We start from the raw sequence: 126,902 nt of genomic DNA on the forward strand, positions 1-126,902 counted from the left end.
TTTAACTCCTTCCTCTGTTCCTTTCCTTGTCTCTTAACTGTATTTAATTTTGCAGTGCACTAATGTTTACATACTTAATGAACTGATTTACCTGCACTGTTTTTTGCGTGCCGTTCTTTACATGGGAATGGCTGTTTAAAAATGAGTACATTTGTGTAAAGTTTGCATAATAGTACACGTTTAAATCAGATTATTGAACATGGGTGTACCGAATTTCAATCCTCAACTCGTCTTTTCTAACCATATTTAATTCTGGAGCTCATTTTGCTTTGTTTAGACAAAAAGTGGAATCTTACCCAAAGCAAATTTTCAGGGTTAACAAAACAGGACTGAAACTTTGGTCAGTTCCACTTGTATGTACATCACTGGATTAACTCTCTCTTCTGTTTTAATACCTGATGCTCATTTGCTTTGGAAAAGATATGTGGTCTTGTCCAAAGCAAATGCGTCCCAGATAGAATTAACCTCGCGTTGGCTGTGGCCATCTCGTGTAGTCCTACGATTTTGGTCACGTCCACTCACTAGTGTGTGCGAGCGCGTGTGCGTAAGTGAAACTTGTAACCGAGTTGCCTTCTGTTGAACTAATCAATAAATTATTAGAAAGCTCATACCTCTTTTCCGATCCTCTTACCATTGACTACACATCCTTTGTGTGCCTCCACGTTCCTGTCTTTCCGGTTGTAAATGCGTCTTTCCTGCACTAACGCCTGTATTGCAGAGTTCTTGCCGAGGTTTCACTTTTCCCAAACGCGGCTGGAAGTTGGGGCAGGATTTCCAATTGTTGGTTTGCTTCCAATGCACGTGCAATTTTTAACTTTGAAATGCCTACTCCTGTAGCCATTAATGTTGGTCATCTGGTCAATTCTGAATGAAACACATTGTTGATGTGTGTTTAATTGGGGTTTAATTGCAGTTTGACAGGCAGGTAGTGTTAAGATTTTTTTTTTTAGCTTGGTTTTTCACTTGGTAATGACCAGAAAGCATTTATATGTACAATCGTGTATGATTCACACAAGAAATAGGAGCAGGAATAGACCATATGGCCCATTGAGCCTGCTCTGCCATTTAAAACTATCATATCAACTTAGTAACCCAGACGTCATGCGGTCAAATCCGCCATGGCGTGTTATGACATTGAATTCAACAAGTCTGGTCATTCTGTGGGTTAGGATCTGGAAAAGGTGACCATGAAAGCATCTTATAAAACCCAGTGGGCTCATATGCTCCCATGTCGGACCTCGACCGGCTGATATTTGGCAAACCACTTGGCTGTAAAGAATGCCCGTTACCATCTTGTAGTCCCCAGGGACAGACTCTAATTGAGCCTCATACCAGCCACACCCTGAACAATAATAAATCATGGATAGCTTAAAATGTTCAGTGATCAGTGCTAGTGATGCAGCTTATAAAATGACAAGCATGAATGGTCAACCTTAGCCTTTCCAGAGATCATAAGGGGAATGAGAATAGAATGCACCACAGGGCAGGCCAGTCACACAATCGTGCAGCTCTGAGGGAGGCCATTCAGCCCAACAAGCTTGTACTAGCTCTATGAAAGAGAGCTATCCATTTCGTCCCAATCCTCTACTCTGAGTTGCAGTGAAACGACGGGGAGAAAGAAGAGTGATCTTCTCAAAGAACAATCCAAACATTTGGCCCATCGTGCCTGTGCTAACTCTTCAACTGGAGCTACTGCTCTAGTCACCTTTTCCTGCCATTACTATCAATTCTACTTTGATGAGGTTGTAGTGTTTATTGATGGTACATTATTGAGATATTTTGGTCAGCATCCATGTTGAGATTGCCAGAATTCGTTCTTTGATTTTTCAACCTGCCTGTTTAGTCATGCCTGTTGTGTAAAGTTCCATGGTGGATTACTGCTGCTCGCCACTTCTGAATTAGCGCTGATGAGCGTCTCTTTGCACTATTTGAAAGCCTGTACTTCATGTTGGAGAGAACAGATTGATCTGTGGATGAGGCACAGAACTCTTTCCCGCCCCACTTCTCCTACATGGCAGAATATTGTGGAATTCTGTGCCTGTAAAGGAGGAAGATTAGTGGGAAACATAGGGAGGGTGAAGTGGGGGGGGGGGTGGCGGGAAAGAGTGATGGAAAGAAGTCTTGATTTATTCCAATCTGTTTCATTATGGAATGGTCCACTTTTTAATGATGAAGGAGTTTTGGCATCATTGTCCTCACAGTTCGGCCATATCAAGCTGAGAACTGGGTTTGTGGAAATGTTTGGTTACATGTTCCAAATATCTGCAGTACAAATTGGTTAAATGCAGCAAGTGGATACCAGAACACACAGTAGCTCCAAACCCCTGCAAAATGAGATCCTGCTAATTTACACTCTCCTGGTAAACTCTCTCTGGTTCTTCCAAAAACCTGCAAGATTTCAGGTTGGTGTGACCTTGCAGTGGACATCAAATTGGAAACTCGCCAAAGCTGTTCAAATTCCTTGCTTTTTTAATTTGCCTTCTGCTTTCATCTGTTTCTGCATTCTATCATTTTTGTTCTGTACCTTTTCTTGCGCAGATAAACTGCTTCACTGCAATGCCAAAGACTTCTTCAATCCGCAGGCTTTTGTTGCTTCTGAATTCTTCTTCACTCAAGTGTTTAAATGGTCCGAATCTTTTGCTCTACCTGTCGTAGCAGCTAAATCAGGCTTTCAGTAACAGTCACTCTCCTAATTGTACAGTGTCTCTTCATAGCCTAAGTGTAAAATAAATACCTTTCTAGATGAACTGTATCCTTTTGCAATTTCTTTAATTTATTACCAAACGGCAACTCTGGAAAAATAAAGCCGAGGTTATGCTTTATACCGCAAAGAAATGCTTTTGTGCCTGTTGCTTCATCTCTTTCTCTACGTGCATGCATGCCTGCGGATATTGACTATTGAGACTTGAGCAGACCACGTGAATTGGTGTCCTGTTGGATTCAGTGGTGACCTTCATGTCTCTGATGTTCACGAGCGTTCCAGGCGATTACTCAAGTTGCCTACAATTAGACATTTAGCCCCAACATTAAGCCAATGATAGAGAAGCAGAGTGGCGACTGAACGTAGAGAAATTGCTGCATTTGAGAGTCTGTGAATAATGGGCTGAAGAAATGGATATCACAACTGCAAACAATTACAGTTATAACTAAGACTAAACTATTTTAAAGAAACTGAGTTTAATGAGTATGTATCTGTGGAAAGATCCAAGCTAGACGAGTTTCCGCTGAAAGTGCTGAATGGGGTTAAATAGTCCTTTTTCAATGTATTTTTTTCCCAGAATATAAAGAGGCTTCCTTCTTTAACATAGTTACTTGTGTTATTATCCTTTTGAGGCAAAATGCTTGGCCCATAGAATTTATATGCTGTTGATGTACAGAATAGAATTAGTTTTAATATCAGATTCCTGTGTATTTGTTAGGTTCTATTCCTATATAGTGTTGGATGTAAGCGTACCAATTTAACTGTCCAATCAGGATGACATTACATTTTTTTCAAATCGCACTATTGGTGTTTTTAACTTTGAGATGTTCAGGAACTGACGGGACAAATCAACTGGATCTTCCCTCTTGGTTCCTCTTGTGTTCACTAACTGTGTAAGGCATGTGGGTGAGGAGTGAGGTTTAACCATTGGGGTTCCTCACCTGAGCACTGGCATAAAAACTTCATCACAGTTCACGGGAACTAATCGCAATAGTCCGTTCTGTAAACGTAAGTTTTCAGAGGCCAAAACTGTAGGTCATGGATGTGATAAGTCACCCAATAAGGAATTGGAGAAACTTTACCTAGAGAGTGCTGAGGATATAGAACTCGCTACATTGTGGAGTAGTCGAGGTGGATAGCAGAGGTGCATCGAAGGGGACGCTGCATGAGGGAGAAAGGAAGAAAGGTTATATCGATAGATGAAGTAGGGTGGGAGAAGGGTGGAGCATAAACACCGACATGGATCAGTTGGGCCGAATGGCCTGTTTCTGTGCGTAAACTATATAAATCGATGTTGGAGCTGTTTGTGAAGTAAAGCCTTCTCTTCCATTGCATCTGCCCATTTTCATTGTATCTGCTGAGCTAGTGAGTATCAAATGGCTAATCATAGTTGCTTAGATGAAATTGGACCAGGTTAAGATTATTGCATCAGTAGAAAAATAATTTTTAAAGTGTCATCGAGTTATTTCTGACAATTGACCCCCTGCAGAGCCTGCTAAATTGGGGAGTCTTGGCCACTGTAGTTGGGAGACTTATTCCTACTTGCAGGCTCAAGTGCAGTTCTGCACCTTTTTGCTGATGATTACCTTTTGCCATAACACACAGCACCACTGCTTGTGTACCTATTCCTGACCCTCGCTGTGCATTGCTTATGTCCCAGTGAGGTACTCAGACTTTGAGTAAGTTACTAGCAAGCCTAGCTTGCATGGTCGTGCAACACATTTGGGTACGTGTTGCACTGACTGTTATTTCTGGCTAATGGTTATAAGCAGTGATTCCACTAAGCATGTTAGCCCACATACAGGATGTTTCTTGGGGGCCACCAGGAATTAAAGATTCATCTGTGAGCTACAGACAGTCGGAAAGTCACGGACATTAAAAATAAATTTTTCATCTTTCTTGAGCACTTGTTAGAAAAATGTTTGTCTGTATAGGGTAGTTGCCATTCACCTTCCATCTGAATGGGTCTTATTCCTGCCAGATGTATTAAGTCTGATGTGTGACACATCCAGGGAAAGAACTAAAATAACAGGAGCAAATGACACTAGAGGTTCCTTTGCATCTCTTACTGGTGTGCTCTCCTCCCTCCCACCCCCTTTCTGTACTTGAGTGATTACACTTCTGTTTTAGGTAAAGATTAATTAGCGACTGGCAGAGGGGGGTTACTGTTTTCAGATACTAAGGACCATTCGGGTCGGAATGAAATACAAACAGTCTAAGTTTGAAACTTTCAGAAACACAACTAGTCAAAGCTGGAGAGGACATCGACTTACTGGTAAATAAAGGTCCTCTAACTCTGGCAGACTCTTTGGATCCTGATGAGTGTTACTTATGGTTTCTTCGAATATGTTATTCTGTCCCCTCCTGTGTCCCAGCTGGTCTCCCCAGTCTTGGTTTATGGTATCGTATCATTCTACACAACTTCCCACAGAACTCCTTGCACCATCCAGAAGCCGTAATTCCTGCCCACTGCCTTAAATGTTGTGAAAGGTGTTTTGTGAAGTTGAGAGAAATGAACGTTTCGTAAATTCAGGGTTTGGGGGAAAAAAAATATTTTGAAGGGCAAAGGCCACAAATGAAAGGTGCACTGGATTCCAAGTTGCAGAGACTTGCACTTTTGGTTAAAACCTTCATCCAACCTTTTTTAATAAAAAAAAAAAATCTGCAGATGTTGGAAATTTGAAATGAAACAAAAAATGTCAAACGCATAGTGGGCGAGTTGGTATCTGTGAGGGAGTAAAGACAATAATATTTCAGGTCTGCATCATGCATCCCAGTCTTTATTTTCAGTTCTGCTGAAGGGCGCACATGAAGATTGCTCTGTTTCCTTATTGATGTTGACTTGCCTTGTACTTTTATAGTTTCTGTATTTTTTTTGAAGATTTGTTGGACCTAATTTGTCCCCTCCCCCCACCCGCCCCCCCACCTCCCCAAAATTGTGCGGCTTCATTTGGCTTTTTCAGTTGACACAGTCCAGGGTCCAGGTTTGCTGATGCTTCCTAGAGTCAGCACTCTTTCAGTGTCGTTTTTTATGGTGTCAGGTGACCACTTGCTGTTTGTCTGGTCTGTGCTCTACAGACCTGGCTGGTCAAATAGAGCTGTGCTGTCAATCATTTACTGTTGCCTTCTATGTACTTGAACCTTTTTCAAATTTCATCCAATTGAAGTTTGAGGGGAATGGGATTGAAGATCACTAGTGATTCTATGATAATTCTTGTGGTTCCCTGATCCCAGGGAAGAAACCAGCTCAGGGTGGAGATAGGGAGGTGACATTGCAGCTGCTATCCTCCCAAACCCACTTCTGGGGACTGGGGCACGATCTCAATTCAGGATAGTGGAATTAACACCTTGAGTTACATATTGCACACAATTCACTTCAAACCTTCCATTGTGTTTTGAATCATTGTTTTGCCTAACACATGGCCAATCTACTTCACACGGTCAGAACTAGCAAAAGGCCATTCAGCCCATCTGTCCTACTGCAAAAGATGCTGCATATCTTGATATATAACTGTATATTGCCCCAGTATTTCTGCCTCTTTGGATTTTTCTAAGCATGATTACTTTCAGCATGAAATCTATTTTACTATCTCAGCTTATTTTTCTTTTCTGTACCTGGTCATCTTACTGTATCGCTGCTGTCTGAGTCAGTGAACTAGTAATCAAGAGGCCCAAACTAATGGCCCGGGGATATGGGTTCAAATCCCACCGCGGCAGCTGGTGAAATTTAAATTCAAATTTTTTTTTTAAATTCTGGAATTGAACACCAGTCTCAGTTTCACGGCACCATTACTATCATCATTTTGTCGGTAAAAACCCATCTGGTTCACTGATTTCCTTTTAGGGAAGGAAACCTGCTGTCCTTACCTGGTCTGGCCTACATGTGATTGCAGACCCACAGCAATGTGGGTTGACTCTTAACTGCCCTCTAAAAATGGTCTAGCAAGTTGCTCAGTTGTAAGGGCAATTAGGGATGGGCACCAAGTGCTGACCTTGCCAGCGATGCCCACCTCCCATGGAAGAATAATTTCAAAAAAAAAGGTAGTTGAGAAACTTGGGCTAAAAATTGATAGAGGAGGTATTTGGCTGGCTGTACTTAAATTTTATCAGTTACCAGGACTGGATGAGGAGGATCCTGAAGGAAATAAGGATGGAAATTGTGGAGGCCCTGGCCATAATCTTTCAATCCTCCTTGGATACAAGTGTGGTGCCAGAAGACTGGAGAATTGCCAATGTTATACCCTTGTTCAAAAAAGGGTGGAAGGATAAACCCAGTAACTACAGGCAATTTAACCTCGTTGAGAGATTTTGGCGATGATGATTTCATCCCAGTCACTTGGACAAACGTGGTTTAATTATGGAAAGCAGTGTGGATTTGTTGAAGGCAAATAGTGTTTAACTTGATCCTTCATCAAAAAAGTGATTGTTGATGACAGGCAATTGATGTGGTGTACATGGACTTCCAAAAGGCATTTGATATCGTGCCACATAATAGGCTTGCCAGCAATGTTGAAGCCCGTGGAATAAATGGGGCAATGGCAGCATAGATACAAAGTTGGCCAAGTGATAGGAAACAGAGTGGTAAATGATTTTTTTTTTAGATTGGAGGAAAGTGCATAGTGGGATTCTCCAGGGACTGTTAGACCCACTGCTCTTCTCAGAGTCGTACAGCATAGAAACAGGCCCTTCGGTCCACCGCGTCCATGCCGACCATAATGCCTATCTATACTAATCCCACCTGCCTGCATTAATTCCATATCCCTCTATGCCTTGCTCATTCAAGTACCTGTCCAGATGCCTCTTAAATGTCGCTACTGTTCCTGCCTCCACCACCTCCTCAGGCAGCTCATTTCAGATACCCACTATTCTTTGTGTGAAAAATTTACCCCTTTGATCCCCTTTAAACCTCCTCCCTCTCACCTTAAATCTATGCCCTCCAGTTTTAGTCGCCCCTACCATGGGAAACAGACTCTGGCTATCTACCCTATCTATGCCTCTCATAATTTTATATGCTTCTATCATGTCCCCTCTCAGCCTCCTTCGCTCCAGGGAAAACAGACCCAGCCTATCCAATCTCTCTTTATAACTCAAGCCCTCCAAACTAGGCAACATCCTTCTGAATCTTTTCTGCACCCTCTCTAGCTTAATCACATCTTTCCTGTAGTGCGGCGACCAGAACTGCGCACAGTACTCCAAATGCGGCCAAACCAACGTTATGTACAACTGTAACATGACGTCCCAACTCTTGTACTCAGTGCCTCAGCCGATGAAGGCAAGCATGCCATACGCCTTCTAGATCTATATTAATGAGTTTGGAAGTATTGTGAACTGTGAAGATAATAGTGATGGACTTCAGGAGCGCATTGGCACGTGGCTGAAATTTAAGGCAAAAAAGTATGAAGTGATCTATTTTGGTAGGAAGAATGAGGTGAGGCAATATAAAATAGTGTACAATTCTAAAAGGGGTGCAGGAGCAGAGGGACTGGGGGGGTATATGTGCACTAATCACTGAAGGTGGCAGGGCAGGTTGAGAAAGCAGTTTTTAAGGCATACTGGATCCTGGGATTTATAAATAAGAGGCATAGAATATAAAAGCAAAGAAGTTATGATGAACCTTTATAAAATGCTGATTTGGCTTCAACTGGAGTATCGTGCCTAGTTCTGGGCACCACATTTTAGGAAAGATGTGAAGGCATTAGAGAGGGCGCAGAAAAGATTCACGAGAATGGTTCCAGGGATGAGAAACTTCAGTCACATCAATAGGTTGGAGAAGGTTGAGAGGAGAGTTGTTAGAGGTGTTGGAAATCAGGAGTGGTTTGGACAGAGTAGATAGAGAAACTGTTCCAATTGGTGGAAGGGTCAAGAAGTAGAGGGTGCAGATTTAAGGTGATTGGCAAAAGAGCCAGAGTCTACATAAGGAAAAACTTGTTTACGCAGCGAGTGGTTCGGATCTGGAATGCACTGCCTGAGAGTGTGGTGGAGGCAGGTTCAGTGAGTGGTTAGGATCTGGAATGCACTGCTTGAGAGTGTGGTGGAGGCAGGTTCAGTGAATGGTTAGGATCTGGAATGCACTTCCTGAGAGTGTGGTGGAGGCAGGTTCAGTGAATGTTTAGGATCTGGAATGCACTGCCTGAGAGTGTGGTGGAGGCAGGTTCAGTGAGTGGTTAGGATCTGGAATGCACTGCCTGAGAGTGTGGTGGAGGCAGGTTCAGTGAATGTTTAGGATCTGGAATGCACTGCCTGAGAGTGTGGTGGAGGCAGGTTCAGTGAGTGGTTAGGATCTGGAATGCACTGCCTGAGAGTGTGGTGGAGGCAGGTTCAGTGAATGTTTAGGATCTGGAATGCACTGCTTGAGAGTGTGGTGGAGGCAGGTTCAGTGAGTGGTTAGGATCTGGAATGCACTGCCTGAGAGTGTGGTGGAGGCAGGTTCAGTGAATGTTTAGGATCTGGAATGCACTTCCTGAGAGTGTGGTGGAGGCAGGTTCAGTGAGTGGTTAGGATCTGGAATGCACTGCTTGAGAGTGTGGTGGAGGCAGGTTCAGTGAATGTTTAGGATCTGGAATGCACTTCCTGAGAGTGTGGTGGAGGCAGGTTCAGTGAGTGGTTAGGATCTGGAATGCACTGCTTGAGAGTGTGGTGGAGGCAGGTTCAGTGAGTGGTTAGGATCTGGAATGCACTGCCTGAGAGTGTGGTGGAGGCAGGTTCAGTGAATGTTTAGGATCTGGAATGCACTTCCTGAGAGTGTGGTGGAGGCAGGTTCAGTGAGTGGTTAGGATCTGGAATGCACTGCTTGAGAGTGTGGTGGAGGCAGGTTCAGTGAATGTTTAGGATCTGGAATGCACTTCCTGAGAGTGTGGTGGAGGCAGGTTCAGTGAGTGGTTAGGATCTGGAATGCACTGCTTGAGAGTGTGGTGGAGGCAGGTTCAGTGAATGTTTAGGATCTGGAATGCACTGCTTGAGAGTGTGGTGGAGGCAGGTTCAGTGAGTGGTTAGGATCTGGAATGCACTGCTTGAGAGTGTGGTGGAGGCAGATTCAGTTGTGGATTCCAAAAGAGAATTGGGTAATTATCTGAACTGATTTAGTGCAAACCTGTTCTCCCTTTTTCCCCTTATCTCCAAAGATCTGTCTGTGTTTCATATCATCTTTAATTCAAGTCTTTGGTTGACTCCTGGAGTGGTCGTATCCTTGACATTAACATTTAATGAACCAAATTGGTGTGTGTGTTTGAGTCTGTACAGACCTCAATGCCTGTTTTTGGCTTCCTTTTCACAACTTGTTTACTAGTGACCGGCTTGGCCACTTTTTTAATCCTTTTTTTTTTACGAATCCGGTACCGGTCTGTCACTACAAAGGGTGTGATGTAGCCTAGTGGATAGTAGTGGACTAGCAACCCAAGCAGTTGAGTTTAGATCCCACTGGGACACGTAAAGCTGTGGAGTGGCGCAGTGGTTAGCACCGCAGCCTCACAGCTCCAGCGACCCGGGTTCAATTCTGGGTACTGCCTGTGTGGAGTTTTCAAGTTCTCCCTGTGTCTGCGTGGGTTTCCTCCGGGTGCCAAAGACTTGCAGGTTGATGGGTAAATTGGCCATTATAAATTGCCCGTAGTATAGGTAGGTGGTAGGGAAATATAGGGACAGGTGGGGATGTGGTAGGAATATGGAATTAGTGTAGGATTAGTATAAATGGGTGGTTGATGGTCGGCACAGACTCAGTGGGCCAAAGGGCCTGTTTCAGTGCTGTATCTCTAAAACTAAAATAAATGACTCATGAAAACTGCTGATTCACTGATTCCCTTCATAGAGGGGAATCTGCCACCCATAACCTACCTGGCCTAGCAACGTTTGAACAGGGGGAGGCCATTTGGCCCCTCGAGTCTGTTCTGCCATTCAATGAGATCACAGCTAATCTGCGATCTAACTTCATATAGATACCTTTGCTGCATATAACTTTAATACCATTAGGGAGCAAAAATCTCTCAATCTCGGGTTTAAAATTAACAATTGATCTAGCATCAGTTGCCATTTGCAGAAGAGAGTTCCAAACTTCTACCACCCTTTGTGTGAAGAAGTACTTCCTAATTTCACTCCTGAAAGGTCTGGCTCTAATTTTTGGACTCTGACTTTCTAGTCCTAGACACCCAAACTAGTGGAAATAGAGTAGAGAGAGAGAAACTATCTGTTCCCCTTCAATATCTTGAAAATTTTGAAATCACCCCTTTCTCCTCCTAAATTCAAGGGAATACAACCCTAGTTTGTGTAATAAAAACAAAGTGCTGGAAATCCTCAGCAGGAGAGGCAGCATCTGTGAAGAGAGAAACAGAGTTTATGTTTAGAGTCAGATTTGACTCTTGTTACGACTAGGTGAGGAAGGGGCCTCAAGCTCCCATTTCACCCCTTCTCTGGTTTCCCTGCAGCAAGGTTTATCCTTTTAACAGTGATTTAACTTACCAGCTCAGTGAGCACTTGCTCCTGTTACTCTAATATATAATGACAAATGAACCAATCAGACAGGCTTTCTTGAGTTTAAACAAGATGTAAGTTTATTAACCTTATCACGCTAAACCAGTTTAAAAATTACTAAAGTATGCGATACATCCATGCTCACATTCTCACGGAGCAGGCCCGAATCAGGAGTTGAAGCCTGGGACAGATCGGCCATGATCTTATTGAATGGCAGGGCAGGCTTGAGGGGCTGAATGGCCTGCTCCTATTTCTTATGTTCTTAGGTACAGAAAAAGGCAAATGGAATACATATGTGTGACTTGGGTCCCAACTTATATAGTTGACTTTTAATGCCCTCTGGGTAAGTAAGGATGGGCACTCAATATCCAGTTTGAAAATGAGTGGGATGATGAATGTGAGTATGTAAAGCGCTAGTATATAGAATCTAACCCTACACCCTCTCAATTGTGATGCACAGAGCAAATGATAGAAAAAAAATTAATATAACACACGGTAGAATTGTAAGTTCATGAATCTTGCATCTGTTATAGTTCCACCATAGAGGTCTGGGGAGGTTTTTTCTTTGCAGGGTTGGTGGCACCGTGATCTTCAACTCTTGGAGCCGTTGTCCGACAGAAAAGGTTTGACTGTGTGTTGAACTTGCAACAAAGCCCAGAATGGGCTTGGGTCTCTGGAATTTTGTCGATCTTTAATGCATTGTGGCTTGTGTAGTGATGAACTATAAGTCAGCAAAAAGTATCGTATTTCAGCAATGCACAGTTTGGAGTTGTGTATTCACGAGAGTTGCTTGGGATTTAGTTTTGACGTTGAGCTTTGCCGGTTTTCCTTCTCGTGCTCTCTCGCCTAACCTCAACTCTTCTGCTTTTGTTTCCTTCTAACCTGACTCTGGATCCTGAAGACCGCCTGTATCACCAACTTGAGCAAAACCGTCTTCTTGCTAATGAGCTTAAGCTGGCCTTGAATGACCTGAGTGACTGATTTTGAGGGGTGGTATCTAGCCTGGTTTCTAACAATTAATCTACTGATTGTTGCATTTTCTCCTCTGACTAGTTTTGGATTGTCTGTCAAATAAGATTAATTTCCTAATCAATTGGCGTAATGTAACTTTGCCCGCTTGCCAATTCATTCAAACTCTCAATTTGAGATTTCCCAGTAAGTAAACTAGTCTATAGGAGAACATCTGTTTCAGTGCAAATGCTATAAGCTATCGTTGTGATGTATACAAATTTTGACTAGTTATCAGATATGCTTGCAGTATGATTTTTAAGCTAGTATTTCAATGTGTAATGGTCTAACCAGCTGATCATGCATAGTGTGCATTTGTAAGTGCAGTTTCCTTGCATCTTTGCAACATATTCCCTGTTTGCCTTTTTAGATTACCATTAGCTGAACACAACCTGCAAGAAAGAACTTGCATTTATGTAGCGCCTTCCATGATCTCCGGATGTCCCAAAATGCTTTAGTATAGTCACTCGTAAAGTAGGAAAAGCAGATCCCACACAGTTTGTGGTTTAGGATTAGCTCTCTTATTTTCTGAAGAGAGCATTTCTGAATTGTATTGTGTTTACACAGTGCACACAAGCAGGTGGCTTGGCCTGGCTAGCTGGGTTCTATGTGCATGCCTTGAATGTGAAGCAAGCATCTTTTGATGGGAGTTAATGTGCGTTATATTTATTTATTTATCTCTTTAATCTTGCAACAGAGAAACTGGCACAAGCCAAAGAAGAAAACCTCAGCATGCACCAGATGCTCGATCAAACTCTACTGGAGCTTAATAATTTGTGAGCTGTATTGATTTTCTGCAAACTGGTTGCCCCCCTCAGTTATCAAGCTCCCTTCTTGAGAACAAGTGCCCCCTTACTTTTACGTGGATGTTTGGCAGAGGGGCAGGCAGCCAGGGGTTAGACCAACTTGATAAGTGATTTGATAACACTAGTAAGTGATTGAAAATCTGCGGTGACCCATAACTGCTTCACTTATTTTTTTAAAGAAATAAAATACTCCCCCAACCATTTTCAAAAGTCCTGGAAATTGCAGGCTGTCCATATTCCAAAAAAAACCTTCCTCTCTTTAAAAGGTTATCCCCACCCCCACCACCCAAGTTACTTTTTGATATTTGCTAGAAATTATTAAAACCTTGCCAAATATGTTCACCCTTGCATTTTTTGGATTTTTCTTTTGATGTTTGAGTTTTTTAATGGAAGGATGCACTGGCAACCAGATAAAAAGTTTGGGAGCAACACTTTAGACCCACTTTTTTTTTTTTGTAAAACACTGGGTTTTTCAACACTTGCAAATTATTTTTTGGAGGGATGGGTAAAATATAGGAATCTTTTATTAGTAGGTCTGGGTGCTGCAGCCTGTAATATTGCCTGTTTTTGTAACAAACGTGTCCCGTTTTCATGTCCCTTGACAGAGTTGATCAGTCTGAAGTCTGACTTGTCATTTTGCTTCCATCCTGGTTCAACATTTCCTGACGTCATTTGAAAAGTCAAGTGTTTTAAATGTAATAAAAGGCAGTAATAGTGAAATGTGAGCATCGTCCAGCTCTCGACAAAATAATCACCTGTTAAATGAAGGTTGTTAAAGCAGCAATTAATTTTGAGATGTAGATGGTAGTGTCGCAAGTTGCGTAGTGAGGAGATTCTAGAATGTACCTGTGAAATCCACCCTGTCCCGTTCTGCTTCCAAGTCGAGGAGTTGGGGGTGGGTTGATCCGGAATCTTGTATTAACATAGCAATTTATGAATGGAGTCTCCATGCCAACAGGGTTGATTTGCCTGACCAGTTGTTAAAACCATAAACGTGAGTATAACGGTGTTTCTGAAAAATGAATTGCCTTTTTTCTTTTGTGTACTGCTGAATATTGTACAATATGTATGAATGACTTAAAATCTGAAGACTATTTTATTTGTTGCAAAAGGCAATAATGAAAAGACCATTCTGGTAATGCTTTCCTGTGCACGCTTAATCGTGAATTGTTTTAACGATATGCCTGTCTGTAAACTTTATTATGGTAATAAACACACACTTATGAGATTTTGTAAACCAGTCCTTCGAATTCCTTAGAACTTCATAATTCTCTCTCCTTTTTGCTGGGCAAAGGACAGACTTGCATTTATATAGCATCTTCCACGGCCTCGATGTTCCAAAGCACTTTACAGCCAATGACATACAGCCAAGCTCCCACAATCACCATTGAAATAAATGAACAGAAAATCTGTTGGTGATTTTAGTTGAGGGATACATTTGGCCAGGTTTGGACATCAGGAGAACGTCCCCGCTCCTCTTCGAAGTAATGTTTTAACACTCAACCCCCCTTGAGAGAGCAGGAGGGGCCTCAGTTTAACATGTCATCGGAACGATGGCATCTCTGAGTGCAGAACTCTCTCAGTATCGCACTGGAGTGTCACAGAATTTTGTGCTCCAGTCCCTGGACTTGGGACACTCGACCTTCTGACTCTGAGGTGAGAGAGTCTGCCACTGAGCCATGGCTGACACCTCTCAGAAAGCCTCACCTTTTAGAATGAGGCACAGTACTGCACTTCATCTCTTTTTTTTACCCGGGAGGGCGAGCACTCATTAGCACCACCCACATTTGAGCTGGTGTGAACTGTACTGCTGGTGTCTTACCTGAGTGAACTTACTTGGGCGCAGTGCTGATGAGCTCCAGTACATTGAATGATGGAAGGATTCTTTGTGACACATCAGAGATCAGTATTTTATTTGATCAATAACTCTCTCCTCCCTCGGTATTTTGTTTTGTGAGAATTGCTTGTGATTGGTTTAACCTGGTGATTGCTTGGAGTGTGGCTCACCGGTAGCTTTAAGCTCCTTACTTCTGTCCTTGGTTTAGTTTGAGGACATTAAATACAGTCACAGATTGGTACTGGAGAGAAGTTACACTTGCCAAACAAATTCAGCCATTCCCATCGTAAATCGTGATCAAGTGGAACCCATGTTTGGGGAGCTCAAAAGAAATTGTGATGCTTATTAATCTTTCTGGATGTGTCGCACTTGGGTGGAATTGGATTTATTCTATGCTTGATATCTGTTCAATAAACAGATCAGTCATTCAAATTGTGGTGCCTCATTATCTACCTGTAGTGCCTTTTAAAAGCATCCCAAAGGCACTTCACGGGCAAAATCAGACACCAATGGAGAGCAAGCCGCAGTAGGAGATATGGGGAGGGGGGAACCTAAAGCTTGGCCGTGGGGGTTCAAGGATGGGGGAATTGGAGAGATTTCCATATTGTGGTGTAGGTGGCTGCATAGGCTTCAATGGAGGGTTGGAGAGGAGGGAATGCTCAAGAAGCCACAGTCCGAGGAGTGGAGAGTTTAGCAATTGTAGGGTGACAGAGGGCTGAATAAATTTAAACACAAGGATGAGAATTTGTAATTTGGGGACTAGGAACGATTGCAGGCTAACCAAGGATGGGGGTGATGGGTGAGTGGGGAGTTCAAGGATAGGACATGTGCAGCAGAGTTTTGGATGAGCTGCAGTTTAGCAAGTAAAGGATGGGAGGTCAGTAAGGACAGCATTGGAAGAGTCTATTCTAAAGGTAATCGCGTGAACAAAGAACAGTACAGCGCAGGAACAGGCCATTCGGCCCTCCAAGCCTGCGCCGATCTTGATGCCTGCCTAAAACTAAAACCTTCTGCACTTCCGGAGCCCATATCCGTGGATGAAGGTTTCAGCAGCAGGTGGACTGAGGTGGGGTGGAGAGGGGCATTATTATGGAGTTCCAAGGAGGTGGTCTTTGCGATGGATTCAACCTGATATAGAATGCAACAACACTGGAATAAAAGCAAATAATGCAGATGCTGGAAATCTGAACTAAAAACAGAAAATACTTTGGAGAGGAATGGGAAGTTGGAGATGGGGCAGTTGCTAGTAAGGTCAGAGGGGTTAAGGATGAGTTTTTGAGGAGGGGATGGTTGATACATATCAAAAGGGATTGGAGAGTACCCAAGGATAGGGAACCTATTGCAATGTTGCATGTCATGTCTTTCCCTCGCCCACCACTCACATCCGCACCCCCTTTTCCACCCCCTCCTCACCCGATGCAGCATGAGCAAACTACTGAAGATAGATAAGTGTGTGCACATTTCTCGCGATGCATTTCCTGGGTCACACCCTGGTATCGCACTTTATAAGCAAACTGCAATCAATTCTATTTGCAGCTGATCAACTCAAATTACATATTCCTAATATCGAAATTAAAACTGCAAATCAAAAATGGTAACTTCATAACACTCAAAATGAGGCCATTCTGCCCATTGTACCTGTGCTGGCATTTGAAAGAGCCATCCAATTTGTCATATTTATCCAGTTCCCCTTAAAGTTACTATTGATTCTGCATCCACCACCCTTTCAGACAGTGCATTCCAGTTCACAACTTTTCTATTGGCAATTATCGTAAATCCCTGTCCTCAAACCCCTGTATAATTTTGATCACCTCTACTAAATCTCCCCTTCATTTCTGCTCTAAGGGAACAATCCCAGCTTTTCCATCTCTCCACATAATTGAAGTCCCTCATTTCCTGTAGAGTAAAAGTGAGGCACAGGAGAAAGCAAACAAAGAGAGGCTTAAGGGAGCAATATAGGATTTTTGGATTTAGTAGTCTTTAAACTCTCTCTACACAACGGATTTTTAAAGTGATAGCTACTAAAATAACATTAGATTAAATAGACTTGCTGTTTCAGCCTGTTCCTGCCCCACTGAACTTGTTTCTTCCTATCTCAAATCCAATTTTTCTCCTTGCCCAGTCTCTTCCCACCTCACAGCAGTGACTCTTATGCCCTGAAATGTTAACTGTTTTTCTCTCCACAGATGATGCCTGTCCTGCTGAGTATTTCCAGCATTTTCTGTTTGCTAGATTAAATGCTATTTTCCAGTTTCTTTGTATGAAATAATGTTTCTCAGTGCAAACTCAATAAACAATTTTGCTTTCAACAATTTGCACTTATACAGCATTTTATGCAAACGAATGTCCCAAAGTGCTTCGCTGGATTGTAATCTGACAAAAATGAACACTAAGCCAAAGAAAGGGATATTTGGAGGGGTAACTAAAAACTTAGTCAAGGAGGGGTTTAAAGGAGAGGGATGTGGAGAGGTGTACTGAGTTTTCAAACTGATATCCCCGACATTACAAAAAGTGCTTCTATAGCACTCCCCAACTCTGCAATTGCCTTAGCAATCTGCTGACAAAATCCTCATCTGTGCCTTTTATCAGCTTCCGACTCAAGCCATTCAAATGCTCTCCTCACCTTCCATTCCCCACCCTCCGTAAACTCTGGCTCGTCCAAATCTCTGCTGTCTGCATCCTGACCATACCACGTTGTGCTCTATGTTTGCTGGCCTAGGTCAGCTCCTAGTCCAGCCTCAAACTTAAAATTTCCATCCTTGGGTTGAAATGGCTCCATGGCCTTCCCCACCCTACCTCTGTAGCCTCCTACAAACCTCCATTCTTTCCTCTAACTCTGGCTTCTTGTGCTTCCCCTACAATTCTTCTGTGTCTCTTTCCTGGCTCCCTGTTACTGTCCCTGATGTCACTGTTCTTAGCACTGAGCCAAGAATGCTGATTTGTACCTGGGGTTCGTGGCCTGGCATCAGTCTTGGGGATTGACTCCGACCCTACTCCTGGCAGGAATGACATGATGGTTGGTAGACAGGAATGCAAAGTTGCACGTCAGCCGCCAGCCTAAGGAAATGCTCCCCTGTAAGTTTGTGATGGAAGATAGGTGTAATAGGCTTGATTAGGTAGCATTTGGAAATAGTTAGTGTATTATGGCTTTTAGAGTTAGGGATTGAATAATGGTCATTTTCAGAACTCACACATTCCCCTTTAAGAAGTTTAGAGTTAAATATTTCAACGTCCCTGTTAGAATAGAACTTCTGTTGCCAGGGAATTGGAAGATAAACACACACATTGAAATATCATGTGTGACATCAGTAAGAGGTAGCAATAAACTTAATTAGTTGATGGGGTTGTTGCAGACAAATCTGCTCCAGAGGTTGCTTTAAGGTACCATAAAAAAGGCAATTATAGAAAATGAGATTACAGGAACAAGAGGTTACGTAACCAATTATAAACATTTTGACCAGATAAAGGCTTACAATTTCAGAAAACGGGATTTCCAGTAAAACATTAAGTGGAGAGTTAGTTCATGATGCTATCAAATATGGATTTTAAAAGGAACACGGGAAGGTCACATAAATGCTGGATGTCAGATGACACCTTAGAAATAGTATAAAATGAGAGGTTTTGAAAGCAATGTTTAGGGGTGTTGTATCCTCAAACAACACATCATCCCATGCCTAATTCGAGGGATTTAAGGTAAAAAGTTTACTTTAAATTTTGATGGCTATTCTAATAACTTTGCTGTAACATTAGCAAGGTTAAACTTTTGGATTCTATGTTTGAAATCAGAATATGTTGCATCTCAGTAATATTTGATAGTGATATACTTATCCACTTAAGTTTATTGCATGTTAAATTCTTCAATAAATGTATATACAAGTTAATAAATCGTCTCGTGTAGTATTCTGTGTACAACTACCAGAACCCTCTCTGCATCTTTAAGTGGAAGAGATAGGTATTGAAGAGAGTTTCTTAGACCTTTAATATCTGGGATATTTATGACAGCCATAAATATTAAAAATAGGCTATCCGAAAGATGGTTAAAAAAACAAACCTAGAACAGTACAGGTCCTTCGGCCCACGATGTTGTGCCGAACCTTTAACCTACTCTAAGATCTAAGTAACTACCTACCCTTCATTTTACTATCATCCATGTACCTATCCAAGAGTCGCTTAAATGCCCCTAATGTATCTGCTTCTACTACCACCACTGGCAGCGCATTCCACGCACCCACCACTCTCTGTGTAAAGAACCTACCTCTGACATCTCCCTGAAAACTTCCACCAATCACCCTAAATTATGCCCCCTGGTGATAGCCCTTTCCACCCTGGGGAAAAAGTCTCTGACTATCCACTCTATCTATGCCTCTCATCATCTTGTACCCCTCTATCAAGTCACCTCTCATCCTTCTTCATTCCAATGAGAAAAGCCCTAGCTTCCTCAATCTTTCTTCGTAGGACATGCCCTCCAGTCCAGGCAGCATCCTGGTAAATCTCCTCTGCACCCTCTCCAAAGCTTCCACATCCTTCCTATAATGAGGTGACCAGAACTGAACACAATATTCCAAGTGTGGTCGAACCAGGGCCTTATAGAGCTGCAGCATAACCTCGCGGCTCTTAAACTCAATCCCCCTGTTAATGAAAGCCAACACACCATACGCCTTCTTAACAACCCTATCAACTTGGGTGGCAACTTTGAGTGATCTATGGACATGGACCCCAAGATCCCTCTGTTCCTCCACACTACCAAGAATCCTGTCTTTAAGCCTGTATTCTGCATTCAAATTCGACCTTCCAAAATGAATCACTTCACACTTTTCCAGGTTGAACTCCATCTGCCACTTCCCAGCCCAGCTCTGCATCCTGTCAATGTCCCGTTGCAACCTACAACAGCCTTCCACGCTATCCACAACTCCAGCAACCTTCGTGTCATCGGCAAACTTGCTAACCCAGCCTTCCACTTCCTCATCCAAGTCATTTATAAAAATCACAAAGAGCAGAGGTCCCAGAACAGATCCCTGCGGAACACCACTGGTCACCGAGCTCCATGCTGAATACTTTCCATCTACTACCACCCTCTGTCTTCTATGGGCCAGCCAATTTTGTATCCAGACAGCCAACTTTCCCTGTATCCCATGCCTCCTTACTTTCTGAATGAGCCTACCATGGGGAACCTTATCAAAACGCCTTGCTAAAATCCATATACACCACATCCACTGCTCTTCCTTCATCAATGTGTTTTGTCACATCTTCAAAGAATTCAATAAGGCTTGTGAGGCATGACCTGCCCCCCTCAAAGCCATGCTGACTATCTCTAATCAAACTATGCTTTTCCAAATAATCATAAATCCTGTCTCTCAGAATCCTCTCCAATAATTTGCCCACTACTGACGTAAGACTGACTGGTCTATAATTCCCAGGGTTATCCCTATTCCCTTTCTTGAACAAGGGAACAACATTTGCCACCCTCCAATCATCTGGTACTACTCCAGTGGACAGTGAAGACGCAAAGATCATCGCCAAAGGCGCAGAAATCTCTTCCCTCGCTTCCCGTAATATCCTTGGGTATATTCCGTCTGGCCCCGGGGACTTATCTGTCCTCATATCATTCAAAATTTCCAGCACATCCTCCCTCTTAACCTCAACCTGTTCAAGCATATCAGCCTATTCCACGCTGTCCTCACAAACGACAAGGTTCCTCTCACTAGTGAATACTGAAGCAAAGTATTCATTTAGGAGCTCCCCTACCTCCTCCGACTCCAGGCACAAGTTCCCTCCACTATCCCTGATCGGCCCTACCCTCACTCTGGCCATCCTCTTGTTCCTCACATAAGTGTAGAACGCCTTGGGATTTTCCTTAATCCTACCCGCCAAGACTTTTTCATGTCCCCTTCTAGCTCTCCTAAGTCCATTCTTCAGTTCCTTTCTGGCTACCTTGTAACCCTCTAGAGCCCTGTCTGATCCTTGCTTCCTCAACCTTAAGTAAGCTTCCTTCTTCCTCTTGATTAGCTGTTCCACATCTCTTGTCATCCAAGGTTCCTTCACCCTACCATCCCTTCCTTGCCTCATCGGGACAAACCTATCCAGCAGTCGCAGCAAGTGCTCCCTAAACAACCTCCACATTTCTGTCGTGCATTTCCCTGAGAACATCTGTTCCCAATTTATGCTCCCCAGTTCCTGCCTAGTAGCATTGTAATTCCCCCTCCCCCAATTAAATATTTTCCCATCCCGTCTGCTCCTGTCCCTCTCCATGACTATAGTAAAGGTCAGATCAGTTGTGATCACTATCACCGAAATGCTCTCCCACCGAGAGATCTGCGACCTGGCCTGGTTCGTTGCCAAGCACCACGTCCAACATAGTCTCCCCTCTAGTCGGCCTATCTACATATTGAGTCAGGAAACCTTCCTGGACACACCTGACAAAAACTGCTCCATCCAAACTATTTGCACTAAGGAGGTTCCAATCAATAGTCGGGAAGTTGAAGTCACCCATGACAACAACCCTGTTACTTCTGCACCTTTCCAAAATCTGCCTCCCAATCTGTTCCTCTGTGTCTCTGCTGCTATTGGGGGGTCTATAGAATACTTCCAACAAAGTGACTGCTCCTTTCCTGTTTCTGACTTCCACCCATAATGACTCAGTAGACAAACCCTCCTCGACGACCTCCCTTTCTGCAGCTGTGATGCTATCCCTGATTAACAATGCCATTCCCCCACCTCTTTTACCTCCCTCCCTATTCCTTTTGAAACATCTAAACCCTGGAACATCCAACATCCATTCCTGCCCCTGTGATATCCACGTCTCCGTAATGGCCACAACATCGTAGCTCCAAGTACTGATCCATGCTCTAAGTTCATCACCCTTATTCCTGACACTTCTTGCGTTAAAATAGACACACTTCAACCCATCATACTGGCTGCAACTTTGCCCTGTCAACTGTCTAACCTTCCTCACAAACTCTCTGCACTCTGTATCTGCCTGTTCAACAGCTACCCCATCCACTGATCCGTGACTCCGGTTTCCATCCCCCTGCCAAACTAGTTTAAACCCTCCCGAAGAGCTCTAGCAAACCTCCCGCCCAGGATATTGGTGCCCCTCCAGTTCAGATGCAACCCGTCCTTCTTGTACAGGTCCCACCTTCCCCAGAAAGTATCCCAATGATCCACATATCTGAATCCCTCCCTCCTATACCAGTTCTGTAGCCACGTGTTCAGCTGCACTCGCTCCCTGTTTCTAGCCTCACTGTGTTGGTTTTCTTTCTTTGAGGGAAAGCTGGTATAATTCTGAGAATTTTTCTGGTTTGAACTTGATTAAAGGGGATTCATAGGGATGTACTCTGATTTGGTTTAGTCCCAATGAGGGGTTAAAGTCATAAATCACTTCAAGTTAAGTGATGAGTGGAATGGTAGGGGGATGCCAGACAATTCTGACCAACAAGGAAACCTTCAATAAACATAAAGAAGCACTGAGCTGGCATCTTCTGGTCCAGGGTATGATCTGCAGCAGCTTTCCCAGGCCTGGTGGACACTTAGCAACTCTCACAGCCCAGGATAAATTGGCACTGTGGTTTGAATGATGTCGTCAGACCCTAACATTTGAAACCCAGCAGAAAAGATGGTAGCAGGTAGCAGATTTGTGCAAGCCCAGATGTAAGGTGCTGCTACAATTTTAACCCCTTGTATGTACCATTCTCATAAGAAATAGGAGCAGGAGTAGGCCATTCAGCCCCTCAAGCCTGCCCCACCATTCAATAAGATCATGGCTGATCTGCCCAAGGCCTCAACTCTTTTTTTTGTGCCAGCTCCTCATAGCCCTCAAGTCCCTGATATTTCAAAAGTCTATCTACCTCCTCTTTAAATTCTTTCAGTGATCTAGCCTCCACAACTCTCTCTGGGGTAGAGAATTCCAGACATTCACTACCCTCTGAGAGAAGAAATTCCTTTGCATCTCAGTATTAAATGAGTGTCCCCTTATTCTGTAACTATGTTCCCTAGTTCGAGTTTCCTCCACTAATGGAAACATCTCAACATCTACCCTGTCAAGCCCCCTCAGAATCTTGTACGTTTCAATAAGATCAGCCCTCATTCTTCTAAACTCTAATGAATAAAGGCCGAACCTGTTTAGCCGTTCTTGATAAGTCAACCCCTTCATCCCAGGAATCAGCCTAGTGAATCTCTTTTGAACTGCCTCCAATGCCATTATATCCTTTCTTAAATACAGGGACCAAAACTGTACACAGTATTCCAGGTGTGGCCTCACCAACACCCTGTACAGTTGTAACAAGACTTCCCTATTTTTAAACTCCAACCTACTAGCAATAAAGTCCAAAATTCCACTTGCTGCCTTAATTACTTGCTGCACCTGCATGCTAACCTTTTGTGTTTCATGCACAAGAACAGCCAGATCCCTCTGTGCTGCACTTTTTTGAAGTCTCTCTCCATTTAAATAATAGACTGCCTTTTGATTCTTCCTACCAAAGTGCATGACCTCACACTTTCCTACATAAACTCCATCTGCCAAGTTTTTGCCCACTCACTCAACCTATCTATATCCCCTTACAGATTCCTTATGTCCTCATCATAGCATGCCCTCCCACCTATTTTTGTATCGTCAGCAAATTTGGATATATTACACTCTGCCCCCTCCTCCAAGTCATTAATATAGATAGTAAATAATTGAGGCCCTAGGACTGATCTTTGTGGCACTCCACTATTTACCTCCTTCCAACCTGAAAAAGACCCATTAATCCCGACTCTCTCTCTTCTGTGAGTTAACCAATCCTCAATCCATGCTAATACATTATCCCCAATACCGTGAGCTCCTATCTTGTGCAATAATCTTTTATGTGGCACCTTATCGAATGCCTTCTGGAAATCTAAATATATTACATCTATTGGTTCCCCTTTATCAACTCTGCTTGTTATATCCTCAAAGAACTCGAGCAAATTTGTCAAACATGATTTCCCTTTCACAACACCATGTTGACTCTGTTTGATTGCTTTTCTAAATGTCCTGCTATTTCTTCCTTAATAATGGACTCTAGCATTTTCCCAATGACTGATGTTAGGCTGACTGGCCTATAGTTTCCTGCTTTTTGTCTCCCTCTCTTCTTGAACTGGGGCGTCACGTTAGCGGTTTTCCAATCTGCTAGGACCCTCCCGGAATCCAGTGAGTTCTGGAATATTTCGACCAATGCCTCCACTATCTCTGCAGCCAATTCCTTTAAAACCCTTGGATGTAGGCCATCAGGTCCTGGCGACTTGTCTGCCTTTAGTCCCATTAGTTTGTCAAATACTTTGTCCCTCATGATAGAGACTGTTACAAGATCTGTCCTCCCATTAGCTCCTTGCTTATCTGATATCTGTGGGACGTTTATAATGTCCTCCACCGTGAAGACTGATGCAAAATATTGGTTTAAATTATCTGCCATTTCCCTGTTCCCTGTTATCAATTTTCCAGTCACGTCCTCCAAGGGTCCCATGCTCACTTTAGCTACTCTCTTTTTATATACCCGTAGAAGCTCTTGCTGTTTGTTTTTATATTTCTTGCCAATTTACTTTCATAATTAATTTTCTCCCTCTTTATTAGCTTTTTAGTCATGCACTGCTGGTTCCTAAAAAAAAATTCCCAATCCTCTGACCTACCACTAGTTTTCGCTGCTTTGTATGCCTTAGTTTTTGATTGGATACTCTCCTTAACCGCCTTTGTTAACAACGGGTGGTTCACCCTTCTCATCGAGTCCTTCTTTTTGACTGGGATAAATTTTTGCTGAGCGTTATGAAATATCTGCTTAAATGTCTGTCACTGCTCATCCACTGACCTTCCTCTTAGTATATTTTCCCAGCCTGCTTTAGACAACTCTTTCTTCCTACCTCTGTAATTGCCCTTGTTTAAGTTGAGGACACTGGTTTGAGACCTGAGTTGCTCGCCCTCAAGCTGAATTTGAAATTCTCAGCAGCGTGGAGGGCCGTTATGAGTTTATCTCTGTCTCTCTCACTCGCCTCTTAGTCAAAAGGTCGTAGCTTGAAGTCCCACTCCAGAAACCTAAACACATAATCCAGGCTGATGGTCCAGCCAATATTGAAGGAGTGCTGCACTGTCGGAGCTGCTGTCTTTCGGATGAGACGTTAAACCGAGGTTCCATCCGACCTCTCAGGAGGACATAAAAGATCCCGTGACACTGTTTTTCAGTTGTCCCTGGTGTCCTGGCTGGTATTTATCCCTCAATCAACATCGCTGGTCATTATCTCATTGCCATTTGTGGGATCTTACTGTGCACAAATTGGCTGCCGTGTTTCCTACACGATAACTGTGACTACATTTCAAGAGTATTTCATTGGCTGTGCATTTTGGGACGTCCTGAGGTTGTGAAAGGTGCTATGTAAATGCAAGTGTTTCTTCCTCTTTCCTAAGGTACAGTCACCACCTTTCTCCCATCACATGCTAGTGCACAGGACCCCCTCCCTGATATTTAAGCAAGGTGCCATCTGGCTGATTTAGAAGCACCAATGCAGAGAATGGCTCTGAACACTGGGTACAACTGAGGACTGCCAGTCCCTGTGCATTTGTACTTCAGTAGCAAGCAGTATGTCGAAAAGGGGAGGGAGCGGGGAAACCAAATCCTACTTTAATGTAAAAATATGTTAAAATCAGTTTCTTGTTGATCAGAGATCTCACTCCCAGTCAAGGTTACCTTAGTATATGATAAGTGGCCACTTGAAATAAACTTGTCGGGCGACGGGGATCGAAAGGGAGTGGGACTGACTGGATTGCTCGGTGGAGAGCCGGCATGGACTCAATGGGCCGAATGGTCTCCTTCTGTGCCGTAAATTACTCTATGACATACGAGATGATCATTTTGTAATACTGCCCTCTATTGAATAAAGGAATGAGACAACATGGCTGATTCAGTAGAGTCTCTATGTGAGTTATTTCCAGTCCAAACACAATAGAAAGATAGTGGCAAGGATGGGATGGATTTTTTTGTTACCTTTCATTGTAACATTCAAGGACCAGAGAACATTGTTGACACTTTTTGGAAACCCTGAAGTTAAGTTTGAGGATGTTTGGTTTAGAAAGGTTGCTCTGTGTGCACATGTTGTGCTCCTGCACAGCTCAGTGAGTTAGATGTAAACTGTAAGCAGTTTAGTGGTGTGTGTAGTTGCAAGAAAAAAAGGCACAAAAATGTATTCGATGGTCAATGGGGGAATTCAACCCTGACGAAGAGGACTGGAGTAATTGTGAACAAAGACTTAACATTTGGATAGAAGCAAACAAAATAGATGATGAGGATAAAGTTAATGTCTTCCTCATCATCATGGGGCCAGATGCCTTTGATGTAGTGTCTAACCAGTGTTGGCTGGCAGACCCCCAGTGCTATGAGATACTCAAAAATAAGTGCGATTCTGGACTCCTATTATGGCATAACTAAGACTGAAATCGCACTGAGAGTTGCATTCCATCCAAGCAAACAGTTGCCAATTGGGTCTATAGCAGATTACATTCTTGAGTTAACGAAACTCCCGCCATTGTGGGTACGTACAAACTTACAGATAAACCTTAGACAGAATTTCATAGGAGTTCTGAAGAACGCTAAAATCCAGGCCAAGCCGTTGAGTAAAGAAAACAAGCTGACGTGGAGGGAAGCCAAGGACGAGGCCACAGCCATTGAAATGGCAGAAAGAGATAGTTGCAAATTGCAAGGGAGTTCTTTTTCCAAAGCAGCAGGTGAGGTCCACCAGTTTTCAGCGGGATCCAGGCTACGTCAGCCAAGTCCACAGTCTCAGAGTCAGAAGTTCAGATGTTACCATTGCCACGGCAGCCACAAACCATCTCAAAGTATCCATTTCTAGTCAAAGTGCTCGGCTTGGAGGAAAGTCAGTCATTATCCAGATGGCGTGCAGGAGTGGAGGAAACAGTAATGCTCCAGATTGTGGCCAAGTTCCATGTCATGGTCAAGCACCAGGTTGGGGCCAAGCGTTAGTTTGCAGTCAAGCACCTGGTTGGGGTCGATCAAAAGCTAGTTCGGGAGCCTGGAAGTCCTCGAATGCATATATGATAGGAATGGAGACAGAAGTTGATGTTATTGAGCAGGGAATTCAAGAGTAGTACTCCGTCAGAGAGCAAAGATAAAGCACATGGAAGTTGAGAGAAAAAGGGCTGAAGATATAATTCCAGCACCCAAAGTAGAAATTAAAGTAGAAGATTCAAAACTTACTTTCATCATGGATAACAGCGGCAGCAGTGTCTGTTATCTCGGAAGGAGAGTACAAGAAATCCATAAGTCACTTTCCCTTGCATTAAACTGGTGTGAAGCTGACTTTTCCAATAACAGTATCCTAATGGTAGGTCAAGTTAGTATTAGGGTGGAATATGATGATGCATCCTATTACTTGCCATTGGTAGTAGTTGGAGGGAACAAAGGAATTGGCTGAAGAAGATACAGTTAAACTGGGCTGAGTTATTTACAGTAGGGTTCAGTAAAAGTACATCTGACATTGAGGATGTGTTAAGAGGGCACAAAGTGTTTTTTGAACCAGGAGGACAAAATGATAAAATCAGGCATCACAAGGCTGAAGTCAAGATAAAGGACAACGTACAGCCGATATTTTGCAAGGCTAGGCCAGTACCTTATGCTCAGTTAGAAGCAGTAAGTGAAGAGTTAGGTAGATTGGAAAGATCAAGGGCGATTAAGAAGAAGAGCAGTGAATGGGCTGCACTCATTGTGGTAGTTCAAAAAGTAGACGGGTCTGTTTTGATTTGTGGAGATTATAAGCAAATGGTAAATGAGGTGATTGAAAATGATACTTACCCACTGCCTACTAGTGAAGATTTGTTTCCTCATTTAGCCAATGGGAAGGCGTACCGGAAGATAAATCTATTAAATGCACACTTGCAATTAGAATTAACTGACAAGAGCAAGGAATTGCTTACCATTCATACACACAAAGGGCTGTACAGTATGAAAGATTACCATTTGGGGTGCCTACGGCTCCTGCAGTGTTCTAGAGCACCACGGAGCAGGTACTAAGTGGGATAAAAGGAGTGTGCATTCTAATTTGCAGTAAGGCACATTGTAAGGTTGAAACAAGTCCTACATCAACTTCAGGAGTATGGCATCAAAACAAAAAGCACAAGTGTTGCATCAAGTGTAACATACCTGGGTCACCAAATAGATGGTGAAGGTATCCACCCAAGGCAGGATAAGGTTGAAGGGATTATGAAACCAAAGAGACCAGAAAATAAGGAAGAACTTAGAACATTCATAGGAATTGTTGTGTATTATTGTAAGTTCACCCCGACTTAGCTAACACATGCACCCCAATGTATGAACTGCTTAAAAACGGAATTGCTCAGGAGTGGTCTGTTGAGTGCCAGAAAGCTTTTGAAGAAGTGAAGAAAGTACTGATTCATGATGCTGTTTTGGCCCACTATGATTCCAAGAATCAATTAGTTTTAGCGTGTGATGCTTCATCACAAGGGTTAGATGTGGTGTTATCTCACATAATGGAAGATGTTGTGGAGAGGCCTGTAGCATATGCTGCACATACAGTAACGAAGTCAGAGCAAAATTACTCACAAGTTGAGAAAGAGGGGTTAGCCATCATATATGGTGTTACAAAGTTCCACAAGTACTTGTATGGTAGGAAATTCACTTTGTTAACTGACCATCGAGCCCTTACGATCATAATTGGTTCAAAGAAGATTGATTCATTTTTAGCCACTGAGCTACTCGTGAATTACTTTACATACACAAATGACATGCCAGTGTCTGCCAGAGAAATTGGTGAAGAAACTCACAGGGACGTGGTGCTCAGTAAAGTGCTAAATTATGTCATGAATGGCTAGTCTAAACAGTGTAATAATGAGAAACCACAGGAGTATTGTACACGTAGAAATGAGCTGAGTGTGGATCAAGGCTGTCTCCTTTGGGGTTTAAGAATCATTATTCCACCAAGAGTTAGAGAGAGATTGTTAGAGGAACTGCATCAAGAGATAGTTCGTATGAAAGCAGTAGCCAGAACCTATTTTTGGTATCCCAAGCTAGACAGAGATATTGAGGAATTGATAAAATGTTGTGAAATGTGTTTCAGAATGAGAAATGATCCACCCAAGGTTTCTTTTATTCCATGGTCAAAAGCAAGGAAACCATGGGAATGAGTACATGTTGATTTTAAAGTGGAAGGGGAAGAGTACTTTGTTTTGGTAGATAACTATAGCAAGTGGATAAATGTTGAGCTTATGCCCAATATCACAAGTGCCAAAACTGTTGAGGTTTTGGGAGTTGATTTACACTTTATGGGTTGCCAGAGGTGTTGGTGTCAACGGCTCATAGTCTACGTCAGAAGAGTTTGGAATATTTCTGAGTAAGAATGGAGTCAAATCATAGTCTGGTACCACTATATCACCCAGCATTGAATAGTGCTGCAGAAAGGAATGTGAAGATTGTAAATAGGTCTTTGCAAAAGTTTTTGCTAAGTGACAAGCTAGGCGTTGATTCCCATTTTTCCCTTCAACACAAACTCGACAATTTTCTGTTTCCTTACAGAATAACCCCCCCCCCCACCCCCCAGTCTACAACAGGTTGCTTGCTTTATGAATTAATGTTTAAATACACTCCTAGGACAAGGTTAAGTTTGCTTAAGCCTGACCTCAATAGCAAAGTAAGAGAAAAGCAAGACAAAAGTGAAGATGACCCATGATATACCAGACATGAAATTTAGAGAGTTCAGTGCTGGTCAGAAAGTCATGGTGAAAAACCACTGAGGTGGTAAGGAGAATTATGTGCTTGGGGTTGTTGTAAAGAGACTAGGTGCATTCACATATCTGGTGAAGATTGAAGAGAGATCCGTCAGTGTCAGGTAGATCATTTTCTTGAACAAGGGAATCCAACAAAAGGAGAGCTTGATAAACCTCCTATTGTCCAAATTCCTCCTACAGTTACAAGTGGAAGTCAGGAAGAAAGGGAAAGTCACAAAGAAACTGAAAGTTTGCCAGTATCACAGAATCCACTTAGAGCAAAGTGAGCTAGCAGTTTTGATTAAGACTAATCAGTCAATGTCACATTCCCAACTGGAGCTGGTAGTCAAAGTCAAAGTTCAGGTTTGACACAGTCAGAGATGTTGAGAAAACAGAGTCAAACTCATGGAAATGGAGAAGATATCCAGACAGAGAGAGAAAGAAGCCAGATAGGTTAATTGAGAGGATGTAGGAACGAAGAAGCAAGAAGGTCAAGAGGAACTGGGAAATTGAAAGTGTAAGCCTAGTTCCCATTCAAAGAGAGGTTAAGTATTCTGCTTTTCTTATTTTGTTGTTGAATTAAAGGCCATTAAACTAACTGGTATGTTGAAATATTTGAAGTAGTGCAGTTAGATACTGTATGTATACAAATAGTACACAAAACACAAGATATATATACATATTTCATTATACACATACTGGAGTTGAGGCAAAAGAATTTTTTATCTGTAATTTACTCTGGTTGCAATGGTCATTAACGTATTGGTTGCGATTACAGGGAAAACAAAAATGCAACCCAACCTTTTAAACTATTGTTGAGGTTGGTTGAGTCATATTGTGTTGAGATAATCATTTATTTGGGTGGGGAAGGAGTGTAGTAAATGATTAAAGCTGATCATTTTATAAGACTGCCCTCTCTGTTGGGCAGTTAAATTGAATAAAGGAGTTGAAACAAGGGGTGGGGTGGGTGGTGAGCAGAAAATCGAGTGGGATGGTGGTAGTGGGAGGTTCCTGCCACCATCCCGCCTCTGCCAAAATTTAGTCTGGGTTGGGAAGGCCTGTGAATGGCCATCCCACCCCACTGCCAATTCAGGCCCTTAACAGGGCAATTAACCCCCCAATTAAGGGTCTAGTCTTACCACAGCTGCAGTTAGCCAGCAGGTGGCCCTATTGAGGCATGGGAAGCTGTGCGGGCTGCTTCCCGGCTCTTGGGTGGGGAATAGGTCCCTCAAAAAAAGTCACTTAGTGCCTGAACGAGGGACCTGGCAACAGGAAGAAGTGGGCCCGCTGAGAGCCACTCCCCGCCCCCCATCCTTGCTGCCCACCCCTCTCCATCGTGACCCCCAGCCTGCTAGACCCCGCCCAACATGACCCAGTTGTGGCCTGGGTCCAGCGAAACTCCTCAGCCTCCGGTAGTTGCTCCTCCAACATCTACCACTGGCCTCTGATTGGCCGGCAGCTCTCCAGGGGTGCGGCTTCCCGCAAAGGGGTCCTTGAACCTGTGGAAGGCCGCCGCTGCCCATCCTGATTGGTACTAGCTTCGGCCAGAGAAGAGGGGACACGGGGATCTCTGTGTCGCTTTTCCCAGATGGCGATACCCCCGCCCACCGGATAAAATACCCCCCAACACGTCCGATTAAGTAGAGTCTCTGCGTGAATTAGTTCCACTCCGAACACAACAGTTGGACAAATTCCTGGAGGTGTCATGACGTGATCTGCCATCTTCACACACCCATCTGTACTCACCCTCCCGCCGTGGGTTGCCCAACACGCCCATCCTGGTGGCTCCCAGCGTTCCCTTACCAATCGGAAAGTGTAGAAACGCTGCATTATGCAATTGGATGATTCTTTGCAATCAAAAAAAACCCCTTTTTCTCCACCAGATGATATTTTTATTGCAAATAAACAAGTGTTCAAAGAAAAGTGTTTCAAAGTACAATTTTATTGAAAGCCTCTCGAATTGTTCTCTTGGGGATATTTTCTTGCTGACAGCACTGGCCAGGAGATGAGTCTTCAATTCCTGGAGGGTTGGGAACCCCCTCCTGCCACAGCAATACTTGTTTCGGTTTGTTCTTGGGTCTGGAGCCAGGCACTCGCCTCCTGGAAGTTCCCCTGAGAGGGCAGCTTGACCCGGCTGCAGCCTCCCTCCCGCTTCAGGACCATGTCCCGCTGCCTGTGCATCTTCTGGAAGCCCCTGGCCGTCCGGGGAAGCGCCTGCACCGCTCGCTGTTTGCACCCAGCGCCGCTGCGGCTTGTCAGCAGGGCCGGCAGCGGCTGGGCATCGGGCTGGTTCCCAGCTGCGAGTCGCCGCCTCGGCCTGGGCTTGAGCTTAGGGCTCGGGCTCGGCCTGACGCTCACACTCGGCCTCGGGCATCGCGGCTGGATCTCACAGTCCGAATGCGAGTCGGAGAAGGAAGGGGAGCAGCAGCAGGAGGCGAGCGACACCTTGGCAGCGGCCAAAGCAAGAGGGCGCGACCTACTGCAGAGAATCAAGGTAAGCAGCAGCAGCCGGAGAGCCTGAGCATTGGGTTAGCGCAGCTCAACCTCCAACCCTCAACCCAGCATAACCCCCAGCTTCCAACTCTGCCCAGCATAACCCCCAGCTTCCAACTCTGCCCAGCATAACCCCCAGCTTCCAACTCTGCCCAGCATAACCCCCAGCATCCAACTCTGCCCAGCATAACCCCCAGCATCCAACTCAACACAACCCCAAGCTTCCAACTCAACACAACCCTCAGCCCGGCATAACCCCCAGCTTCCAACTCAACACAACCCTCAACCCAGCATAACCCCCAGCTTCCAACTCAACCCAGCATAACCCCCAACCCAGCATAACCCCCAACCCAGCATAACCCCCAGCTTCCAACTCTGCCCAGCATAACCCCCAGCATCCAACTCAACACAACCCCCAGCATCCAACTCAACACAACCCCCAGCATCCAACTCAACACAACCCCCAGCTTCCAACTCAACACAACCCTCAACCCAGCATAACCCCCAGCTTCCAACTCAACACAACCCTCAACCCAGCATAACCCCCAGCCTCCAACTCAACACAACCCTCAACCCAGCATAACCCCCAGCTTTCAACAACCCAACCCCCAACCCCCAACCCCCAACCCAGCATGACCCCCAGCTTCCAACTCAACCCAACCCCCAACCCCCAGCTTCCAACTCAACCCAACCCCCAACCCCCAGCTTCCAACTCAACCCCCAGCTTCCAACTCAACCCAGCATAACCCTCAGCTTCCAACTCAACCCAGTATAACCCTCAACCCAGCATAACCCCCAGCTTTCAACTCAACCCAACCCACAACCCAGCATAACCCCCAGCTTCCAACTCAACCCAACCCCCAAACCAGCATAACCCCCAGCTTCAAACTCCACCCAGCATAACCCCCAACTTCCAACTCAACCCCCAACCCAGCATAACCCCCAACCCAGCATAACCCCCAGCTTCCAACTCAACCCAACCCCCAAACCAGCATAACCCCCAGCTTCCAACTCAACCCAACCCCCAAACCAGCATAACCCCCAGACCCCCAGCTTCCAACTCAACACAACCCTCAACCCAGCATAATCCCCAGCTTCCAACTCAACACAACCCTCAACCCAGCATAACCCCCAGCTTCCAACTCCACCCAGCATAACCCACAGCTTCCAACTCAACACAACCCTCAACCCAGCATAACCCCCAGCTTCCAACTCCACCCAGCATAACCCCCAGCTTCCAACTCAACACAACCCTCAACCCAGCATAACCCCCCAGCTTCCAACTCCACCCAGCATAACCCACAGCTTCCAACTCAACACAACCCTCAACCCAGCATAACCCCCCAGCTTCCAACTCAACACAACCCTCAACCCAGTATAGCCCCCAGCTTCCAACTCAACCCAACCCAAACCCTCAGCTTCCAACTCAATACAACCCAGTCCAAACCAGCTTCCAACTCAGCTCAACCCAACCTCCAACCCAACCCGTCAACCCAGCCCAAACCCCCAGCTTCCAACACAACACAACCCAAACCAACCCCCAGCCCCACTTCCAACTCAGCTCAACTCTCAACCCAACCTCCAGTCCAACACTTCAACCCAGCCCAAACCCTCACCTTCCAACAACCCAAACCCCCAGCTTCCAACTCAACCCAACCTCCAACCCCCAGCCTCCAATCCAATCTAACACAACCCAGCCCAACCCAACCTCCAATCCAACCTGTCAACCCATACCCAACCCCTAGCCTCCAATCCAACCCAGCCCAACCTCCAACTCAACTCAACCCAGCTTCCAACTCAGCTCAACCTCCAACCCCTACAACTTAACCCCCAACTGAATCCTCAACCCAACCTCAACTCCCAATACAACATAACTGAATCCAAACAAACCCTCTACGCAATGCAACCCAACCTAACCCCCAATCCAACCCATCTCACCTCAACACAACATAACCCTTGGGGTCCAACACTTCAAACTGCAAATTTGACCAGTTTTAATTGTGCGATTCCATTGTAGAAATCTGCATTCCAGCAAAACTTTCCGAAACAAATAACTAGGAATATGAAAGATACAGTTTGCATATCGATAAATTGTCTATATACATCATCTATAAATTATTGAGACTTCCATTTGTCACATCTATTTCCTATTTTAATGATTTAGTAACGCGAAGTAAGACTTGGTCTTGCAGGCAGTGTACACTATTTGCAAGACATCTAAAATGTTATGGCAGTGTCACCTCTCGCCATTCACTATTGAATGGAAGGGATTGGGGGAGAGGGATGCACAGTTAATAGTGAGGTGAATGACAGTAAAGTGAGGGGTGGAGGATGTAATGGTTGAGCTGGTAGTTCAAAGGAGAAGCGAGTTGTCGTGATGGGAGTGGTAGGATGGGGGGTAGTGGGAGGATAAAAGGGTAGCTAGTAGCTACCATGATATGGAGGGAAGGAGCTGCTTTACATTATATTAGCACTGAGCCCCGTTTTCCCTCTCCCCACTGTGCAGCCTACTGTCATTTTCTGTTCCTTTCCCTGCTACAGCATGACATTATCACCCAGCACGTCTCAACTGAGGAGAAAGACAGAGGAAAGCAAAAAAGTTAGGGAAAGAGAAGCAGGTGAAAAGCAGTGGAAAGTATCTAAAAAGGTAATCAGTAGAGATCTATTTCACATCTTCTGTAACTGCCACAGTCACATACAGGACTAGCAGAATCTCTCAATCCTTTGACTACCTGTATCCTCCATCTCGTCCTGTCTGCTGCCCTAGGCCTTAATATTTGCCTGTGCTGTGATTCTGTTGTGTCCAGTCTCTGTAGTGTTTATGAAACCACTTGCTTTCAATTGAACGCAAGCACTGATAATAGCAACTGGGTGGGCTGAGGAATAAGAAGCGCAGAAATGCAGGTCTCCTTTGTATGGGGAAGGCTGTAATGTTCAGTCCAGACTCAAACTGTTTTTATGTGATGCTCACATTAAGTTGAATGATAGGAGTTTTATACCATGTAATAGAAATGTATTCTACTGCTAAGTGGAGCTGTGTCTCTTAACATCCACAAGGTCTAAGGTCATAGTGAAAGCTTGGGACAATTAGTTTAATTCGTTTATGAGTTGGAGGTGCGGTCCAGGTTAAAATCAGTCAGCTTAGTTTCTACTTTTCCAACAGTGACTACACTTCAAAAGTAATTGATTGACTGTGAAGCACTTTGGGATGTCCTGAGGTTGTGAAAGGTGCAGTCTTTAATTGCCCTTTGGGCATCAAATCAGAACCAAGGTTGAGATATCTGCCGTTTATTTTTTCTCTTCTGTGTGGTTGCGAAGATTTTTTTTTTTTGGAAGTCATGGTTATGAATATACTGACTCCTGTATGTCTGCTGTGAGGAGTGGAAGTTTTTTCTCCAAATTACTTATTTTTAGACAGATGGTTGGAAGAAATGCTCATATAAGCCAATCATCTACATGAATTTGCTTAGAACCAACTTGTCCAAGTGCGATGCTGTGAAAGGAAATGTATGCACAAGCACATTTTTATGATATTATTAGTGATATCCCATGGTATTGTTGACACTAAGCCAGAGGATAGTGAAGTGTGACAGGAAGTAAGATTTCCACTTGCAGGAAGTACATCCTATACATAATATAGGATTTTTTTTTTGGGCGGCACAGTGGCGCAGTGGTTAGCACCGCAGCCTCACAGCTCCAGGGACCCGGGTTCGATTCTGGGTACTGCCTGTGCGGAGTTTGCAAGTTCTCCCTGTGTCTGCGTGGGTTTCCTCCGGGTGCTCCGGTTTCCTCCCACATGCCAAAGACTTGCAGGTTGATAGGTTAATTGGCCATTATAAATTGCCCCTAGTATAGGTAGGTGGTAGGGAAATATATAGGGACAGGTGGGGATGTGATAGGAATATGGGATTAGTGTAGGATTAGTATAAATGGGTGGTTGATGGTCGGCACAGACTCGGTGGGCCGAAGGGCCTGTTTCAGTGCTGTATCTCTAAACTAAACTATAGTGGCCCTCTTGTGGCATTGCTAATGATGGATAATGACCCTTTGTTACTTTTATTTCTTGTCTTTGCGTTGCTGCTTTGTGTCTCTTTTTATCTTCATGTTGTGTTTGCCTCTGTTTACAAATATAATGCACTTGGAATTGGAAGCAACCTATTGACATCACAGAATCGTTACAGTGTCGAAGTAGGCCATTCGGCCCATCATGTCTGCACTGGCTCTCCGAAGGAGCAATTCATCTAATGCCGTTCCCTTACTTCTCTCCGTAACCTTGCAAATTCTTCCTTTTCAGATAACAGTCTAATTCCCTTTTGAATGCTTCGATTGAACCTGCCTGCACCACACTTTCAGGCAGTGCATTCCAGACCTTAACCACTTGCTGCATGAAGAAGTTTTTTCTCATGCCGCTATTGCTTCTTTTGCCAATCACTTTAAATCTGCCCTCTCGATCTCAATTGTTTCACGAGTGGGAACGGTTTTTTCCTATCTACTCTGTCCAGACCCCTCATGATTTTGAATACCTCTATCAAATCACCTCTCAGCCTTCTCTTTTCCAAGGAAAATAGTCCCAACCTCTCCAATCTGTCTTCATAACTGAAGTTCCTGATCCCTGGAACCATTCTCATGAATCTTTTCTGCACTCTCTCTAATGCCTTCACATCTTTCCTAAAGTGCGGTGGTCAGAACTGGACGCTCCAGCTGAGGCCGAACTGGTGTCTTATACAAGTTTAACATAGGATCCTTGCTCTTGTACTCTATGCCCCTATCTTCTTTGGCCTCCTTGTCTCGAGAGACAATGGGTAAGCGCCTAGAGGTGGTCAGCCCCTATACTGTATGCTTTATTAACCACTGTTTCAATCTGTTCTGCCTCCTTCAATGACTTATGCACATATAACCCCAGGTCCCTCTGCTCTTGAATCCCCTTTAGAATTGTACCCTTTATGTTATGTTGTCTCTCCGTGTTCCTCCTACCAACATAGAGTCATAGAGAAATACAACACTGAAACAGGCCCTTCGACCCACCAAGTCTGTGCCGACCATCAACCACCCATTTATACTAATCCTACATCTTTAAGGGCATTTAAGTGGTCATTGGATAGACATATGGATGTAAATGGAATAGTGTAGGTCAGATGATCGGCGCAACATCGAGGGCCGAAGGGCCTGTACTGCGCTGTAATATTCTAATTCTAATTCTAATTAATCCCATAATTCCTACCACATCCTCACCTTCCTTCAATTCTCCTACCACTTACCTACACTTGGGGCAATTTACAATGGCCAATTTACCTATCAACCTGCAAGTCTTTGGCTGTGGGAGGAAACCGGAGCATTTCTCTACTAATACTGATTTCCTTCAGTTCCTGTCTCTCACGAAGCCCTGTGTTCCCCAACATTTCTGGTATGATATTTGTGTCCTCCTTTGTGAAGGCAGAACCAAAGTATGCATTTAGTTGGTCAGCCATTTCTTTGTTCCCCATAATAAATTCCCCCGTTTCTGACTGTAAGAGACCTACATTTGTCTTCACCAATCTTTTATGCTCCCTGCAAGCTTACTCTATTTTCCCCTTCTTAATCAATCCTTTGGTCCTCCTTTGCTGAATTCTAAACTGCTCCCAATCCTCAGGTCTGTTGTTTTTTCTGTTAAATTTATATGCCTCTTCCTTGGATCTAATGCTATCTCCAATTTCCCTTGTAAGCAATGGTTTGGCTACCTTTCCCGTTTTACTTTTGCGCCAGGCAGGGATAAACAATTGTTGCAGTTCATCCATGCGCTCAAAAATGAATGACTTCACATTTCTCTGCGTGAACTTCATCTGCCGCTTGTCCGCCCATTCCACCAACTTGTCTATGTCCTTTTGAAGTTCTACACTATCCTCCTCACAGTTCACAATTGTTCCAAGTTTCATATCATCTGCAAATTTTGAAATTGTGCCCTGAACACCAAGGTCGAAAAACATCCATCAATCACTACTCTCTGTTGACATGGGTAGGAAATTGGTTAGGAGGTAGGAGACAGGGAGTCTGGATAATGGGTATGTACTCCAATTAGTAGGATATAACTAGTGGTAACCCCTAGAGATCTGTACTGGGGCCTCAGCTTCTCAGGGAAGTGTGAGGTCATCCGCTTTGGACCTAGGAAAGATGGGTTAGAATACTTTCTAAATAGTTAGAAACTAGTGTTATGGCATGACCACTTAAGACAAAGCCCCCAATCCAAATATAACATATATCTTTAAGCTTTCCCAAATCAAAGAAAGCCACAGCTGAATTGAACAATCTATTAACCCCCGAATGAAGTGAACCGAACCAGGTATCTTTAGATATCAACAAATTAACTGTTTATTAGAAAAACAAAATATCTTAAACACTGCTAAGATAAACCGATATCTAAAAATAGAAATAACAGTAATGCCCTAGCACATTTACGCTTCCTGATGAACAGTCCTCTGATTCAGAGTCCACTCGCAATCTTCCAGGGTCCAATGAATCCAATGACAGGAATTCGGTAATTCAGTTCAACATGTGAAGCATCAAACTCTTCTTCTTTCCAGTGATGACCACAGCAGATCAACAATTCGCAACCACTTTCAAAAGAATCAATCTCGCTTAACTTTTAGAATTTTGAGAGGTAAAAATAAACAGTCTAAATTCATTTCCTTCAGTTTAAATTGACTGAGAGATCTCTTTTAAGGTGCTAGTACGCAGCTGTCTGTCAGAACAGTCTGTGTCGCAATTGTCTTTGCAAAGCCAGTTTTTTTGCAGCTGGTTTCAAAGTTAAATGGCAACATTGTATGTCCCGTTCTCTGAATGGTTGTATCCAGGGCAACCAAGATGCACCTTCGGGTAACTTCTGAAGCTGGCTGCCTTAAAGAAGTACTGATCTCTTACAGCCTTAAAGGCACACCACATATTTCCTGGAAAAAAAACAACAGGATCATGACACTAGCAACTGTGGTGGAGCTGAGAGGCTTAGTGGTCCGAGTACAGATATCACTAAGAGCTAGTGGACTGACATAGAATGGAATGTTGGCCTTTATCTCAAGGGGGCTGGAATATAGGAGGTTGGAGTTATGATATAATTATATAAAGCTCTAATTAGATCCTATTTAGAGTGCTGTGTTCAGTTCTAGGCACTGCATCTCAGGAAGGATGCATTAGCTCTGGAAGGGGTGCAGCACAGATTCACCAGAATGTTACTGGGACTAAAAGGGTTAAACTACAAGGAGAGGCTGCATAGACTAGGCTTCTATCCTCTTGAGTATCGAAGATTAAGGGCTGATTTTAATAACATGGGATGTATTACTGCATTAAATGTGCTATATAAATGTAAGTAGTTGTTGATCTGATTGAAGTGTTTAAGATGATCAAAGGATTTGATCAGGTAGATAGAGAGAAACTATTTCCTCTGGTGGAGGGAGTCCCGAATAAGGGAGCATAACCTTAAATATAGAGCTAGGCCATCCAGGGGTGATGTGAGGAAACACTCCTGCACACAGGGTAGTGGAAATCTGGAACTATCTCCACAGAAAGCTGTTGAGCCTGAAAGGGGTCAATTGAAAATTTCAAAACTGAGATTTTTTTTTAGGCAAGGGTATTGAGGATATTACAGAACCAAGGCAGGTAGAGATTCAGATCATGTATAGGCAAATTGAATGGCAGAACAGGCTCGATGGGATGAATGGCCGAGCGACCTATCCTATTTTTGTTACTCCGGATATCCTGTTCTGTTTGTCGCTCGCCTTTGTCCTTCTCTCTGCTGCCTTTGGTTTCTGTCTCCTTTTGTTCTTTCATTTGGGATGGGATGTAATGGGTATTGTGGTAGTTCTTGCAAGGATCGTGTGGGAGGTCTGGGGTAGGGACAGGAACTGAACCGAAGCTGCAGTGAAGGGTTAGGTTACAGGTAGTGGAGAGAGTGACACTGGCATCGGAACTTTGATTCAACTACCCATTCACCCCTGTACTCTACTGTGTCTCTTACACTCCCTCACCTTCAGTCCTGTTTTTCACACCCTGCCTGCCATTCCCTTTGTCCTCTACACTTTGCCCCCAAACCCTTGCTTTCCACTCAGGCCGTCACTCACATTGCCTTCCCACAACCTTTTGTGTGAATCAAACCCTCGGATTTCGGTTCCTACATGGAACAAACAATCTCCCCAGGGTAGTCAAATTGGGAGAGCGATTTGGAGCGAAGTGCAGTGTCTGTATGACGTCATGTTCCACTTCACGCTGACAGCATCTGCTATACCTCACCAGCACCACTGTAGGCCCTTCAACTGCCTCTATGTTGTTCAACTGCTTGTCTGATACCCAGTCCTGTATGAGCCCCACTTTCCTCCAATTAAATACAGGGAAGACTGAAGCTATTGTCAAGATTTCCTATCACAAACTCCCTTTCTTTGCCTGATCACTGCCTCAGGCTGAATCACGCTGTTTGCAAACCCGACATCCTATTTGAGCCTGAGCTTCTGACCCCATATTCTCTCCATTACAAAGACTGCCTACTTCCATCTCCGTAGCATTGCCAGTCTTCACCCCCATTTTAGCTTATTTGCTGTTGAAACCCTCAGTCATACCTTTGTTACCACTAGACTCGACTATTCCAATGCACTCCTGGTCAGCCTCTCATCTTCTACCTTCCATAAACTTCAGCTCATCCAAAACTCTGGTGCCCATATCATAGACTGCATTAAGCCCCATTCACCCATCCACCAACACTTTGATTTAAAATTCTCATCCTTGTGTTCAAATCCTTTGTTCACCCCTCCCGATCTTTGTAACTCCCTCCAGCCCTCTTACTTTCCCAGATCTCTGCGTTACTCCCGGCGAAAACCCACGCGGTCACAGGGAGATCTTGCAAACTCCGCACAGGCAGTACCCAGAATCGAACCCGGGTCCCTGGAGCTGTGAGGCTGCAGTGCTAACCACTGCGCCACTGTGCCGCCCATGTTGGGTGGGCACTTTTCTCTTTAGAGGGTGGGCATGGTCTTGGATCTGCAGGGCTTGCGAATCCAGCCATACTTTGTGTGATCTTCCGGGTGGTTGCTCGAAAGGCTGAATGTGGGGTCGTACCAGAACATATGCAGCAGAGAGTACCCCTCTGGCCCGAACCCCTCCCAAATTTGTCCACCCCATGAGGGGTGGAATTTGTGGACCAAAGTGTGCGGACACAGCATCCTGAGTTTATTCTACTGCATTCTGCAGTAGGTGAGAGAGAGAAGAAGCTTGCATTTCTGTAGCACCTTACACACCCTCAGGATGTCCCAAAACACTTTACAGCCAATGAAGTACTATTTAAAGTGTAGTCATTGTTGGAATGTAAGAAACTTGGCAACCAATTTGCATACAGCAAACTCCTACAAATCGCAACAAGATAATGATCAGATAATCTGTTTTAGTGATGTTGATTGAGGCATAAATATTGGCCAGGACACCAGGTAGAATTTTCTTCGAATCGCATCATGGGATCTTTAACATCCAGCTGAGAGGGCAGATGGGACCTTTAGTTTAATGCTTCATTCGAAAGGTGGCACCTCTGACAGTGTAGCACTCCTCAAGTACTGCACTGGAGTGTCAGTTTACATTATGTGCTCAAATCTTTGGAGTGAGGCTTGAACCCAGAGCCTTCTGACTCAGAGGCAAGAGTGCTTGCTACCCATTGAGCCACTGAGGTGGTAATTGTGAGGGCTTGTGTCCAAATTTTTCACCATTCTTCCTCTGTTACCCGATGAGCTAAGTCTTGCTGCCATGTATTTGTCGCCTTTTGAATTGGAAGCAGTCACAGTATTGGCAGGATAATTCCTTTATCCTTTTTAATAACAGGTTCAAAAAGCTAGAGACAGTAATAAAATAATCTTAGACTACCACAGAGCTGCACACACTGTTACAACCTCAGTAGAGACTGTTAACTTTAAAACAAGACTCCCCAGACCGATTAAAGAATTACACAAGATTTCATTTTTTAAGACTTTTACTATAACTAAACTAAAAATCAACATTAACTAAACTGTACTTAGTAGGTAGCTAATACACTAAATTGCAGAGAGGAGTATTTCCCATTAACTCATTAACACACTCAAACCTCACACCACATTTATATGTTACCCAGTGTTCTCATCGAAAAAGTATCCTTGCCATTAAAAGTCCCAAACTCTTCCCAGCTGCAATGGGTTGGATCTCCCAGTGTCCTTCTCAAAGCCAATGTTCTCTTCGCTCACTTCTTCCGAGCACATTCGACTGGACTTCCGTTAATAAAGCAATCTCTGGTGACCTCGTTGGTCATTTCTCCTCCCAAACCTTGACTTTCAAACTGGATTCAAATCTTAGCCTCTTGCTGTATTGGTGATCCGAGAGCAGCTGTTTCTTTTTCAGGCTGTGCAGCTCTGCTGGCTTTCCTTTCAGCCTCCAGACCTAGGAAAGCCTTTTGAATTTATTCAGATCAAAAGTCAACAGTACTTTGTCTTTTGCAATTCTCAGCGATCATAAGTCTAACCATAGCAAAGCCACCTATGCCTTCCTTTGTTCCCAGGTGTTAAAAATTGCAACTCGAATTTGCATTTTAGAGCCCCGGCTCCCTGTTTACGATCTGAGAGTCTGGGAGAGTGAAACCCAATGTCCTTTAGGTGTTACAACCTTGCACACTGCTTTCAAAAAAGGTCTTTGATCTAGGTTCCTTGTTCTCATGGTAACCAAGACCCTTGGCTTGTCTCTTGGGCAGAATTTGTATGAGGTCATATGTCTCCTCCGAATGTCCATTTTACACTGCATTAAAGATCACAGTTTTTAAAACATAATCACAATACAAAGGTCCAGCATTCATAACAACACAGTCCTACATCTAGAAACTTAATATGTAAAGAATTTTCCAGGAATTGTGAGCATCACAATTATCAAAAGCTGTTTATGGCATCCTGCCTTGAAGTTAGCTAAAGTTCTTAGTGAGCGAAGCTTTGTATCTCTTTCATACCATTTGAAATATCAAACCAACAATGCTAAAGGCATCATGTCCTGGTTAATATCCTGTTAGATTGTGGAAGGTTTCATCCTTCAGCAACCTTTGCTCCTTATGTTTGCTTTCTGAACTATGGCTTTTGTTTTGGCATGTCACTGTCATCAAAAGCTTGGGTCTGGCACCATACTGTTTAAACCAATTCTGACTTACTCATGTGGCAGAACCATGTATGAAAATAATTCAGAAACCTTCTGACAGATGGAGGAGCTACATTTATGAGGAGTGTAGGCACCAGCCCAGTGGAGTTTTTTACGCATAGTGAAGTTTTGGAAGAAATGTTTAATTTGGTGGGGGTGGCAGAATAGGTTGTGCAGGTTGAAGTGTAATTTGCCTGAAGTTAGGTAAAAGGGAATAATCTGGCCTCTGTTGAGGAGGTGACCTAGTCTGCTATGCCTCTGAACTCTGTGGGTTTTATACCAGATTATCGAACAGACTAATAAGCCGTGAGGGATTTTTTTAGGAGTTGCAAACGTCTGCCATTGTTTCTGGGCATCTGCCCGCTTTCCCTTGGCACCTATAACAAGCAAGATGTGTAGGAAGGATTGGCTGAGAGGCCCTCAGCTCTATGCCTAGCCATTGGTCAATAAAGACTTGGCTGATTCCATGCCAGAATTCCTTGAGAGTTTTGGGGTTCAGATACTCATCTAATTCACTCTCACAGAGAGATACAGCACCAAAACAGGCCCTTCGGCCCAAAGAGTCTGCTCCGACCATAAACCACCCATTTATACTAATCCTACATTAATCCCATTTTCCCTCCCACATCCCCACAATTCTCCTACCACCTACCTACACAAGGGACAATTTTTACAATGGCCAATTTACCTATCAACCCGCAAGTCTTTGGCATGTGTGAGGAAACCGGAGCACCAGGAAGAAACCAACGCGGTCACAGGGGGAACTTGCAAACTCCACACAGGCAGTACCCAGAAAGGAACCCGGGTCGCTGGAGCTGTGAGGCTGCGGTACTAACCACTGCGCCACTGTGCCGCCCTAACGTCTCAACTGATGTCAGAGTATCAGGTAGTGATCGTTAGCAGCTCTACGAGTCATGGAAACCAGAAAAACAGTAGACGTGGCAATCGGGCTAGGATTGCAATTATGGCAAATCAGCAGGAGGATTCTGCAGAAATTTGCTCCCACCCCCCTCCCCAGCCCCCTATCCTTGTGTCTCCATGTGCTAAAGCATTCCATCTGTGTGACTAAGAATTCCGTATAGAAGGGGGGAAAAAAGCATAAGTGTGAAGAAAAGTAATGCGCTAAATTTACGATAGCAATTATATTGCCAAATCTAAGATAAAGATTTAGATAACTATGTAGAAAGAAAGAACAAAGGGAAGTGGATACGTTTTCTAGAGGAAGTAGGAGGAAGATCGGGAAAGTGAATTGGAAAAGTACACGGAGAGTATAAATATTAATGGAATTGGATAAGTATGTGCAGAGGAAGAATGTGAGGAATTCAGCAGAATTATGGAGAGGATGAACTAGAAAAATTGGATAAGTTTGTGAAGGGAATTCGGTAAGTGTATGGAGAGAAAGAACATGTGGAATTGGATAAGTTTGTGAAGAGGAAGATGATGGAATTGGGTGTGTATTTTTTTTAGAACATTACAGCGCAGTACAGGCCCTTCGGCCCTCGATGTTGCGCCGACCTGTGAAACCATCTGACCTACACTATTCCATTTTCATCCATATGTCTATCCAATGACCACTTAAATGCCCTTAAAGTTGGCGAGGAAAACATGAGGAATATGGTGAGTTTGCGGAGAGGGATATGATGAGGAATGTGGTGGGTGTGTGGGATGGAGGTTGATGTCGTATATGGGTACAGTGGTGACGGGCGTGAGGGGAAGGTGACGATGAGCATGAGGGGAAGGTGACGATGAGCATGAGGGGAAGGTGACGATGAGCGTGAGGGGAAGGTGACGATGAGCGTGAGGGGAAGGTGACGATGAGCGTGAGGGGAAGGTGACGATGAGCGTGAGGGGAAGGTGACGATGAGCGTGAGGGGAAGGTGACGATGAGCGTGAGGGGAAGGTGACGATGAGCGTGAGGGGAAGGTGACGATGCGTGTGAGAGGATGATTGGGGATGATTGGGAATGGAGGGATGATTGGGAATGGGAGATGATTGGTGATAATTGGGAATGGGGTGATGATTTGGAATGTGGGATGATTGGGAATGGGGGATGATGGGTGATGATTGGGACTGGGGGATGATTGGTAATGATTGGGAATGGGGTTAATTGGGGATGATTATGATTGGGGTGATGATTGGGAGTGCGGGATGATTGATGATTGGGAATGGGATGATTGGTGATTGGGAATGGGGGAATGATTGGTGATGATTGGGAATGGGTTGATTGGGAATGTGGGATGATTGGTGATAATTGGGAGTGGTGGAATGGTTGGAGATGATTGGGACTGGGGATAATTGGTGATTGGGAATGAGGGATGATTGGTGGTTGGGAATGGGGTATGAATGGTGAAGATTGGGAATGGGGATGATTTATGATTGGGAATGTGAGTGGGAATGGTTGGATGATTGGTGATGATTGAGAATGGGGTGATGATTGAGAGTGGGGGATGATTTGTGATGATTGGGAATGGGGGGGATGATTGATGATTGGGAATGGGGTGATTTGGAAATGGGCAGGATGATTGGTGATTGGGAATGGGTTGATTGGGAATGTGTGATGATGGGAATGGGGTGAAGATTGGGAATGGGGAGATATTTGGGAATGGGGAGTATGATTGGTGATGATTGGGAATAGGGATGATTGGTGACGATTTGCAATGGGGGTGATTGGTGATGTTTGGGAATGGGGGATGATTGGTGATTGGGACTGGGGGGTGATTGGGAATGGGGGGAGGATTGGGAATGGGGTGATGATTGGGAATGTGATGATTGCGAATGGGATGATGATGGGAATGATTGGTGATGATTGGGAATGGAGGATGTTTGGTGATTGGGACTGGGGGGATGATTGGCAATGGGGGAATGATTGGTGAGGTTTGGTACTAGGGCGATGACTGGTGATTGGGAATGGGTTGAAGATTGTGAATGGGGGAATGATTGGTGATTATTGGGACTGGGGATAATTGGTGATTGGCAATGGGGGATGATTGATGATTGGGAATTGGGGGCGATTGCTGATTGGGAATTGGGTGATATTTAGGAATGGGGAGATATTTGGGAATGGGGAGTATGATTGGTGATGATTGGGAATGGGGGGCTGATCGGTTATGATTGGGAATGGGGATGATTGGGAATGGGGGATGGTTGGGAATGGGGAGGATGATTGGTGATGATTAGGAATGGGGAGGATGATTGGTGATGATTAGGAATGGGGGGTTGATTGGTGATGATTGGGAATGGGGATAATTGGTGATTGGCAATGGGGGATGATAGATGATTGAGACTGGAGGGATGACTGGTGGTGATTGGGAATGGGGGATGATTGCTGAAGATTGGGAATGGGGGAATGATTGCTGATGATTGGGACTGGGGATAATTGGTTATGATTGGGAATGGGTTGATGATTGGGAATGTAATTGGGAATGGGGTGATGATTGGGACTGGGGGCTTGACTGGTGATGATTGGGAATGGGGTGATGATTGTGAATGAGGATTGATTGGTGATTGGGAATGGGGAATGATTGGTGATTGGGAATGTGGATGATTGGGAATGGGTTGATTGGTGATGTTTTGGAATGGTGTGATGATTGGGAATGGGATTGATTGGTGATGATTGGGACTGGGGGGGATGACTGGTGATGATTGGGAATGGGTTGATGATTGGTGCTGATTGGGAATGGGGTTAATTGGGGATGATTGGTGATTGGGAATGGGGGAATGATTGTTGATGATTGGGACTGAGGATAATTGGTGATTGGGAATGGGTTGATGATTGGGAATGTGGGATGAATGGTGATGATTGGGAATGGTGGAATGATTGGGACTGGGGATGAATGGTGATGATTGTGAATGTGGAATGATTGGGAATGGGGTATGAATGGTGATGATTGGGAATGTGATTGGGAATGGGGGATGTTTAGTGATTGGGAATGGGGGATGATTGGTGATGATTGGGAATGGGATGGTGATTGGGAATGGAGGGATGATATATGATTGGGACTGGGGATAATTGGGAATGTGGGATGATTGATGACAATTGGGAATGGTGGAATGATTGGTGATGAATGGGACTGGGGATGATTGGGAATGGGTTGATTGGGAATGGAGGATGGTTGGTGATGATTGGGACTGGGGGGATGATTGGTGATTGGGAATGGGGGATGATTTGTGATGATTGGGAATGGGGGGAGGATTGGGAATGTGATGATTGGGAATCGGGGAGGATTGGGAATGGGGTGATTGGGAATGAGGTTATGATTGGGAATTGAGTGATGATTGGAAATGGGGGATGATTGGCGATCATTGGGAATTGGGGGGAATGATTGGGAATGGGGATGATGATTGGGAGTGGGGGATGATTGGTGATGATTGGGAATGGGGATGATTGGGGATTCTTGGGAATGGGGTTGATTAGTGATGATTCGGAATGGGGATTTTTGCTGATGATTGGGAATGGAGGATGATTGGTGATTGGGAATGGGGGGGATGATTGATGAATAGGATTGGGGGAATGATTGGTGATGATTGGCAATGGGTGATTATTGGGAATGGGGAGATGATTGGGAATGGGGGGATGATTTGATTGGGAATGGGGGATGATTGATGAGTAGGATTGGGGGAATAATTGGTGATGATTGGGAATGGGGAGATGATTGGGAATGGGGAAATGATTGGGAATGGGGAAATGATTGGGAATGGGGAGATGATTGGGAATGGGGAGATGATTGGGAATGGGGGGATGATTGGGAATGGGGGGATGATTGTTGATTGGGAATGGGGGATGATTGATGATTGGGAATGGGGAGATGATTGGGAATGGGGAGATGATTGGGAATGGGGAGATGATTGGGAATGGGGGGATGATTGTTGATTGGGAATGGGGGATGATTGGGAATGGGGGAATGATTGGCGATGATTGGCAATGGGTGATTATTGGAAATGGGGTGATAATTGGGACTGGGGGCATGATTGGTGATGATTGGGAATGGGGATAATGGGTGATGATTGGGAATGGGTGATTATTGGGAATGGGGATATGATTGGGAATGGGGGGATGATTGTTGATTGGGAATGGGGGATGATTGATGAGTAGGATTGGGGGAATAATTGGTGATGATTGGGAATGGGGAGATGATTGGGAATGGGGAGATGATTGTTGATTGGGAATGGGGGATGATTGGGAATGGGGGAATGATTGGCGATGATTGGCAATGGGTGATTATTGGAAATGGGGTGATAATTGGGACTGGGGGCATGATTGGTGATGATTGGGAATGGGGATAATGGGTGATGATTGGGAATGGGTGTTGATTGGTGATGATTGAGACTGGGGGGTGATTGCTGATGATTGGGGATGGGGGATTTTTGGTGATGATTGCAAATGGTGGATGATTGGTGATGATTGGGTGTGGGGGATGATTGGGAATGGGGTTGATTTGTTTTGATTGGGAATGGGGATGGTTGGGAATGCGGGATAATTGGTGATGATTGGGAATGGGGTGATGGGTGATGACTGGGAATGGGTTGATGATTGGGAATAGGGTAATGACTGGAATTGGGGTGATGTTTGGGAATGGGGTGATGACTGGGAATGGGGTGTTTGGGAATGGGATGATGACTGGGTAGGGGGTGATGATTGGGAATGGGTTGATGTTTCGGTGGTTGGGGGATGATTGGTGATGTTTGGGAATGGGTGATGATTGAGAATGGGGTGTTGACTGGGAATGCGGGGTTTGGGCATAGGGTGCTGATTGGGAATGGATAATGACTGGGAATGGGGTGATGACTGGGGAGGGGTTGATGATTGGGAATGGGGTGATCACTGGGAATGGGGTGTGTTTGAGAATGGGGCGATGACTGGGAATGGGGTGGTGACTGGGAGTGGGGTGTTTGTTACTAGGGTGATGGCTGGGAATGGGGTGATGACTGGGAGTGGGGTGTGTTTGTTACTAGGGTGATGGCTGGGAATGGGGTGATGGCTGGGGAGGAGGTGTGTATGTATGGGGTGTTTGGGAATGGGTTGATGACTGGGAATGGAGTGTTTGGGGAGGGGGTGATGACTGGGAATGGAGTGTTTGGGGAGGGGGTGATGACTGGGAATGGAGTGTTTGGGGAGGGGGTGATGACTGGGAATGGAGTGTTTGGGGAGGGGGTGATGACTGGGAATGGAGTGTTTGGAAATGGGATGATGGGGGAGGGGGAATGAGCGGCCATGTTGCGGCTCCCCGCGCTGCTGCCGTTGGCCGCGCTGGGTCTGGGGGCCTCGGGCTCGGGCGCGGGGTTTGAATGGCGCGGGCGGACGGAGGCGCCGCGCGCGCAGCTGTTCCGTTCCCCGGCCAACGGTTCTCCGAGCTAACGGCCGCCGGATTCTCGCCAGTGAGTTTGGACCGAGAGACAGGAGCATGTTTTCCAGCTCCAGGACCTCGTCGCCGGGCTCGGCCGCGTCGGCCTCCACCTGCCAGGAGCGGCCGACCGAGGTGGCCAACTGCGATGCGGCTGAGCGGGACCTGCAAGAGGGCATGCAGGAGGGCAAGGAGCAGATCAAGGAGCTGAATGAGCGCTTCGCCAAGTACATCAACAACACGGTGCTCAACCTGCAGCGGAAGAACAAGGAGCTGCTGGCCGAGCTCAAGAAGCTGGAGAAGGAGGAGTTCAATGCGGTGGAGAAGGCCTACCAGAAGGACTACCAGGACTTCCAGGCCAGGGTGGATGAGATCCAGAATGAGCTGGTGCTCCTCAAGCTGGAGAAGGACAAGCTGAAGTCCCGGCTGGAGAAGGAGTGCCAGATGAAGAGGGAGTTTGACCGCGACTTCCAGGACCTCAAGAAAAAGTACGAGGACTCGGGCTCGGGCCTGGAGAAGCTCCAGTGCCAGTTCAAGCTGCTGGAGGCCCAGCTGGCCCAGCTCAAGCTGGTGCGCGACCAGGAGCGCATCTACTGGCAGCAGAAGCTGGACAACCTGCAGAACCTGGACCAGGTGGAGAGCAGCACGCTGGACCTGGAGCAGGCGCTGCGCAACATGCGCCAGGAGTACGAGCAGATGGCCCGCCGCAACCGGGAGGAGCTGCTGCGCTACCGCCAGAAGTTCGAGGAGAACAGCGTGCCCCTGCAGAAGATCAAGAAGGAGACGGAGTGCTACCGCAACACCGTGACCGACCTGCGGCTGCGGGACGAGATGCACAAGAGCCACCTGCAGGAGAAGGAGCGGGAAATCAGCCGGATCAAGGAGTACAATAAGGCGCTGGAGAAGAAAATTGATGCGCAAACGGCCGACTTTCAGACTCTGCTCGGGGTTAAGAACGGGCTGGAGCAAGAGCTATCCGGCTACAAGAGCCTTTTGAATCAAGTGGAGAAGAAGTCGAGGGACTATAGCTCTCCAGCTTGCATAACAGCTCCTCCCTCCAAAGCTACAGAAGATCTCAATAAGATGTGGTGTTAGTGCATTTAAGGACATTCACAGTTACAACATATGAGACATACTTTCATACACTGATTTTATTTTGAACTTTATAGACAATGCTTAAAAGACCCTTTAAGTTAGATGCCAGTAATTTGAATATTTTGTTAATAACTGCCAAATCTGTTGGCAGGCACTGCAATTTAATGTGCTGATTATTTTTGGAAATTCACCATAACTTTTGCTATTTGTACTTAGTAAAGATACATTGAGATTTCCCCTTTTATATACAAAAAATTCTTAGAATGTTGGCAGTATGGAACATATAAGAACAGACTTGTTTTTGTTCAAAACAGCCCAGCTATAGTCAGAATTCAAACTCAGCAGATGAACTATTGGTTACATAGCCTTATATATGCAGATACAACTTTTTAGTTAATAAGTTCCAAATAGGTCTCCTGGTTGTAATTTCATCAAGTTGGTTGGTGTAATTGGTTTAGTTTCATTTTTCCTGAGAGGATTTGGCATGCGCACATTTTTTTTGTCAATCAGAGAGAGGTCTATACAGTAATAGTTTGCAAACATGTAACAATACCATTTTAGGTTTTCAGGTATCCTTTTCATTCAAACCAGTGTGGATAAAGTAAAAGTTTGATCAGTATATATGTGTAACAGATGTTAACTTTAGTCCTATTTTCCTCATTAAACCACATCACAAACTATCTTGAGTGTTTTGTGATAAATTCAAAACGAGTGACAGTCACAGTGTACAAATGTTTGACAGTTTATATCCACACAATGATATGCACTATAACATTGGAATGGAGCAAAAACAGTATTTTGGGAAAAGTAAGTATGTTCCTTTACAGGTTCTATATGTGTGTCCATTAGGACCTGCCCATAGAGGCAGAACTCCAGTTTCGCACATGAAATTCTTGAGCCACTTACCAGGGAAGAAGAGCTGAGGTGGTTTTCCCATTGCCTTCCTTATGGTCTTAATCTTCAGAGCACTTTCTCCTAAGTGGGCTGCAACCAAGGCTAAAGAGGCCCATCCACCCTACACAATGGGGGTGGGAGGGAGCACCCATTGATGCAAGTTTCACCACTGGATGTCAATTCAGTATTCAGAGCTGGTGCTCGTTGGGACTATCTGGAGTGGGGTCCAAACCCAACCTTTCTGACTCAGACGGGAATGCTGTCACTCAGTCAGAGGTCACTTTGTCATTAGTCTGAGTAAAACCTTGAAAATGTCTGCGCCCGAGTACCTCATTGTTGTACCAGACCTGCAAGGCTATACTTTCGTGCAGATACAGTACTCTTGTGAGCTGGGCACCTTCTATTTTTCTCAGCAGCAAGATCTAAGGCTTAAGCTGCATAAAATCGTGTAGGTAAAAGCACAGAGAGGGGCCATGACCCTTCATCAAAGAAATTAAAGGCGTTAAAGTTAGGACAGTTTTTTTCCTTTTGTAAGCCGATAAATCTTTTAAAAAGCTTCAGCCCAGTTTTTCTAAAGGCCGCCGCCAATTTATGCACTGGAAAACTTTGTTCTGCACGGGCTGCCTTTGTCATGTAGTTTTCATTTATCTCCAGACAGCTATGAATTAAAACTAGCTGGACAGTGTTCAGATAAGAACAGTAAAAAATGGTATCAACCAAAGTTGTTAAAATGATACTTGAAATGAAAAGTGAAGTGTATGTGGGAAGTGAAATGATATCTTTCAGTTTTGGATACATTGTTTTCCTTTCACTCAGACTTCATATTTTGCATGCATAGAGATTTTTTTAAACCTTACAGTTTAGAGAGAAGGTTAAGAGGGGACTTCATCGTGCTCTTAAAGTATGAAGTGGTAAAGATAAAGTGAAAGCAGAATATTACTAAGAAGTACCCTGGCCAGATGACAATTTTCAAAAGTCATTACTTAAGAGGTGATGAATATTCAGAATACTGTGCTACCTTATCTGGCAAATTATTCCAAAGTTTATCTTTTAAGTTCAGTACAATTGGATAGATTTCATTAGAGTTTAGAGAGTTGAGGTTGAATGATCTAAATGGCCTTAGCCGTGACTTCTGTTCCAAGAAAGAAGTAAAATAGAATGTGCATATATATCGCACCTTTCAAGACCTCGGGATGTCCCAAAGTGCTTTCCAGCCAATGAAGTGATTTTGAAGTGGCGTCACTGCTGTAATGTAGGAAAACACTACAGCTATACGCCCACAAACAGCAATATGATGATCAGACAATCTGTTTTAGTGATATTGGTTGAGGGATAAATATTGGTCCAGACACTCCTGCTCCTCTTCAAGATAATGCCTTGGAATCTTTTACATCCGCTTGAGAGGGTCGGTAAGGCCTCGGTTTAATATCCCATCTGAAAGATTGATGCATGCTCATATTATGTTTTCAGTCCAAACATGTGCATAGCTCATGATCCAATATTTAAATTTCCAGCATGCAGAATGTAATCCAATCTTGCACTGATGAACAACAGAATATAGTTCTATGCTTGCTGCTGTATATTTGCTCAAATAGCATAGCGTCCCCAAACTACACACCCTCGTGCAGTGCAATTCATACAGCTCTAAAGGAGCTATTAAAATGTGAAGATTGGCATGCAATTATAAATCTTGACTGCCTTTTTCAATGCCTTGGTATAATCTTAATTATAAGAATATTCTCATGATTGAGTTGGTTCTAACGCCACTGCTCCTGCAAAACATTGTCCAGCCAGATGTCACAGCAGACTGAAGCTTTGCCAATACCTGACATCTTTCCACTTTCTTGCACTGAAATTGAGAATGTACACCTTCCTATATTGTACAGGTTTTCTTCCTTATTTCTGGACTTGCTAAAAGTTTTCCACTGATATTCAATCCACTGAACAAGGTTTCTCGATTGGGCCAGGTTTGGCGTCTGCTGACTTGGTTGTTGCTGAGATTATGAGATTAAGGATGTCCAACTTTTTGGATTTAAGGTGGCTGGCAAAACTAGTGCCTGGCAAAAACTAGTGACTGAACTGTATATAACTACACAATAACGCAAGAATCCCGTACTCTCAAACCAGAAATGAGACCTCAACGACTTGCAATTAATGTAGAAAAATGTCCAGAAACACTTCAGAGATGTAATCAAAAAATGAATGCTCAACCAAAGAAAGATACTAAGAGATGACCAAAGCTTAAGTCAAATAGGTGGGTTTTAAGGAAGGTTTTAAAGGTGGCGAGGAATGGGGGAGAGTGGGAGTAGGAAGGGAATTCCAGCAGGTGGGGCCTAAAAGTTGCTGGTTCTTGTGAAGAATACATTATGGAATCGGAAGCTCAGCTCGGAGTCAGTTGAGATGCTGAGATTGCAGACAGTTTGGTTCAGGCTGAGATAGTGGCCGAGGAGGGGATCGCAATAGGTGGCAAAGGTATGAAGGTTGTGGTACGGACTAGAGAAGATGGATTTGAGTTTCCCAAAGTTGAGCTGGGGAAAACGGCACCTCATCCAAGACTGGATGTTAGACAAGAAGTCTAATACTCCGAGGCAGTGCAGGGAATGCAGAAAGGCGATGGAGATGTCCAAGTTGGCTATGTGTGTGTGGATGATGTTGACAAGTGGCAGCATGTAAGTGAGAAAGAGAAAGGGGCCAAAATAGATCCCAGAGGAACTATAGTGGTAACTTACCCTAGTTTCTGTGCTTAAGCTCTGGAGCGTTGTTTGAACTGACAACTTTATGACTTGGGGAAGAGCCAAGCTGATATCATAGCAATCAAAATGGAAATCCTAGCTGACTTTGCCATCTATAGCCCAGTAATGCTGATAGCAGTAGTAAAGAAAGATCCTTCAAATCCTTGAGATATCCTGAAATGCTTCACAGCCAACAAAATACTTTGAGGTGCCATCATTGTTGAATGTTTGCAAACGCTGGTGAGCAAATCCAGAACAAGATAACAATCTTAAAATTAGAGCGAGGCCATTTCAAGAACGAACAAAGAACAGTACAGCACAGGAACAGGCCATCCGGCCCTCCAAGCCTGCGCCGATCTTGATGCCTGCCTAAACTAAAACCTTCTGCACTTCCGGGGACCGTATCCCTCTATTCCCAGAGTGAAATCAGGTAGCAAGACCATGATCAATAGATTTTGTGTAAGTAAATCAAGAAATATGGAGCAAAGGCAGGTAAATGAAGTTGAAGTACAGATCAGCCAGGATCTAACTGAGTGGCAGAACAAGCTTGGTTGTTCCTGTGTTCCTGAACAAGCCCATGGAGCCTCGGTTTAACATCTCGTCCAAAAGACAGCACCTCCAAAAGTACAGCCTTCCCTCAATACTACACTGAAGTGTGAGCCAAGACCATTTGGCCCGCGGGCCAGAAATCGACCTGCCAAAGGTTACCATCCAGCCCGCCATGGATGAAAAATTTCCTCTGGAAATCTGCCATTTGTTTCTTCCGGGCCGCCAAAACTTTCTGTGACTGCCAACAGCTGCAGCTCCTTTACCGACATGGCGGTGATGCCTCACTGCACAGGTCCTCCTTTACTAGGATGGTGAACACTCTTCAGTAGTTATGTTCTGGCTCCTTTGTTAAGATGGCATCAGCTGGGCTGAGCTACCTGTCTGCCGGCGCTTCCTGCCCAAACTCTATTCCCTTGAGCTTGGGCCCCAGGCCCAGCACTAGCTCTGCCTGCGCATGGACTGGCCTGGGCCCCAGGCCCTGGGAGCAGGGTGCCTGGGTAACCGGACCTTGGGAGCAGGGTACTGGGGTAACCGGGAGTAGGGTGCTGGGGTAACTTGGCGCCGGAAGCAGGTTGGAGGGGGTACACAGAAAGGGGAGGTGGGAGGTCACAGAAGGAGAGAGAGAGTCACAGAGAGAGCGACAAAGACACACAGAGTGACAGACAGAGACACAGGGAGACAGAGAGAATCACACGTACACACAGACAGAGAGACAGACGCACACAGAGGCAGACAGACAGAGACCGAGATAAAGAGAGAGAGAGAAGGGGAGAGGGAGCAATCAAGATCACTCCTGACAGCTGGATATCTGTCCGGAAAGTTGTGCTACATGAAGCGTGCGGGCAGACATTGTCTACTTCTGCAAGCAAAAACAATGCCAGATATCTCACTAAATCAGTGTTTAACATAGTGACGAGAAAGTAAGTGAATAAATTAGTCTCCTCATATAAAGCTCGTTCACAAAAATGCACATTTTTTACTGTTTTGATTAATAGTAAAATAATTTTCTAATACCTTTTTCTTTCTGAAATTTGCTCACCAACCCCCTATGTAGGACAAAAATTGTAATGTGGCCCCTCACGCGAAATGGTTGGACACCCCTGGTCTAGACTGCATGCTCAAGTCTCTGGAGTAAGGCTTGAACACCTGACTTATTGACTGAGAGGAGAAAGTGCTACCGTGGGACCAGACTGACACCCAATTGATTCCCCAGATGAGAGGTTTGGCTTGGGTCACATTGAGCTTAGGACTTCATGTCCTGTATAACTTGGTTCATCACCAAGTGGCTTTTCTCATGATGCCATTCCAGACATCTTGCTCTGAGGATGATACGTTTTTGGGACTCACAGTTTAAAAACAACTTCAAATCTGAATTATTCATTTATGGGTGGTACCTGGGGGATGGGTCTCATTGATGAAATGAACTTTGATCTTTCTTAGTAATTGATTAACAGTGGTTCTATTTATAGCCACTGACCAAGCTGGGCATTTTCTCAATAATAGTTAATTGTGTTTTTTTTCCTGTAGGATGAAGTGGGTGCCCCTGGGATAGTCGTTGGTGTTGCTGTGAACGGAAAGGGAGTTTGGTTTGAAGGTTTGTTTTTCCTACTGATTGATAATTACATGTGTGACAGTCACAGTCAGATGTTTTCAGTGAAGGGGCAAGCGTCCTTGTGAATTATGAACAGAATATGGCACACCAAAAAACTAAAGAAACTACAGTACTGATATTGTGCTTCCATATTAATTTGGCAACGTAATTAGGTTCATCATTATCAATTTTATAATGCTACTTGGATTCCTTTATTAAAGAAAGAATTTGCATTTATATCGTGCTTTTCACACCCAAAGTACCTCATATAATATGGGGAGATGCAGCAGCCAATTTCCTCACCTATAAACAGCAAAGAAATAAACGAGCAGTTAACTTGTTTTCGTTTGTATTGGTTGAGGGATGAACATGAGCTGGGATACTCGAGAAAATTCCCCTGCTCTTCAAATAGTGTCATGCAATCCTTTATGTCAGCCTGAGAGGGCAGACTGACACAGTGCTGTTAGAGAGGGAGTTCCAGGATTTTGGCTCAGCAACAGTGATTGAATTTTTTTTATTTGTTCATGGGATGTGGGCGTCGCTGGCTAAGCCAGCATTTATTGCCCATTCTTAACTGCCCACTGAAGGCATTTAAGAGTCAGCCACATTGCTGTGGGTCTGGAGTCACATGTGGGCCAGACCGGGTAAGGACAGCAGACAGCAGATTTCCTAAAGGACGTTAGTGAAGCAGATGGGTTTTTACAACAATCGATCATCAGCCTAACTTTTAATTCCAGATTTATGAATTGGATTCAAATTTCACCATCTGCTGTGGTGGGATTCGCACCCATATCCCCAGATCATTAGCTTAGGTGTCTGGATTACTGGTCCATTGACATAACCACTGCACCACCACCTCCCCCAGGATGATATAGTTCCAAGTCAGGATGGTGTGTAACTTGGAGGTGGTGGTAATCCCAAGCGCCTGCTGCCTTTGTCCTTCAATCTATATGAATACAAGTTCTTTCCTCCTATATCAGTCAATATTTACAGATGCATGTAGATAGGGATTGAGAATAATTTGGTTAACTCATATTTAAATGCAGCTTTATAGCTCCTTCACTGACTCTGGGTCAAAATCCTGGAACTCACTCCCTAACAGCACTGTGGGCGTACAACCTTCTTACTTCTTAGGCAGTCCCTCGGGAACGAGGATGACTTTCTTCCACTCCAGGGTTGTGGGTCCTTAGGTGACTGAATAGTCCAATTCTGGATCCACACACTCTGCCACAAGTGGGGCAGGTGGTGTTTGATGAGGCAACTGAATGGGATGCTGGAATTTCCGAACGCTCCTTCCGCTGTTTTACACTTGGTCGCTGCCTGGGCATGTCGACGTTGTTCGGACTGGCTGGCACCTTCGTGGATGCTTCTCCATTTTGGGTGGTCTCGGGTGAGAGATTCCCATGAATCAGTGGAGATGTCATTTTTTCAGGGGGGCTTTAAGGACATCCTCGTAGCGTTTCCTCTGCCCTCCTGCTAACCTCTTGCCGTGACGGAGCTCGGAGTAGAAGCTTGTTTTGGGAATCTTGTGTCAGGCATGCGGACGATGTGGCTCACCCAGCGTAACTGATTAGTCATGACCAGTGTCTCAATACTGGGGCTGTTGGCCTGAGAGAGGACACTGATATTTGAACGCCTGCAGGATCTTTGCGAGGCACCGCTGGTAATATCTCTCCAGGACTTTGAGATGTCTGCTGTACAGTGACCATTGTTTCTGACACATACAGGAGGGCAGGTAACACTGCGGCCCTGTACACCATGAGCTTGGTGCCAGGTTTGAGGTCTTTGTCGTCAAACATTGTTCCTCAGACGACCGAAGGCTGCGCTGGCACACTGGAGGCGGTGCTGTGTTTCATTGGTGATGTCTGCCCTTGCTGAGAGAAGGAGAGAAGGAAGTGATCCACATTGTCCAGTGGTTTTCCATGGATCTTTATAGTCGTGGGGTGGCGGGGGTGGGGGGGGCAGTGTTGCACTGTGGAAGCAGGCTGGTTGAGGACCTTTGTCTTCCAAATGTTAAGCTTAAGGCCCATTCTTTCATACGCCTTCGTGAATGCATCAAGGAGGGTTTGAAGCTTGGCCTCTGTGCGCCTCTGCAAGTGTCTTCAGCGTACTGCAGCTTGACGACAGAGGTTGGAGTGGCCTTGGTTCCGGACTGGAAGCATCATAGGTTAAATAGTTTCCACTCGTCCTGTAGAGTCGATCTAATCCGGCAGGGAGCTTCAAGGAGATGAGCTAGAGTGTTGCAGCGAGGAAGCTGGAGAAGAGGGTTGGTGCGAAGGCACAGCCTTGCTTGACCCCAGTTTGCATTGGGATTGGGTCAGTGGCAGATCCGTTGTAAGGATTACAGCTTGCATGTTGTCATGCAGCAGGCGGAGGATGGTGACGAATTTCTCCGGGCAGCCAAATTCCTCCCGGTTGGTGGAGTCGCAGGCCTTTGTCAGGTTAGAGAATGCCATGTATAAAGGTTGCTGCTGCTCCCTACATTTTCTTGAAGTTGTCTTGCTGTGAAGATCATATCCACTCTGCCTGTTGATGGACAGAATCCACATTGTGATTCCAGTAGGAGCTCTTCAGCCACTGGGAGGAGGCAGTTGAGAAGGACTCTTGCGATGACCTTCCCTGTGGCGGACAGCAGGGATACCCTTTGTAGTTACCACAGTCAGTTTTATCACCTTTATTGAAGATGGTCACAATTAAGGTGTCTCGGTGATACCCTGGCATGCTTTCCTCCTTCCAGATGAGGGAAATGAGACCATATATTTGTGTCAAGAGTGCCTCTCCACTGTATTTTAGAATTTTGGTGGGAATTCCGTCTACACCGGTGGCCTTATTGTTTTTCAGCCTGTTCAATCTCGTGTCGGGCTGGGATTGTGCTGATGTCATGGTGGGTAGCATGCTGTGGAATGTGGTTGAGGGCACTCACATCATGGTCTGAGTCGCGATTGAGGAAATCTTCAAAGAATTGCTTCCAATGAGCGCTAACTGTCTCTCTGTCTTGCATCTATCACATCCTGTGAAAGAATTTTAAAAAAAGATAAATATGTTCTTTCTGGACAGGTGACTTTACCCAGCAAAGTTATCTATAAATCTATTCATTGCTATTCACAAATAAGGTTCTCTGTTTTCAGGTTTTATTAATAAAACCACACCTTAACAGGAAATGCTTACAATTTTTTTAATTTATTCATTCATGAGATGTGAGCATCGCAGACAAAGGCAGCATTTATTGTCCATCCCTAATTTCCCTTGAGAAGGTGGTGGCCTTCTTGAACTGCTGCAGTCCTTGGGGTGTGGGTACACCCACGGTGCTGTTAGGGAGAGAGTTCCAGGATTTTGACCCAGCGACAGTGAAGGAACGGCGATATAGTTCCTAGTCAGGATGGTGTGTGGCTTGGAGGAGAACTTGCAGGTGGTGGTGTTCCCATGCATCTGCTGCCCTTGTTCTTCTAGGTGGTAGAGGTTGCAAGTTTGGATGGTGCTGTCGAAGGAGCCTTGGTGAATTGCTGCAGTGCATCTTGTAGATGGTACACACTGCTGCCACTGTGCTTCGGTGGTGGAGAGATGGGGTGCCAGTCAAGCTGGTTGCTTTGTACTGGATGGTGTCAAGCTTTTTGAGTGTTGTTGAAGCTGCACCCATCCAGGCAAGTGGAGAGTATTCCATCACACTCCTGTTTTGTGCCTTGTAGATGTTGGACAGGCATTGAGGAGTCAGGAGATGAATTACTCGCTGCAGCATTCCCAGCCTCTGACCTGCTCTTGTAGCTACAGTATTAATGTGGCTAGTCTAGTTAAGCTTCTAGTCAGGATGTTGATGGTGGGGGATTTAGCGATGGTAATGCTATTGAATGTCAAGGGGAAATGGTTAGATTCTCTCTTGTTGGAAATGATCATAGCCTGGCACTTGAGTAGCATGAATGTTACTTGCCACTTGCCAGTCCAGACCTGAATGATGTCCAGGTGTTTGTTCTGCAGTATTCCTGAACAAGCTTTCACTTGTCTTTCTGACTTGCTTTCAGGGCTGGGATATGCAGATGTGGAGAACCGGGTTTTGTGTCATCCGGAGACAGTCATGCGCATCGCCAGCATCAGCAAACCCCTTACTATGACTGCCATAGCCAAGCTGTGGGAAGATGGAAAGCTGGATTTCGATGCCCCTGTCCAGAAATATGTGCCGGAATTTCCAGTAAAAGAGTACGAAGGAGAAAAAGTGAGAACGTTTTACAATATCTTTTGAAAGCCTCAGCATATGTTTTCATGTTTGACAGTTGTTGACCAGTTATGTTGTGTTGATTTGAAGGGATTTCGGTTTCATGTTGATGCACTGTGCAGTGTCATTCAGGAGTGAAGTCAATCAATTCAAACTTAAAGCAGGACAGAATTACCTCACGGAAACTGGCCATTTGGTCCAACCGGCCCATGTTGGTGTTTATCCTTCATATGAACAGCAGTCCTAATCCCTTGTACCTGCCCTGTTCTTATGTCCCATTATCTCTCTTTCCTTCAACCAACAATCTAACTTGTTCTTAAATGTTGAAGTGGTCTCCGACTGTGACTGCCAGGATCGAGGTCTGCCCGCAAATTGGAAGGGGGCTGAACCTTGCTGGTGAGTTTTTTTTAATTCTTTCATGGGATGTGGGCGTCACTGGCAAGGCCAGCATTTGTTGCCGATCTTAATTGCCCTTGACATCTGATTGGCTTGCTCGGCCATTTCAGAGGGCAGTTAAAAGTCAACCACATTGATGTGGGTCTGAAATCACAAGTAGGCCAGACCAGGTAAGGACGGCAGATTTCCTTCCCTCAAAGACATCAGTGAACCAGATGAGTTTTTACAACAATCGATGACAGTTTTATGGCACCATTACTGAGACTCGCTTTTAATTCCAAACTTTTTTAAATTAATTAATTGAATTTAAAGTCCACCAGCTGCCATGGTGGGATTTGAACCCATGTCTGCAGGGTATTAGCCCAGGCCTCTGGATTACTAGCCCAGTGACATTACCACTCCGCTACCGTCAGCACCATGAACTATGTTGCACTAGTTTGGTTAAGCTGTCACGTTTTGTTTTAACATGTAAACAGGACAGTAGAGGCATCGAAATCACCCCCAACGAATGTTAAATCAGGATCTCCAATCCCTAATGATGGATATTTCAATTAGGACAGTCACTAACAGAACTTCCAGGATGGAGTAGACATTGTTTGTGTTCGATGAAGTCGGTTATTCCTGTCCTGTATGTCTGTCACATTCTGGGATAATGCCATCTCCTGCTTTTGTTGACATTGATACAAAACCTATTTCTGTTCGAGTTTGTGTTGTGTTTTGTGCTGCATTCGTCAGTCATTTTTGTTTATGTTTTATTTTATCGGTGGTCATTTTTTTGAAAATGCAAGCTTAAGCTGCTTATGTGGGTAGTCAGAGTGTCAGTTTTGGTTCAGAGTTTGGTGAACTGCAAGCCCTCTTTGTAGACCAGCATTGTTGATTTGGCATTCTTGACAGCACCAACTCTTAGAACTCATAAAACCATGAGAAATAGGAGCTGGAGTAGGCCATTCGGCCCTTTTAACAGGATCTTGGCTGATCTTCTCCCTCAACTCTACCTTCCCTCACTACCCTCTACCCCTTAGTTCACTTAGTATCCAAAATCTGTTGACTTCTCTCTTTATTATATTCAATGCCTGGGGTAGAGAATTCCAAAGATTTACAACCCTTTGAGTGAAGAAGTATGTCCTCATCTTAGTCCGAAATGGCCAACCCCTTATTCTGAGACTATGACTTCTAGTTTTAGACTCTCCAGCCAGGGGAAACATCCTCCCAGCACCTACCCTGTCAAGCTCCTTAAGAAGTTTATATGTTTCAAATAGATCACCACTCATTCTTCTAAACACTAGGGAATGTAGACCTAGGCTATACGAATATAGGAACATACCAATTAGGAGCAGGAGTAGGCCACTTGACCCCTCAAGCCTGCTCCGCCATTCAACAAGATCATGGCTGATCTGATTGTAACCTCAACTCCACATTCCTGCCTACCCCTGATAACCTTTAACCCCCTTACTTATCAAGAATCTGTCTACCTCTGCCTTAAAAATATTCAAAGACTCTGCTTCCACCGCCTTTTGGGGAAGAGAATTCTAAAGATTCACAACCCTCTGAGAGAAAAAAATTTCTCCTTATCTCTTTCTCAAATGGGCGACCCTTTATTTTTAAAGAGTGACCCCTGGTTCTAGATTCTACCACAAGAGGAAACACCTTTTTTACATCCACCCTGTCAAGACCCCTCAGAATCTTATATGTTTCAATCAAGTCGCCTCTTACTCTTCTAAACTCCAGCGGATACAAGCCTAGCCTGTCCAACCTTTCTTCATAAGACAACCCACCCATTCTAGGTATTAGTCTAGTAAACCTTCTCTGAACTGCTTCCAATGCATTTACAAGAACACAAGAAATAGGAGCAGAAGTAGACCATAAGGCCCATCGAGCCTGCTCTGCATTCAATACGATCATGGCTGATCTTGGGCTTCAACTCCACTTTCCTGCCCACTCCCCGTATCCCTAAATTCACTGCAAGACCAAAAATCTATCTATCTCAGCCTGAAATGTATTCAATGATGGAGCATCCACAACCCTCTGGGGTAGAGAATTCCAAAAACTCACAACCCTTTGGGTGAAGTAATTTCTCCTCATCTCAGTCCTGAATGATCAGCCCCTTATCCTGAGACTGTGTCCCCGCGTTGTAGATTCCCCAACCAGCAGAAACAATCTCTCAGCTTCTACTCTATCAAGCCCTTTCAGAATCCTGTATGTCCCAATTAGATCATCTGTCATTCTTCTAAACTCCAGAGAATATAGGCCCAATTTATTCAGCCTCTCATCATAGGACAATCCCCTCATCCCAGGGACCAATTTAGTAAATCTTCACTGCACTGCCTCCAGTGTAAGTATATCCTTTCTTAAATGTGGAGACCAAAACGGCACACAGTATTTCAGGTGCGGTCTCACCAAAGCCTGTACAATTTGAGTTTGACTTCTTTATTCCTATACTCCAATCCCCTTGCAATAAAGGCCAACATGCCATTTGCCTTCCTAATGGCTGCACCTGCATGTTAACTTTGTGCGTTCCTTGTATGAGTACCCCCAAGTCTCTCTGAACATCAACACTTACCAGTTTCCCACCTTTTAAAAAAAAATATTCTGATTTTCTATTTTTATGACCAAAGTGAACAACTTCATCTTGTCTATATCTCTTTGCAGTCTCTCTGTGTCCTCCCAACATCTTACCTTTCCACCTATCTTTATGTTACGACCGAGGCAGGAGAAATGCACTGTCAATTCAGTCCCATCACTCCACAGGTTGCAGCATATTATTAAGGTTTTCCCACCCAATCAGAAAACAGCCAAATTAAACCCTCTAGTTACCCCCAGAATAAAACAGATCAAACCAGGTATCTTTAGACAACAACAAATTAACTATTTATTAAAATTAAATCTTAAACACTATTAAGATAAACCTATGTCTAAAGACCTTATAACTTCTTATTTTAACCTAACTCCCCCATTCACACATGCACTCAAAAATCAACGGTTAACTGGTTTTTAAAAAAAAAGTTTTAAAAATTAGCTGTTTCTTAAGAATAAATAAATTACTGGGTTATAAGTCTTTGTGGGTTACGTTCCTGATGGGTGAAGTATCCTAGTGTAAAAATAATCATATGCCACTCGAAGTCTCCATGCAGATTTGGTGAAACAGTCCTTCAATAGATAGGCATTCAAAGTGCTTTGGCTGCAGCAGGCGTCAAACAGTTGTTTCAACATGGGGTATAACAACGGGTCTATGTTTGGATTTTAAAATTGGTAGATTTCAGTAAAAACATTACTGTGAATTCCAGAAAACACAATCAGTCAGAGAGGTTCAATCTTGAAGCAAAGACTACTTAAATTGGAAGTAAAGAAAAAGGAATGTTGCGACCTCCAGCAATACGAATGTTCCCTTCAAAAGGTTTTTTCTCCTTAGGCAATTAACACAGCCTGTGGCTCATTGTAGAATTTCTGCTGAGAGAATTCTCTTCTTTCAAGGCAAGCACACTTCGCTGGTGTCTCTCAAAACTGGTTTTAGCTGGTCCCTGCACACAGTCAAATTGAAACATTACACCATATGACCGACTCACTCTCCTGCTGATGCCTAGGTAGCAGGTGCAGCTGTGGCACACTGTTCTTAGCAATCTAAAACTTCTCTCTCTGTTTTTAAAGAGTCTTAAAGGCACACTGTTTTAATCAGAGGAAAAAATAAATAGTTCGGTGACACTTTGTATCATTAGCAAATTTAGATATATTACTCTCTGTCTCTTCATCCATGTCATTAATATAGAGTGTAAATAGCTGAGGCCCCATCACTGATCCTTGCAGCACCCCACTCTTCACTTCCTGCCAACTTGCAAATGCCCCATTTATGCTCACTCTCTGCTTCCTGTCTTAACCAATCCTCTATCCATGCCAATATATTACCCCTAATACCATCTTGCCTATTAATCTTTTATGTGGCACTTTATCCAATGCCTTTTGCAAATCTAGGTATACTATATCTACTGGTTCCCCTTTAACTACCCTACTAGTTACATCCTCAAAAAACTGTAATAAATTTGTCAAACAGGATCTCCTTTTAGTAAAACCATGCTGACTTGTTCTAATCACACTATGCTTTTCCAAGTGCAATGTTAAGACTTCTTTAATGATAGTTTCCAGTATCTTCCCAACGACTGATGTTAGGCTAACTGGCCTGTTGTACCCTGTTTTCTCTCTACCTCCTTTCTTGAAAAGTGGTGGAACATTTGCCAACTTCCAATCTGACGGGACCATTCCTGAATCAAAGGAATTCTGGCAAATTATAGCCATTCACATCCTTCCTTAAATAAGGAGACCAGTAATGTACAGAGTACTCCAGATGTGGTCTCACCAATGCCCTGTATAACTGAAGCATAACCTCCCTACTTTTGTATTCAATTCCCCTTGCAATAAACGATAACATTCTATTAGGTTTCCTAATCACTTGCTGTACCTTCATACTAACCTTTTGCGATTGATGCATTAGGACACCCAGATCCCTCTGCATCTCAGGGCTCTATAATCTTAATCAGTCTACTTAATATCTCCTAAAAGGACAATCCTCTCCTCCCAGGATTTAGTCTAGTGAACCTTCATTACATTCCCTCTAAGGCGAGTATATCCGTCCTTGGGTAAGGAGAGTAAAGCTGTACACAATAATCCAGGTGTGGTCTCACCAAGGCTCTATATAATCGTAGTAAGACTTCTTTACTCTTAGACTCTGTTAAAAAGGGATTGGAGTATAACATTCCTAATTGCTCGCTATACCTGCATGTTAACTTTCTGGATACCCAGGTCCCTCTGCCAACATTTCCCAGTCTCTCACCATTTACAAAATATTCTGCTTTCTCTATTTCTCCGACCAAAGTGGGTAACCACACTTCCCCACAATATACCCATCTGCTATATTTTTGCCCACTCACTCAATCTGTCTATATCCCTTTGCAGCCACTTTGTGTCCTCCTCACAGTTTACATCCCCACCTGATTTTGTATTGTCAGCAAACTTAGATACTTTACACTCGGTCCCCTCATCTAAGTCATTAATATAGATTGTAAATTGCTGAGGCCCAAACTGTGATCCTTGTGGCATCCCGCTAGTTATAGCCTGCCAACCTGAAAATGACCGTTAACTAATCAACTCATAACTCACCAAGAGCTAGATCACATCCCAGTTTCATTTCGGTCAAGAAATTATTCCCATCGTTTTATCCGGCATCACGTAAATCCTAAATGGAATGTTTTCATCATACATAGCAATTTAAGAAGCTGCTCATTATTACTTTCCTATTGTCCAAATTGGTGGCTAAATAGCAGATAAATGGGTGCATCCTGCACTGCTGTCATGCTGTAGGAAGTGAGCCCAGAGTTAAAGGTCATTCCACCCATTTCACGCTGCTTCCTGGCATCTCCTGATCTGCTTCCTGTTGATGGTGTAGGCAAGGCTGCCACGTGGAGCAGCCCTCACACATTTACTGAACCTTATGGTCTAGATTTCTCTACATTACAGCAGTAGCAACACTTTGTGATGTGCTGAGAATGGGAAAGGCTCTTTCTTTAGACTTAACCGTAATGAGCAGATCAGTCCTGACCAACGTATTCTCCTACTAGATCTGTGACAGAAGAACTTGCATTTATATCACAAATTTGTGGCCTTAGGATATACCAAATTAGCAGCGAATGAAGTACTTTTGAACAGTAGTCAATGTTGTAATGTTGAAAAATTTACAGCCAATTCGCACACAGCAAGATTCCACAAACAATGAGATAAATGGTCAGTTTCTGGTTGTATTGATTGGGACCTAAGTGTTGGCTAGGGCACCATGGGAGCTACCTTGTTCTTCTTAGAATATTGCCAAGGGATCTTACTCATCCATCTGAACAGAGTCTCAATATCATTCAAAAGAATGCACCTCTGACAATGTAGCACTCTCTCTTGGCAGTTCATTTAAGTGCGAACCTAGGTTACGTGTTTAAGTCTCTGGATTGGGGATTGAACCCATACCGTCTGACTCGGAGATGAGTCACCAGGCTGACACTGGTGGATTGAAGCAAAGGTCAGGGTGTGTGGAGTCAGGGGTCAGGTAGTAAAATGGATTGAAAGATGGCTGCCAAACAGAAAAGAGAGGAGTTAATGAAAATTTCTCGGACTGGCAAAAAGTGGGAAGTGGTATTCCGGAGGGATCTGTTCTGGGACCACTGGTGTTCACCATATTTGGAAATGAATTGGAGGTGGGGGTAGGGTCGAGTGCGCTGGTATAGCTCATTAAGTGAAGGACTGCACCAAAATACAGGAACTCATGAACAGACTTGCAAGGTGGGTGGATAAATAGCAAATTAAATTCAATATAGTGAAGTGGGAGATTGTTAATTTTGGGAGGAGTAATAAGTAAATGGAATAGAGGAGCCAAGGGATCTGCGAGAACAGATATGTAAATGTTAACAGTAGCAATGCAGCTGGATTAGGCCATAAAGAGTACCAACAGGAGTTCATTTTTGAGAGGAATCGAATGCAAACGCAGTGAAATAATAAATTTATACGGAATCTTGGAGAACTATCTGCAGTTGTGGTCTCCATTTTAGAAAAGGGATATTGAAGCACTGAGGAAACCGCAGAAAATATTGACAAGGATGTTACTAGAATTGAGAGGATGCAAGTACCAGGAGAGACTGAATGGGCTGTGGAAAGGAAAAAACTATCTGGAGTCCTGATGGAGGTTTTTTAAAATAATGAAGAGATTTGATCGGGTGAATGTGGGGAAACTGTTTCCACTTGCGGGCGAGTCCACAATAAGGGAGCACAAATATAAAGTAGTCACTAACAGATCATAGAAAGAAAGAGTGGTGCGATTGTGGAGCTCACTGCCACACAGAGGGGTTGAAGCAGATAACATTGATACATTGAAGAGGAGGCTTGATGCATGCTAGAGGGAATAGGAAACAGAGGGATACAGGGGCAGGTGGGAGGAGGTAATTAGAGTGGGAGGAGCTTCGTATGGAGTCTACGCACAGGCATTGACTGGGCTGAATGGCCTGTTTGCATTCATTGCAAATATTGACACATTCTAGAAATTCCCTGCAAATGCAAGCACGTTCCCAAGGATACGCTAAAAATAGCGATGACCCCCAGGGAGCCCCTCTATAACCTTGGAAATACAGAGTCAGCGTCCCACAGGAAGACAGCAGCGGAGATAACGCGTTAGGAAGCCAGGCAATGCAGGCAAGAATACAGAAATCTGAAACTTTTCAAAGATCCCTTAGGATCCAAGGATCGCAGTTGGAAAGTCTGTGATCCTGACTGATATCAGGGTCAGCTCCTTCCCACAGTACCATACTGCTGAACACTCTACTGGTTGGCCTCCCACCATGCAGATTATAAACTTCAGCTCAACTAAACTCTGCTGCCCATATCCTAATTCGCACCAAGCCCCGTGTCCCCCTCACCCCTGTGCTCACTTGCATTGGTTCTCACTCTGGGAACACTTCAAATTTAAAATTTTCATCAGTGTTTTCAAATTCCTCCATGGCCTCACCCTGTCCCTATCTCTGTAACCTCCTCCAGCCCCACAACCCCCCAAGATACCTGTGCTGCACTAATTCCAGCCTCTTGAGTATCCCTGATTTTAATCGTTCCACCATTGGTGGCTGTGCCTTCAGCTGCCAGGGCCCTAAATTCTGGAATTCCCTCCCTAAACCTCTCCACCCGATCTCCTCCTATAAGAGGCATCTTAAAACCTCTTTGACAACACTTTCAGTCCCCTGTCCTAGTATCTCCTTAGGTGCCTCGGTGTCAAATTCTGTTTGATTACGCTCCTATGAACGCCTTGGGATGTTTTACTACATTAAAGGTGCTGTATAAATGCAAATTAGTGTTTGTTGTATTCCTGGATTAGCAACTCCGAGATCGTGAGGTCCAGACCCAGCATGGCAAGTGGTGAGACTGAATTTAATAAATTTGGGAATTTGTGGGCTGACACCAGAAAATGACCACGAAAGCTGCCAGATTGTTTAGCAATTACTAATGAACCGTCGCCCTTAACGAGTCAGGCCTACCCCTGCCTCCAGCCTTAACCATCCTCAGGGCAACAAGTGTTGGGCGATAAATACTGCCTTGTTAGTGTCGTCTAACTCCTCCGCCACATCCCCTCCAATAACTTTTCAGTGCGAGGCCAGAGTGATGTTCATTGTTTAAAGTATGCTTAGGATATCGGTGGAAATGGAAACTATGGATGCCAAAGTCAGCATCAAAGTTATATATTAAAAAAAACGAATTGAGCTCATTTTTCTAGGCCAAATAAACTACTAAAGCCAGCTGCAGGATTTTAGTTTGGTTGATAACCTGTTAGTTTGGGGACTTTATCCAGTCAATAACATCCCTGTAGTCCCTGAAGGTTTGACTCCCTTGTCTTGCAAGGACAGAAGGGGGATCTCTGCAGTCAGTCTCAATATCCATTGATCAAGGAGGGGAAGATCAACCAGGGCTGAGGAGCCAGGAGACACACAATTGAGGTGCAATAGCGCTACCAAAGGCTGGAAGGTGTAATTACAGTGTGACAAGTTTACATGGACAATTTCCATTAAAAGTGTGGTTGTTGAAATTTAATGGACCATATGGATACAAAAATGTGATAACAGCATGTGTTAATACATTACAGAAGGTTTAAAAACTTTTGAAAAATGGATTTGCCTTCTAACAGCACCATTGTATGTCTTACACTAGGTGACGATCACTACAAGACACTTAATCTCTCACCTGAGTGGCATTCGGCATTATGAAAAAGATGTTCAGAAGGTACAGGAGCAAAAGGAAAAAGAGAAGAGGCTCGTTAAAGAGGAGGTGGAGCCCAAAGCTTCTGGTCAAAGCAGTAAAGACAAGAGACCCACAGCAAAACAAAAAGCAGCAGCTGAGGGGGTGGAACTGGGAAGGGAGGATGACAGAAGAAAACAGGACAAACACCCAAAATCAGAAAGTGACAACTCTGAAGGCACAGGGAAAAGCAACAAAACCCCCCAGAACAAGAGACAGTTTGAGTGTGAAGAATACTACCTGAAGGAAAAGTTTGAGAGTGTTTCGAAATCACTGGAGCTCTTTCAGAATGATCCCTTGGTGTTCAAACCTGGTAAAAAAAAGAAATTACAGCTGCTTTTGATTTATACTGATTATAGAACAGAATTCTAGGCTTTAAATAAAATAGTGTTCTAAGGAATAATGTACATTAATATCATCCTGAAAATGTTTACTGCAAAAAATACAGAATACTGGGGTGGGATTGCAGGGTTGGACACTGATCAAGAAGTTCCGATTTGCCTCAGAAACAGAGAATAGGAGCAGATTTATAACCTTACTGTGATCTCCCTTCCCTGTAGATCCTCCTGTTGAACAATTACAGCCTTAAAGTTATTCCCTGGCACTCATCATTATTACTTTCTTCATTCTCGCTTTCTCCTCCTTCTTCTCCACTCCCCCCAACCCTCCCCACCCCAGCCTTTCCTGAAGGCGGTGACTCTTTGGATTATGGTTCAGTGGACATCAGCAGCTGAGTGGTATCTTGTCCAAGTTGCCATTCGTCATGTGTGAGCATAAACAGTGAGTGTGAGAAAGCTATTCAGCTGTGGAGAGCATCACACCCGAGAGCAGTTATGTTCTTATACCCATCAGGGGTCACTTGATGGTGATCAGGAGCTGCAACCCAGACTGGTATATCTTTTTCCTTCTTCCTTCCTCAGGACTAATTGGAAAAGAAGGGAGGACTTACATTTATATAGCGCCTTTCACGACTTCAGGACATCCTAAAGCCTTTTACAGCCGATTCAATACTTTTGAAGTGTGATCACTGTTGTAATGTAGGAAATACGGCAGCCAGTTTGCGCACAGCAAGCTCCCACAAACAACAATGTGATAATGATCATATAATCTGTTTTTTAATAATATCGGTTAAGGGATAAATATTGGCCAAGACATCAGGGAGAACTGTCATGCTCCTCAAAGAGTTCCCTGGGATCTTTTATATCCACCTGAGGGGGCAGACAGAGCCTTGGCTTAACATCTGATCCAAGGACGGCACCTCCAACAGTGCAGCACTCCCTCAGTACCGCACTGAGAGCATCAGCCTAAAATTCATGCTCAAGTCTCTGGAGTGGGACTTGTGCCCACAACCTTCTGAGTTAAGCGAGAATGCTATCCACTGAGCCATGGCTGGAGCCACGACTGCTGCCCCTGGTTGAAATCAGCTCACTCAGCAGAGACCAGGGATCGAAGCTGTCTTAGCACTGATCACAAAACGATCCAGGGAGCCTCCTTATAGCATACTGCCAAAAGTGTAGATGTCATGCATGTCCCAAGACTGGAAAAAGGGTGTCTCTAAAGATACCCAGGTTCAATATCCTGGATCTACTCTCGATCCAGTTATTTATAAAATGAGATGTGTGCTTGAGGACGGTGTGGGGAATTATGGACATCTGCAGGGCAGCCCACGACTCTGTGTGACCACTGAGCTCTTATTGAAAAGGGTGAACAGTAACATTGTAACTGTCAACAATGTTTTAAAGAGTCACCAGCGACTGCTTACTAGAATTTCAATGAGAGATTCTGATGTACTTTACAGATTCACAGAATTGTTGCAGAGCAGAAGGAGGCCATTCGGCCATTCATGTCTGCACCTGCTCTCTGAAAGAGCAATTCCCTCAGTTCCATTCCCCCACCTTCTCCCTGTAACCCTGCACATTCTTCCTTTTCATATAACTGTCTAATTCCTTTTTGAATGCTTCAATTGAACCTGCCTCCACCACGTTCTCAGGCAGCACATTCCAGACCTTAACCACTCGCTGCGTGAAAAAGTGTTTCCTCATGTCACTTTTGCTTCTCTTACCAAATATTTTTAATCTGTGCCCTCTCGTTCTCGATCCTTTCACGAGTGGGAACAGTTTTTCTCTATCTACTCTGTCCAGACCCCTCATGATTTTGAATACCTCTATCAAATCGCCTCTCGGCCTTCTCTTCTCCAAGGAAAACAGTCCTAACTTCTCCAATCTATCTTCAGACTGAAATTCCTCATCCCTGGAACCATTCTCGTGAATCCCTTCTGTACTCTCTCCAATGCCCTCATGTCTTTCCTCAAGTGCGGCGCCCAGAATTGGACGCAATACTCCACCTGAGGCCAAACTAATGTCTTATACAAGTTCGACATAACTTCCTTGGCCTTGTACTCTATGCCTCTATTAATAAAGCCTAGGATACTGTATGCTTTATTAACCGCTCTTTCAACCTGTCCTGCCACCTTCAATGACTTATGCACGTATACACCAAGGTCCCTCTGCTCCTGCACCCCGTTTAGAATTGTTCCCTTTATTTTATATTTTCTCTCCATGTTCTTCCTACCAAAATGAATCACCTCACGTTTCTCTGCATTGAACTTCATCTGCCACCTGTCTGCCCATTGCACCAACCTGTTTATGACCTTTTGAAGTTCTACACTATCCTCCACACAGTTCACAATGCTTCCAAATTTTGTATCATCTGCCATCTTTGAAATTGTGCCCTGTTCACCAAGGTCTAGGTCATTAATATATATCAGGAAAAGCAAAGGTCCCAACACAAACCTTCTTCCAGCCCAAAAAACATCCATTAACCACTACTCTTTGTTTCCTGTCACTCAGCCAATTTCGTATCCATGTTGCTACCATCCCTTTTATTCCATGAGCTACAAGTCTGGCACTGAATCAAATGCCGTTTGAAAGTCCATGTATACCACATCAACAGCATTGCCCTCATCAACCCTCTCTGTTACCTCCTCAAACAACTCCAGTAAGTTAGTTAAACATGATTTTCCTTTAAGAAATCCATGCTGGCTTTCCTTAATTAACTCGCATTTGTCCATGAGACTATTGATTTTGTCCCGAATAATCTTTTCTAGAAGTTTTCCCACCACTGAAGTTAAACTGACTGGCCTGTAGTTTCTGGCCTTATCTTTACACCCTTTTTTGAACAATTACATTTGCAATTCCCCAGTCCTCAGGCACCACCCCTGTGTCTAAGGAATACTGAAAAACAATGGCCAGTGCCTCTGCGATTTCCACCTTCACTTCCCTCAGTATCCTTGGATGCATCTCATCCAGCCCTGATGCTTTATCCACTTTACATTTAGACAGCTGATCTATACTTGCTCTTTATCAATTTTAAAGCTCTCTAGTGTCTGACTTATCTCCTTTTTCAACATTGCCTGGGTTGCATCTTCTTCCTTGGTAAATATTGTTTAATATTGTTACAAATTGACTTGTGAAACCAATCAGTCTATAATCCCCTGTATGTCCTTGTTTTCAAATCCCTCCATGGCCTCGACCCTCCCTATCTCTGTAATCACCTCCAGCCCGACAACCCTCCCAGATATCTGCACTCCTCCAATTCTAGCCTCTTGAGCATCCCTGATTTTAATCGCTCTGCCATTGGTGGCTGTGCCTGAGCGCTAAATTCTTGAATTCTCCCTGCCTCTCTACCTCACTTCCTTCCTTTTAAGACGCTCCTTTAAAAACTCCCTCTTTGACCAAGGTTTTGGTCATCTTCCCTAATATTGCCTTATGTGATTCAATGTCAGATTTTGTTTGATTGCACTCCTGTGAAGCGCCTTGGAACGTTTTTCTAAGTTAGGGGAGGGATATAAATGTAAGTTGTTAGGTGTGTAAGCCACTGTACATAGATAAGTTTGCATTGTTTTCCATACTAGACTGTTAAATAGTTGGGACTCTGGGTAAGAGGTAAATATTTAGTAATTTGGACTAATTTTGCAATAGAAAACGACAGCTGATTGCACAGAGTGTGTGATTGTCAAATTCACAAGTGTTGGGAGTATCTCTGGGGGCTGCTGATGTTGCTTCAATTGCCGATTGTTTTGCTAGAAATTCTAAGGCCACTCTCCTCTCTTGTGTTTTAAAGGAAGTCAGTTCTTGTACTCTACACACGCCTGGACCCTTCTCAGTGCTGTGGTGGAAAGGGCTTCTGAGCAGAATTTCTTACAGTTGATGAAGAAGCTGTTCTGGGATCTTGACATGCTCAGAACTGTGCCAGATGAATATGAGCCGATCATATACAACCGAGCAAGGTAGTGTCCCCTAGTGGAGGTGGTGATCTCCTCAGTCCTTAAATCGACACTGAAATAATTTTCATACTGTCAATGATTTGCTTTCTGCCTCCTGTTTCCCCTCTGGAGAGGGCAGTGTAACTCCTTGTTTAATAGCATGGGGAGGGGAGAGGCCAGTGAGTATGCCAGGCTACTGAGCAGTGGTGACGTGAGGCAGTAACCGCAGAGGGAATAAGGAGCCAGAAAGGTTACTTGAGTTTAAAACTTTCAGGACGAAAAGATGGTGAAGTGGTGGCATGAATGAGAGACAATATCGTAGCACTGGCATGTGAGGGTTAACCAGCGATGTGTTCCAATCAGAGACCTTTGGATTGAGCTGAGGAACAGTATGTTTCTCTGAGTGAAAGATGGGCTGAGTGGTATACCATGAAGGGCAATAGTCTACCAGGTGGGAATGTTTTCACTGATCTGTCTTAGCGTGGCACTTTCCTGTCCTGGGATGCTAACGGATTCATCCATTTTCCACAGGTAATCAGAGAATGATACAAATTTCCTACATCTCAACAGTGACTACACTTCAAAAATATTTCATTGGCTGTAAAGCGCTTTGAGATGTCCAGTGGTCATGAAAAACACTATATAAATGCAAGTCTTCCTCTTTTTAAAACAGCAACCATTCTATGCAGTTGATGGGGTTCTTGGGTGTGATTGGCTGCACTCTCAGCCTGGAGGCTTACATTTACTCAGTAGTCAGAGGGCCGGTGAAGTGCAGAGAAGTAACTTGGTATCTGAGTGTTTTATTTTGCAAGCAAATATTGCTTCTAGATACTGAAAAGAAAAAAGAACTTACATTTCTGTAGCACACGTCACATCCTCGGGATGTCCCGAAGTGCTTCACAGCTAATGCAGAACTTTTGAAGGGCAGTCATTGTTGCTTTGTTGACCAACAGCAAGATCCCACAAAGAACAATGTGAGAAGCGTCTAGTTAATCTGTCTGTGGTGATGTTCATTGAGGGGATAAATATTGGCCAAGGAACCGAGAAAACTCCACTGCTCTTCTTTGAATAGGACCGTGGGATCTTTGCGTCAATCCAAACAGGCAACCTTAGTTTAATGTCTCGTGTAAAAGAGGGTACCTCAGGCAGTGCAACACTCTCTCAGTATTGCACTGAAATGTCAGCCTGGGTTTTCTGTCCAACTCTGTTGACTGTGGCTTGAACCCACAACCTTCTGGCTCAGAGTAAAACAGTGCTACCAACTGGGCCAAGGCTGATACTTGAAAGGTGAAGATTAGCCAAGGTTATGGTCCTCACACTCCAGCTTTTCCAACGATTACTGTAAGTTAGGCTTCATATTAGTTATGGCTGTGGTTGAGGACATCATCTAAAAGGGAAGACACTGGACTCTGGTGATAGTTGCACACACCAGTCCCTGACATCACTTCAGCTGCTGGAGTGTGAGGACGTGGGACTGTACCTTTTTCTGGCTGCGAGCACTTTTAGCTGCAATATCCCCCATCTTCCAGTTTTTTTCCCCTTGGCCTGACAAGTGCATGTAGCCTTATGTTGCCAGTCTTTCCATCATCGACCCTTTCTTGGCTGGTCTATTAGATTGGTATGTGGATGAGTTCATCGGACTGGGCTATATCCCAGAGAAACGTGATCCACAACAATATGGAGACGGTAATTTCCAAAACGTGTCAGTCCCTTCAATGGTAGCAAGAACACGTCCGAAAGTATTATCTTTTCTGTAAATCCTGAATTGTTTCACAACTCATGGGCCAAATTGTGTGCATGTATCATTTGGGCTCTTCACTGACCTTGACAGGAGCACGTAGGACTAAACAGTGAAAATTTATCATGGTCACCAGCCCAGTAAATAGCAAGGACTTAAGAATGGGCCAATGGCATAAAACAGAGTTATTCTGACGTAGCGACAATGTAAAATTCGACTGATATTTCAAGAGAGTTGTTTGGTTGATAAGCAGTTGCCGAAGCCACGTCCCCTTGAACTTGCATTTCAGGATATAAATAGGCCCAAAGTTAATATCTTCCATCTGTTTCCATTCATTCCCATCAGAGTTTCCCACAGCAGTGAATAATTTGGTTCACTGTCAATTGGGTAGGTTGGAAAAAGCTTCTGTACAAGAATTTCCAGGAATGCAGTTTATAGAAGAGCGCAATTGTTGCAGGTAAAATTAAAGATCACTTACTTTTCTTCTCTCTGTGTATCCCTACATATTATAGAGTGTCCTGGCCAGCATTTCTCCCTCCCCACCGCACCCCATCCCCATCGCACCACCACCTCCTCTCGGCCAGCAATGTCAAAGTGCAGGTTAACTGATCATTTAGCCGTTTATGAGATGTGTGCAAACTACTTACCTGCATAACAAGAGTGACTAAAGGGAAACTTGAATTTATACAGGGCCTTTCATGACCTCAGGACATCCCGAAGTGCTTCACAACCACTGAATTACTTTTGAAGTGTAGTCACTCTTGTGAAGTACACGTCAATGGTAATTAATTGGCAATGAAATACCTTGGGGAGGGTGTGATAAGGATCTGTGTTTGTGCCAGCTGTTCTTTCAGTCGAGCTGGTATCAGGATATTCTTATCGACATGTGCCTCTGAAGGGACTCACTGTAATTAACATCTTACTTGAAATGCAAGTTGCTATTTGAGACAAAGCATTTCCTGAGAGTTTCTGTTGCAAATACTTCCTCCTCTGAGAGGAGACATCTGTCATCTTTGCCCCTTTCCCAGTTCTTAATCAGACCTCATTATATACAGTCAGACAGGAGCAAACTGCTCGTAGAGTGTGTGAAAGACTGCTCTTTAGGCTTGCTGCTGTGTGCAAAAAAAAACTTATAACAGGATCTCCCTTCTCGTGACTAGATTTGAACAAGTGTAAGATGGTTAAAGGTGAGTTTGCAAGCCTTTCCTCACCTCCCCATGGCCAAAATGGGGAAGAACAAATGAAACTCACATTTATTGGAAACATGCCACAATATGTTCGACAATTAATTGCTTTGAAGTGTGGTGATTACTGATTAGACAAAAGGGAAAAGAAAGACTTGCATTTATATAATGCCTTTCCTGACTTCAGGCCTTCCCAAAGCCAGTGAGGTACTTTTGAATGTTGTAATGTTCGAAACATGGCAGTCAATTTGGCTACTTTTGTGCTGTAATGTTTTTTGATCCTATCTGTTTCTGATTGTCCATCTAGCTATCTCTCTTTCTGCCTTTCTGCGATAAGACTATTCCCTTCTACTATTAAATCTGCTTCTACCTCCCTCTCAGGCAATGCATTACCTATTAATCTTTTTATCCAATACTTTCTTCCCCTTCCTCCTCTTTTTCCAAGTAATTGGCAAATGAACCTGAGGTGACATGAGGGAAAAAAGCATTGTGCAGAGAGTTGTTCTGATCTGGAATGCACTGCCGAGAGGGAGGTAGAAGCATATTCAATAGTAAAAGGGAATTGGATAAATATTTGAAGGGAAAACATTTTCAGGGCTATGGGGAAACAACAGTGGCAGGGGGTGGGGGGGGGGTGCGGTGGATTGTGACCAATTGGAGAGCTCTCTGAAAGAGCCAGTTCAGGCACGATGAAGCAAGTGGCCTCCTTCGGTGCTGTAAGCTTCTATAAATCAAGTCAAGTCTAAAGATAATGAAGATATGGTAGGTGTTGTGATAGGGGTGAGGCTGAGGTAAGGGCAGATCCAAGGTCATAGCCCAGAGACCACTGTTGTTCAAGCAGTCACATCTTGGTACCATTTCACTTGTGTAATTTGCAATTAGTTGCATCACAAAGGTGACCATTCACATTCGACAACAATGTGTAATAACTATCATTGAAGATTCAACAGTCTGGGGCTCTTTTCTCCAGAAAAGAGGGGCTGAGGTGTGACCTATAGAGGATTTAAAATTATACGAACATACTAATTAAGAGCAGGAGTAGGCCACTCGGCCCCTCGAGCTTGCTCCGCCATTCAATAAGTTCATGGTTGAACTGATTACTCCACATTTCCATCTACCCCTGATAACCTTCCATCCCCTTGCTTATCAAGAATCTATCTACCTCTGTCTTAAAAATATTCAAAGACTCTGCTTCTATCACCTTTTGAGGAAGCGAATTCCAAAGACTCACGACCCTCTGAGAGAAAAAATTTCTCCTCATCTCCGTCTTAAATGGGCGACCCCTTATTTTTAAACATTGACTCCGAGTTCTAGATTCTCCCACAAGGGGAAACATCCTTTCCACATCCACCCTGTCAAGACCCCTCACGATCTTATATGTTTCAATCAAGTCATAGAGTCATACAGTGCAGAAACAGGCCCTTCGGCCCATCATGTCAGCGCCAGCCATCAAGCACCAACCTATTCTCATCCCATTTTCCAGCACTTGGCCCATTGCCTTGTATGTAATGACATTTGAAGTGCTCATCTAAATACTTCTTAAATGTGATGGTTCTTGCCTCTACCACCTCTTCAGGCAGTGTGTTCCAGATCCCAACCAGCCTCTGGGTGAAATAAGTTTTCCTCAAATCCCCTCTAAATCTCCTGCCCTTTACCTTAAATCTTTGCCCCCTGGTTAGTGACCCTCCGCTAAGGGAAACAGTTTCTTCCTATCTAATCTATCATGCCCCTCATAATTTTGTATACCTCAATCATGTCCCCCCTCAGCCTTCTCTGCTCCAAGGAAAACAACCCGAGCCTTTTCAGCCTCTCTTCATAGCTGAAACACTCCAGCCCAGGCAACATCCTGGTAAATCTTCTGTGCACACACTCCAGTGCCATCACATCCTTCCTATAGTGTGGCGACCAGAACTGTACACAGTACTCCAGCTGTGGCTAACTAGTGTTTTATACAGCTCCATCCTAACCTTCCTGCTCTTATATTCTGTGCCACGGCTAATAAAGGCAAGTATCCCATATGCCTTCCACCCACCTTATCTACCTGTGCTGTTGCCTTCAGTCATCTATGGACAAGTACACCAAGGTCCCTCTGACTTTCTGTACTTCCTAGGATCCTACCATCCATTGTATATTCCCTTGCCTTGTTAGTCCTCCCAAATGCATCACCTCACACTTCTCAGGATTAAATTCCATTTGCCACTGCTCTGCCCATCTATATCGTCCTGTAATCTAAAGCTTTCCTCCTTACTATTTACGACACCACCAATTTTCGGGTCATCCGCGAATTTACTGATCATACCTCCTATTCTTTTGGGCCTCCTTATCTCGAGAGACAATGGATACGCGCCTGGAGGTGGTCAGTGGTTTGTGAAGCAGCGCCTGGAGTGGCTACAAAGGCCAATTCTGGAGTGACAGGCTCTTCCACAGGTGCTGCAGAGAAATTTGTTTATAGAATACCTCCTATATTCACGTCTAAATCATTAATGTACACTACAAACAGCAAGGGTCCCAGCACCGATCCCTGCAGTACACCACTGGTCACAGGCTTCCACTCACAGAAACAACTCTCGACCATCATCCTCTGCCTACTGCCACTAAGCCAATTTTGGATCCAATTTGCCAAATTGCCCTGGATCCCATGGGCTCTTACCTTCTTAACCAATCTCCCATGCAGGACCTTATCAAAAACCTTACTGAAGTCCATGTAGACTGCATCAACTACTTTACCCTCATCTACACATCTAGCCATCTCCTCGAAAAATTCAATCAAGTTGGTGAGACACGATCTCCCCCTGACAAAACCATGCTGACCATCTCTGATTAATCCCTGCCTCTCCAAGTGGAGATTAATCCTGTCCCTCAGAATTTTTTCCAATAGTTTCCCAACCACTGATGTTAGACTCACCGGCCTGTAATTACCTGGTTTATCCTTGCCACCCTTCTTGAATAATGGTACCACATTCGCTGTCCTCCAATCCTCTTGTACCTCTCCTGTGGCCAGAGAGGATTGGAAAATTTGTGTCAGAGCCCCTGCTATCTCCTCCCTTGCCTCACATAACAGCCTGGGATACATCTCAAATAAAAACAAGAAATGATGGAAATACTCAGCAGGTCTGGCAGCACCTGTGCAGTGAGAAGCAGAGTTAACGTTTCAGGTCAAAGACCCTTCTTCAGAACTGGAAAATATTAGAAATGTAAAAGGTTTTAAGCAGGTAAAGCGGGGGTGGGGCAAGAGATAACAAAGGTGAAGGTGTTGATAGGACAAGGTCACAAAGAATAACTGACCAGAAGGTCATGGAACAAAGGCGGACGATATGTTAATGGTGTGCTGAAAGACAAAGTGTTAGTACAGAGAGGGTGTGAATGACTGTAAAGCACAGAGCACTTCAAGCACAAACATAAAAAAACACATTAAAAAAAACAAAACAGTGGGTAAGCACAGTGGAAACAAACTAAACAAACTGAAAAACCTCAAATACAATAACCAAATAAAAAAGGAAAAAGAAAAAAAGAAAAAATAACTAAGCGTAAAAAGGGGGATTCATCATGCTCAATGTGAACTCAATGTTCACGCCGACAGGCTGTAGCGTGCCTAATCGGTAAATGAGATGCTGCTCCTCGAGCTTGCGTTGATGTTCATTGGAACACTGCAGCAATCCCAAGATAGAAATGTGAGCATGAGAGCAGGGGGGAGTGTTGAAATGGCCAGCAACCGGAAGCTCGGGGTCATGCTCACGGACTGAGCAGAGGTGTTCCGCAAAGCGGTCACCCAATCTGTGTTTGGTCTCCCCTGTGTAGAGGAACCACATTGTGAGCAGCGAATACAGTATACTACATTGAAAGAAGTACAAGTAAATCGCTGCTTCACCTGAAAGGAGTGTTTGGGGCCTGGGATAGTGAGGAGAAAGGAGGTAAATGGGCAGGTATTGCACCTCCTGCGATTGCAGAGGAAGGTGACATGGGAAGGGGATGAGGTGGTGGGAGTAATGGAGGAGTGGACCAGGGTGTCACAGAGGGAACGATCCCTTCGGAATGCTGACAGGGGAAGGGAGGGGAAGATGCGTTTGGTAGTAGCATCACGCTGGATGTGGTGGAAATGGCGGAGGATGATCGTTTGGATCTGGAGGCTGGTGGGGTGGAAAGTGAGGACAAGGGGAACCCTGTCGCGGTTCTGGGAGGGAAGGGAAGGGGTGAGGGTAGAGGTGTGGGAAATGGGCCGGACATGGTTGAGGGCCCTGTCAACCACAGTGGGGGGAAATCCTTGGTTGAAGAAAAAGGAAGACATATCGGAAGTACTGTCGTGGAAGGTAGCATCATCTGAGCAGATGCGTCGGAGATGAAGAAACTGGGAGAATGGAATGGAGTCCTTACAGGAGGCAGGGTATGAAGAAGTGTAGTCGAGATAGCTGTGGGAGTCGGTGGGCTTATAATGAATATTCGTAGACAGCCTATCCCCAGAGATGGAGACAGAGAAGTCGAGGAAGGGAAAAGAAGTGTCAGAGATGGACCATGTGAAGGTGAGGGAAGGGTGTAAATTAGAAGCAAAGTTAATAAAGTTTTCTAGTTCCGGGCGGGAGCAGGAAACGGCACCGATACAGTCATCAATGTACCGGAAAAAGAGTTGGGGGAGGGGGCCTGAGTAGGACTGGAACAAAGAATGCTCGACATATCCCACAAAAAGACAGGCATAACTAGGACCCATGCGGGTACCCATAGCAACCATCTTTTACTTGGAGGAAGTGAGTGGAGTTGAAGGAGAAGTAGTTCAATGTGAGAACAAGTTCAGCCAGGCGGGGGAGGATGGTGGTGGATGGGGACTGGTTGGGCCTCTGTTCAAGGAAGAAGCGGAGAGCCCTCAAACCATCCTGGCGGGGGATGGAGGTGTAGAGAGATTGGACGTCCATAGTGAAGAGTTAGGGCCAGGAAACTGGAAATTGTCAAAAAGACGTAGGGCATCAGAAGAATCACGGATGTAGGTGGGAAGAGACTGGACCAGGGGAGAAAAGATAGAATCAAGATAGGAAGAAATAAGTTCAGTGGGGCAGGAACAGGCTGAAACAATGGGTGTGCCAGGACAGTCCTGTTTGTAGGTTTTGGGAAGGAGGCAGAAACGGGCTGTTCGGGTTGCAGGACTATGAGGTTGGAAGCTGTAGAGGGAGGATCTCCAGAGGAGATGAGATCAGTGACAGTTCTGTGGGCAGTAGCTTGATGTTCGGTGGTGGGGTCATGATCCAGGGGGAGGTAGGAAGAAGTGTCTGAGAGTTGGCGCTGAGCCTCTGCAAGGTAGAGGTCGGTACGCCACACAACAACAGCACCACCCTTATCTGCAGGTTTGATGCATCTCATCTGGGCCTGGGGGTTTATCCACTTTTAAGCCCGCTAAAACAGCTAATACTTCCTCCCTTTCAATGTGTGGTGGGGAATGGGGGTAGGCAGCTGGGTGGAGGTGGGATGTGCGGGAGGCGGCAGCCAGTGGGGGAGGGGAGCAAGGTGGGGAGAGGGGGAGGGGAGCAAGATGGGGTGGCGTCGGGGAGTGGAGTGGGGTGGAGAGGGGCTGGGAGGGGAGCGGGATCGGGAGTGGAGGAGAGGCTGGGAGAGGGTCGGGAGTGGGGGAGGGACTGGGTGGGGCTGGGAGTGGGGAAGGGACTGGGAGGGGGAGCAGCTGGCAGGGGGTTGAGAGTGGGGAGGGGGTTGGGAGTGGGGGAGGGCCTGGAAGCGATGCCCTCCCTTCCTGCAGGTACAGATCCTGCTTCCGATCCATGATGGACTCTGCCACAGATACCTTTGACCTTAACCTCAGCAGGTGAATCTTGTGACTGTGGTGTCCCAGTACGGAGCCTCAATGGCCTAGGCGGTTCACCAGGAAAGCATGCTCCCAGCATGGCCTACAACACAAGCAGATATCTCTGCAGCATTTAGTTTCCAGCTGTGGTTTAGTGGGTAGCGCTCTCAACACTGAGCCAGAAAGTGGAGGCTTCAAGTCCCAGAGACATGAGCACATAATCCAGCTGACACTCCAGTGCAGTACTGAGGGAATGCTGCACTGTCAGAGATGCCATCTTTCGGATGAGACTGGAAACCGAGACCCCGTCTGCCCTCTGGTGGGTGTAAAAGATCCCATGACACTATTTTGAAGAAGAGCAGGGGAGTTCTCCCTGGGTGTCCCGACCAATATTGATCCCTCAATCACCATCATAAAAACAGATTGTCTGGTCATTGCTGTTTGTGGGAGCTTACTGTGCATAAATTGACTGCCGTGTTCCCTACATTACAACAATGACTGCATTTCAAAAAGTACTTAATTGGCTGTGGAGCACTTTGGGAGGTCTTGAGATGGTGGAAGGTGCTATATAGATCCAACTTCATAGAACCATCCAGCACAGGAGGCCATTTAGCCCATTGTGCATGTGCTAGCTCTTTGAAAGAGCTTTCCGATTGGTTCTTTCAGGTTTGTTCTTCCTATACACCCTCACATGCTGCTGATTTGAAATTCTCTCACGGGGATAACTAATGCTAACCTGACAGAGACTGCCAGAAAGCAGCTTTTCAATCACCCTTTATGATTAATTAAATCCAGTTGACGGTTGATTTTGCTGCACTAAGTACAGTGCCTTTCTTGCGAATGGGGAACAACATATTTCACCAGTGCTGACACAGAGCATCCCCTGCTGCTGGGTTCAAGTCACTGCCACATCAAGTTAAAAGCTGCAGCATCAGGACCTCCAGATACAAACCTAGCGTTTACTCCTAATGTACGTGTGCCTTTTTTCCAAAGTTATAGAATCTTACAAAATGAAGGAGACTGTTTGGGCCCATCATACTGGTTTGAAAGAGCTAGAAATTTACTATTAAATCTGTTTCCATCATCCTTTCAGGCTGTGCATTCCAACTCTCAACAGCTTGCTGTGTAGAAAACTTCTCCTCGTGTCCCTAATTCTTTTGCTAAGTATCTTAAATCTGTGTCCTATGGTTTACTGACCCTCCTGCCACTGGAAACAGTTTCTCCTCATTTACTCTATCAAAATTCTCTGGAATTTTGAACACTTCTATCATAGCTCGTTTTCACCTTATCTGCTCCAACAGCCTCAGCTTCTCCAGTGTTTCCAGGTAACTGAAGTCCCTTCTTCCTGGTACCATTCTGGTAAATCTCCTCTGCACTCTCTCCAAGGCCCCAACATCCTTCCTAAAGTGTAGTGCCCAGAAGTGGACATAGTACTCTAGCTGAGGCCCAGCCAGTTCCTTGTCTTTGCCTTTCAGTCATCCATACATTACAGGAGTGTTGAAAGAGCCAGTCAAAAAATAGTTTGTAACGTAGTTAGTAATGTTCCTTAAAGCAAAATCTTTCAATCATCCATGTCCTGAGTAATCTCTCTCTAATTCTCCCTAAAGTACCTTCACACACTGTCTTCCTGAACTGTCAATTCCACCTACTCACTGCCCTCTGTGCATCGTAGTTCTGTTCTAAACTCTCTGTACTTTTCTGTGCCTCAGATTGGACCCACAAATTCTTAAACAGTTCAATGTACAGTGCACCACATAAATTAATTGGCTGGTCCCCAGTGGCATTACTCCCAGGCGGTTCAGGATCTGGAGCATGCTTGGTCTTCAGCTGCTAAGATGGAACTCTGTTTGATGGCCTTTCTCTCTAAGACCATTGTTAAGCACTCCCTGTGGAGATTTGGCCCAAATCATTACATCTGGATGTCAGTTAGTGGCTGATTATTGAAGGATGTTTCTGTAGCCTGGCTCCACCACCAAGACTCCCTACTTTCACCCCCATAACATTGCCCAGCTGTGCCCCGACCTCAGCTCATCTGCTGCTGAAACCCTCATCCATGTCTTTGTTACCGCTAGACTTGGCTATTCCAGTGCACTCCTGACCGGCCTCCCATCTTCCACCCTATATGAACTCATCCAAAACTCTGCTGCCTGTGTCCTAACTCGCACCAAGTCCCATTCCCCTGTGCTCATTGACTATATTGGATTCCGGTCCAACAAGACATAGATTTTAAAATTCTCATCCTTGTTTTCAAATCCCTCTACGGCCTCGCCCCTCCCCATCTCTGTAACCTCCTCCAGCCCCACAACCTTCCATGATATTGGCGCTCCTCTAGTTCTGACCTCTTGAGCATCTCTGATTTTAATCGCTCCTCCATTGTTTGCCATACCTTCAGCTGACTAGGCCCTAAGCTCTGGAATTCCCTCCCTAACCATCTCTGCCTTGCTTCCTCAATCTCCTTTAAGACACTCCTTAAAACCTACCTCTTTGACCAAGCTTTTGGTCATCTTCACTAATATCGACTTATGTGGCTCAATGTCAGAGTTTTGTTGATAAGGCTGTGGTGAAGTGTCTTGGGAAGTTTCACTACATTAAAGGCTATATAAATACAAGTTGTTGTTGGGACATCCTGTGTTCGTAAAAGGTCTTTCCATCTTTCACTCTTTTCTTTCTTTTCCTTTTTCTCTCTTTCTTGTCACATGACAAAAAAATGCCACCAACTCAGCAGCTTCCGCACTGAGGGAAATCTTACAGGCTCCATAAACCGATGAAGTAAATTTATTTTAGGAGCGTTATGGGATGTGTCACCATTTTTGAGACTGTGCAGGTTGTTGAAGTTTCTCTCACATGGTTTATATAAGCTGAGCAGCCCCCGGATTGTATAACATCTTCCAGACCCACCATTGTTGTAAATATTTTGCAGAAATCTTATAATCAGAACTGCAGGCAGAATCCCGGGAGTACAGACTGCATTTTATTCATGATGAGATTGTTGGAGCCTCTCACTCGTGCTGTGTGAATAATTATTAATTGCTCGTCAAGCGCTCAAAAATTATCCAAATGCAGGAGATCTGAAACTTTCCACAGTTTGCCCAGAAAATACACAGACAGTGGCTTGGGCCTGAAAAACTAGGCCCTAAAATAAAAGGTCACAGTGGGAGGTCCTTTCTGGCCTTTTTGACCTTTTCCATTTGACCTTTTGCATCTTACAGCTGTGCTCTGCTTGTTTGAGTTTGGTCCTCACATCATTACAGCTTTTACATTCACCAAGATGATGCCAGGAATGCAAACTATAGTTTAGGAGAGCTTTAGAGTACTGCAGATATTTCCGCTGGAGAGGAGAAAGCTAAAGGAGATTTTGTCAGGGTTTTTAAACTTATTTCGGATTTTGCTGAATAGGGAAAGTGTGTTTCCTCGGGTGAGGGAGTCAGTGACGAGGGGTCATCAATTTAAAATGATCACCAAAGGTGTGAGGAGAGATATTAGGGGAGATTGCTCCATACCATAGGCTGTTGGAGCCTGAAGTGTTTCTCTGCGGGGAGCGGTTGAGGTAGACATTGAACCTGAAAAGGGAAAGTTGGATAAATATTTGAAGCAGAGTACATGGAAGGGGAAGTGAATTGCATTAAGGAGAAAGGAATAGAATACTGATGGGGTAAGATGAAGAGGGATAGGATGAGGCCCACGTGGAGCATGAACATTGTATGGACCAGTTGGCCAGTTTCTGTGCTGCACATTCTATGTAATGGGGCTATTGGGAGACAGCAGGGCCGCGGGACTGGTTTTGGATTGGTCTAGCAAAGAGCCGGCACAGACACAATGGGCAGAATGGCCTCTACGTGTGCCATAAACTCCTGTTCATTTTAAAACCCTAAAGTGGGCCAAGATTGCGCTGGTAATTCCTCTTGCCCCCAGAGAATTGGAATTGCACAGGAAAATCTGTCTGCATCTGAGGGTGTCCTTGCTAATCCACTGTTGTCCAAGTTTAAGGGATATCAGACCCCACCCAGTGATACATAGGGGATGTGTATTCAGCCCTGGCAACTTCAGTAGGGAGACCTTTCTACAGCTGGGGATGTGTATAAAGTTATTTTTAACCAATTTCTCCACCAAAACATCCAGATTTTGCTTTTTAGTTTGAGCCAGACAGAGCCCAACCTTAATATGCACCATTCTTATTCTTTAACATAGCTTGTTGGAATGATCTGGAATGCACTACTTGAAAGGGTAGAGGAAGCAGATTAATTGAGCTGCATTGGGTCAACAGCACAGGAACAGGCCATTCGGCACAACTGGTCCATGCCAGCATTTGTGCTCCTCATAAACTGCCTCCCACCACTCTTCATCTCACTTTGTCAGCATATCCTTCCATTCGGGAGCAGAGTGTGCGAGCGAGTGAGCAGCTGGGAAGGTCAGTTTCAGCTTAAACTTAATTTCCTTTTGTTTTCGGCGGACCAAGGGGCTGCTGGGTAAGTAAAACCCGAGATACTTGGGCCGTTTAAAATAACTTGCCTTTCACTGCAGCAGCTTATTCGGGAGCAGAGAGTGCGAGCGAGTGAGCAGCTGGGAAGGTCAGTTTCAGCTTAAACTTAATTTCCTTTTGTTTTCGGCGGACCAAAGGGCTGCTGGGTAAGTAAAACCCTATATATTTGGGCCGTTTAAAATAACTTGCCTTTCATTGCAGCAGCTTATTCGGGAGCAGAGAGTGCGAGCGAGTGAGCAGCTGGGAAGGTCAGTTTCAGCTTAAACTTAATTTCCTTTTGTTTTCGGCGGACCAAGGGGCTGCTGGGTAAGTAAAATCCTATATATTTGGGCTGTTTCTGAACCCGAGACACTACACGGGTAGTGTCTCCCACCCGCCCTCCTCCTCTAACCAAAAAAAAAAGGACTCGGTTGTGTGAAGATAAGGTAAGGCTTTTTCTACTTTGTTGTTTATCGTGTGATTGGTAAAAACTTTTCGTTCCTTTTTCATTTATCTAAGTTTCAGACTAAGTTGAGCTTAAGATTAAAAATGGCAGGAGATCTCAGACCCGTGTTATGCTCCTCTTGCTCAATGTGGGAGCTCAGGGACACGGCTGATGTCCCTGACTCCTTCACGTGCGGGAAGTGTGTCCAGCTGCAGCTCTTGTTAGACCGCATGACGGCTCTGGAGCTGCGGATGGACTCACTTTGGAGCATCCGCGATGCTGAGGAGGTAGTGGCTAGCACGTTTAGCGAATTGGTCACACCGCAGATTAAGATTGCTGAGGGAGAAAGGGAATGGGTGACCAAAAGGCAGAGAAAGAGCAGGAAGGCAGCGCAGGTGTCCCCTGCGGTCATCTCCCTCCACAACAGGTATACCGTTTTGGATACTGTTGAGGGAGATGGCTCACCAGGGGAAGGCAGCAGTAGCCAGGTTCATGGCACCGTGGCTGGCTCTGCTGTTCAGAAGGGCGGGAAAAAGAGTGGAAGGGCTATAGTCATAGGGGATTCGATTGTAAGGGGAGTAGATAGGCGGTTCTGTGGTCGAAAACGAGACTCCCGAATGGTATGTTGCCTCCCAGGTGCACGGGTCAGGGATGTCTCAGATCGGCTGCAGAACATTCTGAAGGGGGAGGGTGAACAGCCAGTTGTCATTGTGCATATAGGCACCAATGATATCGGTAAAAAACGGGATGAGGTCCTACAAGCAGAATTTAGGGAGTTAGGAGCCAAGTTAAAAAGTAGGACCTCAGAGGTAGTAATCTCAGGATTGCTACCAGTGCCACGTGATATTCAGAGTAGAAATGAAAGAATAGTCAGGATGAATGCGTGGCTTGAGAGATGGTGCAGGAGGGAGGGGTTCAGATTTTTGGGACATTGGGACCGGATCTGGAGGAGGTGGGATTATTACAAATTGGACGGTCTACACCTGGGCCGGACTGGAACCAATGTCCTTGGGGGTGCTTTTGTTAACGCTGTTGGGGAGGGTTTAAACTAATGTGGCAGGGGGATAGGAACTTTATGAGGGTCAGTGGACAGTAAGGAGGTAGTAACTAAAGCCTGTAAGGAACTAGATAATGAAGTCAGCGTGACTAAGGGAAAGAGTAGGCAGGGAGCAGATGATGAAAGCAAAGGGACTGGTGGTCTGAGGTGCATTTGTTTTAATGCAAGAAGTGTAGTAGGTAAGGCAGATGAACTTAGGGCTTGGATTAGTACCTGGGAGTATGATGTTATTGCTATTACTGAGACTTGGTTGAGGGAAGGGCATGATTGGCAACTAAATATCTCAGGATACCGATGCTTCAGGCGGGATAGAGAGGGAGGTAAAAGGGGTGGAGGAGTTGCATTACTGGTCAAAGAGGATATCACAGCTGTGCTGAAGGAAGGCACTATGGAGGACTCGAGCTGTGAGGCAATATGGGCAGAACTCAGAAATAGGAAGGGTGAGGTAACAATGTTGGGGCTGTACTACAGGCCTCCCAACAGCGAACGTGAGATAGAGGTACAAATATGTAAACAGATTATGGAAAGATGTAGGAGCAACAGGGTGGTAGTGATAGGAGATTTTAATTTTCCCAACATTGACTGGGATTCACTTAGTGTTAAAGGTCTAGATGGAGCAGAATTTGTAAGGAGCATCCAGGAGGGTTTTCTAGAGCAGTATGTAAATAGTCCAACTCGGGAAGGGGCCATACTGGACCTGGTGTTGGGGAATGAGCCCGGCCAGGTGGTTGAAGTTTCAGTAGGGGACTACTTTGGGAATAGTGATCACAATTCCGTAAGTTTTAGAATACTCATGGACAAAGACGAGAGTGGTCCTAAAGGGAGAGTGCTAAATTGGGGGAAGGCTAACTATACCAAAATTCGGCAGGAGCTGGGGAATGTAGATTGGGAGCAGCTGTTTGAAGGGAAATCCACATGTGATATGTGGGAGGCTTTCAAAGAGAGGTTGATTAGCGTGCAGGAGAGACATGTTCCTGTGAAAATGAAGGATAGAAATGGCAAGATTAGGGAACCATGGATGACAGGTGAAATTGTGAGACTAGCTAAGAGGAAAAAGGAAGCATACATAAGGCCTAGGCGGCTGAAGAAAGACGAAGCTTTGAAAGAATATCGGGATTGTAGGCGCAATCTGAAACAAGGAATTAAGAGGGCTAAAAGGGGTCATGAAATATCTTTAGCAAACAGGGTTAAGAAAAATCCCAAAGCCTTTTATTCATATATAAGGAGCAAGAGGGTAACTAGAGAAAGGATTGGCCCACTCAAGGACAAAGGAGGAAAGTTATGCGTGGAGTCAGAGAAAATGGGTGAGATTCTAAACGAGTACTTTGCATCGGTATTCACCGAGGAGAGGGACATGACGGATGTTGAGGTTAGGAACAGATGTTTGATTATTCTAGGTCAAGTCGGCATAAGGAGGGAGGAAGTGTTGGGTATTCTAAAAGGCATTAAGGTGGACAAGTCCCCAGGTCCGGATGGGATCTATCCCAGGTTACTGTGGGAAGCGAGAGAGGAAATAGCTGGGGCCTTAACAGATATCTTTGCAACATCCTTAAACACAGGTGATGTCCCGGAGGACTGGAGAATTGCTAATGTTGTCCCCTTGTTTAAGAAGGGTAGCAGGGAAAATCCAGGTAATTATAGACCGGTGAGCCTGACGTCAGTGGTAGGGAAGCTGCTGGAGAAGATACTGAGGGATAGGATCTATTCCCATTTGGAAGAAAATGGGCTTATCAGTGATAGGCAACATGGTTTTGTGCAGGGAAGGTCATGTCTTACCAACTTAATAGAATTCTTTGAGGAAGTGACAAAGTTGATTGATGAGGGAAGGGCTGTAGATGTCATCTACATGGACTTCAGTAAGGCGTTTGATAAGGTTCCCCATGGTAGGCTGATGGAGAAAGTGAAGGCGCATGGGGTCCAAGGTGTACTAGCTAGATGGATAAAGAACTGGCTGGGCAACAGGAGACAGAGAGTAGCAGTGGAAGGGAGTTTCTCAAAATGGAGACATGTAACCAGTGGTGTTCCACAGGGATCTGTGCTGGGACCACTGTTGTTTGTGATATGCATAAATGATTTGGAGGAAAGTATAGGTGGTCTGATTAGCAAGTTTGCAGACGACACTAAGATTGGTGGAGTAGCAGATAGTGAAGGGGACTGTCAGAGAATACAGTATAGATAGATTGGAGAGTTGGGCAGAGAAATGGCAGATGGAGTTCAATCAGGGCAAATGCGAGGTGATGCATTTTGGAAGATCCAATTCAAGAGTGAACTATACAGTAAATGGAAAAGTCCTGGGGAAAATTGATGTACAGAGAGATTTGGGTGTTCAGGTCCATTGTTCCCTGAAGGTGGCAACGCAGGTCAATAGAGTGGTCAAGAAGGCATACGGCATGCTTTCCTTCATCGGACGGGGTATTGAGTACAAGAGTTGGCAGGTCATGTTACAGTTGTATAGGACTTTGGTTCGGCCACATTTGAAATACTGCGTGCAGTTCTGGTCGCCACATTACCAAAAGGATGTGGATGCTTTGGAGAGGGTGCAGAGGAGGTTCACCAGGATGTTGCCTGGTATGGAGGGCGCTGGCTATGAAGAGAGGTTGAGCAGATTAGGATTATTTTCATTAGAAAGATGGAGGTTGAGGGGGGACCTGATTGAGGTGTACAAAATCATGAGAGGTGTAGACAGGTTGGATAGCAAGAAGCTTTTTCCCAGAGTGGGGGATTCAATTACTAGGGGACACGAGTTCAAAGTGAAAGGGGAAAAGTTTAGGGGGGATATGCGTGGAAAGTTCTTTACGCAGAGGGTGGTGGGTGCCTGGAACGCGTTGCCAGCAGAGGTGGTAGACGCGGGCATGATAGCGTCTTTTAAGATGTATCTAGACAGATACATGAATGGAAAGGAAGTAAAGAGATACAGACCCTTAGAAAATAGGCGACATGTTTAGATAGAGGATCTGGATCGGCGTAGGCTTGGAGGGCCGAAGGGCCTGTTCCTGTGCTGTAATTTTCTTTGTTCTTTGTATTCCTTTCTCCCTCATCTAACTTATCCTTAAGTGCATCTATGCTATTCGCCTTAACCACTCCCTGTGGTAACAATAGCAACTTTCAAAAGGGAATTGGATGAATACTTGAAAAGGAAAAAAATTGCAGGGCTAAGGGGAAGGAGCAGGGGAGTGGGACCAATCGACTAGCTCTTTCAAAGAGCTGGCACAAGCAGGATGGGCTGAATGGCCTCCTTCTGTGTTTGTTTCTATGAATTGGCCTCTGCTCTGAAAATCAGATCTCGAGCTGTGCGCTCACTGGGTAAGTGACGTCATCACGCGTGACGTGCTGATGCCCGGTACCTAATCTTCAGCATCAAATTCTTTCAAGCGAGTTGAGGCCTGAGGTGGCTTCAGCAGTTATAACGGGTTTAAGAACACACTGGGTTGAATTGACACCTTGCCCACCATTCTTGTTATTTATTTAGAATTGGTAGTAAATGCTGGTGGATTCAATATTTTTAAGCTCACTGTTAGCTGTGAGTGCAGACCGGGCAATAACAGACTGTTGAAAAATATATATTTTTAACGCACGTTTAGCCGACCTTTTTTAAACCCTGCACCAAATGGGGAATCGAGTAGATGGGAGTAGATATCTGGTGAAGGGTCCAATAGTTTACCAAGATTAATGGTCGTTGGTTTGTATCTCTGAGATGCCTATGTCTCTCACAGGGGAGATCTTCCTAGTAAAGTTTTGCTCACTTTGGGGCAGGTTATCCACAGCCATTCTCCTAATCTCCCACCATTTATGCTGCTTCTCCTGGGTTTCCAACAAGATTACGACAGTTGATTCCCATGGGGATACCCTTATGTTACCCCCCCCTGCATGATATTTTATGTGTTGTCTGCGTTGGCCCTGTGATGATAACCTGTTGTAACACTGATCTTAGTTCCAAACCTAACAGGGGTTCAGCATTGGTATAACCGATCACTAGGGGACAGCAAAGAAAACAGTTTAGGCTAAAGACATATGGTAATTATGGGAACCTGATTCAGTAAATAAATTCACAACAAATATTTGAAGTAGAGGACGGTACATTGAAGGGGAAGCATGAAGGAGAAAGGAATAGAATACGGATGGGATAAGATGAAGAGGGGTGGGATGAGGTTCATGTGGAGCATGAACATTAGCCAGTTTCTGTGCTGCACATTCGATGTAATGGGGAGTTGTGGTGAAGCATGAGTGATTGGGGAAGGAATGGAAAGGCACCTGACCGTCCCATCCCCCACCCTGACCGTCCCATCCCCCACCCTGACTGTCCCATCCCCCACCCTGACCGTCCCATCCCCCACCCTGACCCTCCCATCCCCCACCTTGACCGTCCCATCCCCCACCTCACCGTCCCAACCCCACCATCACTGTCCCACTTCCACCTCACCGTCCCATCCCCCACTGTCACTGTCCCATCCCCCACTGTCACTGTCCCATCCCCCACTGTCACTGTCCCATCCCCCACTGTCACTGTCCCATCCCCCACCTCACTGTCCCATCCCCCACCTCACTGTCCCATTCCCCCACCTCACCGTCCCATCCCCCACCTCACCGTCCCATCCCCCACCTCACCGTCCCATCCCCCACCTCACCGTCCCATCCCCCACCTCACCGTCCCATCCCCCACCTCACCGTCCCATCCCCCACCTCACCGTCCCATCCCCCACCTCACCGTCCCATCCCCCACCTCACCGTCCCATCCCCCACTGTCACTGTCCCATTCTCCCGCCCTCATTGACCCATTTTCCTGCCCTCATTGTCCCATCCCCCCATCCTCACCGTCCCATTCCCCACCTCACCGTCCCACCCCCCCCACACCCTCCAACCCCACCTCACCGTCCAACCCCCCCACCTCACCGTCCCATCCCCGCCCTCACCATCCCACTCCCCCACACCCCCCCCACACCCTCCAACCCCACCTCACCGTCCATCACCCACCCTCACCCCCCCACCTCACCGTTCCACCCCCCCCACCTCACCATCCCATCCCCACCCTCACTGTCCCACCCCCCCCCCACACCCTCCAACCCCACCTCACCGTCCCATCATCTACCCTCACACCCCCACCTCACCGTCCCACTCCCCCCCACACCCTCCAACCCCACCTCACCGTCCCATCACCCACCCTCACCTCCCCACCTCACCGTCCCAACCCCCACCTCACCGTTCCACCCCCCCACCTCACCATCCCATCCCCGCCCTCACCGTCCCAACCCCCCCCCCCCCCACCCTCCAACCCCACCTCACCGTCCCATCACCCACCCTCACCCCCCCACCTCACCGTCTCACCCCCCCCCCCCACACCTCACCGTCCCAACCCCACCCTCACTATCTCCCCCCCCCCCCTCCCCCACTCACCGTCCCATCACCCTTCCAAATACACAGGGGCTGCCTGTATCCCTCCTCCCAGATACATAGGGGCTGCCTGTAACACCCGCCCCCAAGATACACAGGGGCAGCCTGTACCACCCCCCACAGATACACGGGGGCTGCCTGTATCACCCCCCCCCCCCCCCCCACCTGCCAAGAAAGAAAGGGGCAGCCTGTATCCCTCCCTCCAGATACAAAGGGGCTGTCTGTAACCCCCGCCCCCAAGATACACGGGCAGCCTGTACCACCCCCCACAGATACACGGGGGCTGCCTGTATCTCCCCCCCCCCCCCCCACCGCCGGCCAAGATACACAGTGGCTGCCTGTACCACTCCCCCCAGATACACGGGGGCTGCCTTAACCCCACCCCCCACCCCCAAGATACACAGGGGATGCCTGTATCCCCTTGGATACACAGTGGATGCCTGGATCCTCCTGGACAGTCACATGGGGCTGAGTGACTTCCAATTCCCAATGTGCAAAATTCCTTTCTAAATGACAATGTGTAAAAAAGAAAGGCTTGCATTTCTATAGCACCTTTCACAGTGTCTGGACATTCTAAAGCTCATTCTCGCCAATGTAGTATTTGTGGAATTGTAGCCCCCGTTGTAATGTAGGAAAGGCAACAGCCAATTTGCACACAGGAAGCTCCCACAAACAGCAATGTGATAATGACCAGATCATTTGTTTTTGTGATTATGGTTGAGGGATAAATATTGACCAGGACACTGGGGAGAATCTCCCCTGCTCTTTTTCAAAATAATGCCATAGAATCTTCTATATCCACCTGACAAAGCACAAAAGGTCTCAGTTTAATTCTCACCTGACATTGCAGCACCTCCTCCATAGCACACCGGAGTGTCAGCCTAGATTTTGTGCTTAAGTCTCTGGAGTGGGATTTGAACCCACAATCTTTTGATTCAGAGGTGAAAGTGCTACACACTGAGCCACATCTAATGTCACCCAGTTCTAATCCTGGCTATTGAGGTTAATATAAAACATTGGGTGTTGAAAAGACGCAGCATGTCTATCAGTACCTAAGAAAGGTATATTAATGGGATGCCCTGATGACTGGTTACATCTGGAGCATTAAATACTAATTTTAGGTAGTGTTAGGTGTCCGCCCTGCTCAGTGGTTGAAACGGTTGGAGGTGCCCTCTTTCGAGATGTGACGTGAAGCCAAGACCGCTCTCAGGTGGATGTAAAAGATGCCATGGCACCATTTGAAGAAGGGCAGGGGGGTTCTCCCCAGTGCCCTGGCCAATATTTATCCATCAACCAACATCACTAAAAAAAAAACAGGTCATTTAGTCATATTGCATTGCAGTTCGTAGGATCGTGATGTCAGTAAACTGGTTGCCATGTTTCCTACATTAAAAGAAGAGGAGACGGTGGCATAGTGGTAATGTCACTGGACTGGTAATCCAGAGGACCAGGCTAATGCCCTGCGGCCACAGGTTCAAATTCAATTAATTTAATAAATAGTTTCAGGGCACCGTTACTGAGACTATCATCGATTGTCCTAAAAACCTATCTGGTTCACGAATGCCCTTTAGGGAAGGAAATCTGCCGTCCTTACCTGGTCTGGCTGACATGTGACTCCAGACCCACAGCAATGTGGCTGACTCTTAACTGCCCTCTGAAATGGCCTAGCAAGTCACTCAGTTGTCAAGGGCAATTAGGGATGGGCAACAAATGCTGGCCTTGCCAGCAATGCCCACATCCGATGAAAGATTGAAAAAAAACAGTGACTACATGACAAAAGCATCTGAGAGAGAAAGTGATTTGGGACATCCTGTTATAATGAAAGGGAGAGAGAACTGGGAGGTCTTTCTATCCAGGAAGGACAATGAGTGGCCCCTGTTCCATAAGGTCTGATTGAAACTTCTCTATTTGTGTTCTGCGACAGGTACTACGTTTACAACAAGAAGGGGCGCCTGGTGAACTGCCCGTATGTGGACAACTCGTACAAATGGGCTGGAGGAGGATTCGTCTCCACGGTGCATGACCTCCTGAGATTTGGCAGCGCCATGTTGTACAGCTACCAGGCCGAGCGGCTGCAGGATGGGCAACGGACGCTGCTCCCAGGCTACCTCAAGCCAGCCACAATGAAGATGATCTGGAGTCCGGTGGAAAACACCGAGCTGAGCTGGGACAGGGAGGGCACATACGCCATGGGCTGGGGCCTGGTGGAGCAGGGCCAGGAATTCGGGCAGTGCCGGTGCCGGAGACACTACCTCACCCACACGGGCGGGGCAGTGGGGGCCAGCACTGTCCTGCTGCTCCTCCCCAAGGACCCCCAGGGCTCCCCTGCCGGGCCTGCAGAGGCGGGGGTCCCTCCGTGGGGTGTGGTAGTCGTCATTCTCTGCAACCTGCAGTCTGTCGGCCTCAACTCCACCGCTCTGAAAATTGCATTAGAGTTTGACAAGGTCAGGTTGGCCATACCTTCCCCTCCGACCTCTGACCCTGACTTCCCGAGCCCATCCGGCTGATGCAGCAAAGGGCTCGCAAACACTTCAGATGGGAAGAGCTTCCATCGCCAACCAAGTACCTCCAGGGTGGGAGTGAGTCTCTGTTGAGGTCTACACTGATTTGTAGTGTTGCCAACTCTAATTGGACTCATTCCTGGAAGTTTCACCACACAATCTCTCACCTCCAAACAACTTTTCACCCCAGATTGCCAGTATTTTTATAAATATAATAACGGGGGGAGTTTTATCCTGGCGATGGGGGTCTTGACATCTGGAAAAAGTGATGCTACGATCTCCAAGTTGCCTCTTCTCCAGAAGGCCTGCTGAATCTAGTGCCAATCAGGCACTTAAATAGACAGTGGCGGGCCTTCCACAGGATCAAGGACCCTGTTGCTACAAGTCCCGCCCTTGGAGAGCTGCCACTCTCGCTAGCGAGGGTAAGAGGCTGGCTCTCAGTGGGTCACACCCTTTCCCAATGATGCCAGGTCTCTCATTCAGGCACTGTGCCTTTAAATGAGGGTCCATCCCCGCTGCCCCGGAGCCGGGAAGCAGCCTGCACGATTTTCCGCGGCATGCTTCCCGTGGCAATAGGGCCAACTGGTGCATGGCTAATTGTGGCTGCGGCAAGAAGAGGCCCTTAATTGGAGGTTAATTGCCCTGTTAAGGGCCTCAATTAGCGGGGCAGGCAGGCCATTCACAGGCCTTCCCACCCCAGATTTAATTTTTGCAGAGGCGGGAAGGTGGTGGGAACTGCCCTCCCTCCCCCAAACCCGGCCAGCATCCCACCGAATTTTATGCTCTCCCCACCTCCAAACCCGGAAGGGGGAACATAAAATTCCCCCCAAAGTCTTCAGAGAAATTTCTTTAAAGACGATTTTTCTCCCCCCACCGCCCCCCCCCCCCGCCCCCCCCCCGCGAGGGTTGCTCTGATAGTGTTCCGGAGATTAATCTTTAATCCCTGGAGACTCCAGGACAATCCTGGAGGGTTGGCAACCCCCTCCTGACTTGGAACAGTTCTTGTAAACAGGCAATGACCCAATGAGATTTTTCTAACCAACCTCACCCAGTTCAAGGATTTTACAAAGCAAATCTTTTAAACTTTCCCAAATTATACGCAAAAAAATTTTTAACACTTTCCAGCAGTTTTGTAAAAGAAATGTGAAATGTATTTTATAAACATGAGAACAGACCAATAAGTGCAGCTACCGAAAAACCGCAGCTACCTGCCAGAATGACTGGTTAACTCCAGCTTCTGTTTTTATGGCTGGGATTCCCGGTGTTTGGGAATTCCCCTCAGATTCTGTTCCTTTTCCTGTGACAACTGCAAACACTTGCCTTCACAACTCATTAAAGCTTTTTAACTTGCTGACATTTAATGTTCTGACGTGGAGAGTGTGTTGTACAATATTATCACATAAGATTAGAAAACCAGATGCTTGTACACCCCCTGGTATCTCAGTCTAACTCGGTTGCCGTGCCGTCCCCTCGGATACCGTGCCGTCCCCTCGGATACCGTGCCGTCCCCTCGGATACCGTGCCGTCCCCTCGGATACCGTGCCGTCCCCTCGGATACCATGCTGTCCCCTTGGATACAGCTTGAAGCGGTCGAGAGAAAACATTTTATGGTGAATTTCCATTTCTGGGAGAGGATTTGGTGATTACATTTTAGAATGTTCTTATGCTTCAAACAGTGACATTTTAAATATTTAGCATAAATAAATACACAATGAGATCAGGAGGTTAAACCAGGGTTGGAGTCTAGCTGTGCTTATTGGCAGGTGCTTTCTGCAGCAATCTGTGCTCACCCACTTTTGGAATTTCCCAGTTCTGTTGAGAATTTTAGCCCAATGCCTGGGTTGGTGTTCCTGCTACTGACAGCAGATCATAGGACAGAATTGATGGACTCATGGGCACCTAATTAAAAGAAACCTTCGTTTAGTGGTAATCCAGGGGCTGGACGAGTGATCGAAGGACATAAGTTCAAATCCCACCACAGCAGCTGGGGGAGTTGAAATTCAATTAACTAAATCAATCTGGAATAAAATGCTAGTATCAGTAACAGTGACCATGAAACTACCAGATTGTTGTAAAACCCATCTGGTTCACTGATGTCCTTTAGGGAAGGAAATCTGCCATCCTTACCTGGTCTGGCCTATATGTGACTCCAGAGCCACAACAATGTGGTCAACTCTTAACTGCCCTCTGAAATGGCCTAGCAAGCGCCTCAATCGTATCAAGCTGCTACGAAAATGCCAATAAAAATAAAACTGGATGGAGCACCCAGCATTGATCTAGGCACTGGAAACGACAAAGGCAAACCCTGCTCAGTCAACCCTGCAAAGAGGGTGGTGGGTGTCTGGAATTCGCTGTCCGGATCGGTGATGGAGGCAGAAACCCTCAACTCATTTAAAAGGTACCTGGACCTGCACCTGAAGTGCTGTAACCTGCTAGGCTGCGGACCAGGTGCTGGAAGATGGGATTAGATTGGGCAGCTAGTTTCTTTCAGCCAGTGCAAACACGATGGGCTGAATGGTCCCTTTCTGTGCTGTAACTTTTCTATGGTTCTCTGGTCCTCCTCAGTAACATTTCGGGCCTTGTGCAAAATTGGGAGAGTTGTCCCCAACAGACTAGTCAAGCACCAATCTGACCTAGTCATACTCAACGAATCATACAGCCAATATCCCAGACTCCTCCATCACCATCCCTGTCCCACCTGGAGTGGCAGCACAGGAGGGAGTAGCCCTGGGAGTTCTCAACATTGAGTCCAGACATCATGAAGTTTCATGGCATCAGGTCAAACACAGGCAGTGAAACCTCTGCTGGTTACCACCTACTGCCCTACTTCAGATGATGAATCAGTGTTCCTCCATGTTGAACACCACTTGGAAGAAGCACTGTGGGTAGCAAGGACACAGAATGTTCTCTGGGTGGGGATTTCAATGTCCATCACCAAGAGTGGCTCGGTAGCACCACTACCGATCAGGCTGGCTGTGTCCTGAAGGATATAGCTGCCAGACTGGGTCTGCAGCAGGTGGTGAGAAGAACCAACAAGAGGGAAAAACTTACTTGACCTCATCCTCACCAATCTACCTGTCGCAGACGTATCTGTCCATGACAGTATTGGTAGGAGTGACCAATGCACAGTCCTTGTGGAGACTAAGCCCCCTCTTCACACTAAGGACACCCTTCATTGTGTTGTGTGGCACCACCATTGGGCTAAATGGGATAGATTCCTCACTCTGCCATTACCATCAAGCCAGGGGACTAACCCAGGTTAGATGAGGAGTGGAGGAGACCATGCCAGGATGAGCACCAGGCACACCTAAAATGAGGTGCCAACCTGGTGAAGTTACAGCACAGGACTACATGCATGCCAAACAGCGGAAGCAGCATGTGATAGAGCTAAGTGATCCCACAACCAATGGCTCAGATCTAAGCTCTGCAGTCCTGCCACATCCAGTCATGAATGGTGGTGGACAATTAAACAACTAACTGGAGGAGGAGGCTCCACAAACTTCCCCATTTGAATGGTGGTGGAGCCCAGTACGTCAGTGCCAAAGTCAAGGCTGAAGCATTTGCAACCATCTTCAGCCAGAAGTGCCAAGTTGATGATCTATCTCAGCCTCCTCCTGAGGTCCCCAGCATCACAGATGCAAGTTTTCAGACAATTCAATTCACTCTACATGATATCAAGAAACGGCTGAAGCCACTGGATACAGAAAAGGCTATGGGGGTGCCCTGACAACATCCTGATTGTAGTGCTGAAGACTTGTGCTCCAGAACTAGCCGGACCTCTAGCCAAGCTGTTCCAGTACAGTTACAACACCCATCTACCCGGCAATGTGGACAACGAGCAGATAGGAAGGCAAGTGGCGTGTGGTCTTTATTGTGAGAGGATTGGAGTACAAGAATAAGGAAGTCTTGCAACAATTGTACAGGGCTTTGGTGAGACCACACCTGGAATACTGTGTGCGTTTTTGGTCTCCATATTGAAGGAAGAATATTGGAGGCGGTAACAGCAAAGGTTCACGTGATTGGTTGCTGGGATGACAGGGTTGTCCTATGATGAAAGGCTGAGTAAATTGGGCCTACATTCTCTGGAGTTTAGAAAAATGAGAGGTAATCTCATTGAAACATAGAAGATAAAAAAGGGGCTTGACAGGGGAGATATGGAGAGGTTGTTTCCCCTGGCTAGGGAATCTGCAACTCGGGAGCACAGTCTCAGGATAAGGGGTCGATCATTGTGGATGAGATGAGGGGAAATTTCTTCACTCAGAGGGTTGTCTACCCAGAGGGTTGTGGGTACTCAGTCATTGAATATATTAAGGCTGAGATAGACAGATTTTTGGAGTCTCAGGGAATCGAGGAATATGGGGAGGAAAGAGGAGTTGAGGCAGAAGATTAGTCATGATCATAAAGAATAGCAGAGCAGGCTCAAGGGGCCGTATGGTTTACTCCTGCTACTGTTTCTCATGTTCAGTTTCATTCACGACTCCTCAGATACTGAAGCAGTCCGTGCCCGCATGCAGCAAGACCTCGACAACATCCAGGCTTGGGCTGATAAGTGGCAAGAAACATTCGTGTCACACAAGTGCCAGGCAATGACCATCTCCAACAAGAGAGAAAACAAGGTCCCCTTGACATTCAACGGCATTACCATCGCTGAATCCCTCATCATTAACAACCCTGGGGTTACTATTGACCAGAAACCTAACTGGAGCAGCCATATAAATACTGTAGCTACAAGAGCAGGTCAGAGGCTGGGAATTTTGTGGTGAGTAACTCACCTCCTGACTCCCCAATGCCTGTCCACCATCTACAAGGCACAAGTGTGGAGTGTGATGGAATACTCTCCAACAACACTCAAGAAGCTCAGCACCATCCGGGACAAAGCAGCCCGCTTGATTGGCACCCCATCCACCACCTTCAACATTCACTCCCTCCAGCACCGGTGCACTGTGGCAGCAGTGTGTACCGTCTTCATCACACCCTGTCAGCATAACCTTCTGTTCCTTTCTCCCTCGTGTTTATCTGGCTTCCTCTTAAATGCATCTATGCTATTCACCTCAACTCAACTACTCTCTGTACTTGTGAGTTTCACATTATGACCACTCTCTGGGTAAAGGAGGTTCTCCTGAATTCCTTATTGGATTTATTTGTGACTATCTCATATTCATGGCTCCCTAGTTCTCATCTCCCCATATGTGGTAACATCGCTACATCTTCCATATCGAACTCTTTGATAATTTAAAGACCTCCATCAGATCACCCCTCAGTCTTCTCTTTTCTAAAGACAAGAGCTACAGTCTATTCAGTCCTTCTTGATGGATATAACCTCTCAGTTCTGTATCATCCTTGTACGTTCTTGTATAACTTCCTCCAATCCCTCTATATCTTTTATATCATATGGAGACAGGAACTACGCTCAGCCTTCAGGCTTCCTCCAGCTTTGCTCCTCTTGGTAGCTCCCCATGGTCACACACACCCATCCTGCCACAAGCATCTGCAGGTTTGGCACATCAGTGGGTATATAGTTTATGTGTTAGACCCCACCCTACCCTAGTCAGCTTGTCTCAGTCGTAACGGGTTCAAATTCCACTCTAGGGTTTGAGCACATAGTGCAGGCTGATACTTCAGTGCGGCACTGAGGGGGGTACTATCTCCAAAATGCCATCTTCAAGTGGTTACGCAAAATCCAATGGCACCATTCCTAGAGGATCAGGGAAATTCTCCCAATCTCCTGGCTAACATTTAGCCCTCCACTAATACCAACATAACAGGCCAACATGTCATTTTTATGTCGCAAGATGAGGTGCTGTTCCTCGAGCTTGCGTTGGGTTTCGCTGGAGCACTGCAGCAGGCTGAGGACAGAGGTGAGGGTATGGGAGTGAGGTAGTGAATTGGGATGGCAAGCAACCGGAAGCTCTGGGTCATGTTTGCGGACTGGGCAGAGGTGTTCCGCAAAGCAGTCACTTAGAGGGTCGTGAGTCTTTGGAACTCTCTTCCTCAAAAGGCAGTTGTAAGCAGAGTCTTTAAATATTTTTAAGGCAGAGGTAGATAGGATCTTGATAAGCAAGGGGGTGAAAGGTTATTGGGGGTAGGCGGGAATGTGAAGTCAAGGTTACAATCTGATCAACCATGAACTTATTGAATGGCGGAGCAGGCTCGAGGGGCCGAGTGGCCTACTCCTAGTTCGTATGTATGTTCACCTCAGTTTTGTTTTGAGGGACCTTGCTGTGCATATTCATCGCTGCATTTGCCTACCAAATGACCGTTAGTGCACTTTAAAGTAAATCTATGGCTGTGAAACACAAATATCCCAAGAATGTGAGAAGTGTTTAACAAATACAATTCACCAGTCTAATAGCCTAAATCAATATTTACATATCTCCGATAATCTGCTTGTGCACCCACCATGTACTCACACTCTCCACTTTCTCACTCCCCTGACACTTGCCCCTTCACTACACACGCTTCTTTCCAACAGTGGCTCTCCATTGTGCACATCTACCTCAACCACACACCTCCTTGTTGATGGTCACTGAACAGTGCTCTGGCTCCAGACTTATCCTCCTCAGACATGCAATCTCTTCCCTGGGAGTCTCGTACTTTCCTGCATTGTCCTCTCTGACAGCTGCCTCCAGCTGTGAGACATTGACCTCTACAAGATGCACTGCAGCAACGCACCAAGGCTCCTTTGACAGCACCTTCCAAACCCACGACCTCTACCACCTAGAAGGGCAAGGGCAGCAGACACATGGGAACACCACCACCTGCAAGTTCCCCTCCAAGCCACACACCATCCTGAATTGGAACTATATCGCCGTTCCTTCACTGTCGCTGGACTAAAGTCCTGGAATTTACACCCTAACATCAATTGAGCAACAATCCTTTCTAAATGTTCAGGCCAACACAATACAAGCAGGGCAAGCCAGTTAATAAGAAATCAGACTGAGTGACCAGGGCTTCGAGGGCCACCTGCTACTTTATTTTCTCCAAGGCTCTGAAGTCAGCATCAAAGAGGAAAAGAACGCCCAATATTCATACAAACAAAAGCATCGTCAAGCTTCCATTCATTGCCAGATACCCAGCTGGTTAATTCGTGAAAGAATCTGCATCGGTACTTATATTTATTCCAAAAAATTGATTAATTTTGTGTCCAATAGACTTGACCGCAAAATCCAGGCCAACACTCCAGTGAAGTAGTGAGGGAGTGCTGCACGGCCAGCGGTGCTGTCTTTCAGACGAGATGGTAAATCGAGGCCCTGTCTGTCCTCTCGGGTGGGTTTAAATATCCCATGGCACTCTTTTGAAGAGCAGTGGAGTTCTCTCTGGTGTCCTGGCCAATATTTACCCCTCAACCCACATCACTGAAACAGATTATCTGGTCAGTTTTACATTGCTGTTTGTGGGAGCTTCCTGTGTGCAAATTGGCTGCCATCTTTCCTACATTATAACAGTGACCACAATTCGAAAGTACTTCATTGGCTGCAAAGTGCTTCGCGATGTCCTGAGGTCATGAAAGGCACTTTGGAAATTGAAGTCTTACTTTTTTTCTTTTCCACTCATTGGCTCCGTTGTTCTTGTCTCCCTTCCCCTCCCCCACTCCTGCCAGACCTCTGGTTACTCCCCCTGTGGGGACATTGGACTCGGCCTTGTACAGGTGAAGCCCGTCCATCCTGTCCAGCTCACATCTGCCCCAGAACTGGTCCTCACCATCCAGCAATCTGAACCTTTCCCTCCTACACTCTCTCTTCAGTGACGTATATAACTCCCTAATCTCGCTCTTCCGATCTGGATTAGCATGGAATACCAGGAGATTCCTGCCTGGAAGGCCCTGCTGTTTGCCTGTTTAAAATCTTTGGACAGTCTTTCTGACTGAGATATAGTCTCAAAGCACAAACTGGAGCCAGGATTTCAAAGCCTTTTAATCTCTGAGGCCTGATTTGAAATTTGACATGGATTTGAGCAATAAAATCACTAATTACCAGCATAAGCCCCAGCGAATAAAATCTAATTCAGCAAGACTGCCCCTCATTTGCTAATTATTTCTCTCAGCAGTGTTACATTCTTTCTCAATGGGCCTGTGGTGTTCGAATCTAAGTGGTCCATCTCCATTACTAATCAAAACACACTCTGGTAAGTAGTTACAGTGCAGATGGTGAAGCAGAACCTGCCCCTTGCGAACTGAATTCAGGATTTTACAGCAACATATTAATGAAGTTTAAATGAGTTCTGTGTTTATGTTTGACAGAGCCGACAGACGTGGGCAGATGGAGGTACAGTGATTATAATGGCCCAATTAACCCACAAATGGTTGGTCAAGTGTATAGCAGGTCTGCAGCTTAAAAAGTAATTAATAATTGGCTTAAAAACAGGAATCCAGCTGTACTTAAAAATGGGCAGAAGGAGGTTCTGAGCAAGTTGCCTCACTCTTTTATATTATCTTAATAACTTGCACAAAGATGCCATCAGTATTAATGAGATCTGGCTCTGATCTGGCAGAACTGAACGCAGTTCAGTGCAGATACAGTGTAGAAGATGTAAATTCATGCATCGAATTACTTCATCTCTCACGTACAGACCAGTGCTTGGAAATGCAATGACAGTTGTTATGTAGGCAAACACAGCAGCCATTTTGTGCACGGTAAGATTCCATAAACAGCAATGAACAACCAGTCTTCCTTCAGAATAGGAGACACCAGGAGAGCTCCCTGCTTTTCAAGAAGTTTTTAAAATCCACTTGATGCCCTGGAAGACGTGGAACATACAGGGCTTCGGGCGAATGTCACTTCGAAAGGAAGGCAGCTCAGACAACACAGCACTCCCTCACTACTGCACTGCAGTGCCAGTTAACATTGTGTGTTCAAGTCTCGAAGTGGAGCTTGAACCCAGTCAGAAACATGACCAACTGAGCCCAGTTAACAGCATGGCAATAAGTGCACAAAAGGAGCAGTGTTGCCGCACTGGTGCCACAGTAAAGGACATTACAAAGTGGGTGCAGGATATTCTGTGAGGGGAAGTCATAGTCCACGTTGTAACAATAAGATAGAAAGGAAAAGGGTTGAGGTCCTACAATCAGGTTTTCAGGAGTTAGGGAGGAAGTTCAAGTGCAGGACCTCAAAGATAGTAATCTCTGGATTTCTCCCAGTGGCCACGCACTAGTGAGGACAGGAGCAGTAAAATAAGACAGGTTAACAAATGGCTGGAGAAATGGTGCGGGAGGGAGGGCTTCAGATCCCCGAGGCATTGGGATCAGTTCTGGGGCAGGAGAGGGCTGTACAAGGTGGGCATAGTGCCGCGAGGAAGGGTTTGAGCTAATTTGGCATGGGGCAGGGGACTAGAATGAAACATTAGGGAGGAGAAACAAAATGCACAGAGAACTGGGAGAGACAAACAACATTAAAATAAAGAGTAGATCAGGATAAGATACGCAAGAAGTGCGAGGGAGACTAAGATGGGTTGAGAATGCATGAACTGCAGGCACAAGGGATTGTGATATAATGTCAATAACAGAGACTGGTCTCTGACATGGGGAGGAATGGGCACTGAATATTCCTGGCTACAATGTATTCAGGAAAGATAGGGAAGCAATATAGGGAGGGGGCATGGCAGCATTGATCAAATAAAGTATTACAGTACTGGAATGGGATAATGTACTTGAAGGTTCAAAGGCAGAATCTATGATTACTATTAAGGGACAATAGAGAAGCTATTATGCTGCTGAATCTATGCTATAGGCCACCAAATAATGGAAAAGAGAGCGAGATAAGCAAATTTACAGGCTAATTGTCAAAAAGTGCAAGAACTATAGTCATAATGGGGTCTTCAATTATCCCAGTATGGTTGGGATAGTAACAGTGCAAAGAGCAAAGAAGGGGAGTATATTTCCAACCAAATGAAGAAGAACCAGTCCTGGATCTGAATCTGGGGAACCAAGTGGGTCAGTTGGAGCATGTTTCATTGAGGGAGCATTTAGGAAATAGTGATCACAATATGTTTAAGTTGAAAGTAGCTATGGAATAGGACAAGGGAAAATCGATGCGAAAATACTCAACTAATTTAAGTGAGTTGGAAGGTTATCTGGTCCAGCTGGATTGAAATCAAAGATTGGCAGGAAAAATAGTAAATGAGCACTGGAAGCAAAGAGATCGTTCAGGTACAAAGTAGACATTTTCCTACAATGGGGAAGGAAGGGTATTTAAAGCAAGAGCTCTCTGGTTGACTAAAGATATAGCGATTAAAATGAAATAAAAAATGGACTCAGGATAAGTGTTGGATTCATAATTCAATAGAGGTCAAGCTGAATACAAAAAGTACAGGGGAGAACTGAAAAAAGGATAAAGAGAATTGTGAAAATCGATTAGCAGGTAACATAAAAGGCAACCCAGAAGTCTTTTATTAACATATAAATAGTAAAACAGTAGTTAAAGGAAAGGCGCGGCCAATTAAGGACCAAAAAGGAAATCTTCCAGTGGAAGCAGAGAGCATAGCTAAGCTACTAAATGAGTACTTTGCCACTGTCTTCACTAAAGAGGATGCTGCCAATGTCACAGTAAAGGAGAAGGTAGTAGAGAAGTTGGAAAGGATAAAAATAGGTTACCTTGTAATACCTAAAAGGTTGGCAGTTCTCAAGGTACAAGACGCACCTGGTCTGGATGGGATGCATCCGAGATTACTGAGTGAAGTAAGGGTGGAGATAACAGAGACTCTGGCCACGATCTTTCAATCGTCCTTAGATGTGGGGGTGGTGCCAGAGGACTGGAGGATTGCAAATATGACACCCCTGTTCAAAAAAAAAGGGGAGAGGGATAAACCCAGAAACTGCAGGCCAGTCAGCCAAATGGTGGGAAAACTTTTTGAGATATTAGAACAGGACAATATTAATTGGAAAATTATTGGTTAATAAGTGAAAGCATAGATTATTAAATACAAATCACATTTGACTAACTTGATTGAGTTCTTTGAGAGGGTTGATGTGGGTAGTGCAGTTGATGCTGTGTATATGGACTTTAGGGGGAGGCGGTGGCGTAGTGGTATTGTCACTGGACTAGTAATCCAGAGACCCAGGGTATTGCTCTGGGGACATGGGTTCAAATCACACCACAGCAGAAGGTGGAATTTGAATTCAATTAATAAATCTGGAATTAAAAAGCTAGTCTAATTATGGCCATGAAACCATTGTCGATTGTTGTAAAAACCCATCTGATTCACTAATGCCCTTTAGGGAAGGAAATCTGCTGTCCTTACCTGGTCTGGCCTACATGTGACTCCAGACCCACAGCAATGTGGTTAACTCTTACATGCCCTCTGAAATGGCCTAGCAAGCCACGCAGTTGTATCTAACTGCTACGAAGTCAATAAAAAGGAATGAAACCAGACGGACCACCCGGCATCGACCGAGGCACCGGAAATGACAACGGCAAACCCAGCCCTGTCGACCCTGCAAAGTCCTCCTTACTAACATCTGGGAACTTGTGCCAAAGTTGGGAGAGCTGTCCCACAGACTAGTCAAGCAACAGCCTGACATAGTCATACTCACAGAATCATACCTGACAGACAATGTCCCAGACACTGCCATCACCATCCCTGGGTATGTCCTGTCCCACTGGCAGGACAGACCCACCAGAGGTGGAGGCACAGTGGTATACAGTAGGGAGGGAGTTGCCCTGGGAGTCCTCAACATTGACTCTGGACGCCATGAAGTCTCATGGCATTAGATCAAACATGGACAAGGAAACCTCCTGCTGATTACCACGTACTGCCCTCCCTCAGGTGATGAGTCAGTACTCCTCCATGTTGAACAGCACTTGGAGGAAGCACTGAGGGTGGGGAGGGCACAGAATGTAATCTGGGTGGTGACCTCAATGTCCATCACCAAGAGTTGCTCGGTAGCACCACTACTGACTGAGCTGGCCGAGTCCTAAAAGACATATCTGCTAGACTGGGTATGCGGCAGGTGGTGAGGGAACCAACAAGAGGGGAAAACATACTTGACCTCGTCCTCACCAATCTGCCTGCCGCAGATGCATCTGTCCATGACAGTATTGGTAGGAGTGACCACCGCACAGTCCTTGTGTAGACGAAGTCCTGCCTTCACATTGAGGATACCGTCCGTCGTGTTGTGTGGCACTACCACCGTGCTAAATGGGACAGAATTCGAACAGATCTAGCAATGCAAAACTGGGCATCCATGAGGCGCTGTGGGCCATCAGCAGCAGCAGAATTGTATTCAACTACAATCTGTAACCTCATGGCCCAGCATATCCCCCACTCTACCATTACCATCAAGCCAGGAGACCAACCCTGGTTCCATGAAGCGTGCAGGAGGGCATGCCAGGAGCAGGACCAGGTATACCTCAAAATGAGGTGTCAACCTGGTGAAGCTACAACACAGGACTATCTGCGTGCCAAAATGCGTAAACAGCATGCGATAGACAGAGCTAATCGATCCCAAAACCAACGGATCAGATCTAAGCTCTGCAGTCCTGCCACATCCAGCCGTGAATGCTGGTGGACAATTAAACAACTAACTGGAGGAGGTGGCTCTACAAATATCTCCATCCTTAATGATAGGGGAGTCCAGCAAGTTGATGCGAAAGACAAGGCTGAAGCATTTGCAACAATCTTCAGCCAGAAGTGTTGAGTTGATGATCCATCTCAGCCTCCTCCTGAAGTCCCCAGCATCACAGATGCCAGACTTCAGCCAATTCAATTCACTCCGGGTGATATCAAGAAACGACTGAAGGAACTGGATGCTGCAAAGGCTATGGGCCCTGACAACATTCCGGCAATAGTACTGAAGACCTGTGCTCCAGAACATGCCGTGCCCCTAGCCAAGCTGTTCCAGTACAGCTACAACACTGGCAACTACCCTACAATGTGGAAAATTGCCCAGGTATGTCCTGTACACAAAAAGCAGGACAAGTCCAACCCGGCCATCAGCCTACTCCCATCAGCCTACTCTCAATCATCAGTAAAGTGATGGAAGGTGTCATCAACAGTGCCATCAAGTTGCACTTGCTTAGCAATAACCTGCTCAGTGACGTTCAGTTTGTGTTCCGTCAGGGCCACTCAGCTCCTGACCTCTTACGCAGCCTTGGTTCAAACATGGACAAAAGAGCTGAACTCAAGAGGGGAGGTGAGAGTGACTGCCCTTGACATCAAGGCAGCATTTGACTGAGTATGACATCAAGGAGCCCTAGCAAAACAAGGGTCAATGGGAATCAGGGGGGAAATCCTCCGCTGGCTGGAGTCATACCTAGCGCAAAGGAAGGTGGTTGTGGTTGTTGGAGGTCAATCATCTGAGCTCCAGGACATCAATGCAGGAGTTCCTCAGGGTAGTGTCCTAGGCCCAACCATCTTCAGCTGCTTCATCAATGACCTTCCTTCAATCATAAGGTCAGAAGTGGGGATGTCCGCTGATGATTGCACAATGTTCAGCACCTTTCGTGACTCCTCAGAAACTGAAGCAGTCTGTGTAGAAATGCAGCAAGACCTGGACAATATCCAGGCTTGGGCTGATAAGTGGCAAGTAACATTCGTGCCACATAAGTGCCAGGCAATGACCATCTCCAACAAGAGAGAATCTAACCATCTCCCCTTGACATTCAATGGCATTACCATTGCTGAATCCCCCACTATCAACATCCTAGGGGCTACCATTGACCAGAAACTGAACTGGAGTAGCCATATAAATACCGTGGCTACAAGAGCAGGTCAGAGGCTAGGAATCCTGCAGCGAGTAACTCACCTCCTTACTCCCCAAAGCCTGTCCACCATCTACAAGGCACAAGTCAGGAATGTGATGGAATACTCACCACTTGCTTGGATCCGTGCAGCTCCAACAACACTCAAGAAGCTTGACACCATCCAGGACAAAGCAGCCCGCTTGATTGGTACCCCATCTACAAACATTCACTCCCTCCACCACCGACGCACAGTGGCAGCAGTGTGTACCATCTACAAGATGCACTGCAGCAACGCACCAAGGCTCCTTTGACAGCACTTTCCAAACCCACGACCTCTACCAACTAGAAGGACAAGGGCAGCAAATACATGGGAATATCACCACCTGCAAGTTCCCCTCCAAGTCACACACCATCCTGACTTGGAACTATCGGTGATCCTTCACTGTCGCTGGGTCAAAATCCTGGAACTCCCTTCCTAACAGCACTGTGGGTGTCCCTACCCCACATGAACTGCAGCGGTTCAAGAAGGCAGCTCACCACCACCTTCTCAAGGACAATTAGGGATGGGCAATAAAATGCTGGCCTGGCCAGCGACGCCCACATCCCGTGAATGAATTTTTAAAAAAGCATTCGACAAAGTAACAGACTTGTTAGCAAAACTGAAGCCGATGGGATTACAGGAGCAGTGGCTGGGTGGAGACACTATGTATTCTTTTTGAAAACGTGTTTTTCTCTGTAACATTCTGATATAAATCAACAATGAGAAGGACAGTAACAAACTTCAGGAGGACATAGACTGGTGAAATAGGCAGACACATGGCAGATGAAAACAAGCATGGCGGGGCAAATGGCCTCCTGTGCTCTATCATTCTATCATCGTGTATGCTGAATGAATTGGATGATGGCAAGCTAATTGGGAAGAAGACCTAGAGGTCAGGAACATTGTCTATAAAAACACCAATCAGTGATGACTGGTGTAGAAAAAGACAAGAGCCTCGAATATCCGAGAGGATTCCACCAGATTCCTGCCTTCAGTCCAGTAGAACTCATTGAGTAAAGGAGCCAGTTACTTGCAACAACTGCAGGCATTCCCAGTTGGCCTTGTTAAGGGAGGAACCTCCACCTGCCCCTGATAAGTCCAATGATGCCAAGAGGGCGGACGTGGGGATGAGAACTCCTGGTTCAACAACAATTTATACTTATATAGTTCCTTTAAAGTAGTAAAACATCCCCAGGTACTTCACTGGAGTGTTATCAAACAAAATATGACACTGAGCCACACATGGAGATGTTAGGACATGAGACCAAAAGCTTGGTCAAGAGACAGGTTTCAAGGAGTGACTTAAAGGAGGAAAGTGAGGTAGGGAGGCAGAGGGGTTTAGGGAGGCAATTCCAGAGCTCAGGGCCTTGGCAGCTGAAGGCAAGGCTGCCAATGGTGGCGCAATTGAAATTGGGGAAGGACAAAAGATTTGGAGGAGCGCAGAGATCTCGGAGGGTTGTGGGGCTGAAGGAGATTACAGAGATAGGGAGGGATGAGGCCATGGAGGGATTTGAACACAAAGATGAGAATTTTAATATCGAGGCATTGCTGGACCAGAAGCCATAGGTCAGCCAGCACAGTGCTGATGGGCGAATGGGACTTTGTGCGAATTAGGATACGGGCAGCAGAGTTTTGGAAGTTGCCCTCTCTCTGCTTCAGACTGGACACAGTGTAATACTGGAGGGCTGTATGCCAAGAGTGATCATGTGTGCCAGCCTCCAGATGGATACAACTGAGGAGGAAGGGGACCCTGCACTCCAAGGCCTGTGGGGCAGCGAACAGAGTATTGATGAGATAGTAGGCTTGGCAATAGGACCTTTACCATGGGGTCTAACCTTTCCCCTTCCCCCACTGCCCCATCTCTGCTGCTTCTATGACTCCTCCCAGACACTGGCCCTGAAGTTCAAGATGTACAGTGGGATGGGGAGGGGTGGTGGGTACGGGGTGGGTGCGAGTTGGGTCTCAGAGTTTGGAGTGGATGTAGTTGGAAGCGGGCTTCGATCCCTTTCCCAGGGTAAATTCCAGCAGTTTCAACAGTGGGCCCGTAAGAAGCTGACTTATCTGTGGGCGGTGTATTTTAATTCAGTGGAGATGAGGGGGAATATGCCAATTAGACCCTTAGCAACCAGAGGTTGCTGGCAGCCAGGGCTTCTGTGTTACTCGTGTCCAGTGTTGTTTGGACAGGGAGGGAAGACGCCGATATTCCCAGGAAAACTTTGCAATGCATTGGCAGAAGCTGGAAATTTGTTCATATTTCATCCTGGGAGGATCCTGATCTCTGGGGCCTACAGATTCCTTGCCCCAACTGTTTGGAAATGTTGCTGGCGTCAGCCCAGATATGTTGAATTGCCTGACCCCAGGGCCAGTCAGGGTCCTGTACAGTGAAAGACTCACATTTATATATCAACGTTCATGACCTCAGAGCATCCCAAAGCGCTTTACAGCCAATTAAGTACTTTCGAAGTGTAGTCACTTTTGCAGCACCAATTTGCACATAGCAAGCTCCCACAGCAGCAATCTTTTGATAAGATAGCTTAGTGACACTGGTTGAGGGATAAACATCGACCAGGACACTGGGGAGAACTCTCCCATTCTTCTTCAAAATACTGTCGTGGAATCTAGTACAGCCACCTGAGAGGGCAGACGGGGCCTCAGTTGCACTCCCTCATCACATTACTCAAGTCTCGAGAATGGGACTTGAAGCCATAGCCTTCAGCTTGCTAGCACTGAGCAATGGCAGATGCAAAAAGGTGTAGATCTTGGGGAGAAACTCCAAGTCCTGCGTGCTCATAGGACAGAAACCTGATTCCATCTAACACACGAAGTTCTTCATAGTAATGGTGTTGATGAGCCAGATATTCCCATCAGCTCCTGTGACTGGAATGACAGGGTGGCATGAAGGGAGCAGGATGATTTGTTTGGAGCAGGACTTACTCATACCTTGCGTGTTTGTACAAAAAAGCACTGGCTTCAATAGTTGAAAGTAGCGCTAAAGTTTCACAAGTGAACAGGACTTCTTTTTTATTTGTTTGTGGGGTGTGGGCGTCGCTGGCTTGGCAGCATTTATTGCCCCTCCCTAATTGCCCTTGAGAAGGTGGTGGTGAGCTGCCTTCTTGAACCGCTGTAGTCCTTAGGGTGTAGGTACACCCACAGTGCTGTGAGGAAGGGAGTTCCAGGTTTTTGACCCAGCAACAGTGAAGGAACGGTGATATAGTTCCAAGTCAGGATGGTGTGTGACTTGGAGGGGAACTTGCAGGTGTGGTGCTGTTCCCATGTATTTGCTGCCCTTGTCCTTCTAGGTGGTAGAGGTCACGGGTTTGGAAGGTGCTGTCGAAGGAGGCTTGGTGAGTTGCTGCAGTGCATCTTGTATATTGTACACACTGCTGCCACTGTGGATTGGCGGTGAATGGAGTGAATCTTGAAGGTGGTGGATGGGGTGCCTACCAAGCGGGCTGCTTTGTCCTGGATGGTGTCGAGCTTGTTGAGTGTTGTTGGAGCTGCACCCATCCAGGCAAGTGGAGAGTATTCCATCGCACTCCTGACGTGCTTTGTAGATGGTGGACAGGCATTGGGGAGACAGGAGGTGAGATACTTGCCACAAAATTCCCAGCCTTTGACCTGCTGTTGTTGCCACAGCATTTATGCAGCTGGACAAGTTCAGTTTCTGGTCAATGGTGACCCCCCTGGATGTTGATAGTGGGAGATTCAGCGATGGTAATGCCATTGAATGTCAAGGGGAGGTGGTTAGATTCTCTTTTGTTGGAGATGGTCATTGCCTGGCACTTGTGTGGTGCGAATGTTACTTGGTTCTGGTAATTATACCTGAATTATTTTGAAAGGGGGTCTGATGAGGAGCCACCATGTTGAATTGTGCCTTTCATATTGTCATGGAATGAGGTGATGATACTTAGTAACTTCGGTGGACATCCAATCTTTTCTAGTATTCTGAAGAGACCACATCTGCTGACGAGATCAAAGGCTTTGGTGAGATCAATGAAAGCAATGTAGAGGGGCATCTGTTGTTCACGGCATTTCTCCTGTATTTGACGAAGGGGGAACAGCATGTCGACAGTCAATCTCTCTGCATGAAAGCCACACTGTGCCTCAGGGTAGACGCGCTCAGCCAGCTTCTGGAGCCTGTTTAGAGCGACTCGAGCAAAGACTTTCCCCACTATGCTGAGCAGGGAGATTCCATGGTAGTTGTTGCAGTCACCGCGGTCACCTTTGTTTTTATAGAGGGTGATGATATTGGCATCGCACATGTCCTGAGGTACTGCTCCCTTGTCCCAGCACAGGCAAAGCAGTTCATGTAGTGAACATGTAGCAACATGTAGTGTCCATCAATATCGGTGACTACGCTCTGGAAGTGGTTCAAGAGTTCACCTACCTAGGCTCAACTATCACCAATAACCTGTCTCTCGATGCAGAAATCAACAAGCGCATGGGAAAGGCTTCCACTGCTATGTCCAGACTGGCCAAGAGAGTGTGGGAAAATGGCGCACTGACACAGAACACAAAAGTCCGAGTGTATCAAGCCTGTGTCCTCAGTACCTTGCTCTATGGCAGCGAGGCCTGGACAACGTATGTCAGCCAAGAGCGCCGTCTCAATTCATTCCATCTTCGCTGCCTCCGGAGAATACTTGGCATCAGGTGGCAGGACCGTATCTCCAACACAGAAGTCCTCGAGGCGGCCAACATCCCCAGCTTATACACACTACTGAGTCAGCGGCGCTTGAAATGGCTTGGCCATGTGAGCCGCATGGAAGATGGCAGGATCCCCAAAGACATATTGTACAGCAAGCTTGCCACTGGTATCAGACCCACCGGCCGTCCATGTCTCCGCTTTAAAGACGTCTGCAAACGCGACATGAAGTCCTGTGACATTGATCACAAATCGTGGGAGTCAGTTGCCTGCGTTCGCCAGAGCTGGCGGGCAGCCATAAAGGCGGGGCTAAAGTGTGGTGAGTCGAAGAGACTTAGCAGTTGGCAGGAAAAAAGAGAGGCGCAAGGAGAGAGCCAACTGTGTAACAGCCCCAACAAACAAATTTTTCTGCAGCACCTGTGGAAGAGCCTGCCACTCTAGAATTGGCCTTTATAGCCACTCCAGGCACTGCTCCACACACCACTGACCACCTCCAGGCGCTTACCCATTGTCTCTTGAGAAAAGGAGGCCAAAGAGATTTTGAAAGGTCAGATTTTTATTAGGCCTTGTGTACTCAGTATTTGTTCCAATTTAACCTGCCCAGCACATTACATGACATTCTGAGTATAGTAGCATAGTGGTTATGTCTCGGACTAGTATTTTGGAAACCTCAATTAATCAGAGTAGGTGGGTTCAAATCCCACCACAGCACTTGAGAATTTGACTGCAGTTAAGAAGTCTGTAAAAGTGGCCATGAAGCTGTAAGGGTATTATAAAAATCTAATTGATTCACTTATGCCCTTTAGAGAATGAAAGCTGCTGTCCTTACGTGACCCAGATCCCGTATCATGGGCTGGATTTTAAGGAGCCCTCGATGTCGGGACCCGTGGCAGGGGGTGATCCTCCTAATGTCCTGCTGTGATCTTCGGCCCGGTGGCTGGCACTCCCCTGCCCTCGGATCCCCCACTGGGGAAAGGAGGCGCCATACTGCGGGCGGGGGGGTGGGGTGGTCAAAGTCACATCATGGGTGTAGAGGATGGTGGAAAGGGTTACAGTTTCAAGGTTATGCAGTTTGCGGGGGGGGGGGGGGGGGGGCGGCGGCGTTGGATTGTAAAGGTAAGTAGAGGGGCAAAAGAGATGTATTTATTTAATTTCATTACACTTTTCTTTAAATATGCTGGTAGGGCTAACAGCCCTTTAAAAATGGCATTAGCGTCTGACCACAGGCAGCTGTCGCCATTTCCGGTGACGGACAGCCCGTCCCCCCCCTCCATGTGATCTGGGGGGGTGGGGGGGCAGCCCGTCCCGGCTATTTAATTCCAAGCGCGGCGGCCTTTTGGCGTGCAGGCTGCCATTTTTTTGCGGCAGCGGGCTTATAAAATTCAGCTCCATGACTCTTCACTGCCCTCTGAAGTGGCCTAGCAAGCCACATGGTTGGTTCAAAAAGAAGGCCCATCACCACCTTCTCTGGGCAATAAATGCCAGCCTTGCCAGTGGTGCCCACATCCTGAGAATGAATAGGAAAAGAGACATGACTCAAATTACAAACTTTAAGCAAAACTGTAGGAACTTTGCACAGTGATAATATCTGCCTCACAGACTGGATTGTGAACACAGTTCTGATTTTATTAGTTAAACGCTGTGGATACACAGCATTGAAAGAGTGTAAATGCCCAATTGAACCAACAGCAATGTACAATCACATTCAATGAATCAAGCAATCAATGAAATAACAGGCTCTGTATCCCAGGGGTGATCTTCGCTGGAAATCGACGCAAGCATGTATCCCAGAGCAGGCTCCATTGGTGCTCAGTGTTGCTTTCTCCGGAATGAGCACCCTAAGAGAAAACAGAATACAGATTCATTACAAAATAGTGTGAGTGCTGGAAATCAGCCATGTACCAATAGGGGATCCTTCACCCCAAGCATCAGCCTGCACCTCCCCCACTCCCAGTGGCTCTGGTGCAGCCATCCTCCATTACCAGCACTGTCTGTCCGAGAGAAAACGGGAGCAGTGCTGAAGATCAATGTGTGTGTGTGTGTGTGTACAGGGATGGGGGGAGGGTGGGGGTGAGAAGGTGGAGGGCAGATAGGGATCCCTGGATCTCTCCCATTGATCAGGACATTCTGCCACTGATCATCGACCCATTGGAATTGTGCGGCGATGCCTCAGTGACCTCATGGTCTGTAAGACAACAACAACGCGCTCAGAAAAGTGGACCGCACTCACGGCCTGCTCCCTGTGCTGCTTCATTATTAACGGGAATGTCCAGACAGAGAGCTGCCTACAGGCTGCACTCAATGTGATCATAGTTCCTGTTAGAGGGTGAACACAGCTTCTGTGGAAACAAAGGTCAACTCCAGCCCGGGAACAACACAGCCAGTGGCAGATAGGCTGTGTGTTAAACCCCCACCCACACAATCAGGGGGCGTCGGGGTTGTGGGGCGGGGTGTCCTCGCAGGGAAAAAGGAATTTTATTTTATGTATATTAGTGATAGTTTTTGTCTGTGCGGACTGGTTTGTCTGGTCAGTTTAAGGGGTGCGTCTGTTGGTGGTTGCCTGGTGCTACCAGAGGCACGTGGGCACGCGGAGGACTGGAGTGCGTGACGCGTGTGCGGCTGCCAACGGTTGGTGGCGGTGACGGCGGCAGGGTGAGGGAGAACAAAACCGGCGTAAGGTAAGGGGAGTCCAACAACAACAACATGTCCCTGGCTGGACAGATAATTTCCATGAGGGATGGGGATGGGATTGATGGGAGGGATTGGGATGGCATCAGAGGGATGGCGTGGGAAGGATGGAATGGCATCGTATGGCGGTGGCATGGGAGGGGTGGATGAGACGATGGAATTGATTCAGTGTGGTAAAGTAGCATGAACGATTATTTGATACAACTTGTTATTCGAAAGCTATTCTTTGTGCTTAAAAAGAAGATTCACTAGATTTGAATGAAAAGTTTTAGAAAAGCTGTCAGCTACATTAAAAGAATACATCAGTATTGATTCTATCGACGAAGATCAGATAACAGTCTATAGTCTCCAGTTTGGGTTCTGCCAGGGCCACTCAGCTCCTGATCTCATTGCGGCCTTGGTCCAAACATGGACAAAAGAGCTGAACTCCAGAGGTGAGGTGAGAGTGACTGCCCTTTACATCAAGGTAGCATTTGACTGAGTATGGCATCAAGGAGCCCGAGCAAAACTGGAGTCAATGGGAATCAGGGAAAACTCTCCGCTGGTTGAAGTCATACCTAGCATAAAGGAAGATGAAACAAAAACAAGGAATGCTGGATTCACTCAGCAGGTCTGGCAGCATCTGTGGAAAGAGAAGCAGAGTTAACGTTTCGGGTCAGTGACCCTTCTTCGGAAGAAGGGTCACTGACCCGAAACGTTAACTCTGCTTCTCTTTCCACAGATGCTGCCAGACCTGCTGAGTGAATCCAGCATTTCTTGTTTTTGTTTCAGATTTCCAGCATCCGCAGTATTTTGCTTTTATATAAAGGAAGATGGTTGTGGTTGTTGGAGGTCAATCATCTCAGTCCATGACATCACTGCAGGTGTTCCTCAGGGTAGTGTCTTCGGCTCAATCATCTTCAGCTGCTTCATCAATGACCTTCCTTCAATCATAAGTTCAGAAGTGGGGATGTTCGCTGATGATTGCACAATGTTCAGCACTATTCACGACTCCTCAGATACTGAAGCAGCCCGTGTCCACATGCAGCAAGACCTGGACAACATCCAGGTTTGGGCTGATAAGTGGCAAGTAACATTCGTGCCACACAGGTGCCAGGCAATGACCATCTACAACAAGATAGAATCAATGCCATTGATGTTCAATGGCATTACCATTGCTGAATCCCCCACCATCAACATCCTAGGGTTACCATTGACCAGAATCTGAACTGGAGCAGCCATATAAATACTGTGGCTACAAACACCAGCATAGACTGGTTCAGCTGAATGGCCAGCTTCTGGGCTTGTTTTTGAGCTGTAAATTCTTTGTAATTGTATCACGCTGGTTTGGGAATCTGATGACACTACCCTGCAACAAAACTGACTTAGACCAATGCTCTCGGCACGTAGCCAGTGAGATAAAATCTTTCACCTGTGAACAGATGATGTTGTGGTATTCTGCAAGCTTGAGATCAAATAGAGCACAGAGTCATCTGAACCTAACCTGTCTAATTATAAACTCAACTGTTCCATTGTCCACCGCCCACACTGGCAAATCACAATGCTCGTGTGCTGTCTGAAAGATCGTTTACCAGGTGCTCACACTCTCGATCCTACCAAACCTCACTCACTTTACCAGCCATCTTCTTTCACTCAACTTTACCTCTCACACAGCAATGCAGAGACACTGATATCCAGTGAGGCAATCCTGAGAGACTGGGTCAGCACGGGGACGCGGACACTGGGTCAGCAGGGGGTCGCGGAGACTGGGTCAGCACGGGGTCGCGGAGACTGGGTCAGCAGGGGGTCGCGGAGTCTGGGTCAGCATGAGGTTGCGGAGACTGGGTCAGCACGAGGTTGCGGAGACTGGGTCAGCACGGGGTCGCGGAGACTGGGTCAGCACGAGGTCGCGGAGACTGGGTCAGCACGGGGACGCGGACACTGGGTCAGCACGGGGTCGCGGAGACTGGGTCAGCACGGGGTCGCGGAGACTGGGTCAGCAGGGGGTCGCGGAGTCTGGGTCAGCACGAGGTTGCGGAGACTGGGTCAGCACGAGGTTGCGGAGACTGGGTCAGCACGGGGTCGCGGAGACTGGGTCAGCACGGGGTCGCGGAGACTGGGTCAGCACGAGGTCGCGGAGACTGGGTCAGCACGGGGTCGTGGAGACTGGGTCAGTACGGGGTTGCGGAGACTGGGTCAGCACGAGGTCACGGAGACTGGGTCAGCACGGGGTCGCGGAGACTAGGTCAGCACGAGGTTGCGGAGACTGGGTCAGCACGGGGTCGCGGAGACTGGGTCAGTACGGGGTCGCGGAGACTGGGTCAGCACAGGGTCGCGGAGACTGGGTCAGCATGGGGTCGCGGAGACTGGGTCAGTACGGGGTCGCGGAGACTGGGTCAACATGGGATCACGGAGACTGGTCAGTACAGGTTCACAGAGACTGGTCAGCACACGGCGTCGGACACTGGATCAGCAAGGGATCACGGGGACTGGGTCAATACAGGGCTGCGGGCACTGGGTCAGTACAGGGCCGCGGGGACTGGGTCAGCACAGGGTCGCGGAGACTGGGTCAGCACACGGCGTCGGACACTGGGTCAGCACGGGGTCATGGGGACTGGGTCAATACAGGGATGCAGGCACTGGGTCAGCACAGGGTCGCGGAGACTGGGTCAGCACACGGTGTCGGACACTGGGTCAGCACGGGGTCATGGGGACTGGGTCAATACAGGGCCGCGGGGACTGGGTCAGCACAGGGTCGCGGAGACTGGGTCAGCACACGGCGTCGGACCCTGGGTCAGCACACGGCGTCGGACACTGGGTCAGCACGGGGTCATGGGGACTGGGTCAATACAGGGCTGCGGGCACTGGGTCAGTACAGGACCGCGGGGACTGGGTCAGCACAGGGTCGCGGAGACTGGGTCAGCACACGGCGTCGGACACTGGGTCAGCACGGGGTCATGGGGACTGGGTCAATACAGGGCTGCGGGCACTGGGTCAGTACAGGACCGCGGGGACTGGGTCAGCACAGGGTCGCGGAGACTGGGTCAGCACACGGCGTCGGACACTGGGTCAGCACGGGGTCATAGGGACTGGGTCAATACAGGGTCGCGGTGACTGGGTCAATACAGGGACGCGGGCACTGGGTCAGCACAGGGTCGCAGAGACTGGGTCAGCACAGGGTCGCAGAGACTGGGTCAGCACAGGGTCGCGGAGGCTGGGTCAGCACAGGGTCGCGGAGGCTGGGTCAGCAAAGGGCCGTGGGGACTGGGTCAACATGGGATTGCGCAGACCGGGTCAGTACAGGGCTACGGAGACTGGGTCAACATGGAGCTGTGAAGACTCGGTCAGTACTAGGTCGCAGAGGCTGGGTCAGCATGGGCTCGCAGAGGCTGGGTCAATCCAGGGCCGTGGAGACTGGGTCAACACGAGGCAGCGGAGACTGGGTCAACATTGAGCTGCGGAGACTCGGTCAGTACTAGGTCGCGGAGGCTGGGTCAACATGGGGTCGTGAGGCTGGGTCAGTACAGGGCCACGGAGGCTGGGTCAGCACTGGGAGTCACAGAGATCAGGTCAGCGTTGGGGGGGTTTACAGAGATTGGTCCTACAAAGCACCAGTTATTGTTGCAGGAGGCATAGCTTTGTTCACTTAACAAAAAGAGAAACTAAAAGCGAAGGGACAGCCTAGACGAAGTTCCTGCTGCTCCCTTTTGAAAAAATAGATTCTCGGGATGGGGGCATCGCTGGCTCGGCCAGCATTTATTGCTCATCCCTAACTGCCCTTGAGAAGGTGGTGGTGAGCTGCCTTCTTGAACCGCTACAGTCCATGTGGGGTAGGTACACCCACAGTGCTGTTGGGAAGGGAGTTCGAGGATTTTGACCCAGCGACAGTGAAGGAATGGCAATATAGTTCCGTCCGGATGGTGTTTGGCTTGGAGGGGACTTGCAGGTGGTGGTGCCCTCCCTATCTCTAACCTCCTCCAGCCCCTCCAACCCTCTCTATCTCTAACCTCCTCCAGCCCTGCAACCCTCCCTATCTCTGTAACCTCCTCCAGCCCTGCGACCCTCCCTAACTCTGTAACCGCCTCCAGTTCTGCAGCCCTCCGAGATATCTTCATTCCTCCAATTCTAGCCTCTTGCACATCTCTGATTTTAATCGCTCCACCATTGGTGGCCGTGCCTTCACATGCCGAGGCCCGAAACTCTGGAATTCCCTCCTTAAACCTCTCTGCTTCTCTACCTCTCTCACCTCCTTTAAGATGCACCTTGAAACCTTTGGTCAAACTTTTGATCATCTGCCTTAATAGCTCTTTATGTGCCTTGGGAGTCAAACTTTAATTACACTGATGTGAAGTGCCTTGGGAGGTTTTACTACAATAACGGCACTATATAAATGCATATTGTTTTTGTTCAGTCCAACCAGACCCTAAGTGGCTTTTACTGGGAGAAAGAGCAGCATCTGTGTTAAAGAGCAGCCTGTCCCAAACTTTCCCCACCTACCTTCTGTGAGCCTGGCCTTTCCACCGGTGGGCTGGCAGAGGACGGTGGAACAGCCGACACACAGCACTACAGTCTGAGCATGGCTGAATACTGTCGTGATCTTGTAGCAGCCTGGAAAAAAAAAGGACACACATGTTATCATTGTTTTATTGATAAAGGACTGCGTGCACTCCTTCCAGCTGTTAGTGATTCCCATTCGCATACTACTTGTGTCAGCTGTGGCTCAGTGGGTATCACTCTTGCCTCTGAGTCAGAAGGTTGTGGGTTCAAATCCCAATCCAGAGATTTAAGCACAAAATCTATGCTGACACTCCAGTGCAATATTGAGGGAGTGCTGCACTGTTGGAGGTGCTGTCTTTTTGATGAGATGTTAAACTGAGGCCCTGTCTGCTCTCACAGGTAAACGTAAAGGATCCCATGGCACTGTTTTAAGAGGAGCAGGAGTTCTCCCTAGTGTTCTGGCCGGTATTTATCATTGACCCAACATTACATTGCTGTTTGTGGGGGCTTGCTGTGCACAAATTCACTACTGCATTTCCTACATTACAATAATAACTAAACTTCATTCATTGGAATGCCCTGAGGATATGAAAGGCACGATATAAATGCAAGGCCTTCTTTCTTGTTTGAGATGATAACTGGATTCTATTTGTGGCTTGCACCTTTTTTTTCCCACAACGAGTTCACACATAACAGTATCGGAGTAGGGAAAAAAGCTAACTCCCTGTGAGAATTTATTTGAAGCCAAGCACCCTGATTGATTGTAAAGGATGTCAGATGCGAATCCACTGACTGTTTAATAAGTGAATCTGCCAAACCCCAGAGCTCAGATTTGGCCCAGAATTTAGTTGCATCAATGACCTGAACCCATTTGGAAAACAGTGGAAAAAGAAAATTGACTGGTGGATTCTGCACTTTAAGCCAAGGCCTTGATTAAAAGGACTGCTGTGTGCCCATCCCATAATCAGGTAGCAAATCTCTCTTTAGTTACCTTGGTCACTATGCTGCTACAGATTCAATCGAGGTCTTCAAAAGGGAACTGGATAATTATCTGAAGGAAAAAAACACTAAAAATATACAACGCTAAACTTGGCAAACCAGGCTTCCGCTGAAGGAGCATTTATTCCATTAATGCTTTGCACTTTTTAAACCAATGTGTTTTCCGTCAGGTAACCTATGTCTTCAAAAGCTTAGTTTCCTAATGTGAAGAAGAGGTAGGAGAAAAACTTCATGTACTTACCCAATAAAATGTTGGCATTATTTCTGTGGTGCAAAGATCAATATTTATTTATTCACTCTTGGGATTTATTGCCCATCCCTCTTCGCCCTGCGGAGGTGGTGGGGGGGGGGGGTGGCAATCTTCAATTCAAGTGGCTTGCTGGGCCCCTTCAGAGGGGAAGTTAAGAGTCAAGCATTTTGGCATGGGACTGGAGTCACATATCAACCTGACTGGGTAAGAATAGCAGGTTTCCTTCTCGCAATGGACATTAGTGAACCAGTTCGGCTTTTAAGGCGAAACAGGATTTTAACAACAATCTGGCAGTTTGCGGTCACTTTTACGGATCCTCAAAACTACCAGGGCGAGGTTTGAACTCGTGCTCTCTGGATTACTAGTCCAGTGAGGTTGTAGGAACTTGCAGGAGGCCATTTGGCCCATCGTGCCTGGGCTAGCTCTTTGAAAGCGCAGTTGTGCTTAGTCTCTTTTTTTGTACCTGGCCAGCTCCCTTTTAAATTATTCCTAGAATGAGGTTCCACTATCTTTTCAGACAGAACAGTCTGGATCCTGATAACTCCCTGGAGACGGTCATTACCTGGTACTTATGCGAATCAAATGTTAGTTGACAATGAACAGCCCAAGCCTGAATGTTGTCCAGGTCGTGCTGCATGCAGGCACAGACTGATTCGTTATCTGAGACATTGGGACAAAGTGGACAATTCACTGTGCAATCATCAACGAACATCCCCAATGCTGACCTTATGTTAGAGGGAAGGTCATTGATGAAGCACCTGAAGATGTTTGGGCCTAGGACAATACTCTGAGGAAATCCTGCAGTGATGTCCTGGGGCTGAGATGATTGGCCCCCAATAACCATCATCATCATTCCTATCTTCCTAGGTATGTCTCCAGCCGCTGAAAAGTTTGCCCTGATTCCCATTGATTTCAATGAGATGAGGAGAACTGTTCGGTAAAGGTATTAAGGGGATATGCAGCAAAGACGGGTCAGCGGAGTTGAGATACAGGTTGACCACAATCTAATGGATGGTGGAACAAGCTCCAGGGGCTGAATGGCCTGCTCCAGGTCTCACGTAACTCCACTTTAAGCTAAGACCTTGGAGTAGTTTCAATGGATGTAGGCTGCCCACTAATGTACGCTGATTGAAACACATGGATAATCTACTTTCCAATACTTCCAGCTACAAAGTAGTTGCTACAGCCTTGGTTTCTCTCATTCCCTGGAAATATCAGTCAATGGTAAGATCTCTATCAGACAGCTTTAATGTGCAAGTCTTAAGAAGCTCAGTTATACTGTTAACTATTTTTTAAACCATGGCAATGCATTCTTAATTGAACAATACTTTAGAAGCCCAACAGTAATGATCTTGTTGAACTAAACTCAGTATTCATCGATACTTCTTAAAGCAGATAGATTTGGTAGCTTTGTGTTATAGTACTGGACTAGCAAATTCAGAGGTTGAGAGTTCAATAACATCTGGTCACTTGTGCATTAACATCAGAAAAAACAACCATGAAAATTAGCAGGTGGTCGGAAAACTCCAGCTGGCTCACAACTGGAGTCAGGAAATCAGGAAGCACCTTTTCACTCAAAGGACAGTAGAAATTATGGGGCAGAATGCAGCAAGGCGAGAGGGAGAGGAAGGGTTACAGTGAGAAGACTCCGATTTCTACTTCCCTCCTCTCCCCACCCCCCTCAACCCACACGCCACTGCCCACGATCACAATGTAAGTGCCCGGGGAACCATACCTGGGCACTTGACGTCCATGAAATAGGAGTTTGGGCTCTGCACCAAGCGCTTTTTCTTGTGCTTACTCCGCTCTGCTTCAGGAAACGGGTTCAGCAAATCTTTGGCCAACTGCAAATCGTAAGAGAAAAAGGACAGTTTAAGATCCATTTTAATCTTACTGTTCAAAATGGCAAGAGTGAAACAAAGTCACGGTGAAAAGGACAGGGATAGATTGTGAGATGGGTGGAGGAGCTATTTTAAGAGTCAAAATCTGCCATTTCACACACCAATCCCTGGTTTTCCGACTGATGCAAGGGCCTGATTTATACGGACTCAGTAATGGCCGAGTCTTTCTTATATGATGCTCTGGAGAAGGAAGACATGCAGTTCTATAGCGCCATTCACAGCCTTTATATCACCTCGTGACAAGTGAGGGTTTAAGTTGAGAGGGAGCTGGTGAACACAGGATGCCTGTTGAGCTCACAACTGCCACAAACACTGCTCACCAGGCACCATGGAAACACAAGACAGTCAACAAACTCCTTAAACTGTTTGTTTTCCGTTTCCCAACAGCAACAGCTAAAAGACAATGAAACCTGGCGCTATTCAAAAAAATCCTAACCAAATTTTCTGCCAAATAGAGCCTTTTGTCTGTGCCTGCGTGGCCCTGGAGAGTGAGCAAGCGGTGCCCACCTGTACTCGTGCCCACCCGTCCTGCGATCAGTTGGCACCACACAGAATAGAGGGAGCATCGACACTCATAACCACTGATTTTGTTATTGTTTGTGTGATGTATGTAGTTATTCAGTGTTTGTATGTCCTTCTTGTGGTGTCCAGGGCCGCTTGCCTTAATGTTTCTGGCTGGTGACACTGGGGCAACTCAAGTGTCACCGCTACAGATGTCTCAAAAAAAGGCTAAACAATATTAGACAATGTTGCCTGGGCTGGAGCATTTCAGCTAAGAGAGACTGGATAGGCTAGGGTTGTTTTCTTTAGAGCAGAGAAGGCTGAGGGGGGACTTGATTGAGGTATGCAAAATTATGAGGGGCATTGATAGGTTAGATAGGAAGAAACTTTTTCCCTTAGCAGAGTGATCAGTAACCAGGGGGCACAGATTTAAGGTAGGGGCAGGAGGTTTCGAGGGGATTTGAGGAAAAACATTTTCACCCGGAGGGTGGTTGGAATCTGGAACACACTGCCTGATGGGGTGATAGAGGCAGGAACCCAAACAACATTTAAGAAGTATTTAGATGAGCACTTGAAACGCCATAGCATACAAGACTACGGGCCAAGTGCTGGAAAATGGGATTAGAAAAGATAGGTGCTTGATGGCCAGCACAGACACGATGGGCCAAAGGGCCTGTTTCTATGCTGTATAACTCTATAACTCTAATACTTTCACACTCAACACACTTGTGTCAGAGTGAGACTTTGTTCTCGGGCTTATCTTAGAACATGTGTTGTGAAGGTTCGAGCTGACTCCAATGTGTGACCCTTCTCCCTTCCTATAGGGAGTCTTGCTCCACTTTATTCCACTGTCAGTTCAGGTTCAGACTCTGGAATCAGGCCACATTTACACTAATGCTCCAACTTCGGTATGAAGCAAGACCTTGTCACACTGACATAACAGCTGCAGCCTCGATATAAATAGAAGTGATGAAGTAGATTTCCAATCAGTGCTCCTGCACACATTCAGTCATTTACACAATAGCTTTCTTGCAAGTGGCTTTCAGTAATCTCGCCCCTTCCTCAGTCTACAGCACTGAGAGAATACATAGGAACAGGAATAAGCCGTTCA

General features: G+C 45.9%; 3 protein-coding genes across 4 annotated transcripts in view; 2 read left to right on the top strand and 1 right to left on the bottom strand.

The window, feature by feature from the left end:
* Positions 1 to 31,531: 31,531 nt before the first annotated feature.
* Positions 31,532 to 97,974, top strand: lactb (lactamase, beta). 2 transcript variants are annotated; one of them, XM_068015251.1, is made up of 6 exons: positions 31,532 to 32,043; positions 56,332 to 56,398; positions 60,412 to 60,602; positions 69,714 to 70,113; positions 73,923 to 74,088; positions 96,042 to 97,974. In XM_068015251.1, the coding sequence occupies exons 1-6, from the start codon at positions 31,711 to 31,713 to the stop codon at positions 96,622 to 96,624; spliced, it is 1,740 nt and encodes a 579-aa protein (XP_067871352.1). In that variant the 5' UTR covers positions 31,532 to 31,710; the 3' UTR covers positions 96,625 to 97,974. The 2 variants fall into 2 exon arrangements, with proteins under 2 accessions (XP_067871352.1, XP_067871353.1); XM_068015252.1 differs by lacking the exon at positions 31,532 to 32,043 and adding an exon at positions 44,693 to 44,810.
* Positions 49,418 to 51,301, top strand: LOC137350470 (vimentin-like). Its single transcript, XM_068015114.1, has one exon. The coding sequence runs from the start codon at positions 49,595 to 49,597 to the stop codon at positions 50,627 to 50,629; it is 1,035 nt and encodes a 344-aa protein (XP_067871215.1). The 5' UTR covers positions 49,418 to 49,594; the 3' UTR covers positions 50,630 to 51,301.
* Positions 97,975 to 116,690: 18,716 nt separating the features above from the next.
* The window catches only part of LOC137350582 (small ribosomal subunit protein eS27-like), a 12,565-nt gene continuing 2,353 nt past the window's right edge, over positions 116,691 to 126,902 (bottom strand). Inside the window, exons 2-4 of the mRNA XM_068015254.1 lie at positions 125,125 to 125,233; positions 122,141 to 122,251; positions 116,691 to 116,814 (exon numbers count right to left, since the gene is read on the bottom strand). Of these exons, the coding sequence (XP_067871355.1) occupies positions 116,786 to 116,814; positions 122,141 to 122,251; positions 125,125 to 125,233 (249 nt within the window). The 3' untranslated portion in view covers positions 116,691 to 116,785. The remainder of the gene's footprint in view (positions 116,815 to 122,140; positions 122,252 to 125,124; positions 125,234 to 126,902) is intronic.

Source organism: Heterodontus francisci, chromosome 35 (genome assembly GCF_036365525.1).
Source record: "Heterodontus francisci isolate sHetFra1 chromosome 35, sHetFra1.hap1, whole genome shotgun sequence".
Lineage (NCBI taxonomy): Eukaryota > Metazoa > Chordata > Chondrichthyes > Heterodontiformes > Heterodontidae > Heterodontus > Heterodontus francisci.

Bases quoted from the DNA above. Each gene is read 5' to 3' on its own strand.
- lactb (XM_068015251.1), top strand. From the start codon at position 31,711: ATGTCCCGCTGCCTGTGCATCTTCTGGAAGCCCCTGGCCGTCCGGGGA. The intron at 32,044-56,331 runs GTAAGCAGCAGC...TTTTTCCTGTAG, and splicing joins ACCTACTGCAGAGAATCAAG to GATGAAGTGGGTGCCCCTGG. The intron at 74,089-96,041 runs GTAGTGTCCCCT...GTTCTGCGACAG, and splicing joins ATCATATACAACCGAGCAAG to GTACTACGTTTACAACAAGA.
- LOC137350470 (XM_068015114.1), top strand. From the start codon at position 49,595: ATGTTTTCCAGCTCCAGGACCTCGTCGCCGGGCTCGGCCGCGTCGGCC.